The sequence below is a fragment of the Hypanus sabinus genome, chromosome 9, assembly GCF_030144855.1.
Source record: "Hypanus sabinus isolate sHypSab1 chromosome 9, sHypSab1.hap1, whole genome shotgun sequence".
Classification (NCBI taxonomy): domain Eukaryota; kingdom Metazoa; phylum Chordata; class Chondrichthyes; order Myliobatiformes; family Dasyatidae; genus Hypanus; species Hypanus sabinus.
In genome coordinates, this window is record NC_082714.1 from 85,352,388 (window position 1) to 85,496,566 (window position 144,179).

The 144,179-nt window shown below is 46.9% G+C and overlaps 1 protein-coding gene across 2 annotated transcripts; it reads right to left on the reverse strand.

Moving 5' to 3' along the window:
- Positions 1-17,114: 17,114 nt before the first annotated feature.
- Positions 17,115-105,511, reverse strand: LOC132399554 (ubiquitin-conjugating enzyme E2 Q1). Of its 2 annotated transcripts, none has more exons than XM_059980034.1 (13): positions 104,726-105,511; positions 63,791-63,895; positions 60,759-60,863; positions 59,969-60,019; positions 55,275-55,415; positions 51,798-51,882; positions 46,412-46,472; positions 36,007-36,097; positions 27,041-27,099; positions 23,243-23,291; positions 21,707-21,811; positions 18,568-18,634; positions 17,115-17,642 (listed from the first exon to the last, which is right to left on the reverse strand). In XM_059980034.1, exons 1-13 carry the CDS (start codon positions 104,879-104,881, stop codon positions 17,611-17,613), a joined length of 1,107 nt encoding a protein of 368 aa, XP_059836017.1. In that variant the 5' UTR covers positions 104,882-105,511; the 3' UTR covers positions 17,115-17,610. The 2 variants fall into 2 exon arrangements, with proteins under 2 accessions (XP_059836017.1, XP_059836018.1); XM_059980035.1 differs by having other exon boundaries at positions 21,716-21,811; positions 104,726-105,508.
- Between the last annotated feature and the right edge of the window lie 38,668 nt (positions 105,512-144,179).

Below are 144,179 nucleotides of genomic sequence, written 5' to 3' on the forward strand. Positions count from 1 at the left end.
GATTTCTCTAACCCTGAGAAACAGACTGGGTGCTCACCCTATCCACGATTTCTCTAACCCTGAGAAACAGACTGGGTGCTCACCCTGTCCACGATTTCTCTAACCCTGAGAAACAGACTGGGTGCTCACCCTATCCACGATTTCTCTAACCCTGAGAAACAGACTGGGTGCTCACCCTGTCCACGATTTCTCTAACCCTGAGAAACAGACTGGGTGCTCACCCTATCCACGATTTCTCTAACCCTGAGAAACAGACTGGGTGCTCACCCTATCCTCGATTTCTCTAACCGAGAAACAGACTGGGTGCTCACCCTATCCACGATTTCTCTAACCCTGAGAAACAGACTGGGTGCTCACCCTATCCACGATTTCTCTAACCCTGAGAAACAGACTGGGTGCTCACCCTATCCACGATTTCTCTAACCCTGAGAAACAGACTGGGTGCTCACCCTATCCACGATTTCTCTAACCCTGAGAAACAGACTGGGTGCTCACCCTATCCACGATTTCTCTAACCCTGAGAAACAGGCTGGGTGCTCACCCTATCCACGATTTCTCTAACCGAGAAACAGACTGGGTGCTCACCCTATCCACGATTTCTCTAACCGAGAAACAGACTGGGTGCTCACCCTGTCCATGATTTCTCTAACCCTCAGAAACAGACTGGGTGCTCACCCTATCCACGATTTCTCTAACCCTGAGAAACAGACTGGGTGCTCACCCTATCCACGATTTCTCTAACCCTGAGAAACAGACTGGGTGCTCACCCTATCCACGATTTCTCTAACCCTGAGAAACAGACTGGGTGCTCACCCTATCCACGATTTCGCTAACCCTGAGAAACAGACTGGGTGCTCACCCTATCCACGATTTCTCTAACTCTGAGAAACAGACTGGGTGCTCACCGTGTCCACGATTTCTCTAACCCTGAGAAACAGACTGGGTGCTCACCCTATCCACGATTTCTCTAACCCTGAGAAACAGACTGGGTGCTCACCCTATCCACGATTTCGCTAACCCTGAGAAACAGACTGGGTGCTCACCCTATCCACGATTTCTCTAACCCTGAGAAACAGACTGGGTGCTCACCCTATCCACGATTTCTCTAACCCTGAGAAACAGACTGGGTGCTCACCCTATCCACGATTTCTCTAACCCTGAGAAACAGACTGGGTGCTCACCCTGTCCACGATTTCTCTAACCCTGAGAAACAGACTGGGTGCTCACCCTATCCACGATTTCTCTAACCCTGAGAAACAGACTGGGTGCTCACCCTATCCACGATTTCTCTAACCCTGAGAAGCAGACTGGGTGCTCACCCTATCCACGATTTCTCTAACCCTGAGAAACAGACTGGGTGCTCACCCTATCCACGATTTCTCTAACCCTGAGAAACAGACTGGGTGCTCACCCTGTCCATGATTTCTCTAACCCTCAGAAACAGACTGGGTGCTCACCCTATCCACGATTTCTCTAACCCTGAGAAACAGACTGGGTGCTCACCCTGTCCATGATTTCTCTAACCCTCAGAAACAGACTGGGTGCTCACCCTATCCACGATTTCTCTAACCCTGAGAAACAGACTGGGTGCTCACCCTGTCCACGATTTCTCTAACCCTGAGAAACAGACTGGGTGCTCACCCTATCCACGATTTCTCTAACCCTGAGAAACAGACTGGGTGCTCACCCTATCCACGATTTCTCTAACCCTGAGAAACAGACTGGGTGCTCACCCTATCCACGATTTCTCTAACCCTGAGAAACAGACTGGGTGCTCACCCTATCCATGATTTCTCTAACCCAGAGAAACAGACTGGGTGCTCACCCTATCCACGATTTCTCTAACCCTGCGAAACAGACTGGGTGCTCACCCTATCCACGATTTCTCTAACCCTGAGAAACAGACTGGGTGCTCACCCTATCCACGATTTCTCTAACCCTGAGAAACAGACTGGGTGCTCACCCTATCCACGATTTCTCTAACCCTGAGAAACAGACTGGGTGCTCACCCTATCCACGATTTCTCTAACCCTGAGAAACAGACTGGGTGCTCACCCTATCCACGATTTCTCTAACCCTGAGAAACAGACTGGGTGCTCACCCTATCCACGATTTCTCTAACCCTGAGAAACAGACTGGGTGCTCACCCTATCCACGATTTCTCTCACCCTGAGAAACAGACTGGGTGCTCACCCTATCCACATCCACGATTTCTCTAACCCTGAGAAACAGACTGGGTGCTCACCCTATCCACGATTTCTCTAACCCTGAGAAACAGACTGGGTGCTCACCCTATCCATGATTTCTCTAACCCTGAGAAACAGACTGGGTGCTCACCCTGTCCACGATTTCTCTAACCCTGAGAAACAGACTGGGTGCTCACCCTATCCACGATTTCTCTAACCCTGAGAAACAGACTGGGTGCTCACCCTGTCCACGATTTCTCTAACCCTGAGAAACAGACTGGGTGCTCACCCTGTCCACGATTTCTCTAACCCTGAGAAACAGACTGGGTGCTCACCCTATCCACGATTTCTCTAACCCTGAGAAACAGACTGGGTGCTCACCCTGTCCACGATTTCTCTAACCCTGAGAAACAGACTGGGTGCTCACCCTGTCCATGATTTCTCTAACCCTCAGAAACAGACTGGGTGCTCACCCTATCCACGATTTCTCTAACCCTGAGAAACAGACTGGGTGCTCACCCTATCCACGATTTCTCTAACCCTGAGAAACAGAGTGGGTGCTCACCCTATCCACGATTTCTCTAACCCTGAGAAACAGACTGGGTGCTCACCCTGTCCATGATTTCTCTAACCCTGAGAAACAGACTGGGTGCTCACCCTGTCCATGATTTCTCTAACCCTCAGAAACAGACTGGGTGCTCACCCTATCCACGATTTCTCTAACCCTGAGAAACAGACTGGGTGCTCACCCTATCCACGATTTCTCTAACCCTGAGAAACAGACTGGGTGCTCACCCTATCCACGATTTCTCTAACCCTGAGAAACAGACTGGGTGCTCACCCTATCCACGATTTCTCTAACCCTGAGAAACAGACTGGGTGCTCACCCTATCCACGATTTCTCTAACCCTGAGAAACAGACTGGGTGCTCACCCTATCCATGATTTCTCTAACCCTGAGAAACAGACTGGGTGCTCACCCTATCCACGATTTCTCTAACCCTGAGAAACAGACTGGGTGCTCACCCTATCCATGATTTCTCTAACCCTCAGAAACAGACTGGGTGCTCACCCTGTCCACGATTTCTCTAACCCTCAGAAACAGACTGGGTGCTCACCCTGTCCACGATTTCTCTAACCCTGAGAAACAGACTGGGTGCTCACCCTGTCCACGATTTCTCTAACCCTCAGAAACAGACTGGGTGCTCACCCTATCCATGATTTCTCTAACCCTCAGAAACAGACTGGGTGCTCACCCTATCCACGATTTCTCTAACCCTGAGAAACAGACTGGGTGCTCACCCTCTCCACGATTTCTCTAACCCTGAGAAACAGACTGGGTGCTCACCCTATCCACGATTTCTCTAACCCTGAGAAACAGACTGGGTGCTCACCCTATCCATGATTTCTCTAACCCTGAGAAACAGACTGGGTGCTCACCCTATCCACGATTTCTCTAACCCTGAGAAACAGACTGGGTGCTCACCCTGTCCACGATTTCTCTAACCCTGAGAAACAGACTGGGTGCTCACCCTATCCACGATTTCTCTAACCCTGAGAAACAGAGTGGGTGCTCACCCTATCCACGATTTCTCTAACCCTGAGAAACAGACTGGGTGCTCACCCTGTCCATGATTTCTCTAACCCTGAGAAACAGACTGGGTGCTCACCCTGTCCACGATTTCTCTAACCCTCAGAAACAGACTGGGTGCTCACCCTATCCACGATTTCTCTAACCCTGAGAAACAGACTGGGTGCTCACCCTATCCACGATTTCTCTAACCCTGAGAAACAGACTGGGTGCTCACCCTATCCACGATTTCTCTAACCCTGAGAAACAGACTGGGTGCTCACCCTATCCACGATTTCTCTAACCCTGAGAAACAGACTGGGTGCTCACCCTATCCACGATTTCTCTAACCCTGAGAAACAGACTGGGTGCTCACCCTATCCATGATTTCTCTAACCCTGAGAAACAGACTGGGTGCTCACCCTATCCACGATTTCTCTAACCCTGAGAAACAGACTGGGTGCTCACCCTATCCATGATTTCTCTAACCCTCAGAAACAGACTGGGTGCTCACCCTATCCACGATTTCTCTAACCCTGAGAAACAGACTGGGTGCTCACCCTCTCCACGATTTCTCTAACCCTGAGAAACAGACTGGGTGCTCACCCTATCCACGATTTCTCTAACCCTGAGAAACAGACTGGGTGCTCACCCTATCCATGATTTCTCTAACCCTGAGAAACAGACTGGGTGCTCACCCTATCCACGATTTCTCTAACCCTGAGAAACAGACTGGGTGCTCACCCTATCCACGATTTCTCTAACCCTGAGAAACAGACTGGGTGCTCACCCTATCCACGATTTCTCTAACCCTGAGAAACAGACTGGGTGCTCACCCTGTCCACGATTTCTCTAACCCTGAGAAACAGACTGGGTGCTCACCCTATCCACGATTTCTCTAACCCTGAGAAACAGACTGGGTGCTCACCCTGTCCACGATTTCTCTAACCCTGAGAAACAGACTGGGTGCTCACCCTATCCACGATTTCTCTAACCCTGAGAAACAGACTGGGTGCTCACCCTATCCACGATTTCTCTAACCGAGAAACAGACTGGGTGCTCACCCTATCCACGATTTCTCTAACCCTGAGAAACAGACTGGGTGCTCACCCTATCCACGATTTCTCTAACCCTGAGAAACAGACTGGGTGCTCACCCTATCCACGATTTCTCTAACCCTGAGAAACAGACTGGGTGCTCACCCTATCCACGATTTCTCTAACCCTGAGAAACAGACTGGGTGCTCACCCTGTCCACGATTTCTCTAACCCTGAGAAACAGACTGGGTGCTCACCCTATCCACGATTTCTCTAACCCTGAGAAACAGACTGGGTGCTCACCCTATCCACGATTTCTCTAACCCTGAGAAACAGACTGGGTGCTCACCCTATCCATGATTTCTCTAACCCTGATGAACAGACTGGGTGCTCACCCTATCCACGATTTCTCTAACCCTGAGAAACAGACTGGGTGCTCACCCTATCCACGATTTCTCTAACCCTGAGAAACAGACTGGGTGCTCACCCTGTCCACGATTTCTCTAACCCTGAGAAACAGACTGGGTGCTCACCCTATCCACGATTTCTCTAACCCTGAGAAACAGACTGGGTGCTCACCCTATCCACGATTTCTCTAACCCTGAGAAACAGACTGGGTGCTCACCCTATCCACGATTTCTCTAACCCTGAGAAACAGACTGGGTGCTCACCCTGTCCACGATTTCTCTAACCCTGAGAAACAGACTGGATGCTCACCCTATCCACGATTTCTCTAACCCTGAGAAACAGACTGGGTGCTCACCCTATCCACGATTTCTCTAACCCTCAGAAACAGACTGGGTGCTCACCCTGTCCACGATTTCTCTAACCCTCAGAAACAGACTGGGTGCTCACCCTGTCCACGATTTCTCTAACCCTGAGAAACAGACTGGGTGCTCACCCTGTCCACGATTTCTCTAACCCTCAGAAACAGACTGGGTGCTCACCCTATCCATGATTTCTCTAACCCTCAGAAACAGACTGGGTGCTCACCCTATCCACGATTTCTCTAACCCTGAGAAACAGACTGGGTGCTCACCCTCTCCACGATTTCTCTAACCCTGAGAAACAGACTGGGTGCTCACCCTATCCACGATTTCTCTAACCCTGAGAAACAGACTGGGTGCTCACCCTATCCATGATTTCTCTAACCCTGAGAAACAGACTGGGTGCTCACCCTATCCACGATTTCTCTAACCCTGAGAAACAGACTGGGTGCTCACCCTGTCCACGATTTCTCTAACCCTGAGAAACAGACTGGGTGCTCACCCTATCCACGATTTCTCTAACCCTGAGAAACAGAGTGGGTGCTCACCCTATCCACGATTTCTCTAACCCTGAGAAACAGACTGGGTGCTCACCCTGTCCATGATTTCTCTAACCCTGAGAAACAGACTGGGTGCTCACCCTGTCCACGATTTCTCTAACCCTCAGAAACAGACTGGGTGCTCACCCTATCCACGATTTCTCTAACCCTGAGAAACAGACTGGGTGCTCACCCTATCCACGATTTCTCTAACCCTGAGAAACAGACTGGGTGCTCACCCTATCCACGATTTCTCTAACCCTGAGAAACAGACTGGGTGCTCACCCTATCCACGATTTCTCTAACCCTGAGAAACAGACTGGGTGCTCACCCTATCCACGATTTCTCTAACCCTGAGAAACAGACTGGGTGCTCACCCTATCCATGATTTCTCTAACCCTGAGAAACAGACTGGGTGCTCACCCTATCCACGATTTCTCTAACCCTGAGAAACAGACTGGGTGCTCACCCTATCCATGATTTCTCTAACCCTCAGAAACAGACTGGGTGCTCACCCTATCCACGATTTCTCTAACCCTGAGAAACAGACTGGGTGCTCACCCTCTCCACGATTTCTCTAACCCTGAGAAACAGACTGGGTGCTCACCCTATCCACGATTTCTCTAACCCTGAGAAACAGACTGGGTGCTCACCCTATCCATGATTTCTCTAACCCTGAGAAACAGACTGGGTGCTCACCCTATCCACGATTTCTCTAACCCTGAGAAACAGACTGGGTGCTCACCCTATCCACGATTTCTCTAACCCTGAGAAACAGACTGGGTGCTCACCCTATCCACGATTTCTCTAACCCTGAGAAACAGACTGGGTGCTCACCCTGTCCACGATTTCTCTAACCCTGAGAAACAGACTGGGTGCTCACCCTATCCACGATTTCTCTAACCCTGAGAAACAGACTGGGTGCTCACCCTGTCCACGATTTCTCTAACCCTGAGAAACAGACTGGGTGCTCACCCTATCCACGATTTCTCTAACCCTGAGAAACAGACTGGGTGCTCACCCTATCCACGATTTCTCTAACCGAGAAACAGACTGGGTGCTCACCCTATCCACGATTTCTCTAACCCTGAGAAACAGACTGGGTGCTCACCCTATCCACGATTTCTCTAACCCTGAGAAACAGACTGGGTGCTCACCCTATCCACGATTTCTCTAACCCTGAGAAACAGACTGGGTGCTCACCCTATCCACGATTTCTCTAACCCTGAGAAACAGACTGGGTGCTCACCCTGTCCACGATTTCTCTAACCCTGAGAAACAGACTGGGTGCTCACCCTATCCACGATTTCTCTAACCCTGAGAAACAGACTGGGTGCTCACCCTATCCACGATTTCTCTAACCCTGAGAAACAGACTGGGTGCTCACCCTATCCATGATTTCTCTAACCCTGATGAACAGACTGGGTGCTCACCCTATCCACGATTTCTCTAACCCTGAGAAACAGACTGGGTGCTCACCCTATCCACGATTTCTCTAACCCTGAGAAACAGACTGGGTGCTCACCCTGTCCACGATTTCTCTAACCCTGAGAAACAGACTGGGTGCTCACCCTATCCACGATTTCTCTAACCCTGAGAAACAGACTGGGTGCTCACCCTATCCACGATTTCTCTAACCCTGAGAAACAGACTGGGTGCTCACCCTATCCACGATTTCTCTAACCCTGAGAAACAGACTGGGTGCTCACCCTGTCCACGATTTCTCTAACCCTGAGAAACAGACTGGATGCTCACCCTATCCACGATTTCTCTAACCCTGAGAAACAGACTGGGTGCTCACCCTATCCACGATTTCTCTAACCCTCAGAAACAGACTGGGTGCTCACCCTATCCACGATTTCTCTAACCCTGAGAAACAGACTGGGTGCTCACCCTATCGACGATTTCTCTAACCCTGAGAAACAGACTGGGTGCTCACCCTGTCCACGATTTCTCTAACCCTGAGAAACAGACTGGGTGCTCACCCTATCCACGATTTCTCTAACCCTGAGAAACAGACTGGGTGCTCACCCTATCCACGATTTCTCTAACCCTGAGAAACAGACTGGGTGCTCACCCTATCCACGATTTCTCTAACCCTGAGAAACAGACTGGGTGCTCACCCTGTCCACGATTTCTCTAACCCTGAGAAACAGACTGGGTGCTCACCCTATCCACGATTTCTCTAACCCTGAGAAACAGACTGGGTGCTCACCCTATCCATGATTTCTCTAACCCTGAGAAACAGACTGGGTGCTCACCCTATCCACGATTTCTCTAACCCTGAGAAACAGACTGGGTGCTCACCCTATCCACGATTTCTCTAACCCTGAGAAACAGACTGGGTGCTCACCCTGTCCACGATTTCTCTAACCCTGAGAAACAGACTGGGTGCTCACCCTGTCCAAGATTTCTCTAACCCTGAGAAACAGACTGGGTGCTCACCCTATCCACGATTTCTCTAACCCTGAGAAACAGACTGGGTGCTCACCCTATCCACGATTTCTCTAACCCTGAGAAACAGACTGGGTGCTCACCCTGTCCACGATTTCTCTAACCCTGAGAAACAGACTGGGTGCTCACCCTGTCCACGATTTCTCTAACCCTGAGAAACAGACTGGGTGCTCACCCTATCCACGATTTCTCTAACCCTGAGAAACAGACTGGGTGCTCACCCTATCCACGATTTCTCTAACCCTGAGAAACAGACTGGGTGCTCACCCTATCCACGATTTCTCTAACCCTGAGAAACAGACTGGGTGCTCACCCTGTCCACGATTTCTCTAACCCTGAGAAACAGACTGGGTGCTCACCCTATCCACGATTTCTCTAACCCTGAGAAACAGACTGGGTGCTCACCCTATCAACGATTTCTCTAACCCTGAGAAACAGACTGGGTGCTCACCCTATCCACGATTTCTCTAACCCTGAGAAACAGACTGGGTGCTCACCCTGTCCACGATTTCTCTAACCCTGAGAAACAGACTGGGTGCTCACCCTATCCACGATTTCTCTAGCCCTGAGAAACAGACTGGGTGCTCACCCTATCCACGATTTCTCTAACCCTGAGAAACAGACTGGGTGCTCACCCTATCCACGATTTCTCTAACCCTGAGAAACAGACTGGGTGCTCACCCTATCCATGATTTCTCTAACCGAGAAACAGACTGGGTGCTCACCCTATCCACGATTTCTCTAACCCTGAGAAACAGACTGGGTGCTCACCCTATCCACGATTTCTCTAACCCTGAGAAACAGACTGGGTGCTCACCCTGTCCACGATTTCTCTAACCCTGAGAAACAGACTGGGTGCTCACCCTGTCCACGATTTCTCTAACCCTGAGAAACAGACTGGGTGCTCACCCTATCCACGATTTCTCTAACCCTGAGAAACAGACTGGGTGCTCACCCTATCCATGATTTCTCTAACCGAGAAACAGACTGGGTGCTCACCCTATCCACGATTTCTCTAACCCTGAGAAACAGACTGGGTGCTCACCCTATCCACGATTTCTCTAACCCTGAGAAACAGACTGGGTGCTCACCCTGTCCACGATTTCTCTAACCCTGAGAAACAGACTGGGTGCTCACCCTGTCCACGATTTCTCTAACCCTGAGAAACAGACTGGGTGCTCACCCTGTCCACGATTTCTCTAACCCTGAGAAACAGACTGGGTGCTCACCCTATCCACGATTTCTCTAACCCTGAGAAACAGACTGGGTACTCACCCTATCCACGATTTCTCTAACCCTGAGAAACAGACTGGGTGCTCACCCTATCCAGGATTTCTCTAACCCTGAGAAACAGACTGGGTGCTCACCCTATCCACGATTTCTCTAACCCTGAGAAACAGACTGGGTGCTCACCCTATCCACGATTTCTCTAACCCTGAGAAACAGACTGGGTGCTCACCCTATCCACGATTTCTCTAACCCTGAGAAACAGACTGGGTGCTCACCCTATCCACGATTTCTCTAACCCTGAGAAACAGACTGGGTGCTCACCCTATCCACCATTTCTCTAACCCTGAGAAACAGACTGGGTGCTCACCCTATCCACGATTTCTCTAACCCTGAGAAACAGACTGGGTGCTCACCCTATCCAGGATTTCTCTAACCCTGAGAAACAGACTGGGTGCTCACCCTATCCAGGATTTCTCTAACCCTGAGAAACAGACTGGGTGCTCACCCTATCCACGATTTCTCTAACCCTGAGAAACAGACTGGGTGCTCACCCTATCCACGATTTCTCTAACCCTGAGAAACAGACTGGGTGCTCACCCTATCCACGATTTCTCTAACCCTGAGAAACAGACTGGGTGCTCACCCTATCCACGATTTCTCTAACCCTGAGAAACAGACTGGGTGCTCACCCTATCCACCATTTCTCTAACCCTGAGAAACAGACTGGGTGCTCACCCTATCCACGATTTCTCTAACCCTGAGAAACAGACTGGGTGCTCACCCTATCCAGGATTTCTCTAACCCTGAGAAACAGACTGGGTGCTCACCCTATCCACGATTTCTCTAACCCTGAGAAACAGACTGGGTGCTCACCCTATCCACGATTTCTCTAACCCTGAGAAACAGACTGGGTGCTCACCCTGTCCACGATTTCTCTAACCCTGAGAAACAGACTGGGTGCTCACCCTATCCACGATTTCTCTAACCCTGAGAAACAGACTGGGTGCTCACCCTGTCCACGATTTCTCTAACCCTGAGAAACAGACTGGGTGCTCACCCTATCCACGATTTCTCTAACCCTGAGAAACAGACTGGGTGCTCACCCTATCCACGATTTCTCTAACCCTGAGAAACAGACTGGGTGCTCACCCTATCCACGATTTCTCTAACCCTGAGAAACAGACTGGGTGCTCACCCTATCCACGATTTCTCTAACCCTGAGAAACAGACTGGGTGCTCACCCTATCCACGATTTCTCTAACCCTGAGAAACAGACTGGGTGCTCACCCTATCCACGATTTCTCTAACCCTGAGAAACAGACTGGGTGCTCACCCTATCCACGATTTCTCTAACCCTGAGAAACAGACTGGGTGCTCACCCTATCCACGATTTCTCTAACCCTGAGAAACAGACTGGGTGCTCACCCTATCCACGATTTCTCTAACCCTGAGAAACAGACTGGGTGCTCACCCTATCCACGATTTCTCTAACCCTGAGAAACAGACTGGGTGCTCACCCTATCCACGATTTCTCTAACCCTGAGAAACAGACTGGGTGCTCACCCTATCCACGATTTCTCTAACCCTGAGAAACAGACTGGGTGCTCACCCTATCCACGATTTCTCTAACCCTGAGAAACAGACTGGGTGCTCACCGTATCCACGATTTCTCTAACCCTGAGAAACAGACTGGGTGCTCACCCTATCCACGATTTCTCTAACCCTGAGAAACAGACTGGGTGCTCACCCTATCCACGATTTCTCTAACCCTGAGAAACAGACTGGGTGCTCACCCTATCCACGATTTCTCTAACCCTGAGAAACAGACTGGGTGCTCACCCTATCCACGATTTCTCTAACCCTGAGAAACAGACTGGGTGCTCACCCTATCCACGATTTCTCTAACCCTGAGAAACAGACTGGGTGCTCACCCTATCCACGATTTCTCTAACCCTGAGAAACAGACTGGGTGCTCACCCTATCCACGATTTCTCTAACCCTGAGAAACAGACTGGGTGCTCACCCTATCCACGATTTCTCTAACCCTGAGAAACAGACTGGGTGCTCACCCTATCCATGATTTCTCTAACCCTGAGAAACAGACTGGGTGCTCACCCTATCCACGATTTCTCTAACCCTGAGAAACAGACTGGGTGCTCACCCTATCCACGATTTCTCTAACCCTGAGAAACAGACTGGGTGCTCACCCTATCCACGATTTCTCTAACCCTGAGAAACAGACTGGGTGCTCACCCTATCCACGATTTCTCTAACCCAGAGAAACAGACTGGGTGCTCACCCATGCTTTCGGCAGAGCAAGTGGGAGGAGGGGCTTTTGCAGTTCTGGCATTTTCCTCTCATTCATTCTTTGGGATTTTTTTTTCTTTCTACTTTGAGGATGCCTGTGAAGAGCAAGAATTTCAGGCTGCATGCTGTATACATTCTCCGATATTAAATTGAACTAGGAAGGACATGGAAGCTTTAGAGAGGGTGCAGAGGAGATTCTGCCTGGATAAGTGTACTTGTCTTTCAATGAGATGTTGAGTGAGCTTTTTTGGGCTTTTCTCTTTGGAGCAAAGGAGATTGAAATGTGACATGATAGAGGTGATAATGCATTGATGAGGTGGTCAGGCAGCACCTCTCCCCCAGGGTAGAAATGGCTAATACAAGATGAGTTAATTTTAAGGAGATTGCAGGAAATTATTGGCAGGGGGTGGTAGGTGCCGCCAGGGGTCACAGAAGAGGTAGATGCACTAGGGAGATTTAAGTAACTTTCAGGTAGGAACATGGATGAAAGGAAAATGGAGGACAATATGGGAGGGGGATTAGCTTGATCTTGGGAGTAGGTTAAAGGGTCAGCACTACACCGTGGGCTGAAGGGCCTGTACTGTTCTATGTTCTGAGAACAATACTAAGTCCCTCCTTCATCTGTTATGGTTTATTGAACGGTAGAGCACAGAAACAGGGCCACAATGTCTGCACTGAATACAAAGCTGAATTAAATGAATTCTCTTCTGCCGTACATGATCCATATCCTTCCATATTCATGCGTCTAACAGCCTCTTAAAGCACACCATCAGATCGGCTTAAAACAGTACACCACATGCCCCCACTCTGCGCCAACAAAAGAACTTGACCACCCCCCCCCCCCCAGCACCTCATATTCCATCTGAGCAGCCTCCAACCTGATGGCATGAACATCAATTCTCCTTCCAGTAAAAAAAATGCTCTGCCCCTCCCCTCTTACCTGCCTATCACCCCCACCCCAGCGCCCCTCCCCCCTTTCTCCCAGGGCCCACTCTCCTCTCCTATCAGCTTCCTTCATCACCAGCTCTTTAACTTTCCTACTTGACATCTATCGCCTTCTAGACAGTCCTCCCTCCTTTTTATTCTGGCATCCTCCCCACTTTTCCAGTCCCAAAGAAGGGTCTCAGCCTGAAACATCGACTGTTTATTCATTTCCATAGATGCTGCCTGACCTGCTGAGTTCCTCCAGCATTTTGCGAGCTGCTCTAGATTTCCAGCATTTGCAGAATCTCTCTTTGTGTTTATCCTTTAAATAAATCTCCCTTAAACTTCCCCCTTTCATCTCAAATGCATGCCCCACAATACTTTCTTCTCTTTGCAGTGTAATCTTCTCTTCCCAACACATACAAAATACAGGAGCAACTCAGCAAGCCAGGCAGCATCTATGGGAATAAATAAACAGCCATCATTGCAGGCTGAGACCCTTCATCAGGACTAAAAAGGAAAAAGGCAGAAGCCAGGAGCAGCGCAAGGAGCACCTGCTGGTGGGTGATAGGTGGGGGAGAAGGTGGGTGGGTGGGATGAAGTAAAAAAGCTGGGACACAATAGGTGGAAGTGATAAAGGGCTGAGGAAGGGGTAATCTAATAGGAGGAGAGTGGGCCATGGAAGAAAGGGAGGAGGGCAGTGATGGGCAGATGGGAGAGTAGCCAGAATGGGGAATGGAAAAGTAAGAGAATAGTGGGGAGGGGGCAGAAATTTGAGAAATTGATACTCAAACCATCTGACTAATTAACAAAATAGACTTCTGAGCAGCAGATTTAAAAAGCTGGACAAAAATCAGCAGGTCAGGCAGCATCTAAAGAGGGAAATAAACAGTCAATGCTTTGGCCCAAGATGCTTCACCAGGATAGAAAGGGAGGGGTGGGAGGGTAAGAATTTGGGATCTTCTCTTCCCACCTCTTGCCTCACTGTAAACCTCTTTGCTTCTCAAAATCCTGCCTTGTGATGGGATGCAGGTGATGGTTGGTGTGTACCTGTGACCACAAGGCTCGATGTGCTGACATTTGCACTAAATCCCTGGGTTCTTTGTTTCGTCAGTAATTGGCTCGCAAGCAAGAAACCGGCCGAGAACGGCAAAATCATCAGAGTGCTTGAAACGGAGGAAGAAAGTCTTAAACTGTGGGAAGGTCAGTCAAACAGATAACAGAGTAAGTGGCAGTGGGGAAGGCAAACAAGGGGAGGGGTCAGAACAGAGGGACAAAAGAGTACATGCCCCAAGTGGGGTGGGAGTTGGCATCACCTGCACTGTCAAGTCATTGAATGTGGACAGGGAGATCATAAACACAGGAGAGTCTGCAGAAGCTGGAAATCCAGAGTAACACACACAAAATGCTGGAGGAACTCTAACAGCTCAGGAAGCGACTATCAAAATGAGTGAACAGTCATTGTTTCAGGTCAAAACCCTCGTCCAAGGGAAGGAAAACTCTAAATCTTAAAGCACCGCTGCCTTGCGGCTATACCCACTCACGGGGAAGGGTGTGGGAGCACAGCCTGAGTGAAAATCCAGAGCTGGAGTCCCTAAGGCAGTCTTATGCCGAGTTCAACGCCTCTGACGTTGCTGCAAACTGTATCTGTCTCTGCCCTTTCTTTGGAACCTGCTGCGTGGGCAACGGCTTGCTCTCCATATCATACTAACCTGGCACACAACACCCGTGGTCGACCCCACAGTCATATATTGTCAGCACGTCGCAGCAGAACGCCACAGCACTGCAGGTTTTAGAGAAGGACGGTGCCAGAACTGAAGATGTTCAATGGTGAGAGCTCGGGAATCTTTCCCTAGAACTAGAGCCCAGGGTAGTTTTAACAGAAGTGAATTTTAAAAGACCTAATTTCCTTACTCGCTCGCTATCAGTGACTAGGAGCTGAATGGTACAAGGGGGAGGAGGACAGGAACATCCTGAGATTGAGAATGACTTCAAGCCCTCAGGAACTCAAACCTGCCAGACTTTGACCAGTCCCGATGAAGGGTCTCAGACTGACACGTCAGCTGTTGATTGACAGCTGTCCTGCATTTTGTGTGTGTTACTCTGGACTTCCACCATCACTTGCGTTAAGACCAAAGGTATGGGTTAGAAGATGGGCTGGAAGGAGAGGGAGGGGTTGCGGGGGAAGGGGGGGGAAGAGGAAGACGCCAGGGAAGGGTAAGGTTGAGGAAAGAAGGGTGTTAGTGTGAGTGTAGGGGAGGGGGGATTGAGGGTGTGGGAAGAGGGGTGGGGTTGGATAAGGAGAGGGGAGTGGGAGGAGTAAGGGGTGTACAGCAAGAAGGGTACAATTGGGGAAGAGCGTAGGTGTAGGGGAGAGAGGAATGGGTGGTGGAACAAGAGGAGGCTGGTTGGAGGTCAGAGGGGAGTAAGAGGGTAGAGTTGGGGGAAAAGGGGGTTAGGGTTTGGGGAGAAGGAAGTGGGGTAGGGCTATGGGGGATGGATGTGGTAAGTTTGCAGTTCGAAAGAGGGGACAGGGGTTGGAGGGAGTGAGCAGGCAGTGTGAGAAGAGTGGTATGGATTTGGGGGGAGTAATGGGATGGTGTGGGAAGGGGGTAGAGTTGGGGAGAGGATTTGGGAGGAATGAGGAGCTTTGTGTGGAAAGGGGAGGGCTGGATGTGGGAAGGAGCTGGGGAGTGAGGGGCAAGGTGGAGGTGTAGCAGTGTAGAGTTGGAGAGAGGAGGGGAAAGCGATAGGGTTAGAGGAGAGAGTAGGGGCACTGAGGGGGATGTGGGAGTGGCCAGGAAGAGGAGTGGGATGGGAAGGAGGTGGGGGAGGGGAGAGTGAGGAGATAGGGATTGGGTAGCATTGGGAGCGGAAACAGAAGTGGTGTTGTGGGAGAGAGATAAAGTTGGGGGAGTAGCAGCACTGAGGAGTACAGAGGGTGTGGGAGGGGGAAATGAAGCAGTAAGCACGGGGTCGGGTTGGGGGAGAGAGTAGATACTTGTTTTCCAAGTTCATCTTCATGGGCAGAATTTCAACTTTGACGTTACATCTGGGCACCATTGTTGTTAAATTGTTCAACTGCAACGAGGCAATCTTTCTCCCTTCCCCACACAGTTTACGGAATCCTCCTTCCTCAGTCCTGGTGGGGTCACCTACCTCCATTTTTCAGTCCCGTTCATCTGTCCGCGATGGCCGTAGTCACCCACCCCCACTGAAGAAGCTGCCAATCAAACGCAATCTCAAGTTGAATGTACTCATTTTCCTGTGAAACTCTCCTCTGATGCACCAGCTCCGAACTCCCTCAGAACCAACCGTTCCTGCACCAGTTCGGCATCGCTCCTGCCAAAGAGAGACCAGGACCTCAACTTCTGGAGTTTCCTGTCAAAGTTTTTAAATGGGTAAGTTCTTGCCTGTTCACGGGCAAATTAGTTAACAAATGTGCTCTCTAAAAGTTTGCAATACATCCACCTCCTACCAGCCTTTCGTCGTGTCTTGCAGCAGAGACCAGTCCAGCTGGTGTGAAGCAATCCTTCGAACAATCACCATCGCCCGCGATCACACCGCGCCGCGCAGGTCCGCTGCAACACTGACCGGCTGCTCCAGCACACCCATGGCGTTGTTGGCTGTTAGGAGTCCGGGGGCGCCACGTTAGTGTAGTGGTTAGTACGATGCCGTTACAGCTTGGGGCGTTGCAGTTCAGAGTTCAATTCCAGCGTCCTCTGCAAGGAGTCACTCCCTGTGGCACATGTGGGTTTTCCCCAAGCGCTCCAGTTTCCTCCCACAGTCCAAAGGCATACCAGGCAGGCCAACTGGTCGTTGTAAACTGTCCCGTGATCGTGTTTGGGTTAAATTGGGGTTGTCAGGGATTGCTGGGGCTCAGAAGGCCAGAAGAGCCTACTCCACTCTGTATCGCTACTTACATAAATAAACCAAACACAAATGATGCATTTCACTGTATGTTTCGCTGTACATGTGATAAATAAATCTAAATTATTAGCAAATCCCCATGGTGACCACCCCCAGCCCTTCCACCAATCACAGAACATATTACATACACACTAGGGAACAAGCCAGTCACAGGCCAGGAAACAAAAAGGCTGCAGTCATTAATAAACTGTAATTATTGTTTCAGAAAGTTACACATCTTCACAAAACCAGCATACATTTTAAACAAAAAGAGAAAAAAAAAGGTGCATGTGAAGAAGAAAAAAATAAATTAAACGTCCACATTGATGCCTAGTTAGAGTGAAGTGGGAAGGGAGAGGGGGACCAAAGTGAAACAAAAAAAAAACTAGATGCAAAATTGATCGGAATCTATTCAAAATCCAGTTTACATGAGGTGGATTTAAGAGTCTGCGAGAGCAGGAGCCCAGGAATTGGGCCTGGCAACAGAGAAGAAGTTTGCAGTATTTGTCCGTGAGTGTATAGATGTATACTTGTATATACAGGTTTTATTTTATAGTAAGTATATGATCCAATGTTCCGGCCAAAGCCCATTCGTCTCACAGGGGAAGAGGCAGCTACTGATAAAATGGAGTTTTTTTCCCGACTGATGCAGCGTGATTGGTCCTGAAGCACAGGACGTTTGTCACTGTTAGCCGTCTTCCTTGGGCGGGGTATACCAACCTGTGGGAATAAAGAACTCAGAATGGTAGATCAGACTTAACAACGCCTGCTCCCAGAGCCAACGTCAACTCATTTGCAAATGCAGTAGTGCCCCTGTGAATGTATTTAATCTAGCAATACAGTCCCTCCAACCCCTTGAGCTGTGCCACCAGCAACCCCACAAACCCAGACTGGACCCCAGCCTAGTCACAAGACGATTTACAATGACCGATTAACCTACTGACTAGAGACAGTGGGAGTGAACCCGCACATTCCACAGGGGGCAACGTACTAATTCCGTACACCGGAGCCCGGGATTGAACCTGCACCTCCAAAGCTGACAGTGACCCTACCCCGGCAGCCACTGCTACTGTGCAGAACCCCAAAAGCTTTGATTCAAGTTTATTTATCACGTGTACATCGAAACATACAGCGAAATGTGCCGCTTGGGTGGGCTGGGGACTGCCTGCACTCCCGGGCTGCTCAGCAGAACAGCACAGAATGCAACAACAGGAAAACAAGCCCCGTTTTCCCTTCACACGCACATACACCATCCTCTAATGCCAAGACAGTCGGTATTCTTTGCTCCCCCCCCCCCCAGTGGACTCTGCTCAACACCCCCCACCTTGGTCACTGCACTGTAAACCACTTTTCATACTGCTGTTTACATTGTAAATACACCCTGATATTCATGCACGTTTTATTCCATATCAGTACTTTTCACCTTACACACAGCAGCAGAGGCCGGATTAAAAGGCTTAATTAAGCCCGTGCCATCGAGCCCAATCATCTCAAAATGATCCGTGTTTCGCATCAATGCTTAGGGCCGTCAGATACCCCATCGACACCCACTCTGAGGCAGGAACACTGAGCCGTCATAACCCTGTACCCCTGCCAGAGGCACACTAAAGCCCGGCTCCCTAAGTTTGCGGTCTGCAGTTCATACCATTTTTCTCGTGAATCTGGACCAGCGATTTGTAGGACTGTTGTGCTCTGGTCAGGCTGTACTGTGACTGAAAGGAAGAACACAGGCTTTAGAAGTTCAAGGTGCAAGGTGCATATATCTCACTGTTCACTACCCCGAAGAGTCATTTTTGACCGTAACTCACAGTAGAACAAAGGAGAACTTATGAAAGACGACTGGCAAATAATCAATGCAAATGTGTACACACACACACACACACACACACACACACACACACACACACACACACAACACTGAGAACATGAGCAGTACAGTACTTTAAATGCGTGGAAATCAGTTCAGTGTTAATGTACGCTGGTTTAGGAGCGTGATGGATGAGGGGTAATAACCATTCCCGATCCCAGTGGTGTGGGACCCAAGGCTCCTGTGCCTCCTTCCTGCTGGCAGCAGTGTGGAGAGACCATGGCCCAGACGGTGGGTTCCTTCACAAGGGATACTGCTTTCTTGTGGTAATGATCCTTGTAGCTGTGCTCGGTTGGGGGGGTGGGGGGGTGGGGGATTGCTGGAAAGATCTTGCTTCTGTGAGACCTTTTACGACTACAGGACATTCCCAAGTGTTTACCAGTAAGTGAAGTCGGGCCACTGTCGTGGGAAATGGGACAGACTCCCACAAAATGATAAAATAAACCATGAAGGTGGTAGACAGGGTGTATGCTTGCAGAGTTTTCCTCCTCAGGTTGGATGAGACTAGAACAAGAGATTATTGGATGGCTGTGACTTGAACTAGAGGTCACAGGTTTAGGGTGTAAGATGAAATATTTAAGGGGAACTTTGAGGGGATCTTCTCACAGGAGCACCATCATGTGGTATGCAAGCACTGGACTGTAAGATCCAACAGAGAGTAGTAAACTTGCCAAGAGGATCATCGAGCTTTCCCGCTCCCCTGTCTGAGACATTTGCTGGGAACATTTCAGACAAAGTGCCCGAAGTATTATTGAGGATCCCTACCACCATCCCACAATCTCTTCGATCCCACTATTGTTAGGAAGAAAGCACAGCAGTATTAGGACTAGGACAGCCAGACTGGGAAACTACTTCTTCCGCAGGCTTTAAGATTAATGAATACCATGTCATCATTGAGATCTCGTCACTAGGACAATGAGCTGTTTAATATACTGTTTACCTGTGCTGCGCAATACATGCACTTTGAATTACATTTTATTAACTCCTTTGTGGCAATATTTTGTTTAACGTGCTGTGTGTGATACAAGACCATAAGACATAGGAGCAGAATTAGGCCATTCCATCATGGCTGATCCCAGATCCCACTCAACCACATACACCTGCCTTCTCACCGTATCCTTCGATGCCCTGACTGATCAGGAAACTATCAACTTCCGCCTTAAATATACCCACGGACTTGGCCTCCACAAAGTCTGTGGCAGAGCATTTCACAGATTCACTACTCTCCAGCTAAAAGAATTCTTCCTTACCTCTGTTTTGAAAGGTCACCCCTCCATTTTGATGCTGTGCCTTCTAGCGCTGGATACCCCCATCATAGAAGCATCCTCTCCACATCCACCATATCTAGTCCTTTCAACATTTCGTAGGTTGCAATGAGATCTCCCCCCCCCACCCCACTGCATTCCAGTGAGTCCAGGCCCAAAGCTGCCAAGCACCCCTCATATGTTAATCCCTTCACTCCTGGAATCATCCTCATGAACCTCCTCTGGGATCTCTCCAATGGCAACACATCCTTTCTGAGATATGGAGCCCAAAACTGTTGACAATACTCCGTGCGGCCCGATTAGTATCTTATAAAGGTTCAGCACTATCTCCTTGTCTTTATATTCTATTCCCTGTGAAATAATTGCTAGTATTGCATTTTACCACTGACTCAACCTGTAAACTGACCTTCTAGGAGTCTTGCACGAGGACTCCTAAGTTCCTCTACACTTCTAAAGTTTGAATTCTCTCCCCATTTAGACAATAGTCTTCACTTTTGTGCCTTTTATCAAAATGCATCATCACACATTTCCCAGCACTCTATTCCATCTGCCACTTTTTGCCCATTCTTCCAATTTGTCTAAACCCTGGCCATTGACTATATGTCTGTGGTCTGTAGCCCATCTATATTCAGAGATGCTCTTCTGCACACCACTGCTGTTATTTGAGTTACTGTCGCCTTCCTGTCAGCTTGAACAAGGCGTTTTCACCCTCAGAACTATTGCTCACGGGATGTTTGTATTTCTCACATCATTCTCTGTGAACTCTGGAGAACTGCTGAGCATGAAAATCCCAGGAGATCAGCAGTTTCTGAGATACTCAAACCACCCCATCTGGCACCAACAATCATTCCACAGTCAAAGTCACTTCGATCACATTTCTTCCCCAATCTGATGTTTCATCTGAACAACAACTGAACCTGTTGACCATGTCTGCATGTTTTTGTACATTGAGTCTCTGTTACATGATTGGCTGATCAGATATTTGCATTAATGAGGTGGGCATGTGTACCTAATGAAGTGGCCACTGAGTGTGTATACTACCTTCAGATTCATTTTCCTGCAGGCATTTACAGGAAAATAAAGAAATACAATAGAAGTTATGAAAATAACTTTAAAGACTGTCAAACAACCAATATACTAAAGAGAAACTGCACAAATAATAAATGAATAATACTGAGAACATGAGTTGTAGAATCCTTCAAAGAGATCCTGTGGGTGTTGGAGTCAGTTCAGAGTTGAGGTGAGCGATGTTATCCATGCCAGTTTAGGAGCCTGATTATTGAGGATTTATACACGGTCCTGAGGCCGGTGGTGCGGGGCTCTCGTACTGTTAGTAGGCAGGAAGAGAGCATGGCCTGGATGGTGGGGGTCATTGATAACGGATGCTGCTTTCTTGTGGCATTGGTAAGGCTCACTGTAGGGTTGGGTTTTCCTGTGAAGGACTGAACAATATCCACCATTTTCTGTTCTTGGGTGTCGGTGTGTCTGTCTCAGCCATGATGTAACCAGCTAGAATACTCCCCACTGTACATCAATAGAACCTTGTCAAGTTTAAGGTGACATCATGAATCTAGGCAAACTTTGATGGCCTCAGTGAAGCAAGAGGAACCGACGCATGCCGGAAGATGATTCGCTAACTCTTTGATCCATACCTCCCTTACCTTATTGGCCCCGAACTGAATCCTCGCTTTCCCTTTCACCAGCGTTGCACTGATCTGCATAATAACGGACTCGATGGAGTAGGCGCTGCTCCAGCCCTGGGTGAAAGGTCAAGAGGGAACACGTTAGTGACTGTGAACAGGGCCTGAGCAAGGTGACCGATGTGGTCGGGGCAGAATGTTGTAATGGGGGCACAGGCTACACAGGACACTCACAGACAACAGGGCATAGTTACAAGGATCTGGTCATTTATTTTCATTTTTAAATCTTTTATTAATTATTATTGAAGATTAACAAAAAAGATACATTAAGTCAATATGTCATTATGTACAATGAAGAATTAAATTAGCAAATAACTAATTAATAAAGCTAAGCAATATATCAATAAGAAGAAAAAGTGTTAAGAATATTTTGCTATACATCATACAAGCTTTCATAAAAAAAACCATCAATCCGCCAACGGAACTGGTCATTTAAAACTGGTGTGGGTAGAAGCATCTTCTCAGAGGGTAGAAAGGGTTCCCAAACCTTTTTATGCCGTAGACTGCTACCATTAACCGAGGGGTCTGTTCACCCCAGGTTGGGAACTCCCGGGGTACAGGATCTCTGAAATCCTCTATCACTGCTCTACATCCCTACCCCCCACCAAAGACCTGAGGATGGGAGAAGATCAGATTTATAAATACAAGGTGGAGATGGGCAAATATTTGAAGAAAGAAAGAAGAGAAAAATGCAGAAGAGGCTTGAGGCCAACAGACACACGAGACGCGAGAAGCCACGAGGGATATTAGAGATGTGGGAAGTGTCAAGTGTAGATTTTAAGAAAGTGTAAAGATGTCTTTCGAGGAAAGGTTGAGCGAGGTAGAGCTCTTCTCTATAGAGTGAAGGAGAATGGGAGGTACCTTATTAGAGACGCATCTTTAAAGTTTCTTCTTCAAGCAGGTAACCCAGGGGAGACATGACAAGTATGAGGGGGCATATTTTAGAACACAGAAATCTAAAGCACATTACAGGCCCTTCGGCCCACCATTAATTCTTCGGCCTACTCTAGAAACTGCCTAGAGTTACCCTACTGCATAGCTCTCTATTTTTCTAAACTCCATGTACCTATCTAAGAGTTTTTGAAGGTGAACACAGGATGTCAGAGGCAGGTTATTTTAAAAATATACACACAAAGAGAGGTAATGCACTGCCAAGATGGTTGCAGAGGCTGATACATTCAGGACTGTTAGATAGGCACCCGGATGAAAGAAAAATGGAAGGCTACGGGTTATGTCAGAGCAAAGGGTTAAACTGATCGTAGAACATGATCGTGAAGGCATTAGGTGTCGAGCTTCATTAGTTTGTTCCTGAGCTGTACTGTTTGATAAACGTCAGGAGTACTGGCAGAAAGAGAGATTCAAGCTGTGACAGGAATAAGGAGGACATACACAACACAGATTCTGCATGTTAAAATGTCTTTAAGGAGGAGTACACGCTCTACCACAACCTCGTGACGGGATCACTCATAACACAGGCTGCTTCCTCACCTGTTTCGTAAGCAGTTCCATGCAAATTGCTCCCCCTCCAAGGACATATCTGTAGACAAAGAGAGAAAAAAATATCAAATAGCAAGTTTGTGGTATTGGAAAGAAAAAAATCTTCTCTCAGAAGGCAGCAACTCAGAACACCTTGCAGGCGTTTAGATGTTGTCATAAGCCCGGGGCCTCTGCATTCAGCCAGTTATCTTAACGTACAATGACGTGTATACAAAAGTTACCCAGCCAGCAAGATGAATAACCAGTTTATCATCAAAAAATACTTTTAAAAACAAAACTATCTTTGGGCATATTTGCACTGAGCATTGTTGTTCAGGGAACTCGACTGGTCAATTCTTGTTAAGTTTACACTTCTACCTCCTTTTGTCTGGGAATACAAAAACAGCGACTGTCAAACACCCTCCACTCTGTCAGCCTTGAGCATGGGTTCAACACGGTAATGGTATAGGCACAGGGGCGGGGTGGGTGGGGGGAAATGAAAATAGGGAATAAAGGTCATTCCAAATCTGTAAGTACTAGAGGTTTCTGAGGAGTGGAACAGCCCGTAAAAAGAGTGCGCACACAGGACCAGGCACCTGTTCACCTGCTCGTTACTGCAAATATAAACTTACCTAATCTAATCTAATGTTTAATTAGCCAGACACGTGGCAGCAGCTCAGTGCATAAAAGCATGCAGACATGATCAAGAGGTTCAGTTGCTGCTCAGACCAAACATCGGAATGGGCAAGAAATGTGATCTAAGTGACTTCGACCGTGGAATGATTGTTGGCGCCAGATGGGGTGGTTTGAGTATCTCAGAAACTGCTGATGTCCTGGGCTTTTCACGCACAGCAGAGTTCACAGAGGATGGTGTGAAAAACACCCAGTGAGCAGCAGGTTTGTGGGGAAAAGGGCCTCGTTAATGAGAAAGGTAGGAGGAGAATGGCCAGACTGGTTCGAGATGACAGGAAGGTGACAGTAACTCACATAACCACGCGTCACGACTGTGGTGTGCAGAAGAGCACCTCTGAATCCACAACACAGCGAACCCTGAAAAGGATGGGCTACAGCAGCAGAAGATCAAACTGGGTATCAAGGTCTACCTAATAAAGTGTCCGAGTGTATAATTAGTAATGCTACTTACAGTTTTGATAAATAAGCTCTTCTCGGGGTTCAAAACAGGTATTGTTTTTAAACTGATGTTTCAATGACAAACTCTGCCATCTCCATCAGGGATGATGCCTAGGCATGTCTAGTCTGGTGATATTTATACCCCTGAAGTCCTTCCCTCCTGATTGGCTAGTCTTCATCCAATCAGGTTTCCATTCTCCCACCTTGTTTGTAATTGAATTCCATTTCTTATTTAGAGCGAGACCTTCATCTTTGTTGAAGTTCTTCTTCTCAAGTTTGACTTCAATGACTTCCATCACTATTCAGTCCCAAAAGCCATTGTCCCGGCACTGTCAAATCCATTGAGAATGCAGTGTTTTGCTACCACCAATTTCTCCTGATAACCCAAACAGATACACCTCCTGTGCTCCTTGATGCCGGTTTCCACCGTGCATCCATCTGACAGATATACGCCGCTCTACATTCACAGGGAATCCTAAACCCTCCAGTCGACCCAAGTCCCAAGTCGTCTTTGACCTGCACAAGCTGTGACTCAAGCTTCCTTACAGGTTTGTGGATGGAATTAATCCAGTATTTCTTCAGGATCCCGGCCATCCTTCCAGAAAACGTGGAAATATAAGGAAGACGGACAGTCGCGCTAGGTTCCTCCTTGTTGTTAGGTTTCCTGGTTTTTCTGTTGACCCTGTTAAAGGCCCAATTGATTTCCTTCACCTTGAGCCATTCTGTAGGAACATGGTGCGTAATCGTCTCATTTCTTTGTGGAGACTCTCGGGGTCTAAAGTAGATTTTACACAATCAAAGTAGAAAGAACCGCTCTACATTGGGAGGCGTGATGGTGGCTGTTACAAGTTTGTGTGAGTAGTCACCATGCCCGAGGCTACCATCCAGTTTCTGTCATATTATAAAGTTCAGAACAGGAGGAAAGATTCTTCTCCATCCACGTCGTAAATTGAATGTTTGGATGTGTGCTGTTCAGATGGTGAAGTCCATGAGGCCACACTGCAAAGGTGTCATCGATGTATCTGAAGAAGCATTTCAGGTGCAAGGACGATGAACTCAGAGCCCTTTCCTCAAAGTCCTCCATGTAGAGTTTAGCAATAGCCAGTGACAAGGGCAGTTCCATGGCCACTCCATCTGTTTATTTATGGTAGTTCTCCTTACAGAGGGAGTACGTTGATGTAAGGGTGTGTTCAAAGAGGTCCTTATCAAAACTCGACTCCAGGAGGGCCAAGCTGTCCTTAGTGGGAACTCTTGTGAACAGGGACACCATGTTGAAACTGACTATTATGTCCTCCGGTTTCAGCTGGATGTTGGTTATTGAAGTCAGTCAAGTTCGTGATGTGATGCTGACAAAGAGAGAGCATAGTCATTAAATTCTTGGCGAGGTACAAGTCAGTGGATCTATCCCACTGACGAGGGGCCTCGGGAGGGAAGAGCCCTTCTTGTGTATCTTAGAGAGCCTATATATTCTCGGTGGTACCAGCACCTGAGGCGGAAGTGTCTGGCACATGACTGCACATGATTTCTTCAGTAAAAGGAGAGATCATCCTCACAATTGAATCTGCAGGATCCACTGTAGACCTCTGCAGAGGGGATCTTCCAGAATGTGTTGGACTTTCCTGTGGCATTCCTTGGAGGACATCAGAACTGTCGCATTTCTTTTGTCCGCTGGTGAAATCGTGATAGCTGGGTTTCGCCGTAGTGCCTGTGGGCTAATCACTCTCCTTCTGTAATGTTGGTGTGTGTAAAACAGCCCTTTGTGAGGCTATGTAGACCTCTATCCTTACTTCCTCTGCAGTATCCAGTGGGAGTTTTTGCTCTATTCCGCCAATTTAGTCTGATAAGGTATAGCTCTGGGCACTGGAGCGAAGTTTAGTCCCTTGGCGGGGACCAGAGCAAAGCCTAACCCCTTGGTGGGGACTGAACTAGTCACCTCATTGATTCTTTGTCCAGTTTGATTGCTGACAATGCTTCCCTTCGCTAGCCTGTGAGTCACACTTGGGCAAGGTGTAGCACCTGCTTAGCCCCTCCGCTGGGACAAGGGAGCAGCTGGTGCATGCCACAAGTCCTGGTTATGCGACCACTGACGACAGGCAGACAATCTCTGAAGGGTATTGATAATGGCTGGTGTCACCAGTCTTGTAAAGACACTGCCCAGAATCATACCAAAAGTCTCTGTAAAGTGTTAGGATTGGGGCCATCATTGCTGGCACCCCAACAGATGAAATGGGCATTGTGCCTTTAGGCTCCAGTACCTCACTGGCTTCATAGCTGATAGGAGACGCCCTATGGCTTAACTCGCCCATGGTGGCCAAAATGCAATCAAACTACCCCAGCAAAAGCTGGAGGAACTCAGCAGCATCTACGGAGAAGAACAAAGAGTCAACGTTTTGGTCCAAGAACCACCATCAGGATCTTGGTCCAAAACTTTGACTCTTTATTCCTCTTCATTGACGTATTGAGCTCCTCCGCATTTTGTGGGGTACTCTGGATTTCCAGCAGCTGCAGAACCTCGTTTCTATTCTAACCTCATTTTCCAGGGAGTTCAGCACACATCTGACTAATCTTTCATTATTCTGTCCTAATGCTTTTTAAAAAAAAAGTTCAATTCTTGCTGGGATAATTTCTCTGGAAGAGTACAAGGCTTAAAGGAATAAAACAGAGTTAGCTGTTACTCACCCTCCCGAGAGCACTGGAGATACAACCCGTACAAAGGGTGGGTCGAATGGGAAATTATCCTGGGGAGGCAACAAGAGATCTGTTAATATTCACTCAGTACCCCATTTTCCAGTTGAAAAAGCACAAGTCCACAGCCCGTTCTTCCCACAGTCCACATACAGATTCCCCTCCATCCAACACCTGTAGCAATTCACTTTGATTTCTTCCAGATCATAGTAGCTGGCCACAAGGTGGGCTCTTCCATGCTGAGGAGGAGCACAGATTGGGTGACCACTTTACAGCTCATTGGTAACTGGTCTGCAAGCCATACGCTAAACTCCTTGTTAATTTGCTCTCACCAGTCTGGGACCAGAGTACATCACAGAGTCGTTTTTGTTTTAAAATCCTGCTTGAGCTCTCAGATCTTTATCTGCCAGTCTCTTCAATTTAAACAACCTCTTTCAAAATCTTTTTTGAACTTTGCTCCCAAACTGTGGAACTCAATACCTAAAACTATAAAGACTCAGTTGACTCTTTTTTTTAAAAACACCAGCTCAAAGCCTATTTATCTAACTTTGCTTTTAACTAACGTCTTTGTCTTATTTTCATGTTTGCGCTTTTCCCCCCATTGTAAAGCAATTTAAATTACGTTGTCTGGATGAAAAGTGCTCGATAAATAAATTATTACTACTTTAACACACAAACTCCCTCAGAGGCTTACAGTTCTAAACAAACTCAGCATATGCCATGAACATCAATTCCTCTAACTTATGGAGGTACTGAGTGCTGGGGTGGAGATACATCTCTACCAGAGGAGGTGCAAGGCATTTCGTCCCTCCATGAGCCTGCAGGTCACCCTTGGGCAAGGAAGGTGTAGCACCTGCTTAGCCCCTGATCAGGGTCACATGAAGCCATGATGGTGTGATGATGTTATGAGCAGCTGGTGCATATCACAAGTCCTGGTTATGCAACTACTGATGCCAGGCAGACAATCTCTGAAGAGTATTGATAATCGTTGGGGTCACCTGTCTTGTAAAGGAGATGCTCAGAAGGAGACAACGGCAAACCACTTCTGCAGAAATGTTTGCCTAGAGTCACGGGACCACAATTGTCCACGTCATATGACACAGCACATAAAGATGATGTCAAGTGACAAGGCGCAGAATGATGATGTTAAATGACACAGCGCAGAATGATGATGTCATATGACAACACAATGATGTCAAATAACAGCGCAGAATGATGATGATATGGAGGCATAAACATCGATTTCTATGATTTCCAGTAATTTCTTGCCTCTCCACTTCTTCCATTTCCCAGTCTGGCTCCCCTTTTACCCCTTCTCTTCTCACTTGCCAATTACCTCCCTCTGGTGCCCCTCCTCCTTTCCTTTCTCCCATGTCCATTCTCCGATTAAGATAGTTCCTTCTTCTGCCCTTTACCACCTATCACCTCCCAGCTTTTCCCTATTCCCCCACCCCACCCAACTTGCCCCTCACCCGGTCTCACCTATCACTTGCTAGCCTGTACTCTCTTACCCCCCCCCCCCCACCCCATTCTGGGTTCTTTCTCCTTCCTTTCCAGTCCCGATGAAGGGCCTCGGCCAGAAAAGTTAACCGTTTATTCCCCTCCACAGATGTTCAATCTATTGATTGAGATAAAGTGCAGAACAGGCCCATTGAGCCACACCGCCCAGTGATCCCCGATTTAACCCCAGCCTAATCACAGGACAATTCACAATGACCAATTAACCTACCAACCAGCACGTCTTTGGACTGTGGGAGGAAACCTGAGCGCTTGGAGGAAACCCACGCAGTCATAGGGAGATCATAAAAACCACTTACAGACATTGGCAGGAGTTGAATCTGGGTCACTGGTACCCGACCTGCTGAGTTCCTCCAGCACATGTGTGTGAGAAACTCAACTAGAAGTTTTCTTCAAAGGATCACACCTCATCTTCTGCCCAGATCTGTTTCACCAAGCTGCCAACTAGCTTCATGGGAATGATCTTGCCTCTCCCCTTTATACATCACAAAACCATCCGTTTCTTGGCTTGATAATATTCTTAAGAGTCAAGAGTCATTCAGTATGGAATCAGCCCCTTTGGCTCAAGTGGTATGTGCCCCTTCCAAGCCAAATCACCGGGTATATAGGTTGATAGGTTCTTGACTAGTAAAAGGGTCAAAGGTAACACAGAAAGGCAGGAGAATGAGTACGAGGGGGAAAATAAGTCAGCCATGATCAAATGGTGGACACTCGGTGGGCTGAATGGCCAGGTCTGACCCTCTCGGTGTTCAGGCCTCGTGTTAACGTGTGTTGCTCTCAACAACGTTGCTTCAGGGGATGACCGTCCTGCTCTCCACAGAGACCCACCCACCCCCATGTCCAATAATCCGGCTTTGCAAAGAGCCAGTCGCACTTCTGATACAAACCTTGTTATTTATTCATTTAGATCAGGAAGGTCCCAGCCCCTTTTGCAGGTGGAACAGAGTTACAGGAAGAGGGCATGGGCCGCAGTGGTCAGCATGATGCTTTACAGTACAGGCGACCCAGGACCAGTTCCCTTCACTGTCTGTAAGGAGTTTGTACATTCTCCCCCATGACCACGTGGGTTTCCTCTGTGTGCTCCGGTTTCCTCCCACAGTCCAACAACATACCAGATGGTAGGATAATTTGTCATTGTAAATTGCCCTGTGACTATGGTAGGATTAAATCAGGGGACCAAAGGGCCAGTTCAGCACTGTTATCTCAATAATAAAAATATAGGCCACTCAGCCCCTCAAGACTTCCTAGCATTCTGTGTGATTGTGGCTGTTCTACCGCAGATCCAATTTCTTTTGTGCCCCTTTCCCAGAGCCCTCAGTTCCAAGAGCTGCCAAAACATTTATCTACTTCCTCCTCGGTGAGCTAATACCCAGAGCTGTGTTGTGGACAGCCCAACACCTCACAGTACCAGTGACCCAGGTCCAATGCCACCAATGTCTGCAGGGAGACCGTGCGTTCCCCCGCACCGCGAGGGTCTCCTCCCACATACCGAGGATGAAAACGTTAGTGAACAGCGGACATGGCATGTTGACGGTTGCGGACGGCCCCCAGCACATGCTCGGACTGTGTGGTCGTTGACACACTTTCCACTGTAGGTTTTGATGGACACACGACAAGTAAAGCCAGGCTGTCGCCAGGACTCGAGGGCCTGAGTCGTGGGGCGAGGTTGGACAGTCGAGGTCTTTATTCCTCGGAATGGAGGAGAAAGGTTAATGAGAGGCAGACATAAGGTAGGTGATAATAGTTTTCTCCCCAGAGTAGTGGAGTCCAAAACCAGCTGCGAGGGAAGAGATTTAACAGGGATTTGAGGGGGCACTCTTCTCACCCAGAGAGTGGTGTGTACATGGAAGGAGCTGCCAGAGGACGTGTTCGAGGCACGTACAATAGTATTATTTAAGAAGCACTTGGGTAGGTAGGTGGAGTGGGCTTTGAGGAATGCAGGCTGAATGCTGGGTGGGCACTGTGGTCAGCATGGAACAGTTAGACCGAAGGGCCTGTACCCGTGCTGTACTGCTCTGAGACTGACTATCCATTTTTCTCTGGTATTGGGCTTAGAGGGAGTCCAAACGGTCTATCAGGTTTTAATAAAAGTATAATAATTAATAAAGCCACCAGCTACCCCAGCAACAGGCTTGCTTGTGTTCTGTGGTTTCAGAGAGCAAACCTGTGATGTCATCACTTCCTTTCCCCCCTGTTATGGAGCATATTTTACTGACAGAATTATGTTTTTAAGTTTTATTTAGAAATGCAGCACCTTCTGGCCCAACTAGCCACATCATCCAGCAACCCACCGACTTAACCCTCGCCTAATCACAGGACAACTCCCAATGACTACTTTACTTAACCCGTACGTCTTTGGAGTGTGGGAGGAAACCGTAGCACCCGGCCGAAACACGCACGTTCACAGGGACGATGTACAAACTTCCTCCAGCCAGCGTTGGAACTGAACCCTGATGCCTCGAGCTGTAAATAGTGTCGCACCAATTATTATGCTGCCACTTAGCACGATTGGACAAAAGTGTTTTAAGTGCATTCTTTCAAAACTTTATGTGACACGTTTATGTTTTTCTCATGAACGTTGTGCATCTGACCCTCTGAGCCTGTGATGCTGCTGCAAGAAAGCTTTAAATTGCACCCACGCACACACAGACTTGTGCAGATGAGAATAAACCTGACTTTGGATAACCAGGTGGCAATTCAGAGGGCAGCTTAGCAGTAATCACATCACAATACCAGTGATCGCTAACTGGGGTTCGAGTCCCACCATTCTCAGTAAGGGGTTTGTACGTTCTCCCCGTGACTGCGTGCGTTTCCTCCGGGTGCTCCCAGTCTCTCCCACATCCCAAAGACACACGGGTTCGAATCAGAGATTTGCAGACACGCTATGTTGGTTGGTGCCTGCAGTGGCAACACCCATGGTCTTCTCCTCGCTGTTTTGACGTTGCATGTTTCAACGTACAGGTGACAAATAAAACTATTTTATCTTTAACTTAGTTACTTTTCTGTGGGCCCCAAGTTTCAGGATCGAGGAGGAGGTGGTGGGCAGCAGACTGGTGCAACCAGCAACCCCGTTTCGAACCTTACCTCCAGCACCAATCAGAACCCGATTTATCGCCACTGAAAAATGACTGAAGTGTGTTGCTTCGAGACAGCAGTACTGTGCAAAGACAAAAATCTATGAACTGCATTCAGTGGCCGCTTTATCATGCATCTCCTGTGCCTAATAAAGTGGTCGTTGTGTGCACACTCGTAGCCCATCCACTTCGAGGTCTGACCTGCATGTGTTCTGCACACCCCTGTTGTAATGTGTGGTCATCTGAGTTACTGTCACTTTCCTGTCAGTCTGGCCATTCTCCTCTGAAATCTCCCACTAACAAGGCGTTTTCACCCACAGAACTGTCGCTCACTGGATGTTTTTTGTACCATTCTCTGTAAATTCTAAAGAGTTTTGTGCACAATAATCCCAGGAGATCAACAGTTTCTGAGATACTCATCTGGCACCAACAATCGTTCCACAGTCAAGGGTCACTTCGCTCATATTTCTTCTCCGTCCAGTTGGCCCATTGGGTCTGCTCCACCATTCAATCATGGCTGATCCTTTATTCTTCTCCTCAGCCCCACTCACTGGACTTCTCCCAATATCCTAACATGTCACCTCCAAACAAGAACCTATCAAGCTCCGACTTAAATACATCCAACCACCCATCCTCCACAGCTGCCTGTGATAACAAATTCACCACCCTCTGGCTAAAGAAATTTCTCTGCATCTCTGTTTTAAACCTCTATCTTGCTGTGCCCTCTTGTCCTAGACTCCACCACCATGGGGAACATCCTTTCCACTTCTACTCTGTCTAGGCCTTTCAACATTCGAAAGGTTTCAGTAAAATCTCTCTCCTCATCCTTCTAAATTCCAGTGAGTACAGACCCAGAGCCATCAAACATTCCTCGTATGATACCCTTGTGAACCTTTCTGAATCCTCTCCAAAGCCAGCACACCTTTTCTTAGATGAGGAGCCCAAAACTGTTCTCAATACTCAAGGTGAGGCCTCACCAGTGCTTTATAAAGCCTCAGCATCCCATCCTTGCTCTTGTATTCTAGACCTCTTGAAATGAATGCTAACATGGCATTTGCCTTCCTCACCACCAACTCCACCTGCAAGTTAACCTTTAATATGTTCTGTACAAGGACTCCCAAGTCCCTTTGCGTCTCAGATTTGTGGATTTTCTCCCGGTTTAGAAAATAGTTCGCACATTTATCTCTACCACCAAAGTGCACGACCATGTATTTTCCAACATTATATTTCATTTGCCACCTTCTTGCACATTCTCTTAATCTGACATTTGCTATTTTCCAGTCCTCTGGCACCATGCCAGAGTCCAATGATTTTTGAAAGATCATTACTAATGCCTCCACAATCTCTACTGCAATCTTTTTCAGAACCCAAGCATGCAGTTCATCTGGTCCGGGTGACTTATGTACCCTTGGGTCTTTCAGCTTTTTGAGCACCTTCTCAGTTTTCATAGTAAGTACCCTCACTTTGCTTCTCTCACACCTTTCAACATCTGGCACACTGCTAGCGTCTTCCACATTGAAGACTGACGCAAAATACTCGTTTAGTTCATCCGCCTTGTCCCTGTCGTTATTTCTCTTGGCTTATTTTCTAGCAATCCTACATCCACCCTCACTTCTCTTTTTTTTTTAAAAAATACATACTTGAAAAAGCTTTTACCATCCACTTTGATATTGTTTGCTAGTTTGCTTTCATATTTCATCTTTTCCCTCCCAATGACTCTTTTAGTTGCTCTCTGTGAAGTTTTCAAAGCTCCCCAATCCTCTATTTTCCTGCTAATTTTTGCTTTGTTGTGTGTATGCCCTCTCTTTTGCTTTAACATTAGCTTTGACTTCCCTTGTCAGCTATTTTGCCATTTCAATATTTCTTCATTTTTGGAATATAGCTATCCTGCTCCTTCCTTATTTTTCCCAGACACTCACGCCACTGCTGCTGTTGTCATCCCTGCCAGCAGCTCCTTCCAATTTACTCTGGCCAACTCCTCTATGTAATTTCCCTTACTCCACTGAAACACTGCTACATCAGATACTTTCTCCCTATCATATTTCTAAATGAACTTAATGATATTGTGATCATTGCCTCCAAATGGTTCTTTCCCCCTTTGCAGTTTCTTAACTCACCCCACAAGGATTATACCTTCCGTCCTATGTCACATCTTTCTACTGATTTGATGCCATTCTTTACCAGCAGAGCCACACCACCCCCTCTGCCGACTTCCCATCCCTCCGATACGCTGCATAACCTCGGACATTGAGCTCCCAACTACAACCATCCTTCTATCATGATCCAGTGATGGCCACAACATCGTACCTGACAACCTGAAATAGCGCAACAATACCTCCGCCCTATTTCTTCTACTCCGTGCATTGAGATAAAACGCGTTGAGTACTGTATTTGCTACCCCTTTTGACTCTGCAAATGCACCGATACTGCCCTTCCCAATGTTCTGACTGCACGTAATCTTTGCTTTTTACTATCTATCCTTCTCTTCCCCATTTTAAAATCTTTTTTATTCATTATTATTAGATCCACAAAAAAAGATACATTAAGTCAATGTCATTATGTACAATGAAGAATTAAATTAGCAAATAACTGATTAACAAAGCTAAGCAATATATCAATAATAAGGAAAAATAAAGTGTTAAGAATATTTTTGTTTTAAAGAAAAAAAGGAAAAAAAGAACCCCTACTAACTGAGAAAAAACCCCATTGGGAGCACAACCCCTGAGCTATACATCATATAAGCTTCCAAAAAAAGACATCAATCTGCCAACTCAAGTCTATTTATAGAAAAATCGGAAGGGAACCATATTAATTAACTCAAATCAGACCTATCGTCAACCTCTTGACCACGTCTGCATGCTTTTATGCATTGAGGGCCTACCTGGGTATTTGCATTGATGAGGTGTACCTAATGAAGTGGCCAGAGTGAATATGAAAAGCATGAAAGGAATAAGAGAGGAAGAAACCATTCCCAAATGTTGAGTATGGCAGCGTCCTCCCACATCCCAAAGATGAGCAGGGATAAATTATAAACATGAGAAGTTCTACAGATGCTGTCAATCCAAAGCAACACACAGAAAACGCTGGAGGAACTCAGCGGGTCGGGCAGAATCTATGGAAATGAATAAACTGTTGATGTTTCTGGCCGAGACCCTTCTTCAGAATAGATCAATTGTCCAATGTAGTATCTTTACATACAGCCCATCCTGGGAGTGCTGGTGAGACTACAGTAAGAATAAAAAGGGACTCGTGTTAGATATGCTTAAACGGCTGCAGACAGTATTGGGATAGACGGGGTCTGATAGTCATCATGGCTTACGTGTCTAACCAATCTTTATTTTGAGGAGGTGGAGGAAGGAAATGCAGTGGATGTTGTCTACACGGACTCCAGCAAGGTCCATGACGAAGTCCCACATGAGAGGTTGGTTCGAAGGTTCATTTACTATCAAAGCACGTATTCATATACAGCTCTAAAATACTTCTTCTCCAGATAACCAAAACGAATTTCATCAAAGCTCAATTGCTTGGCAATCGGGATGAGATAGTAAATTGAACTCAACATCAGTCATGGGCTGAGTGCAGGTCGGTGGGACTAGGAGAGAGGAAGCGTTCGGCACCGACTAGAAGGGCCAAGATGGCCTGTTTCCGTGCTGTAATTGTTATACGGTTATAAATTACAGAAAGATCTTCTAAGTATTTGAATAGACATGGCCAGAATAGGGATAGCCAACATGATTGACATCTAGCCAATTTTAGAGATTTCAATAGGTTACAAGGAAGGTTGGTGAGGGAAAGCCAGTAGAAGTTGTCTACATGGACTTCAGCAAAGCCTTGGACAAAGACCGAGATGGGAAGCTATTAAAATGGGTTCAACACGAGCTTGAACAGAGGACAAGGAGCGGTAGCAGATGCTTCTCTGACTAAAGGCCTGTGTCTAGTGGTGTGTGGCTCCAAGGTAAGAACGGTAAGTTTCCCTTTTACGAACATCAGTGAATCAGATCCGTATTTGTTATGAGCAGTAGATTCATTACCGAGGCAAGCTACTTTCTTTTAATTCGAGATTTTGAATAACTGAATACAAATTCTACATTGGGACTTGGACTAGGTCATCAGCTCAGCTGGCCAGAACTGTATGACTGGACTTGCAAATGTTCCTGCCAGGTGCTCAGAAGTTGGGGCCTCTTGCAACCAAGCTCAAATTCCTGAACTGCCAAAACGAGACCAGAAATTCTGGCCTCTGAGCGACACTGCTTCCAGTTACGTAATGGCGAGAAACGACCCACAGATGGCAGGCTGGTTAGGAAGCTTCCCCCCAACCCACAATGCCCACCCCCCTCCCCCCGGCACTTCGCCCTGGACAGTACTCACTTTAAAAGAGAAATTTAACAAAATAAAGTCAACGCCTTCTTTCTCTTTGAGGATTTGGAGGTCGTTATGCAAAGCACTGTCCTGATCGACTCTGCAAGTGAAACAGCAAGAATCAGTCACCGAGACCTGCACTTGTCTAGTGCCTTCACAACAAAGCAGCTGCGTGGAGGGAAGGAATGGGAAGCAGAGACACGGACAACGGACAAGCCCTTGCCCCTTCAAGCCTGCTTCAGAATTTAATACCCACATGGCTCAAGGCCATCTTTCTCATACTCTCCCCATACCTTTCGAACAATGCAGGCCCTTCTGCCCACAATATTGTACTGAAACTGTAACAGACACCAGGATCAATCTAACACTTCCGTTCCACATTGCACTCCATTGCAGCCCATCAAATATTGATAGGCCGAGATTTTTATTTTATTTTAATTCAGACACAGAACAGAATAGGCCTTTCTGGCCCCTTAAGCCCAGCAATTTTGACCTAGCCCAATCACGGGACAATTAACAATAACCAATTAACCTAGCAACCAGTCTTGGAGGAAACCGGAGCACCAGGAAGAAACCCACGCGGTCACAGGGAGAACATACAAACTCCTTACAGGGAACTGAGTCTGGGTTGCTATTCCTGTAAGTCGTTGTGCTAACCACTACACTGCCGTGCTGCCCTAAGATGTGGAGAGGACGGTTCCTGTAGTGAGTGTGGAACTCCAAGGCACAGCCTCAGAATGGAAGGACATCCCTCTAGAACAGAGATGAGGGGCGGGATTCCTTTAGACAGAGGGTGGTGAATCTCTGGAATTCATTGCCACAGGCAGATGTGGAGGCCGAGTCTTTGGGTTATATTTAAAGTGGAGGTTGATAAGTTCTTGATTAACAAGGTTATGGGGAGACGGCTGGAGAATGGGGTTGAGAGAGAAAGTAAATCAGACATGATCAAATGGAGCAGACTCAGTGGGCTTAATGGCCTCATTCTGCTCCTGTGTCTCAGAGAAGAGCTCTTCTCTTGTCCCTAATGTACCAGGCTCTTGCTGGACATTCCACGCACCTACCACCAAAAACCTATCTCTGACATCCCTCACCATACTTTCCTCCCAATACCTTGAAAGCTATGCCTCCTTGTATTGGCCATTTCCATCCTGGGAAAGTCTCTGGCTGTCCACTCGATCCAGTCACCTCTCATCCTGCTGCTCTCCAAAGAGAAAAGCCCGAACTCACTCAGTCTATCTTCATAAGGAGCATTCGCGTGGCAGCCAGCCTAACACAATTACAATGTCAGCAACCCAGATTCTGTGGCTCGGGGCCAAGTGGTTAAGGCGTTGGACTAGCAATCTGAAGGTCGTGAGTTTGAGCCCCAGCTGAGGCAGTGTGTTGCGTCCTTGAGCAAAGCACTTAACCCCACACTGCTCCAGTCCACCCAGCTGAAAATGGGTACTGGCAAAATGCTGGGGGTTAACCTCGCGATAGACTGGCGTCCTATCCAGGGGGGAAGGGGTGGGGGGAGTCTCGTGCTCTCAGTTGCTTCACACCACAGAAACCGTCATAAGCACCAGCCTGATGAGCCTATAATGCTCGGGACAGACTTTAACTTTAACCCAGGTTCAATATCGCCACTCTCTGTAAGGAGTTTGTAGATTTTCCCCATGAACAAGTGGGTTTCCTCCCACAGTCCAAAGATGTAGGGGTTATGGTTAGTAAGTTGAGGGCATGCTCCATTGGCAGCAGAACTATGGCAACACTCACCCCCAGTGCATCCTTGTTGGTCGCTGGCGCAATACTTATTTCAATGCTTCAATGTACGTGTGATAAATTAAGATAATCTCGTTCACTACTTAAATGACACCACTGCCTGCCCAACAGCCGTATTGGGCTCCTCATCTTAGAAAGGATGTGCTGACGCTGGAGAAGATTCAAAGGAGGTTCAGGAAAATGATTCCAGGATTGAGTGGCTAGTTATATGAAGAGCATTTGATGGTTCTGGGCCTGTATTCACTGGAATTCAGAAGCATGAAGGTCGACCCAATTGAAACCTAGAAAATGGTGAAAGTGCAAACTTGAGGAAATCTGCAGATGCTGGAAATTTGAGCAACACACACAAAATGCTGGTGGAACGCAGCAGGCCAGGCAGCATCTATAGGAAGAAGTACAGTCGATGTTTCAGGTTGAGACCCTTTGTTAGGACTATCTCCTTTTTAAGAGATAGCAAGAGATTTGAAAGTGAGAGGGGAGGGAGTGACCAGAGCGTCTCAAACCAAAACGTCGACTGTTCTTCCTACAGATGCTGCCTGGCCTTCTGTGTTCTACTAGCATTTTGTGAATGGTGAAGGCCCTCGTTAGAGTGGATGTGTAGAGGAGGTTGGGGATTCTATGACCAGAGGACGCAGCCTCAGAACAGAGTGGTGTCCTTTTAGAACAGAGATGAGGAGGAATTTCTTCAGCCAGAGGGTGGTGAATCTGTGGAACTCGTTGCTACAGGCGGCTGTGGAGGCCGAGTTTTTACGCTTATTTAAGACAGTGATTGATAAGATTCTTGATTGGTCAGGGAATGAAGGGATAGAGAGAAAGTAGGAGCCTGGGGCTGAAAGGGAAAATGGACGAGCCATGACTGAATGGTGGAGCAGACTCGATGGACCAAATGGCCTAATTCTGCTCCTTTATCTTATGGTCTATGATGGACCTCTCAGGATCATAAGCAAGTAGCGAAAGGCCTTGATAGAGTGGGTGTGCAGAGGTGGTTTCCTGTGGTCTAGGACCAGAGGACACAGCTTCAGAATAGAGCGGTGTCCTTTTAGAACAGAGATGAGGAGCAATTTCTTCAGCCCGAGGGCGACAAATCTATGGAATTTACTGCCACAAGACAGATGTGGAGGCAAGTTGTTGGGTATATTTAAAGTGGGGGGGTTGAAAGTTTCTTGGTTAGTGAAGGTACAGATTACGGGGAGAAGGCAGGGGAATGGGGTTGAGAAGGGAAATAAATTTAAGATTCAGGGTTCAATTGTTTGTTGTCATTATAATACACAAGCATAAAGTAGAATTAAGTGATTGTTACTCTGGATCTGATGCAGCATAAAGAAAACCATCCTGATTGAGTGGCAGAGAAGGGCCGAATGGTCTAATTCTGCTCAAGAGCCAGCGGGTGGGGGAGAAGGGTACCGCCCAGCCTTTGAACGCCAGTCAGTCAGCGCAGAGCCAGGTCACGACCTCTGCGCTTGAACGCCAGTCATCCGGAGCAGACAGCATAGTTCACTGCACTGCCTGTGCTCAAAGGATGAATATACGGTCCTTGGGAAAGGGTGCAAGGTCGCCACCCTTCCTCCCCGTGGCCTCTTTACATTTGCCTTTGTGTTGCTGGGGTGACTGCACACTTGCCAGCTTTTATTTAAAAAATATACACAAAAGTTTAATCAAACTGCAACATCACGAAACACTATACTGTATCCAGACCAGATAAAACTCACTACAGTTCAAATTAAATTCTAATTAGCACGATCTACAACGCACTTCAACTCCGAGAGGGCCACTGCACTGGGAAATCCCCCATAGTACCCATTGACACCTAGGCGCAGTCTGGAAAATGGGCAGGCAGTGGGCTTGGGCAGAACTCTTGACCGTCCACTGCCTGGACCCCTGCGGCTGGGCCCAGGAGAAGGCCGATCAGAAGATCCCACAAGAACCCTTTCCCCACCCCCCGCCATACTGAGCGACTGTAAATCAGCAGCCCTCAGTGATCTCTCCAAACTGCCCCACAACCTCTCTGACCCCTACCATCCAGCAGGAGGTACCATAGCATGAGAGCAAGAATTGTCAGGATGGGAACCAGCTTCCTCCCCCAGGCTGTGAGACTGCTGAACTCCCTGACACCACCCAGGTCTCACCATGTATAAAGCACCAATACATAGAAACCAACAGCACATTACAGGCCCTTCAGCCCACAATGTTGTGTCAACCATGTAACCTTCCCTAGAAACTGCCTAGAATTACTCAGTTCTCTATTTTTCTAAGCTCCATGTACCTATCTAAGAGGCTCTTAAAAGACCCTATTGTATCCACTTCCAACACAGTTGCTGGCAGTGCATTCACCCACCCACCACTCTGACGGGACAGTGGTGGACAGAAGAACATACCCTGACATCCCCCTGGTATCCATTTCCATGCCCCTTCACGTCAGCCATTTCAGCCCTGGGAAAAAGCCTCTGACTATCCACACGATCGATGCCTCTCATCATCTTTCACACCTCTATCAGGTCACCTCTCATCCTCCATTGCTCCAAGGAGAAAAGGCCAAGTTCACTCAACCTATTCTCATAAGGCATGCTCCGCAATCCAGGCAACATCCTTGTAAATCTCCTCTGCACCCTTTCTATAGTATCTACAATAGTGTTGTGCTGTTTACTTTTTCCAACTTGTGCCATAAATGCTCCTTATTTGCAGCAGTATTATTGTATGTGTTGTGTGTGAGTTATGTGCAGTGTGTTGTGCACCTTGGTCCGGAGGAATGGTGTTTCGTTTGGCAGTACACATGTGTAGAGTTGAATGACAATAAACTTTAAATTGAAGTTGAGTTCAGGGCTGGTGTTCAGCCAGTTCTCAAGGAGCAGCTCCTTCAGATACTCAAGAGGCTGTAGTATAGACAGTACACCGTCTCCTCCCAGCCACAGGAATAAGTAGGTGGCTCGGGAGTCAGTGGAAGCAAGTTAAGAACCTGCAACATACTGCTGCTCTACAGAACTGTGCCAAAGTCTCAGGCACATATATATGAGCTAGGGTGTCCAAAATATTTGCACAGTTCTGTAACAATTTTATCTACTGCTGGTGCAAAGAAACAAATTTCATGATATACGTGAGTGATGATAAACCCAATCCTGATATGGGTCTCTACTGTGAGCTGAGAGTGGGAAGTGGACAGGGTACGAGAAGCACCAGAGAAGCACTCTGTAATGATCAACAAACCAATTGTCTGTAATCAAGTGACCTTGCCTGGTGTCTCAGCACACATTCCACCTCCCACCCCCGGCTCTCCTCCTCTGCCACCTGACCCACACCTCTCCTAGGGCACCCAATCCTCCCCATTCCCAACCTCCTTTGCTCGTGCCAGATCTGCAAACTCTTTCTTGGCTCTATGTTGACAGATACAGTACTGTGCAAAAGTGTTTGGAACCCGAGATAGATATACCCAAGACTAATGCATGTAACTCTTTCCATCCAGGTCCCCAATGTAAAAGGTACGTTTTTTTAAAAAATGCATTTAGCCAGGGTTCAGTCAGATTCACCTTTGCCCGTGCCCAGTAAAGGGGCACGTTTAATTCAGAGAAAGCAGCATCACTGCTAGACAGGGTGGTGAAGGTGGCACGTGACAGGCTGGCCTGCTTCAGTCAGAGCACTGGGTACAGGAATCGTGAATGTGTGCCTCAGTTACACAAGAAGTTGGTGAGGCCACTGTTGAGAGCTTTGTGTATAGTTTTGGTCACCCTGTAATAAGGGAGGTCACACCGAAGAAGAAAGAATGCAGTAAAGGTTCACCAGTATATGGGCTGACGGCAGCTCGAGTTACAAGCAGGGGTTGTGTAGACCAGGGGTCTATTCTCTGCAACACAGGAGATTGGCAGGTGACCTGCTAGAGGTGTACAAAATCATGAGGGGGGCATAAACAGGTTGAACGACAGCATTTACCCCAGGGACAGGATGCTAAAAACAGGAGGCAAAGGTTTAAGGTCACAGGCAAGAGATTTAAAAGGGGCATCAGGGACAACAAGTTTGCCAAGTGGTGTGAGAATAAGCTGAGCCTCAAGGTGGACAAGACAAAAGAGATGACTGCGGACCTCAGAAAGGTGCAGGTTGATCAATCTCCATCGCTCATCAACGGCTCTGCCGTGGAGAGATGGAGAGCATAAATTTCCTCAGTGTGCACATAATGGATGACCTAAACTGAACCCACAACACCCCATCAGTCAAGGCATAGCAATACATAACACTTTGAGGAGATCGAGGTATGCAAGTCTCCCGACCCCATTCTGACAACTTCCTACAGGAGCACCATCGAGAATGTTCTGTCTGGCTGCATCACTGCGTGGCACGGAGGCTGCAGGGTTTGGGCCACGAGACCCTACAGAGGACGGTAAAAAGAAAACAGCTGAGAGGAGTGGGGCTCCCCCCTCCCCCACTGCACAGTATGTGAAGTGCCTAAAGCATTGTTTTTTCGAGTCCTGACGCCCAACTCCCGATTTAACCCTAGTCTAACCATGGGACAATTTTGTTGTTGTTCAGTTGTTTAGTCAAGTCCGATTCTTCGTGACCTCATGGCAAGATACGATAGTAGATTGTCAGGCCTTTCTGCTGCTGCCCAGGATGGGACCCGGCTGGGTTTGAACACTGCACCCTCGGCCTTGAAGTCCAATGCTGGTGCCACCACACCGCCAGCCGGCCCACGGGACGATTTACAATGACCAATTAACCTAACTGGTACACCTTTGGACTGTGGGAGGAAACCAGAGCAGCCGGAGAAAACTTGCACGTTCCATGGGGAGGGCATACCGACTCCTTACAGAGAACATTGTAATTGAAACAGTATCACACTAACCACAGGGTACTGTGGCACCCGCCGTTTTTGGAGGATTGTTGAGGATCCCTACCACCCATCCCACAATCTTTTTGACCCACTACCATCAGGAAGGAGGTACAGGAGCATCAGGACTGGGTAATCCCTCAGTCTGTGAGACTAATGAATACCCTGCCCCCACTGAGGTCTTGTCACGAGGACAGCGAGCTGTTTCCTGTTTACCTGTGCTGTGCACTACATGCATTTTGAATTATGTTTTATTAACTTATTGTTGTTGAAATATTTTGTTGTATGTGCTGTGTTTGATGTGTTTTGTGGATGCACCGTGGTCCAGAGGGATGCCGTTTCATTTGATTGTTATATATTTACACACAGATGACAATGAACTTTAAATTCTCGAATGTTGCATTTGGTGATGTGCATTTTGAACGAGCTGCCAGAAATAGCGATTGATGTTGGGCATATTACCAACATTTAAAAGCACATGGTTAGGAGAGATTTACAGGGTTACAGCCCTAACGTGAGATTTTTGTGCAACACAGTTGCCTGCAGGAAAACGAATATGGTGACCTATATGTACTTTGATAATAAGTTCACTTTGAGCTTTCAGATTGTTTGTTAAGATTGTTCAGGGTCATTTCCTATACACAAGTGTAAAGGAGAACAAAATAGTTTTTACTCCTGATCCAATGCAGGGCACAATAAGAAAAGACAATAATAAAAAAAAAGCTCACAATAAATAAAAATACACAAGACGGCTTCTATACATTAATTGATAGTGTCGGCACAGGAGTGTCTGTACACAAGGTTAGTTAAGGCTTATTATTAGTCCTTTTTGTATTTGCAGTTTGACACATTTGCAGTATTGGCACATGGGCTGTTTGTCAGTCTTTCTGTGTAGTTTTTCACTGATTCCTTTGTACTTTGTCCTATCGTGAATGCCAGTAAGATATTGAATCTCAGGGTAGTATATGGTGACATGATAATAAATTTACCATGAACTTTGTGGAACAGCAGCGGGAGTCGAGGTTAGCATAGAAAAGTTATGATCGTATTGTACCATTGGAAGTGGAGTAGGAGAGATGCATGCAGCCCTATTCCTACTCTTTTTTTTATTCTTGCACAAACCTTTTTACCCGAACCCCACTTCCTCCCCAGACTCTAAAACACCCCCCACTCAGCTGCACAGGCCTGGGATACGGTTCGAGGAGGGATGGGGTGGGACGCAATGATAAATTGGTCTGTTGTTCTCACAGATATAGAAATACAATGCAAGACCATTAGATATAGGAGCAGAATTGGACCATTCAGCCCATTAAGTCTGCTCTGTCATTCCTCCATGGCTGATTTATTTTCCCTCTCAACCCCATTCACCTGCCTTCTCGCCGTAACCTTTGACATTCTTACTAATCAAGACCCTATCAACCTCCATTTTAAGTCAACCATCCATGGCAATGAAATCCACAGATTCACCACCCTACAGATAAAGAAATTCCCCTCGTTTCTGTTCTACAGGGACAATCTTCTATTCTGACATTGTGTCCTCTGGTCCTAGACTTCACCACTATAGGAAACATCCTCTCCACGTCCACACCATCTAGGCCTTTCGGTATCAGATAGGTTTCAATGAGATCCCTTCCTCATTCTTACAAACTCCAGTGAGTACAGGCCCAGAGCCAAAGGCTCCTTGTACATTAACCTCCTCTGAATCCTTTCCAATGCCAGCAAACCTTATATTAGGAACGGGGCACAACATTGTTCACAATATTTCTTGTCTTCTAAAGCCTCAGCATCACATCCTTGCTTTTATATTCTAGTCCTCCATGACTCAAGGATTGGGAATCTGCTTTCCCCAGTCAGAAATGAAGGTTCAGTCATGCAGTGGAGTCATTCCCTACTCAGTTCCAGCAACCCAGCTCCCCAACCACAATTTACCATGGTCCCAGTGTGACCATGTCCACGTTCCTTTGTTACCTACCCTCAACTGTATTATAAAACACACAAACACAAATTCTACACCTCAGAGTGAGAGGCAAGGCCAGATGAGGTGTGTATTTAGGTGGAGGTAGATGAATATTTGAATGATCAAGGGTTATTTATTGACTCTATGTATTTTCAATTTCTCGTTGTTGGTCAGCTTTGTGTGTAGTTTTTCACTGTTGTATTCCTTTGCTCTATTGTGAATGCCTGCAGGAAATTGAATGTCAGGGTAGTGCATGGTGACTTGGATAATAGATTTACTGTGAGCTTTGGGAAATGGGGACAGAGGAGGGGAGACACACACACACACACACACACACACACACACAGTGCTGGAGGAACTCAGCAGGCCAGGCAGCACCTGCTGTAGGGTCTTGGCCTGAAACATTGATAATACTCTTTTCACAGATGCTGCCTGGCCAGCTGAGTCCCTCTACAATTTTGTGCGTGTGTGTGTTGCTTGGATTTCCAGCATCTGCATATTTTCTCTTGTTTGACAGAGGAGAGGAGGTAGCATAGATCAGTTATGATCATATTGTACGATGGGGCAGGCTTGAGGGATCAGTAATGATCACAGTGTACTTGGTGCCCCATTCCTGCTCATTCTCCTGTTCTTGGCCAAACCTTTTCACTCCAACCCCACTTTCTCCCTGACTCCATAAATCCAATCACTCACTCCCCACTGTGCTGTATGGACAGATGGGGTGGGACTCAATGATAAGCTGACCTGTCATTGTCACATGTAGAGGTACAGTGTATGACCATAAGACACAAGAGCAGTAATAGGCCATTCAGCCCATCGAGTCTGCTGCACCATTCCATCATGGATGATCTATTATCCTCTCAACCCCATTCTCCTGCCTTCTCCCCATAACCTTTGATGCCCTTACCATTCTGTATGGAGTCTCTGGTGTGGAATGTGTGGGTTTTCCCCAGGTCTTCCGGCTTCATCCCACAATCCAAAGGTGTACCGGGTAGGTTAACTGGTCATTGTAAACCGTCCCGCAATCAGGTTTTGTTAGGGGGCATGGCTCTAAGGGCCAAATGGGCCTATTCCATGCTGTACCATTAAATAAATAATCAATCGAGAACCTATCCAGTTCCTCTTTAAATGTACTCAATGACGATCTCCATAGCCATCTGTGGCAATGAATTTCATAGACTCAAGCACCCTATGGCTAAAGAAATTCCTTCTCACCTTTGTTCTAAAGGGAAGTTCTTCAATTCTGAGGCTGTGCCCTCAAGCCCTATACAATCTCACTATTGGAAACATCTGCTTTGCGTCCAATCTACATAGGCCTTTCAACATTTGCTAGGTTTTTCTTCTAAGTTATTCTTCTAAGTTCCAATATGTGCAGGCCCAGAGCCATCCAACGCTCCTGACATGTTAACCCTTTCATTCCTGGGATTATTCTCATGAATCTCCTCTGGACCCCCTTCAATTCCAGCATGTTCTTCCTTAGCTAAGGGGCTGAAAACTGCTCTCAGTACTCCAGGCAAACTGTTTTTACATGCCTTGCATACTGATAATATCATCACAATCGTATATCGAGGTAGTGCAAGGGAAAACACGAACAGAACGCAGAATAAATTGTCACAGTTACGGAGAAAGTGACGTGCAGGCAGACAACAAGGTGCAAGGGCCACGACCAGGCATATTGTGAGGACAAGAGACTATCTTAATGTTTCGGAGGACAGTCAATAATCTGATAACCGCGGGGTAGAAGCTGTCCTCGAGCCTGTTGGGACATGCTTTCAGGCTTTAGCCCGCAAGCACATAACACCATCTCAAGAACAGCTTTTGGAAAACAGGCAAGGGACATTTTTTAACATTTAAAGAAGAAATTAAGGTCAGGTAGAGTCACTTACTTGAGGATTTTTACGTTCCAGTCATATAAGCTGTCGTTGACAAGTTCAACTGCATAGTTTCCTAGACGGGCAAGAGGATAAACAGATCAGGACTCTGCACTAAAGCCTCTCACAAGTAATTCACACCACACCCCACCGCCAGCTCGGCCTGCGCAGGTATCTGAGTGGGAAGAAAATGAGAAGACGTCTGACAGACAAACAACTAGGATCCTGAGTGTTGTGCTTGGGAAGACCATGAGACACTGCAGCAGAATTAGGCCATTCAGCCCAGCCTGTCTGGTCAGGTTTTTAACTTATCACCTGCTTATTGAAACATACAGGGAAATATGCCATTTGTAATTACAACCAAACATAATGTAAGTGTGTGCTGGTGGGGGAGGTGGGGGCAGAGACGTTGCCCCTGCAAGGGTCAACAACAACGTTCAGCCTAACAACACGGTAAACAGCTAAACAAATATATGGCAATGAACTCCACAGATTTGTCACTATATATATTTATTATATATATAGTGCTGAATCTGAGGAATTCATTGTCACAGACGGCTGTGGAGGCCGAGTCATTGGGTATATTTAAAGTGGAGGTTGATGGGTTCTTGATTAGTAAGGATGTCCCAGGACTGCGGGTGTATAAATACATACACATACACACGCACGCACACAGACATGCTAATCATGGCTGATTTATTATCCTTCTCTACCCCATTCTCCCACCTTCTCCTTGTAACCCAAGACAACATCACTAATCAAGAACCTATCAACCTCCACTTTATATATATCCAGTGACTTGACCTCCACAGCCGTCTGTGGCAATGAATTCCACAGATTCATCACCTTCTGGTTAAAGAAATTCCTCCTCGTCTCTGTTCTAAATGGATATCCATATATTCCGAGGCTGCGCTCTCTGGTCCGAGACTCTCCCACTCCTCTCCTCTCCTTGTCCACTCTATCTAGTCCTTTCAATATTCAATAGATTCTTATTTTTGGAATTCATCGAAATGTACTACAAAACGGAAAGGGTTATTGAAAAGCACAAGTCAGGAGATGCATACAAGAAAATTTCCAAGTCACTGAATGTCCCTTGGAGTACAGTTAAGTTAATCATCAAGAAATGAAAAGAATATAGTACAGCTGTAAATCAGCCTAGAGCAGACAGTCCTCAAAAACTGAGTGACTACGCAAGAAGGGGACTAGTGAGGGAGGCCACCAAGAGACCTATGACAACTCTGGAGGAGCTACAAGCTTCAGTGGCTGAGATGGGAGACTGCGCATTCAACAACTGTTGCCCGGGTGCTTCACCAGTCGCAGCTTTATGGGAGAGTGGCAAAGAGAAATCCAAATGAGAAATCAAATGAAACCTTGGCTAGAGTTTACCAGAAGTCATGTGGAGACTCTGAAGTCAGCTGGAAGAAATTGAGCTGTTTGGCCATCAGACTAAATGCCATGTTTGACGTAAGCCAAACATTACACATCATCAAAAGACACACCATCCCTACCGTGAAGCACAGTGGTGGCTGCATCATGCTGTGGGGATGCTTCACTGCAGCAGGCCCTGGAGGCTTGTGAAGGTGGAGGATAAAATGAATGCAGCAAAATACAGGGAAATTCTGAAGGAAATCCTGATGCAGTCTGCAACAGAACTGCGACTTGAGAGAAGATTTGTTTTCCAGCAAGACATTGACCCCCAACCAAACAGCCAAAGCTACACAGGAATGGCTTAAAAACAACAAAGTTACATCCTGGAGTGGCCAAGTCAGAGTCCAGACCTCAATCCGATTGAGAGTTTGTGACTGGATTTGAAAAGGGCTGTTCACTCACAATCCCCATGCAATCTGACAGAGCTTGAGCAGTTTTGTAAAGGAGAATGGGGGAAAATTGCAGTTTTGAGATGTGCACACTGATCATTCCACAGAGACTCGAGGCTGTAGTTGCTGCCAAAGGTACATTTACTAAATACTGACTTGAAGAGGGTGAGTAATTATGCAATGATTTTGTGGTTTAATAATTATAATGAATTTAGAATTCGTAAAAATCTGTTTTCACTTTGATCAACAGAAAAAGACCCTTTCGAGTCAGTGTCAAGTCAAGTCACTTTTATTCTCATTCAGACCATAACTGCTGGTACAGCACATAGTAAAAATGAGACAACGTTTTTTCAGGTCCATGGTGCTACATGAACAAAAACTACACTGAACTACGTAAAAAGCAACACAGAAAAAAACCCACTAGACTACAGACCTACTCAGGTTTCCATAAAGTACACAAAACATTGCAGGCATTACAATAAATAATTATCAAGACAATAGGGCAGTAAGGTGTCAGTCCAGGCTCTGAGTATTGAGGAGTCTGATAGCTTGGGTGAAGAAACTGTTACATAGTCTGGTTGTGAGAGCCTGAATGCTTCGGTGCCTTTTCCCAGGCAGCAAGAGGGAGAAGAGTTTTTATGAGGGGTGCGTAGGGTCCTTCATAATGCTGTTTACTTTACAGATGCAGCGTGTAGTGTAAATGTCTGTGATGGTGGGAAGAGAGACCCCGATGATCTTCTCAGCTGACCTCACTATCCGCTGCAGGGTCTTGCGATCCGAGATGGTGCAATTTCCGAACCTGGCAGTGATGCAGCTGCTCAGGATGCTCTCAATACAACCCCTGTAGAATGTGATGAGGATGGGGGGTGGGAGATGGACTTTCCTCAGCCTTCGCAGTAAGTAGAGATGCTGCTGGGCTTTCTTTGCTATGGAGCTGGTATTGAAGGGCCAGGTGAGATTCTCCGCCAGGTGAACACCAAGAAATGTGATGCTCTTAACGATTTCTACCGTTAAGAGCTGTCGATGTTCAGCGGGGAGTGGTCGCTCTGTGCCCTCCTGAAGTCAAAAACTATCTCTTTTGTTTCATTCACATTCAGAGACAGGTTGTTGGTTCTGCACCAGTCCATTAGCTGCTGCACCTCCTCTCAGTAAGCTGACTCATCATTCTTGCTGATGAGACCCACCGCGGTTGTGTCATCAGTGAACTTGATGATATGGTTCGAGCTGTGTGTTGCTGCACAGTCATGGGTCAGCAGAGTGAACAGCAGTGGACTGAGCACACAGCCCTGGGGGGCCCCCCATGCTCAGTGTGACGGTGTTGGAGATGCTGCTCCCGATCCGGACTGACTGAGGCTAAAAAAAGCTAAATTAAATTCACTGTGATTCAATGTTGTAAAACAATAAAACACGAAAACTTCCAAGGACAGGCACTGTACGTAAACACATTTTTACTTTAATTCACACTTGTTCCCCAATTATGTATTGCAATGTACTTGTGCCACAATGACAACAAATTTCACATGTTCCAGAGATTCTGATTCTGAAGTGGTGGGGAGAAAAGAATATGGATGGGGAAGGGAAATCACAGAGGATATTTCCACAGAGCTATCACCGAATGGCACCCTCCTGCCACAGTCCTGTGGCCGTATGGAATCCGGATTGGACTTGGCCTTGTTCCTCACGATTACCCAGACCCTCAGCAATCACTGCTGACTGCAGGTTGAGGAAGGACATATGGGATGCCCCTAACAGCTGAGCCTTTGGGAAGCCAGGAGACAATCACTGGTGGGCGTGGAGTCACTTGCAGGGTAGATCAGGCGAGAATGGCAAATTGGAGATATGAGGGTCAGCAGATGCTGCTATCTAGAGCAACATACACAGAGCTGGAGGAACTCTGCAGGTCGGGCAGCATCCGTGGAGGGGAGATAATAAATTCATTTGGTCTAGATCATCTGGATCTGGCATCAAGTTGAAACGTCTCAGCCCAAAACGTTGGCTATAGCATTGGTCTATTATATCTCTTCATTTTACTGAAAATATCTGCAAGAAAAAGAATCTCACAGTAGTAGATGGCAGTAGGGGATAACTTCACTCGCCTCATCACTGAGCTGGACTTGCTTTCAAGGACTCCTCATCTCACACTTTCAATATTTGTTGCTTATTTATTATTATTATTTCTTCCCTCACCCCCTCAGTCTTCTGGTATTTGCCAAGTTTGGTTTCATTTGTAGAGTAGTTTTTGTCTACCCCTGTTGTATGTGGTCTTTGAGTCTATCGTGTTTCTTGTATTTACTGTGATTATCTTCAAGAAGATGAATCTCAGGGTTGTATATGGAGATGCATATCTATGGACTTTGGTAATAAATTTACTTTGAACTTTGACACTGCCTCACCTGCTGCGCTCCTCACGGGATGAGGTTTCCTTCTGTGGAAGGAGGAGTGAACCAGAAGGTTGCCATGACAACCAGGTAGGTTCAGGATTCCTTCAGATTTGCTTCATTAATACTAACATGTCCCCGGAATTTTAAACGCACAAGGAGCGCTGCCACACAGACAGAAAAAAGCAGCACCCATCATCGAGGCCCCTCACCACCTCAGCACGCTCTCTTCTCGCTGCTACCATTGGGCAGTAGGTCCCACACCACCATTTTCATCGTCTTCAAATGCCTGTTATGCTGCTGGCGTTTAGGGCAGCACTGAGGGTCCTCCACATTTGTCTGTCCCGAACTATCTTCCCTCTATTGTGCCTGAGGTGTAGTTCAGAGTCTTCATTTCTGCCTCTACAGTACAATGCCAAGTTGACTTTGGTCTCTCGTGTTTCCTCCGCCCTTCAGGGGTCTGATGATGAGCTGTCTTGATGATGGAGATGGCCTCTCTTCTCATCACATTGCCAGTCCATCTCCAATGTTTCATCATGACGATTGTGGCCGTGTCCTCTTGGTAATAACGAAGGAGCAGGGAGCAGTTGAGATCTTCCTTGGCCTGAAAATACGGATCTTCTGGAGGCTCACGGTGTGGAATGACGACGCTTGGGAAGTTTTTCTGTAACGCGCCAGCATTCTGACAGCTCTGATACAGCTTCACCTTGGCGTGGGCGCTGTACGTGACAAAAGTGACAGCTACACGATCACAATGCTGACCACCTGAGTGGAAAACTGCTTACCACGAGGTCTGGGAATAATCATTACCCTTCATCCAACAGGCCCCTGAACCAGTGCTGTTCCCTTCACTCTGAACCGATTCCACAACCAACAGAGTCACTGTCAAAGACTCCATGACTCAGTCTTTCTTTGCAACCCACCCTGTTCTCAGTAGTATTTATTTTTTCTATTTGCACTGTCATCTTTTGCACATTCATCTTTGTATTGTTTTTCATGAGTTATTTATTTTCCTGCAAGTGCCTGCAAGAAAATGACTCTCGAGGTATCTGGTGACACACACACAGTGCGTACTTTGATAGTAAATTCAATCTGGACTTTGGATGGTTTAGTACACTGGATACTATGCCCTGACAACTTGTTAGCAATATCAAGAACAGACAGCCGATTCCCCAAGTTCCAGCCTCTCAGAGAATGTCACCTTACCTGCTTTAAAACTCTCTGATCGGTAAATGTCCCTGAGCTCTTTCATAAGCCGGTCGGTGGCCTGTACGGACCCGGACACCGCCCCCTGTAAAACAACAGACACAACATCAGCTGCAGCGGTCAGACACAAGTAAACAGAAGCAGGAGGCCCACTCAACCGCTCAAGCCTGCCCTGGCATTCGATACGATCGCTGGCTTACCCATGCTGGCCTCGGCTCCTCTCCTGTTGCCAGTTCGCTATAACCCTCGATGCCCTGACCTTCCAAATATTTATCTACCCCCAACTGATTTTTATTCAGAGATATGCACAGTAACCTTCTGGCCCAATTACACCAAAGTGACCAATTAACCAATTAACCGGCACATCTTTGGATAGTGGGAGGAAACCGGAGCACCCAAAGGAAACCCACATGAGTCACAGGGGAGAACATATCAACTCCTTACAGACAGGGCTGGGAATTGAACCCAGGTCACTGGTGCTGCCAAAACTATACAGAACACTACAGCACAGTACAGGCCCTTCAGCTACACGATGCTGTGCCAAATTTTTAACCGACTCCAAGATTAATCTAAATCTTCCCTTCTATAAAGCCTTCCATTTTTCCTTCATTCATGTGCTTCTTAACCACTCATGAGCTTATCTGCTTCTACCGCCAGCCTCGACAGGGCACCCCATCTGTGAGATAAACCTACCTCTGATATCCTCCCTAAATGTCTCGCTATCACCTTACAATTTTGCTCCCTTATACTTGCCATTTCCACCTCTGGCTGCCCACCATCAATGCCTCCTATTACCTTTTACACTTTTACTAAGTTATTAACACGACTTTTAAAAGATGTTTGGACAGGTACATGGATAGAGAAAGATTAAAGCAGGGGTTCCCAACCTTTTTTATGTCATAGATCCTTACCATTAACCAAGCGATTTGTGGATCCCAGGCTGGGAACCCCTGGATAGAGGGATACAGGAAAATGGCTATCCACTTGATCGGCAGAGTGGCCACTTTATTAGTTACGCCCTGTACCTAATAAAGTGGCCACTGAGTGCATGTTTGCTATAGCTCGTTCATTTCAGAATTCAACGTGTTGTCCCTTCAAAGGTGCTCTTCTGCACACCACCGTTGTAACTCGAGGTTATTTGAGTTGCTGTTTCTTTCCTGTCAGCTTGAACCAGTCTGGCCATTCTCATCTGATCTCACGTATTCATTAGGAGATTTTGTTCACAGAACTGCCACTCACTGGGTAGTTTTGTTTCTCACACCATTCTCAGTAAACTCTAGAGACTGTTGTGCCTAAAAATCCCAGGAGATTAGCAGTGTCTGAGATACTCTAACCACCCCTTTTGACACCAATCATTCCATGGTCAAAGTCACTTAGATCACAGTTCTTCCCCATTCTGATGTTTGGTCTGAACAACAACTGAACCTTTTGACCAGGTCGGCATGCTTTTATGCTGATTAGATCTTTGCATTAATGAACAGGTGTACCTACTAAAGTGGCCACTGATTTATCAAGTTGCACTAACTGCTATACCACTGCCAGGCCACTAAATATTTAAGGAACCCAGCCTCTACATCCCTCTTGGTTAGAATAAGAATACAAGAGGGTCGCAGCGACCAGTGAGATTTTGTCTTTTTTTTGTGATCTGGCCGCTGCCAGAAAGGTCACGCACTGCATTCAGTCTGCGTCACACTGCTTTAGGAAGGATACCACCAAGGCAGAAAGGGTGCGGAGGAGATTTGAAAAGGCTGCCAGGACTTGAAGGTCTGAGTTAGAGAGAGAGAGGTACCGCAAGCTGGGATTTTATTCATAGGGGCGTAGGAGAACGCAGAGTGATCTTGCACTGAATTCAGGAACAGCACAGATAGGGTGAATGCACAGTCCATTTCCCCAGAGCTGGGGGATGAACTAGAGGACATTGGACTTCAGATGAAGGGGAAGGGCTAGATTGATCCTAGAGTAGGTTAGAGTCAACACAGTATTGTGGGCCATACTGTACTATGTTCCCATGTTTTGATTTACAATGCTCTGCTGTCCTTGTTAGATAGCCTAGTGTCTGTGCTAATTAAGGTTTTCCTTTCGAATAGTGTCTGGAGTTACAGAACAACAACACTTGTCAGTGCCCACTGCCTCGCACCTATCCTGCCCTCCCTCTGCTCCATGCCCCCATCGTGATTCATAATGGCGTCACAGATTACTGGGTGGGGGGGTGGGGGTTAAGAGCCAGGAGAACGGGGTTGAGAGGGATAACAAATCGGCCATGATGGAATAATAGAGGAGACTTGATGGGCAAATGGTCGAATTCTGTTCCTACGTCTCATGGAGTCACCTTTCTCCTGGGATTGAGATGGCTAATACTGGAAGACACGCATTTAAGGTGGGGAGGGGGTGGAACTTAAAGGAGAGGTGTGGGGGAAGATTATTTTAAAAAAAACACAGTGGTGGGTACCAGGAATATGCTGCCAGAGGTGGCGATGGAGATACAAGGCATTTATCAGTCATCTGCAGACAAAGTGAGTTAATTTTGAGACAGCCAGTATCTCTTTCCCAGGGTTGAAATCTCTAACGTTAGAGGGCATGCTTTTAAACTAAGAGGGCAAAGCTCTCTTAATAGGAGATGTGTGGGGAAAGATTTTTTTTTAAAAACAAAAGAGCAGTGGGTACTTGGAACTGCAAAACTGACATGGGAGCAGAATCAGCCATTCAGCCCATCAAGTCACTTCTGCCATTCATCACGACTGATTTATTATCCTTCACTCCTCCATTTTCCTGCCTTCTCACCATGACCTTGGATGCCCCGACTAACCATGAACCTATTTTCCTCTGCTTTAAATATACCGAATACCTTGGCCTCCACACCCATCATGTGGCAATGAATTCCACAGATTCACCACCCTCTGGCTAAAGAAATTCCTCATCTCTGTCCTACTTGGATGTCCCCTATTCTGAGGCTGTGCGCCCTCTGATCCAAGATTCACCAACTATTGGAAACATCCTCTGCATGTCCACTTTATCTAGGCCTCTCAATATCTGATAGGTTTCAGTAAGAGCCCTCCTCATCCTTCTTAAACTCCAGTGAGTGCAACCCCAGAGCCAAACATTCCTCATAGTTTTACCCTTTCATTGCTCGCTGACCCCACTGTGTCCCTCTCCCCCAAATTTCTAACAGCGTTGGGTATCTGGGAAAATGGGCCACAAGGAGACCAGCTGTCTGCCCACAGGTTGCAGACCGGCCGAGACCAGCACCACGAGAAAGCTTTGCACGGGAGAAACAACCACAAGCAACAGTGATCACCCCAGCTCAATCCCAACCAGCAAACCCCCACGCCTCCCAACTGAGCTGGAAGTGGGTCCTTAATACATCCTTAAGTAAAAAAGTGGCCTCTTTTTTTTAAAAAAAAAACCACTTTGCTGCCCATAATGAACAAAATGAGTGAGTGGTAACTCTAACAATTAACGTCCCCTATAGACACGTACATTTAGATAATCTTGCCTCTGGTTCTTTTTAATTTTCTCCAATATAGCCAGGTTTTCCTTTCCGATGCCCTCATCCTCTGATTTCTTGCCCTCAGCTGGCTCTTCTTCCTTCATCTCGTAATGGTCCAGGTCTTCGTTGTCCTGCAGTGCACAGAAAGAGACGGCGCTAGTGTGCTGACATTTGAATGGGGCTGGATTACCAACAGCGCACAACTCTGACCAAGGCCAGAGGAGCAAGTTTAAAGGAGATGTGCAGGGCAAGTACATTTTTAAAAAACACCGAGTGGTGGTGCCTGGTGGCAGAGACAGATATGACAGTGGCACGAGCACGTAGGACAAGGGCAGCAAACCTTTCAGAGCACACGAGGAAATCTGCAGATGCTGGAAATCCGAGCAACACACACAAAGTGCTGGAGGTGCTCAGCAGACCAGGCAGCATCCATGGAGAAGAGTACACCATATACCCAAGGTGCTATCGAAGGACCGAAACGTCGACTGTACTCTTTTCCTGGATGCTGCCTAGCCTGCTGAGTATCTCCTGCATTCTGTGCGTGTTGCTAAAACCTTTTTGAGAGCAGGCATCCAAACCGGCGATGACCTTGTGTGCCATGGTAACTTGGATCAGAGGTTCTGACTGATTAATGAATTGCAGCGGTCCTCCAGGTTTGGGGGTTCAGCTCAGGGCCGACAACCCTGACGGGTAAGAAAACTGTTATGGAAACAGCAGTGAAAGATCCAAGCGCGACAGTATCCGAGTCTGCACTCAGGACTCGGATAACCGGCAGGAGTGAAAACCGAGAGGAAGGTACCGACACGATGAACACCACCGGAGATGGAGGGCCTTCTGCCCCAAACACCAGCCACGTAACAGGCAGTAAAAAAGACAATAAATTAATTTAGTCTTTGGGGTTTGTTTTGTGGACGCCTCTCTGAAGAGTGAATTTCAGACTGTACACATTCTCTGATATTATATTGAACCATTTGATTTAAATTAATTGTAATTATTGCAAACCATATACCCAAAGGCCTCTTAAACACTGCTGATGTACCTGCCTCAACCACTTCCTCTGGCAGCTCTGGACCACCCTCTGGGTGGAAAAGTCTTCCCCTTTGGTGCGCCACGGGACTGCAGACGCTATTTCAGTGCAGGGTGCCAGAGGTCAGAGTTCAGTTCAGCGTCCTCTGTACGACCTCCCCATGGGGTTTTCCTCCGGGTGCTCCAGTTTCCTCCCACAGCCTAACGATTAATTGGTCTTTGAAAATTATCCCGTGATTAGGCTCGGGCTAAATCGGGGTTGCTTGGGTGGTGCAGAACGAGGGCCTACATGCTGTATCGCTGAATACATCAACAGGTTGCCCGTCAAGTTGCTATTAAATCTCGTCCCTCTCACTTTCACTTATGCCCCCTTGTTCTTGAATCCTGAACTCTGGGGATTTGACCAGCACTGTTCTGCTAGACCCACACCAGACTCTCTAACCAACTTCAAACCTCCCTTCTTCCCCTTCATTTTACAGCTTTCCTCCTCTGGCAAGTTTATCTAGCTCACCCTTCAAACTCTTTCCTCTGCAACCACTCCCCATTCCCGAACATTTAAAAGCCTGGGATTTATTTTTTTTATATAAATATTGGGTATTGGGCATAAACGGCAAACCCCAAGTTTCACGACAGTGCACCTTCCATCCTACTCGTGATTCTCTGGTAGCTTTCACTGCCAGGTTCAAGAATAACTATTACTCTACAACCACCAGGCTCCTGAACTGGTGTGGACAACATCACTCACCACCCTGAACTGATCCCACAACCTACAGACTCACTTTCGAGGACTCCACAACTCATTGTCTCATTATGAGTGCTTTGCACAATTTGTCTTTTACCTAAATAAAGACAAATCCTGAAGGCTGTTACAGCCAGGGTTGATAGTGGGAATAAGCTCCCACTATTTATTAAAGGCTCCAAATACTGTGTCTCAAATAGCCGCTGACAACCAAGTCAGGCTGTTGTCCTTCACATGCGGAACAGTTTCTACTGACTGAAGGGGCAAAGGCGGATTACTGGCGCCTTAAAACCAGTCGCTCTGGGCAGATACGGATCATCAGCCATGCTTGGCAGCTCATCTAGGAGAAGGAAAACTCTGATCTCAAACCTCTGCTGCCTTGTGGCTGTACCCACTCATGGGGAAGGCTTTGGAAATTAACCTCGAGGAAAAATCTGGAGCTGAAGTCCCTAAGGCAGTCCTACATTGAGTTCAAAACACCTGCAATGCCACCAGTGCCAAATTTTATCAGCCTCCGCCTTTGTTTAGATTCATCAGCCGCGTGGAGAGTGGAGCCTGCAGCGGGGGCAACAGCTTGCTCTCCGTATCATCCCGCCCTGGTTTGTGGACAGCTGGGGTGCAACATCCATGGTTGACTCCAACCAACGGAGGGCCTCAGAGATTTGCGCAGATCCTGTTGCACTCCTTTATTTTCCTGTGAAGTGTTGAAGTTGAATCGCAAGGTGATATATGGCGATGTACATGTACTTTGACAATAAATTTACTTTCGACATTGAACGAGAGAGAGTCTGGGAGAGGTTGGCCAGGCTAGATGGAGCCTGGGAGAATGCGGGGCAGAAGTGCATGGGTAAGTGGATGGTAACAGTCTTTTCCCCAGGGTAGGGAAGACCAAAAGCAGGGGGCTTTGGGTGAGAGTGGTACGATTTAAAGGGGACTCGAAGGGAAAATTTTTCTATGCAGAGGGTGGTGAATACACAGAGCAAGTGGTCAAGGCAGGTACGATATTATTTAAGAGGCACTTGATTAGGTGCATGGAAGGTTGGGGCCTGGAGGGATATAGGTAAAGTACAGGAATTGGGGACGTCCTGACAAGTTGCATCTCCATCTGGTATGGGAGCAGCAGAGCATCGGGCTAGAAGTCCCTACAAAGGACTGTGAGAACAGCTGAGAGGATCATAGGGGTCTCCCTACCATCGGTCCGGGACATTTATCAGGAGCGCTGCGTATGTTTCACTCCATAGTATTATCAAGAATCTGACCCATCCATCATCCTCTTTCGACCATCAGGCAGGAGACTCCGATGCATAAAAACAAGAACGGCTGGGATGGGAAAGTTTCTTCCCTCAGGCCGTTAGGTTTCTGAACTCCTGGCCACATCACATACAAAGTGTCACTGGTTAATTTGTTCTGTACCCTACAATATTTAAATTATGCACTTTTCTTTGATAATTTATGTGTATAAATATTTGATAATTCATTTGTAGATTTTATTCTTACTTTTCCAAGATATTTGTATAATACAGTGTTTTACACCCTACTTCAGAGAAACATCGCATTTGAAGGTATGAATGTATATAGTTAAGTGACAAACTTGACGAGCCGGTTGGCACCGTTGTCAGCATGGGCTCATTGGGCCTGTATCCGTGCGGTATTGCCCTATAATTATGACTAAGATTTAACTCTGTGATCTGCACGTCATGGGCAAGGCTGGTATTTTATGCCCATTTCCTAACCTCCCTGGAGAAGGCACAGGGGGATGAGCGGCCACCTTGAATGGCTGCCTCAGTGAGGGTGATTTAGCAATGTCTGAGAACCTGCAGTGAGGAAGGGCAGCTGCCGTTAATGTCCCATGCCTATGGTGCCTTACCTATCGTTGGTACAGGTCACGAGTCAGTACAGCACTTTTTCTTTAGCCAGAGGTGGTGAATCTGTGGAATTCATTGCCACAGATGCTGTGGAGGCCGAGTCATTGGGTACATTTAAAGCTGAGGTTGATGGGTTCCTGGTTAGTCAGGATATTAAGAATTACAGGAAGAAGGCAGATAAATGTGGTTGAGAGGGATAATAAGTCAGCCCTGATGGAATGGTGGAGCAGACGCAATGGGATGAGCGGCTTAATTCTATTCCTGTGTTTCATGGTCTTATTTTGTCAATGGTACGGACCACACCCACTGTGGTTGAGTGGTGATGTCACCGTATACCACACTGAGATTCATTTTCAGGTGCTTACAGAAAAATAAATACAGTAGAATTTACCAAAAAAACTACACATTAACAAAGGCAAACAATCAACGTGCAAAAGACGACGAACTGTGCACATAAAAAACCCCACTGAGAATATGAGTTCAGAGTCTGTAGGTCACAGAATCATTCAGAGTAGTGGTGAGTGAAGTTATCAGGTCGGTTCAGGGGTAGAAACTGTTCCTGAACCTGGTGGTGTGGGGCCCAAGGCTCCTGCCTGACGCTAGCAGTGAGAAGAGAGCATGGCCTGGGTGGTGGGGGTGGCGGACACTGCTTTCTCGTTACAGACTTGCTCAATGGTGCCTATCAAACAGCCTTCAAGTTCACAATGGACATCTTGCACTTTAAAAGAGATGTGTGGGGATGTTTATTCTTCTCCCCATTTTAAACAGAAAGTGGGGGCACATTTGAAAGGCTCCTGGTACAGCACGTGACTGTGAGAGAATGGAGGGACTGTGTGGGCAGAAGGGATTAGTTTAGTTATGCATTTCATTAGTTCGACACAACTCTGTGGGCTGAAGGGTCGGTTCCTTGCTGTACTGCAGTCCAAGAATACACCTATCCATTCCAAGTTTCCACTCCACAGCTTGATGGAACAACACACTTCGGGAGAAGGTCATGGTGGAGGCATCTCCCAGCATTCCCCCACCCCCACAATGGGAATAAAAGCCACCTCACCTCTGCCATCTCCTCGTCCTCCTCCTCAGATGTTACATCATCCCGTGTGCTCTACAAGGGAGAGAGAGAGAGAGAGAGAGAGAGCCCTCAGGCAACTCTGCAGGCAGGTGTGCGCGCCCCACCCTCTCAAGGGACGCAAGTCCATCTTCATTTCTGATGCCCCCCCCCCCCCACTACCTTAGCCTATTCCAGCACAACGTCCGCAGCAAAGATCCATCGGAGAAAGAGCAGGATGTGAGATTTACTGAAATCTATTAGGAGGGGGAGGAATTTCTCTTCCCTCTTCAGTTCCTCACAAGGTGCTTCCCGGGACAATGATTTGCCTACAGTCGAGCTTCTTGCCACTGCTGCCTGATCAGTAGCTCACCGGTGCCAGGCTGGGTAGGGGAGGGAGGAAGGGAAGGAGGGGACATGCATGTCATCGCTTCACAATTTGCACGGTCCAACCCCCCTAACTCACCACTCAGATGTTAAACTCCACAATCTCCCTCCTCCCATTCTACCCCATCAGGAGGGGGCAGGGTGCCCCAGTCAGTTATCACACTCCTTTTAGAAACCTGGCTGAGCAGGAAGGACCTTGACCGGGTCTGGGTTCAATGGAGCACTATGACGTTGCCTCGCTCATGTGGCACTGACCTCCAAGCCCTATCGACACTTGGGTTGGTTGTTGGTCATTGGGTTCTAAAGCACTGACCACACCCACCCAGACAAATCCCGTACAGGCCAATCGGCCCCTCTACCCACTTGCAGTGGCCAAACTCCACCACCCGCCCTCTCCCAACCCAGCTACCTGTTCCGTGGGCAGCGGCTGATCCAACATCTCCACGTCCGGGTGCTGTGGGAGGTTGTAAAGCTTGCACAGGTCGGATATTATCCGCTTTAAATGTTGAAGGAGCTGCCGGAGAGGACAGAGGATTAGTGGCTGACAGCCGTGCCCAGAGACCACCCAGACCACCACAGCTGCTCCAGAATCAGGTTCATCATCATGGACGTATATCGCGAAGTTTATTGATTCTGTGGCAGAGGTGCAGTTCAGAGTATAAAAATCACAAGTTACCATAAAAAACAAGTACAGAAGGAGAAGAATGAGTTAGTGTTCATGGACTGTTTGGAAATCTGACCGCAGAGGGAAAGAAATGTTGAGTGTGATCTTCAGGTTCATGTACCTCCTCCTTGCTGGTAGAAATGAGAGGGCACGTCCCAGGCGATGTTCGCCAGCTTTCTGAGGCACTGCCATTCGAAGGTGTCCTCTACGACGGGGAGGGTTGCTTCACTAATAGGTACGAAGGCTCCAATACACAGGACCAAAAGTGACTACAAAGGCTACAACCCTCTGCAGCCTCTTTGGATCTTGTGCAAGGGAGCCCCCACACCAGACGGTGATTCAACCAGTTAGAATGCTCTCCATCAGAAAAACACAGCTAGAAATTTGCTAGTCTGCTGACGTGCCAAGCCTCTTCCAACTCCTAATGAAGCAGAGTCACTGGCATGTCTTCTTCATAACTGTATCAACGTGTTGGGCCCAGGGTAGATCCTCGCACCAAGGAACTTGAAGCTGCTCATGCCTTCCATGAGGACTGGTGTGCGTCTTCCTGACTTTCCCTTCTGGAAGTTCACAGTCAACCCCTTGGGTCTTGCTGATGTCATTGCTGAGTGGATTTTAAGATCATTCCTGAATCTGAAATGTGCTGAGTAGCCTCTTCCCCGGCATACTTCAAATCATTATCAAGTTACCCTGACTTAGGGTTGGATTGATCTTGGAGAAGGTGAAAAGGTCTGTACTGTTCTATGTTAACTTGTACAAAACTTTGGCAAGGCCACACTTGGGCTGTTGAGTAGTTCTGATCACCCTGTTTATAAGGCATCATTGATGCTGGAAAGAATGCAGATGTAGTTTACAGGGATTTGTGGGCTTGAGTTATAGAGGAGGTGGTTGGATAAACTTGTATGGATTGGAGGAGACGGAGGAATGACCTTACAGGTTTACAAATCATGATTGATAAGCTGAAGGAACAGTCACTTCCCCAGAGAAAGGGAATCAAAAACTTGAAGCCATAGGAAGATGGAAAGGGACTCGAGGGTCTGTTCTTTGTGCAGGGTGGGGCCAAGTTATTAGGTACACCTGATGGCTAATGTAATCAGCCAATCGTGACAGCAACTTAATTCAGACATGGTCAAGGAGGTTCCGTTGTTGTCCAGACCAAATATCAGAATGAGGAAGAGATGTGATTCAAGTGACTTTGACCGTGGAATGATTGTTGGTGCCAGATGGGGTGGTTTGAGTATCTCAGAAACTGCCGATCCCCTGGGATTTACTTTTCCTCACACACAAGTCTCCAGAGTTCACAGAGAATGGTGTGAAAAACAGGAAAAAAAACATCCAGGAGCAGCAGTTCTGAAGGTGAAAATGCCTTGTTAATGAGAGGAGAATGGACAGATGGTTCAAACCGACAGGAAGGCAACAGTAACAGTCGCCAATCGCGCAATACGTTCTACTTTGAAGTGGATGGGCTACAGAAACAGAAGACTGTGAAGTTGTGGTACGTGGAAAGAGCTGGCAGAGTAAGTGGCACTGGTAGGTACATTTGGACAGGTAGATGATAGGAAAGGTTTAGAGGGATTCAGGCTAAACTGGACTCCTAACTAAAAGGAAGGGGACGCCAATAGCTGTTTGTACAAATCACCCAACCTGGAAATTTATGCTGGTTTTTAAATCATGGGGTCCACATGGGGTTTTTTCAGGTGATGCTATGTCTTAGTTTGGAGAAAATCAGAGGTCGAACTTTTGATCCTCGATTTGATTTTGAGAAAAGGTAGGGTTCATTCGCCCGCTACTATCATCTGATTTAATCAATATGGTTCCCTTCCGATTTTCTTTAACTGGATTTGAGTTGGTAGATTTATGTTTTTCTTCTATGGAAGCTCGTATGATGTATAGATCCGGGGTTGTGCTCCCAATGGGGTTTTTTTCCAGTTAGTAGGGGGTTCTTTTTTTCCTTTCTTTTTCTTTCAAAAAAACAATTCTTAACACCTTAATTTTTATCATTGCTTAGCTTATTTGCTAATTCTTTATTGTACATAATGACATATTGACTTAATGTATTTTTTTTGTTAATCTTCAATAATAATCAATAAAAAAGATTTTAAAATGAAATAATCATGGGGTCCACATCCTGAACTCCCCTCCCACCGGTTCAGCAGAAACCCCTTCACCATCTCCTCTTTGGGGGAAGAGAATGAAAATTAATGCAACACATTGTAAAAAAAAAATAATTTAAAGAATTACCCAAGCTTAGATCATTTAATGGTGGTGCAGAATTCCCCTATGGACTAAGAAAAGTTTCCAGAGCAGTTTCTGCAATTCCCCCCGGAATATTGTCAGTATCTCCAAGTGGACCGCAACATGGTGGTTTGGAGGCCTGCCACGACTCAGGGAGCTTTGCCGGCTGGCATTGGGGCTTTATGGTTTGGCTCTTGGCAGGGTCAGACATGCCATGCAGGTCAAAGGGTAGAGACCAGACTAAGAGTGGCCTGCCGGTGCTCCAGGTTCAGGAGCTCAGCTCAGAGCTGAACGGTCAAACAAAACTGTTATGGAAGCAGCAATGAAGCATCTGAGTGCGACCCTGAGTCTCCACCCGCGACCTGCATGGCTGACAGTCGTGAAAACTACTGACATGATGAAGGACCCCGCCAGTGAGGGACAGCCTTCGTTGCTCAGCAAGGTGTGAACGGCTGACAAATTGCGCTCAACCCAGGAGGGGACTGGCCAAGGAGTGGGTTGGTTCTCCCAGGTCACCTTTCCCCTTCCTCCCCCAGACTCACCAGTGTGTTTCCTTTCTTGAGGTCAACAAGTCGCTCTAGCACTGCTGCCAAGTTCGGGTCATCTGATTCCACGAACCATATGGGTGGCACCGAGGGATAGGACTCCTGGAAAACAGGACCATACAGAAGCACAATCAGCTATGGAGCCTGGCCGCTCACCTCAGCCCATCCTGCACCCCATTGTTTCCTGAGCCCCTACACCCCATCCTGCTGAAACAAATCAACAGGGTTGGAAAGGAAGGGGTGGGGGTTGTGGGGGTTGGGGAGGAGCTCAAGCTGGCAGGTGGAACCAGGCGAGAAGGAAGGTGGGTGGGAGGGAGAGGGAAAGATATTGGGATCTTCTCTTCCCACCTCTTGCCTCACTGTAAACCTCTTTGCTTCTCAAAATCCTGCCTCGTGTTGGGATGCAGGTGATGGTTGGTGTGTACCTGTGACCACAAGGCTCGATGTGCTGACATTTGCACTAAATCCCTGGGTTCTTTGTTTCGTCAGTAATTGGCTCGCAAGCAAGAAACCGGCCGAGAACGGCAAAATTGTCAGAGTGCTTGAAACTGAGGAAGAAAGTCTTAAACTGTGGGAAGGTCAGAACAGAGGGACAAAAGAGTACATGCCCCAAGTGGGGTGGGAGTTGGCATCACCTGCACTGTCAAGTCATTGAATGTGGACAGGGAGATCATAAACACAAGAGAGTCTGCAGAAGCTGGAAATCTAGAGTAACACACACAGAATACCGGAGGAACTTCAACAGGTCAGGTTGCATCTACAGAAATGAATGAACACTTAACATTTAGGGTTGGAATCCTTCATCAGGGCTGGAAAGGATGAGGGAAGAAGCCAGAATAAGGTGGGAGGTGAGACCAGATGAGAGGTTAAGGTGGGTGGTGAATGGAAGGGGAATAGCTGGAAGAGGGAAAGGGCTGAAATCTTTGGAGAAAGGGAAGGAGGGGCACCACAGGGAGATGAGATGATGGGCAGAGAGGGTGCAAGACAGGAGTTAGAATGGATAGTGAGAGAATGGGAAGGGGAGAAACTACCATCCCTGTACCATGAGGTGCGAGCTTCTCCACCCACCTGCCCCCCTCACCTGGTCTCAACCTTTACTTGCCAGCTTGTCCTTCCTCTGCTCCCACTTCTTATTCCAGCTCACTTCCTCCCCCTTTCTCTCCAGTCTTGATGAAGGGTCCTGGCCCAAAACACAGACTCTTTATTCACTCCACAGATGCTGCCCAACTTCCTGAGAACCTCCAGCATTTTGCATGTGTTGCTCAGGGAGGTTACAAGGCCTGCCAGTCCTACAAAAACCTCTCTCTCAATGTCAGCATTATTGAGCATAAAGAGCCGATTACTGTGTATAGGAGAGAGAAGCCAGAGGTTCTTCAGCCAGTGCTTACTTGCTCAGCAGAGGTGGAGAGGCTCAGCCACTCAGGGACCTTTGGTAGTTTTGTTTTGTGACAATAGGTGCTGTGTGTGTCAAAACTTACTGCGCTCTGCACCTTGGCCACAGAGGAAAGACGTTTCATTGAATTGTATCTGTGTACTGCTGAATGACAATAAACTTGAACTTCAAAGTTTTCTTTGGGGAAGGGGTGAAAACAAGCGAGTTAACTGTAGCTGCACAGGTCCAGAGTTGGGGAGAAGTTCCTAGGAACAATTTAGAGGGAGCTTCACTCTGCATCTGACCCCGGGAGTGTGTGATGGGACAGTGTGGAGGGAGCTTCACTCTGCATCTGACCCCGGGAGTGTGTGATGGGACGGTGTAGAGGGAGTTTCACTCTGTGTCTGACCCCGGGAGTGTGTGATGGGACAGTGTGGATGGATATTCACTCTGTGTCTGACCCCGGGAGTGTGTGATGGGACAGTGTGGAGGGAGATTCACTCTGTGTCTGACCCCAGGAGTATGACGGGACGGTGTGAAGGGAGTTTCACTCTGTGTCTGACCCCAGGAGTGTGTGATGGGACAGTGTGGAGGGAGTTTCACTCTGTGTCTGACCCCGGGAGTGTGTGATGGGACAGTGTGGAGGGAGTTTCACTCTGTGTCTGACCCCGGGAGTGTGTGATGGCACGGTGTGGAGGGAGTTTCACTCTGTGTCTGACCCCAGGAGTGTGTGATGGGACAGTGTGGAGGGAGTTTCACTCTGTGTCTGACCCCGGGAGTGTGTGATGGGACGGTGTGGAGGGAGTTTCACTCTGTGTCTGACCCCGGGAGTGTGTGACGGGACAGTGTAGAGGGAGCTTCACTCTGTGTCTGACCCCGGGAGTGTGTGATGGGACAGTGTAGAGGGATCTTCACTCTGTGTTGGACTGTGGGAGTGTGTGATGGGACAGTATAGAGGGAGCTTCACTCTGTATTTGACCCCGGAAGTACGTGATGGGTCAATGTAGAGAGTGTATCACTCTGTGTTTGACCCCGGGAGTGTGTGATGGAAGTTCCTCTACACCATTCCCTCTGCAAAACACCAGAAACCGTAATTTCACCCATCACTCTACCCCCATATGGAGGTAGAGACCACAGACCGGATGTAACTCCATTAACTACAGTGTCGAGCTGCTGCGGCACTTTCAGCCAATGGTCAGAAAACTTCACTTCATGACTCACAGGCAGATTCAGAGTTTCAGTTCCTGTTACTGGTTTTCAACACAAACTCCACCCACTCCCAGGGAGAGATCGACCCGAGCAGACAGCGGCACAAATAAACCCAGTCAGGGCCACATCGTAAGAACTACATCTGTGCACAGAACTTCAATAGTTCGCATCAAAACATGGATATACACAGTCCACCTATCTCCACCGGTACCGTACCCCGGTGTTACACAGTGACAGACCCGTCCTCACCGGTACTGTACCCCACTGTTATACAGTGACAGACCCGTCCCCACCGGTACTGTACCCCAGTGTTACACAGTGACAGACCCATCCCCACTGGTACTGTACCCCAGTGTTACACAGTGACAGACCCGTCCTCACCGGTACTGTACCCCACTGTTATACAGTGACAGACCCGTCCCCACCAGTACCGTACCCTGGTTTTACAGAGTGACAGACCCATCCCCACCAGTACCGTACCCTGGTTTTACAGAGTGACAGACCCATCCCCACCAGTACCGTACCCTGTTTTTATAGAATGACGGACCCATTCCCACCACTCCAAACTCCCGAGTCCAGAGGTAAGCTAGACTGACACACTGTGACATGACTAGCAAAGTACAGCACTGCCAGAGTCACCCTGTGCCAGGGTAGATAGACAACACTGCACTGCCCCCACCAGTGCCAGAGTCACCCCATGCCAGGGACAGATACACAACACTGCATTGACCACCCCCCAGCAGTGCCAGTGGATTTCTCCAGGGTGTCTTTGTCAACAACTATTTCTCAACATTTCAGGAACCACTTCCACCACCCCCCCCCCCACCCCGTCCACCATCAGGATTCCCAATTGTCCTCACGATTCATCTTTTTCACTCTTTATTGATAGTGTGATGCCTGCACTGACCTGCTACCACAAAACAACAATATTTCACAACGAATGTCAGTCAAAAGAGATCCAATTCTGATTCAGACCTCTGGTTTTAAACTCCTCAACCAGGACAAAGGTGCTCCAGGCAGCTAACTTGTTGTAGAGTTAGACACAGAAACAAACCCAGTTTGTGCTGAACCATTAATCAGTCCCATTTGCGTGCACAGACCGTAGCCCTCCATACACCTCCCATCCAAATTTGTCTTCAATGTTGAACTCGACCTTGCCTCCAGCATATCTCAGATCGAGTCCTCAGCATTCTAAAGTGGAAGGGTAAAGAGCTTGAGGTCGTGCTCCATTTAGGTACCAATGACATGGGAAAGACAAGTGACAAGCTTCTGCTTAGGAGTTAGGTGCTGAGTTAAAGGGCTGGACCTCCAGGGTTGTGATCTCAGGATTACTCCGCATGCCATATGCTAGTGAGGCCAGAACAAGGAAGATTATACAGTTTAATACGTGTATAAGGAGTTGATGTAGGAGGGAGGGCATAAGATTTTTGGATCATTGGGCTCTCTTCCAGGTAGTAAAAGACCTGTAGTAAAAAAAATGGCTTGCATTTGAAGTAGAGGGGGACTAGTACTCTGGTGAGAAAGTTTGTTAATGCCGCACAGTAGGGATTTAAACTAGGGTTACAGGGAGATGGGAACCAGAGTGTCGGAACAGCTGGTGGATGCAGATGTTGGTAAGACCTCAGACAGAGTTGAGCACGGTGCGATTAGTGTCCTGAGCTGCCGCTATTTCAATGCAAGAAATATCGTAGGAAAGGCAGATAATAGTGCTGAAGATGAGGTAACCGGTTTACAGACAGGCTTCGTGAGGAGTGGCTGTCGATGGGGCAAAATTATATTCAACGGGACGAGCTGTAATGTAAAAGGCGGACAAAATCAAGAAGGGTGAATACAGGACTGAAGGTGTTATATTTGAATGCGTGCAGTATATGGAATAAGGTAGATGAACGTAGCACAGTTCCCAAGTCCCTTTTCACCTCTGTTTTTTGAATTTCCTCTCCATTTTAGAAAATAGTCAATCCTTTCCTTTCTTCTGCCAAAGTGCATGACCATACATTTCCCGATATGGTATTCCATCTGCCATTTCTTTGCCCGTTCGCCTAATCTGTCTAAGTCCTTCTGTAGACCATCTACCTCCTCAGAACTGCCTGCCCCTGCACCTATCTTCATATAGTCTGTAAATTATTGACATAGAGTGTAAAAAGAATTGGTCCCAACACAGACCCCTGTGGAACACCACTAGTCACTGACCGCCAGCTGGAAAAGACTCCCTTTATTCCCACTCTTTGCCTCCTGCCAACAGTCACTACTTTACCTATACTAAAATATTTCCTGTAGCTTGTTAAGCAGCCTCATCTGTATCACCTTGTCAAAGGCCTTCTGAAAATTCAGGTACACAACATCCACTGATACTCCTTTGTCTATCCTGCTTGTTATTTCTTTAAAGAATTCCAACAGATTTGTCAGGCAAGATTTTCTCTTGAGGAAACCATGCTGGTTATGGCCTGTTTTATCATGTGCCTCCACGTATCCCGAGTCCTGAAAAAGGTCTCCTACATCTTTCCAGCCACTGAGGCCAGACTTACTGGCCTGTAGTTTCCTTCCTCTGCCTCTCTCACTTCTTGAAGGGTAGAATGACATTTGCAATTTTCCATTCTTCCGAATGCATTCCAGAATCTAGTGATTCTTGAAGAATCACCACTAATGCCTCACAAACCCTCAGATATCCCTTTCAGAAATCTAGGGTGTACACCATCTGGTCCAGGTGATTTATCTAATATCAGACATTTCAGTTTCCCAAGAACCTTTTCTCTAGTTATGACCCCTGAAACCTGGAACTTACACCAATATGCTGGTGTCTTCCACTGTGAAGACTGACACAAAATACTTCATTACTTCATTGTCCCCATAACTACCTGTCCAGTATTGTTTTCCAGCGGTCCAATATCCATTCTCGCCCCTCTTTTACACTTTATGTATCTGACCTAACTTTTTGTATCCTCTTTAATAATATTGGCGAGTTTACTTTACATCTGAAAGTAGACCATAGTCACTAGAATTCAGAGAATGAGGGGTTGAAACCTATTAAATGGTAAAAAGCCTTGATAGGGTGGATGTGGAGAGGATGTTTCCTATGGTACGAGAGTCAGGAGCGGAGGACACAGCCTCAGAATATCAGAACATCCTTTTAGAACAGAGATATGGAGGAATTTAGCCAGAGTGGTGAATCTGTGGAAATCTTTGCCACAGGGAGATGTGGTGGCCAAGTCTTTATGTATATTCAAGGCAGAGATAAGATTTTTGATTGGTCAGAGCATGAAGGAATACAGGGAGAAGACTGGAAAACTGGATCAGCCATGATGAAATGGCAAAGCAGAGATGGGCCAAATGGCCTAATTCTGTCCCTATATCTTATGATCTAAATTAGGCCTCAATGCTAGCTTACACAACTTCAACATAGCATCCCAACTCTTGTACTAAATACATTGATTTATGGAGGCCAATGTGTCAAAAGCTTTTTTTACAATCCTAACTACAGTACTGTGCAAAAGTCTTAACACGTTTATATTGCTAGGGTGCCGATGCTCAGTCCTCTATACGGAGCAGAGAGCGAGGCTGTAAATCTGGCAGGAGCAAAGCATATTGGGAATGGAGAAGGTGCAGTGCTGTGGGAGGGGTGTGAGACAGGTCACAGGGGGTGGTGTGGGTGCAGACACACCCATCCCCGAGACACCAGGCAAGAATTTTTGATTCCAAACAGTTGGTTTATTGATCATTATAGTATGTGTCTCTGGTGCTTCCCACTCCCTCCCCTCTTCCCAACCATGATTCCCCTCTCCTTGCCCCCTTCCCACTCTCAGGCCACAATAGGGACCCAAACCAAAATTAAGGTTTATCATCACTCACATAAGCAATGAAATTAGTTTTTTTTGGTAACAGCAGAACAGTGCAATACATAAAATTACTGCAGTGCTGTGCAAAAGTCTTAGGCACCCTAGCTATATACAGTCAGCACTCCTTATCTGCGAGTTCCGCGTGCGCGAATTCAACCGATTTGTGAATCACGAAAACCCAGAAGTGCTCTTCCAGCACTTGTTGTTGGAGCATGTACAGACATTTTTTCTTGTCATTATTCCCTAAACAATGCAGTATAACTAGTTTACATAGCATTTACATTGTATTAGGTATTATAAGTAATCTAGAGATGATTTAAAGTATACGGGAGGATGTGCGTAGGTTATCATGGATTGGGATCGAAAAAAAATCTGAAGTTCTCTTACTACGCAAGTCGAAACAGGTACATCCGGTATTATTTAATGTCAGTTAGTCAAACGTTTGTTTTAGCATATAGTATATATTTTACCTTTCTATGATTATAAAACACTTAAGAACGTATGCTTCAGCGCCGGGCTCGGGAATGTAAGTCCCCGAGTTTGATCCAGTGACAGACCACTTCTGAGTGTGCTCTCCACCATGCCGGGTTGATGTGGAGGATCAAAAACCCAAAACACAATAATTAAACCACTGCGTTGCTCAGTAAGAACTGTAGCTTTCATTGGGTCAGAGCCTTTCTCACTTTATCTTTTAAAATTGTTCCGATCGTCGACCAACTGTAGCCTAATGCTTTTTCAATGACCGATGGCGTTTCACCTCTTTCCGATCGCTTTATTATTCCCACTTTATTTCCAATTGCGATCGTGATTATTTTTGTGAACAGAAACACTGTGGATTCAGAGCTCCACTGGGTCCTAATGTCCACCACACTGAGACAGGTTAAATAAGGTCTGGAGTTCCGCTGGGTCCTAAGATCCACCTCACTGAGACAGGTTGAATAAGGGACTTGAGCATCTGCGTATTTTGGTATCAGCGAGGGGTCCCAGAACCAATCCTTCATGGATAAGGAGAGCTGAGTATATAGGTGCCCAAGACTTCTGCACAGTATTGTACCCATGACACCACTTTCAAGGAATTATTGATCTGTGCCCTGCTGTTCACTGTGTAAGACCTACCCTGATTTGTCCTCCCAAAGTGCAATACCTCACACTTGCCGGTGTTAAATTCCATCTGCCATTTGTCAACCCATTTTTCCAGCTGGAACAGATCTTACTGCAAGCATTGATAGTCTTTCCCCACTGTCCACTACACCCCCAATCTTAGTGTCATCAGCAAATTTCCTGATTCAGTTTACCACATTGTCAATCAGGTTATTGATGTAGATGACAAACAGCAATGGAGCCAGCGCCAATCCCTGCGGTACTCCACTAGTCACAGGCCTGCAGACAGAGATAGTGGTCGCCAACCCGTCGATCAAAAAAAAATCAAAGTAAATTCACAAATACTGTTGAGAGATTGTTTCCGGATTGCGGGGTTTTAGTTCCGTTCCGGGTTTCTGCCCAGTGCGCATGCGTGTAGCTCCCCTACACTACACAGTGTAATTCAACAAGCTGGATGAACTCAGCAGGTTGGGCAGCATCCGTTGAAACCTGCTGAGTTTCAACCTGCTGACTGCTAAGTTCATCCAGCTTGTTTGTACGTGTTGATTTGACCACAGCATCTGCAGTGTACTTTGTGTTTACACAGTGTAATTCAGTGGTCCCCAACCACTGGGCCGCGAGGAAACGATATGAGTCAGCTGCACCTTTCCTCATTCCCTGTCACGCTCACTGTTGAACTTGAACGCACGCGAGGTCATCAGTCACCTAAATGCGGTGATACTCTCGCGCCAGGGATCACTGGCTCGCCTGGGGCAGCCGGCGAGAACCGCCAATGCTACTGGCCCGGAGTGTGGACAGATGGGCGCCACCTCTAAACCTGTTTCACACACCGAATGTTCGTGGGGAACCCGGTGTTAAAGTATTCACAGGCAACCTAATTCGGGCTCAGGGTTCCGTAAGTATCAGAGCAGCTACCGCGCTGTGATCTACTGAAACAAACTTTTGTCGGCCGATAGATCTTACAAGGGGGCGGGCAGGCACCCTGTCGCACTCCTCGCTCGGTAGCTCTCTCCGGACTGGAACCTCCGTGACCCTGACACGGGGACCTCCGGCCCTGACCTAGTCCGCTCACCCCACCCACGACTAGCAGCACCTGGCCAGGGCATCTGGCAGGCGGAGGCTGTCTAATGAGGCAATTAAGCACTCAAAACTGCTTTGGTACCCTGAGTCCAAGCATCCCACACTTAAAGACAAACCTGCTGAGTTTTTTTGAGCGGAAAAAACGTAGGCAAGTGGGACAGAAGCTAAGTACCCAGAGCCGCTAAACTACATCGCGGAATAAACTGGGCATAAGGAACCTGCTTCGAGTATCGCTGTATCCCGATCCCGGTCGTGTTTAACACCCCCCCCACGTCGGCAAGAATATTGTCAATATTAAACCTGTCCGCGGTGCAAAAAAAGGTGGGTACCCCTGGTGCTTATACATTATTTCTACTTCCGGGTTGTGGGGTTTTACCTCCGGTCTCTTCTGCCCCGGTGCACGTGCATGTAACAAATCGATCTGCGGGTCGATCTCACCTTTGACTGTGGCCAAGGTAGGGGATCTTGGGCTTAAAAAGGTTGGTGACCACTAGTCTACAATCACTCTCTGGCTTCCCCCACAGAGCCAGTGTCTAATCCAATTTACTAGCTCATCTTGAATGCCGAGCGACTGAACCTTTTTGAGCAACCTCCTATACAGGACCTTGTCAAAGACTGTGCTAAAGTCCAGATAGACAACACCCACCGCCTTTCCTTAATTCCTGGAGAAACTCTCCAAGACTGGTTAGGCATGACTTACCATACATAAAGCCATTAATCAGTCCCAGTCTACCCAATCACTTATATATCCGGTCCCTTAAAACGCCTTCCAGTAGCTTTCCCACAGGCTCACCGACCTATAATTTCCTGGCTTATTCTTAGAGCCTTTCTTTAACAATGGAATATTAGCTGTGCTCCAAACCTTTGGCACCTCACCCATGCCCAAGTATGTTTTAAATATCTCTGCTAGAGCCCTTGCAATGTCTGCACTAGCCTTCAACAGGATACGAGGGAACACATTGTCAGGCCCTGGGAATTTATCCACCCGAATTTGCCTCAAGACAGGAAACACCTCCACCCTTGATCTGTATAGGATCCCTGACCTTGCTGCTGTGTTGCCTTACATCTATTGACTCTGTGTCAGTCACATGAGAAAAGATCCATTCAATATCTCCTCCATCTCTTTAGGCTCCACACATGGATCACCACTCTGATCTTCCAGAGGACCAATTTTGTTCCTTGTTATCCTTTTGCTCTTAACACATCTGTTGAAGCCCTTGGGCTTCTCCCTCACCTTGTCTGCTAGAGCAACCTCATTTCTTCATTTTGCCCTCCTGATTTTCTTCAAGTGCTCTCTTGCGTTTCTTATTCTCAAGCACCTCATTTGTTCATCTGCCTCTACCTGATATGCATTTCCTCCTGTTAACCAGGGCCTCAAAGGTTCCCTAAACCTGTTATCCTTGCCTTTTATACCAACAGGGACACCCTGAACCCTCAAAATTCCACTTTTCACTTACCAAGAACACCTTTCCCCAGAAAACAGCCTGTTCCAATCCACACTTACCAGATCTTTTCTGATACCATCAAAAGTTGACCTCTGTCCAATTCTGAATCTCAACCTGAGGACCAGCCCTATCCTTTTCCATAATTATCTTTAAACTAATGGCACTATGATCCTTACACAAACTTCTGTCACCTGCCCCGCCTCATTCCCTAATAGAAGATCTCGTATCGCACTCTCTCTAATCGGAACTTCTGTGGAACTTTCCTGAATAGGTTTGACAAATTCATTCTCATCCAGTCCTTTTATAGTATGGGAGTCCCAGTCAATACCTGGAAAGTTAAAATCACCTACTATCACAACCTTACATTTCTTGCAATAGTCTGCGATCTCTCTATAAATTTGCTCTTCTAAATACCACAGACTGTTGGGTGGTCTATAATATAATCGTATTAACATGGTCATACCTTTCCTATTCCCCAGTTCTACTCTTGAAGACTCACTGGACCAGCTCTCCCATCTGTCCTGGCTGAGCACTGCTGTAACGTTTCCTCTGACGAGTAATGTCCTCCCCCTTTAATCCCTCCCACTCTAAGCAATGGAACTCTGGAACACTGAGCTGCCAGTCCTGCCCCTCTTGCAAACAAATCTCACTAAAGGCTACAATATCATAATTGCACGTGTTGATCCGTGCCCAGAGCTCATCTGCTTTTCCTTTGCACTGAAATATACTCAGCTCTGAACACTAGTCCCATTACGCTCGACCTTTCGATTCCTGACTTTGTATGTAGGCTGAACAACATCTTTCTCCATAACCATTCCACTATCTGCTCTGACACTCTTGTTCCCAACCCCCTGCAACTCGAGTTTAAACCACCCCTCCTCTTTCTGTGCAGCAAGAGCAAACCTTCCCGCTAGGACATTAGTCCCCCCCCCCCCCCCCAGTTCAGGTACAAACTGTCCCTTCTGTACAGGCCCCAGCTTGCCTGAAGGGAGCCCAATGATCTAGAAGTCTGAAGCCCTCCCTCCTGCACCACCTCCTTAGTCACGTGTTAAACTGTATGATTTTCCTACTCCTGTCCTCACTGACATGTGGCATGGGTAGCATCATGAGAGCACAACCCTGTCCTGTCCTTTAATTTAGCATCTCCCTCAACTCACTTTTCAGGACCTCATCACCCACCCTACCTGTGTCATCAGTACCAATATGGACCACCACCTCTGGCTGCTCACCCTCCCACTTAAGAATGCTGAGGATTTGATCCAAGATGTCCTAGACCCTGGCACCTGGGAGGCAACAAACCATTCAGGAATCTCATTCTCAACCGCTGAAACTTCCTTTCTGCTCCCCTAGCCAATGAATCCCTCATCACTACCGCTCACCTCTTATTCTTCCTTCCCTCCTGAGCCACAGAGCCAGACCCAGTGACAAGAGGTCTGAGGCTTTCTGGAGCCAGATCATTCCCCACCGCACAGGGGTACTCTCCACTGCTGTCAGTCCACTTTTCCCCTCCCGATGGTCACCCAGTTACTCCTGTCCTGCAGTGAGTTTAACTACCTCCCTGTAAGCCCTGACTATCAACCCCTCATCCTCCCAAACGATCTGGAGTTCATCCAGTTTCAGCTCCAACTCCTTAACACGGTTTGTTAGAAGCTGCAGCTGGATGTACTCATCAAAGACAGTGGAGGCCTTCCTGCCTTCCCACATCCTGCCAAAGGAGCACACTCCCACTGGGATATGGATAATGAGAAAAAGCCCACCTATGGTCTAGCCTCTCCTCCCAAAAACCTCATCGCCCCACACCAGCACTGGCCCACTCAGATAACGGCTGCTCTGCTTAAACCTAACTTTGTAGTTAGGCATTTGACAAGGTCCATTATGTGGATTCCATAGTCTTGGTCATTGCTGAGACCTGCCAGCATGCTGTACCTCGGGATGAGGTCCCACCTCATCCTCCTGAACTCTGGACACCAGGGGCATAGTCTCTGCCTGAAACGATGACTATTCCGTTCCAGTGATTCTGACTGGGTTCTTGCAGCATTTTGTGTTGCTCTGCACTTTCACCATCTGCAGAATCTCACGTCTACCCAATTTTCTCCCGTACAGGAGGAAGCGAAACCCAGAAATCAATCTGGGCAGTCTTCACTCGACAGCAAGTGCATCATCCGTCCAGCAAGGAGACCAAAACTGGACACAACACTGCACTGCACTCACTATAGTGGTAGCAAGACAGAGATATTCAAAGATTTGTCACAGTGAAGTGTGACGTTCTGCATCAACAACCGATACAACCGGAGGTTTGTACTGGCGTAGACAAGTGTCGCCACCCTTCCAGCGTCAGCACAGCACGCCCACTACTTGTAACAGCAGATCGCCTGGACACACATCAGATCGATTGCAAGAATGTGGCGAGTGCACTTGTGGCTGATCGATCATACGGTGTACTGACCGGGCCTCCCACACGCGGGGAGCTCTCTCTTAAGTGTGGGCTTTCGAGTGTGTAGGTCCTTTGTCTTGGCAGCTCCCACACTGTGTACCATTACTAACATGACTCAACACAAACATTTCATTAGACAATTCCACTGTAGTTCTTGCTCTGTGCAATACCCAACACAACTCACTTAACTCTAAGTAGTCCTGGCAAGCAGGATTAAGGTGAATCCCAAGGCATTCTACATATACATTGAGAGTAGGAGGATAGCTGGGGAGGGGGTAGGACCACGGAAGGATAAAGAAGGGAACAGTTGTTTGGATGCAGAGAACGTGAATGAGGTATTCAATACAGTTCTGGTCACCAAACTATAGGAAGGATGTTGAGACTGCAGAAGGGGTTTATGAGGATGCTACCAGGCTTTGAGGGCATGTGCTATCGTAAGAGGCTGGCACAGGATACAAGCAAACACAAGGTGTTGCGATATTCTACATGGAGGTCAGTCACCAGTGGAGTGCCTCAGGGATCTGTTCTGGGACCCCTACTCTTCATCATTTTTATAACTGACCTGGATGAGGAAGTGGAGGGATGGGTTAGTAAATTTGCTGATGACACAAAGGTTGGAGGTGTTGTGGATAGTGTGGAGGGCTGTCAGAGGTTACAGCGGGACATTGATAGGATGCAAAACTGATCTGAGGAGTGGCAGATGGAGTTTAACCCAGATAAGTGTGAAGTGGTTCATTTTGGTAGGTCGAATATGATGGCAGGATATAGTATTAATGGTAAGACTCTTAGCAGTGTGGAGGATCAGAGGGATCTTGGGGTCCGAGTCCATAGGACACTCAAAGCAGCTGCGCAGGTTGACTCTGTGGTTAAGAAGGTATTCGGTGTACTGGCCTTTATCGATCGTGGAATTGAATTTAGGAGCTGAGAGGTAATGTTGCAGCTATATAGAACCTGGTCACACCACACTTGGAGTACTGCGCTCAGTTCTGGTCACCTCACTACAGGAAGGATGTGGAAACCATAGAAAGGGTGCTGAATAGATTTACAAGGATGTTGCCTGGATTGGGGAGCATGCCTAATGAGAATAGGTTGAATGAACCTGGCCTTTTCTCCTTGGAGTGACAGAGGATGAGAGGTGACCTGATAGAGGTGTACAAGATAATGAGAGGCATTGATCGTGTGGATAGTCAGAGGCTTTTCCCCAGGGCTGAAGTGGCTGCCACAAGAGGACACAGGTTTAAGGTGCTGGGGAGTAGGTACATAGGAGATGTCGGATAAGTTTTTTGCTCAGTGGTGAGTGCGTGGAATGGGCTGCCGGCAGTGATGGTGGAGGCGGATACGATAGGGTCTTTTAAGAGACTTTTGGACAGGTACATGGAGCTTGGAAAAATAGAGGGCTATTACCCTAGAAATTTCGAAGGTAGGGACATGTTCGGCACAACTTTGTGGGCCGAAGGGCCTGTACTGTGCTGTAGGTTTTCTACGTTTCTATGTAAAGCAGTTGCTCTAACTGTTACTGTAGTGTGCCACCTGATGAGCAGAACACCCGAGTGGTGGCAGAGCCTGTGAGATTGGAATGAGCAACCTCCCCTTCCACTTGCCTTGTTACTATGAAAACCAACATACCACTTGCCTTTGTAATTAGCAACTGGACTTCATTCCAGCGATTTGAGTACCAAGAAAGCCAAATTCCTCCTGCGTTCACCATCCCCACATCATAAAACAGAGGTGAAGGAGGCCATTCAGCCCATCAAATCAGTTCTGCAATTACATCTTGGATGATTTATTAGCCTTCTCAACCCCAGTCTCCTGTGTTCTCCATGTAACCTTTGAAGCCCTTACTAATCAAGAACCCATCAACCTCTGCTTTATATATACACACAATGGCCCAGCCTCCACAGCTGTCTGTAGCAATGAATTCCACAGATTTACTACCATCTGGCTAAAGAAATTCCTCCTCATCTTTGTTCTAAAGGGACGTCCTTCTGAGGCTGTGCCCTCTCAAGCACCTGAAATAAGGCGTAGGAAAATCATAGCAAGAGCCTCCAGAAACATTTGCGGGAAGGGTTCCAGGGTTAGACCTGGAGAGTCCAGGATTGTTCAGTGAAGATGAAAATTGGAATTGGTACTGGTCTAGTGAAAAGTTTATTGTGCAAACTGTACAAATCAAATCATTACACAGTGCAGTGAGCTGGAAGAAGGTAAAACTGTTACAACGCAGAATAACAGGCAAAAGCTGTGATTGTGAGATCAAGAGCCCTCTTATCCTACAAGGAGAATCATTCAATGGTCTTATAATAGCAAATTGGAATCGGTTTATTATTGTCACATGCACAGAAATACAGTGAAAAGCTTGTCTAGCACACTGTTCATACAGATCAGATCATTACACAGAGCATCGAGGCAGAACAGGGGAAAACAACAGAATGCAGAATAAAGTGTAACAGCTACAGCAAAAGTGCGGTGCAGGCAGACAACAAGGTGCAAGATCATAACGAGGTAGGTTGTGAGTTTATCTTATCGTACAAGAGGACTGTTCAAGAGTCAACAGTGGGGTAGAAGCTGTCCCTGAGCCTGGTGGGAGAGGGGAGAAGAGAGGACATCCAGAGAGATACAGCTCACTCTGTAGACTCAGCCCCAAAGGTCACAGACTCATCCCTCATAATGAGGGAGACTGGGAGGCTAAGACTCCATCTTATCGTACTGGAGGACAGTTCAATAGTCTGATAACAGCGGGAGAGAAGCTGTCCTTGATCCTGGTGGTACATGCTTTCAGGCTTTTGTGTCCGTCTGATGAAGGGATGGGGGCAGTAGAGAATGTCCAGGGTGGGTGGGGTCTTTGAGAGTGGGGGTTGCTTTACTGAGACAGTGAGAAGTGTAGACAGAGTCCACGGAGGGGAGGCTGGATTCTGTGATGTACCGAGCTGGGTCCACATCATCTCTCAGCAGATTCTTGTGGTCACAGGCAGAGCAGTTGCCATTCTGACTGACACACACACTCACACACACACACACACTCCCCACTGTGCTACCTGTGATCAGGAAGGTCATGAGAGTTGGGGGGTGGGGGGGAGGGAGGAGAACTGGAATTGGTATATCATTGTCACATGTACTGAGATACAGTGAAAAGCTTGTCTTGCACACACTATTCACGCAAATCATAACATTACACAGAGCATTGAAGTAGAACAAGCTAAGCCAATAACTAGGCAGAATAAAGTGTAACAGCTGCAGAGAAAGTGCAGTTCATAATGTGCAAGATCATAAAGAGGCAGATAGTGTGGTCTAAAGTCTACCTTATTACATTCAGGAACAGGTAGGGTTCAGAGGATTATGGCCCAAGCACTGGCAAATGGGATGAGCTCAGTTTGGGTGCCTTGGTCAGCATGGAAAGTTGGGCTGAAGGGTCTTTTACTGTGCTCTATTATTCCATGAAGAGAAGGCGAGTTTGGACAGGGTTGATGGATGGAAGTGGCTGCCAGTCACAGAACACTGGACAACACCAGGGGAGGACCTACACAGCAAACGGCAGGGCACCGAAGAGTGTGATTGAGCAAAGGGATCCAAGACCACAGGGACACAGGAATACAGATCCACAATTCCTTGAAAGTAGTCCCACAGGTAGAAAGGGTCATAAAGAGAGCTCTTGGTACGTGAACTGAAATTTAGAATGTGCGCACATCTATGGTTGCCCATCTACAGGAAGGATATCAATAAGATTGAGAGAAAATTTACAAAGATGTTGCCAGGATTTGAGCACCTGGGTTCTAGGGAAAGGTTAAATAGGTTAGGACTTTATTCTCTGGCACGTAGGAGAATGAGACGAGATTTGATAGAGGCATACAAATTGCTTTTAGAGTATAGACAGGCTCCCCTCCACTGCTGGGTTGGGTCAGAGGTTAGAGGTGATGGGTGAAAAGTGAAATATTTAAGGGGAACCCAAAGGGGAACTTTTTCCACTCAGAGGGTGGTGTGAATGCCAGCAAAAGTAGCAGATGTGGGTTCAATCATAAAATATGCACATGGTTGAAAGAGCTATGGAGATTAATGGCCTGTGTGCAGCTAGATGGAATGAGGCCAGCATTGAGTAGATGGGCCAAGTGGCCTGTTTTTGTGCTGTAGTGGGCTCCATGATGTTTTTACACACTAAAGGGTGGGGTACAAAGGTAGAAGTTCAAAAAAAAGGCTGTAGTTATAATCTGGCAGAGGTTGTATTAGAATCAGGGCCTGCATAAAATAATTAGATGAGGATGAGAATGCACTGGGGTGTGGGAGCAACGGGGTTGTCCTGCCTGGAGCCGGCCTAGCTCCCTAATATGCTGATTCTACAATTCAGTGGGAGATCCCTGCCCAAGGTTCCCACTCCCCGCCCCCCCCCACCACCTTCCAAAACAACAGGAGAGCGTGTTTTGGCAGGGGGGAGGGAGGCAACAGCAGCTTCGGAGACAGCAGCTATCACAGGAGCCTCTCTTACCTCAGCAGACAGGGAGGGGAAAATTGAGGGAAGTGTCAAACCTCACATCAAAAACAGGTCCACCCTGAACAAACATGACTGCTCTGTAGAGAACCCGCAGGAGATTAAAGCTGGGAACAAGACGCTGGCCCGCCCTAGGCACACCAGGGACCGATCCGCTCAGCTGCAGATCCTGAATCACAACCAGCCTTATTATCTCTGACATATGTCGTGAAATATGTTGCTTTGCAGCAGCAGTGCAGTACAAAACAAAAAAGTATAGAAGTTATAATTAAAAGAAATAAACAGCACTAAAGAGTAACGTGGACAAATCAAGATCAGGTTTTTAAATCACTGACACGTCAGGAAATGTTTTGTGGCAAAAGTCCAGTGTAATTACTGTAAATTCCAATAAAGAAATAAATAGGGCAGGTGAGGAGTAATGAGGCTGCGTTCACAGACCATTGTGAAATCGGAATCAGTTTTATTATTTCTGACATCAGATGCGTACAGTGCAACTTCGGGCAGATGGGGCTCGTCAGCCGCGGTTGGCGGTTAATCTAGTGGAAGGAAAACTGATCTCAAATCTCCGCTGCCTTGCACCTACACCCACTCATGGGGAAGGCTTCGGGAGTAAACCCCCGAGGAAAACTCCAGAGCTGGAGTTCCCTTAGCAGTCCTACACTGAGTTCAACACTGACTGGCGACTCCTGTGAACCCGCTGGAGCCAAACTGTATCGGTCTCTGCCGATCCTTTGGATTCATCAGCTGTGTGGAGAAGGAGAAGATGCTGCCCTCCATATCATACTGCCCCGGCTTGCAGACGACAGACAGGACGCCACACTCGAAGTCAAACTCTACGCTACGGTGCGATAGATAAAAAACTACAATTACAAATAATAGATAACTGCAAAAGAGGAAGAGCATCGTAATGTTCGTGGGCCAATCAGAATTAGGCTTATTACACTGGACAACAAAGATTTTGCTTTCTGAAGACTTTTCGGTGCATCTTGTGGATTTTGGGCTGCTGACTGTGAAAATCACCAGGACATTTCCCTATCACGCAACATTTTTATGAAATCACCTGTATTTGTTCTTTCGACTCATAACTCAAGTCAGAATAACTGATAGCAAAATTCAAGGCGTAACTTTCGTTGGTCCACAAATCAAACAGGTCAACCGCAGACAGAACTTCTGCGGACCGGAGAAAAATCACATGGAAGGCATTCAAGGATGTTGTTGAAAATTTTCTTGGCGACTACAGAGCACCAAACTACATGCAGCTGGTTGACAACATGCTTCAAACATACAAAATCATGAAGTGCATCATGTCACTAAAGATTCATCTTCTGCATTCCCATTTAGACTTCTTCCCTGACAACCTTGGCACTGTCAGTGACGAGCACGGTGAAAGGTTTCACCGGGACATTGCCGTCATGGAGAAACGATTTCAGGGCAACTGGAATCCATCAATGCTGGATGATTATTGTTGGACACTGAAGCAAGAAGCCTCAGACACCGAGTACAAATGAAAATAGTCAAAAAAATCACTTTTAACTTAGTTGAACTATTGCAAAGCGTAGCATTGTTATGCAATTAAACGCATTATATTCAATAAAAGTTACTTTGTTTCCCCAAATTCCTACGTGATACAAGTAGTCTGAAATTATATTTGTATTGAGCCTTATGCGACCTATCATAAACAAAGAAAAAAAATTCTGAGTAAGCAACACTTTTGAAAAAAAAACTGTCCAGCGTTATTACTAACATATGCTGTGAAATACATTTAAAATGCAATATGTAAATACGCATTTCATTAAAAAATTACAATATAAAAAAGTAGTGAAAAAAGAGTAAAATATTTTGGTAGAGTTCATTGACCCTTTAGCAATGCAACGGCACAGGAGGAGTGTTTCTAAAACATTGAGTGAGAGTATCTTCCTTGATGGTAGATTTGAGAAGAGGGCATATCCTGGATGATCATGGTCCCCACCATGGATGCTGCCTTGTTGAGGCACCAACTCTTGAAAATGCCCTCGAGGCTGCGAGGGTCGTGCCTGTGATGAAGGAGACGAGACACCCCTGCTGGAGGAACTCAGCAGGTCAAGCAGCATCCTTGGAGGGAAATGGATAGTTTAGACCCTTCACCTGGGCTCAGAGTGAAGCTGTAGGTTTAAAACTCAAAGATATTGAAGGGTGGGCATTGAGGAGATATTCCCTCATGTGAGGGAAGCTGGAACTAGGCCCTGCTGTTTAACAGTAAAGGACAGCTAATTTAATAGATTTCACTCTCCTCCCCGCCCTTCCCATTTTATTTTTGAGATACAGCACAGTTTCAGGCCCTCGAGGTCCAACAAGTCAGTGCCACCCAATTACACCATGTGACCATTATCACACACGTCTTTGGAATGTGGGAGAAACTGGAGCACCCAGAGGAAACCCATGCAGGAAATTAAATCCGGGTTACTGTCATGCTAACTGCTAAGCTACCATGCCGCTATAATTTAAGAGAAGTTCAGGTACTTCCCTTAGAAATAGAAACAGAAAACCTACAGCACAATACAGGTCCTTCGGCCCACAATGCCGTACCGAACATGTTCTTACTTTAGAAATTACCTAGGGTTACCCATAGCTCTCTATTTCTTGAAGCTCCATGTACCTACCCAGGAGCCTCCTTCTGCCCCTCTTCATTCAAAATTAAGTTTTTTTGGAACTACAGGTTCCCCCGCAATCTGAAGGTAGAGCGTTCCTATTAAACCGTTTGTAAACCGAAATGTCGTAAAGCGTAGAAGCATTTACCATTAATTTATATGGGAAAAATTTTTTGAGCATTCCCAGACCCAAAAAAATAACCTACCAAATCATACCAAATAACACATAAGACCTAAAATAACAGTAACATATAGTAAAAGCAGGAATGGTATGATAAATTTACACCCTATATAAAGTAGAAATATTGTAGGTACGGTGTAGTTTCACTTATCAAACTCGGGGAAAACAGCAAGCCAAAATCAATTTGGAGAAAAAAAAATCAGCACATACACACATGCGCAAACAACTGCCCGCACAAGGCTTCATAGTCATGGTAGTCTTTCTCAGGGTAAACACATGTATAAAGCCGCCGTCTTTTTTTCATAAAAGTGAAAATCCTCTTTGGTTAGCAAAAACAGATACAAATGTAAGTCTTTCGTAACAGCAAATTGTCGTAAATCGAACTTTCGAAAAGCAGGGGCTACCTGTATAAGTCAAAGGAGCAGAATTAGGCTATTCGGCCCATCAAGTCTGTTCCAACAGTCCAACATAGCTGATTTATTATCCTTCTAAATCCCATTCTCCTGCCTTCTCCCTATAACCTTTGAAGCCTCACCAATCAAGAACCTTTCAACCTCAGCTTTAAATATACCCAATGACTTGGCTTCCATAGCCATCCAGGGCAGTGAATTCCATAGAATCACCCCCCCCCCCCCCCGCTAAAGAAATTCTCCATCTCTTTTCTAAATGGAGATCGTTGTATTCAGACCCTAGACTCCCCCATCATTGGAAATATCCTCTCCATGTTCACTCTATCTAGGCTTTTCAATATTCGAACAGTTCGAATGAGAGTTCACCCCCCCCCCCAACCCCTGCAAGTCTTCCAAACTCCAGTGGGTACAGGCCCAGAGTGATCAAACACTCCTCACATATTAACCCTTTCATTCCCAGAATCATTCTTGTGAATCTCATCCAGAGACCCTCTCCAATGAGAGTTCACGCACCCCCCCCCCCACCCCTGCAAGTCTTCCAAACTCCAGTGGGTATAGGCTCAGAGTGATCAAACACTCCTCACATATTAACCCTTTCATTCCCAGAATCATTCTTGTGAATCTCATCCAGAGACCCTCTCCAATGCCAGCACATCTTTCCTTAGATATGGGGAACAAAACTTCTCACAGTACTCCAAGTGCTGTGTGACCGATGTCTTATAAATCCTCAGCTACTATGGGTGTTACTGCATCAAAAAAGTTACTAGAATGAATGGTTGTGATATGGTCTTGTTAATATCAGGCAATGAGATGCCTTCCCTCAAGGGTATTTGAATATTTAAGGAAGAGATCAAGAGACCTCTGTTCTCATTATTTCTTGTTTATTTATTATTAGTACTTCTTTAAAAATTGTTTTTGTACACTTTGTGTGTAGATTTTCATTGCGTTTCTTTGCATCTACTGTTAATGCCCACAAGAAAACAAACCTCAAGAGAGTATATGGTGACATATATGTACTTTGATAATCAATTTACTTTGAACTTTGAGAGATTTTTGATAAGCAAACATATGCGGAACGTTTGTTGGCTCTGGGCCTGTACTCACTAGAGTTTAGGGGATCTCATTGAAACCTACTAAATACTGAAAGGCCTAGATAGTGGACGTGGAGATGTCTTCAATAGTGGAGGAGTCTAGGACCAGAGGGCACGAACCTCAGAATGGAAAGGTGTCCCTTTCGAACAGAGATGGGGAGGAATTTCTTTAGCCGGAGGGTGGTGAATCTGTGGAATTCAATGTCACAGATTGTTGTGGTGGCCAAATCATTGGGTATATTTAAGGCGAAGATTGATAGGTTCTTGATTAGCAAGGGCATCAAAGGTTACCGAGAGAAGACAGGAGAATGGGGCTGAAAGGCATAATAAATTAGCCACGATAGAGTGGCGAGGTCGATTTAATGAGCCGAATGGTCTCATTCTGCTCCAATCTCTTATGGTCTTGTATCCAAACTGCCCTTTGGACATCACACAAGACCTCTCCGACTAAAGAAAAGCTCAGAGGACAGAGACTCGCAGACAGCCTACCATTACGGTTAAAAATTTTAAATGCTGCTCAAATTTTGTTGAGGAAATCAACCTGGCCACAGTAGATTAGTTAATGTCTGGGTTATCTTGTGACTTTTTTTTTTAACTTGATGCTTCTAAATATGAAATGCACAACCTGATATACAGCCTATATTTCTCAAAATATATCCACAGCCTTCTCAACTTAACGGCAGCACAGGGAAGTGTACGCCATGCACTTCGGTACTTTCTAAATGCAAGCCAATTCAGAAATCAAAGTGTAGGGACTTGGGAGCCCTAGTGTGGGATTCCCCAAAGGTTAACCTGCATGTCGAGTTGCTAGTAATGAAGGGAAATGCAATGTAAGCATTTAATTTGAGGACAATATAAAAGCAAGGATGTAAATGCTGATGTATTTCAAGGCATTGGTCAGACTACATTTCAAATATTGTGAGCTGTTGTAAAGCAAAAGACTAAGATATATCAGCAGAATTAGGCCACTCGGCCCATCGAGTCTGCTCCACCGTTCCATCATGGCTGATCCATCTCCCTCTCAACCCCATTCTCCTGCCTTCTTCCCATAGCCCTTCATGCCCTGACCTATCAAGAAGTTATCAACCTTTGCCTTAAATATACCTGAAAACTTGGGCTCCACAACTGCTTGTGGCAACGAATTCCACAGATTTACCACCCTCTGGCAAAAGAAATTCCTCATCTGTTCTAAAGTAATGCCTCCCTATTCTGAGGCTGTCCTCTGGTCATAGACTCCCCCAACACTCCTCATACAAACCTTTCAATCTCAGAAACCTCCTTTGAACCTTCTCCAATCAAGAAGCCATCCTTGGGCACATCCTTTCTTATTGTTCACAATACTCCACGTGAGGCCTCACCAGGTCCTTATAAAGCCTCGACTTTATTTCCTGCTTGTATATTTTAGTCCTCTCAAAATGAATGCTATTAGCCTTGCACCCTTGCTGCACCAACTGCGCCCCAGGGCCATCCTTATTGCACTGTGCCCGAGTCATTCCCACCACACTAACTGTGCCCGAGTCATTCCCACCACACTAACTGTGCCCGAGTTATTCCCACCGCACTAACTGCGCCCGAGTCATTCCCACCGCACTAACTGCGCCCGAGTCATTCCCACCGCACTAACTGTGCCCGAGTCATTCCCACTGTACTGTGCCCGAGTCATTCCCACCGCACTAACTGTGCCCGAGTCATTCCCTCCGCACTAACTGCGCCCGAGTCATTCCCTCCGCACTAACTGCGCCCGAGTCATTCCCTCCGCACTAACTGCGCCCGAGTCATTCCCTCCGCACTAACTGTGCCCGAGTCATTCCCACTGCACTAACTGTGCCCGAGTCATTCCCACCGCACTAACTGCGCCCGAGTCATTCCCACCGCACTAACTGTGCCCGAGTCATTCCCACCGCACTAACTGCGCCCGAGTCATTCCCACCGCACTAACTGTGCCCGAGTCATTCCCACTGTACTGTGCCCGAGTCATTCCCACAGCACTAACTGCGCCCGAGTCATTCCCACCGCACTAACTGTGCCCGAGTCATTCCCACTGCACTAACTGTGCCAGAGTCATTCCCACTGCACTGTGCCCGAGTCATTCCCACTGCACTGCGCCCGAGTCATTCCCACTGCACTGTGCCCGAGTCATTCCCACCGCACTCACTGCGCCCGAGTCATTCCCACCGCACTAACTGCGCCCCAGTCATTCCCACCGCACTAACTGTGCCCGAGTCATTCCCACTGCACTGTGCCCGAGTCATTCCCACCGCACTAACTGCGCCCGAGTCATTCCCACCGCACTAACTGCGCCCGAGTCATTCCCACCGCACTAACTGTGCCCGAGTCATTCCCACCGCACTAACTGCGCCCGAGTCATTCCCACTGCACTAACTGTGCCAGAGTCATTCCCACCGCACTGTGCCCGAGTCATTCCCACCGCACTAACTGCGCCCGAGTCATTCCCACCGCACTAACTGCGCCCGAGTCATTCCCACCGCACTAACTGCGCCCGAGTCATTCCCACTGCACTGAGCCAGAGTCATTCCCACTGCACTGAGCCCGAGTCATTCCCACTGCACTAACTGCGCCCGAGTCATTCCCACCGCACTGTGCCCGAGTCATTCCCACCGCACTGTGCCCGAGTCATTCCCACCGCACTGTGCCCGAGTCATTCCCACCGCACTGTGCCCGAGTCATTCCCACCGCACTGTGCCCGAGTCATTCCCACCGCACTAACTGCGCCAGAGTCATTCCCACCGCACTGTGCCCGAGTCATTCCCACCGCACTAACTGCGCCCCAGTCATTCCCACTGCACTAACTGCGCCCGAGTCATTCCCACTGCACTGTGCCCGAGTCATTCCCACCGCACTAACTGCGCCCCAGTCATTCCCACTGCACTAACTGCGCCCGAGTCATTCCCACTGCACTGTGCCCGAGTCATTCCCACCGCACTCACTGCGCCCGAGTCATTCCCACCGCACTAACTGCGCCCGAGTCATTCCCACCGCACTAACTGCGCCCCAGTCATTCCCACTGCACTAACTGTGCCAGAGTCATTCCCACTGCACTGTGCCCGAGTCATTCCCACTGCACTGTGCCAGAGTCATTCCCACTGCACTGTGCCAGAGTCATTCCCACTGTACTGTGCCCGAGACATTCCCACCGCACTAACTGCGCCCGAGTCATTCCCACCGCACTAACTGCGCCCGAGTCATTCCCACCGCACTAACTGCGCCCGAGTCATTCCCTCCGCACTAACTGCGCCCGAGTCATTCCCTCCGCACTAACTGCGCCCGAGTCATTCCCACTGCACTGAGCCCGAGTCATTCCCACTGCACTGTGCCCGAGTCATTCCCACCGCACTGTGCCCGAGTCATTCCCACCGCACTGTGCCCGAGTCATTCCCACCGCACTGTGCCCGAGTCATTCCCACCGCACTAACTGCGCCAGAGTCATTCCCACCGCACTGTGCCCGAGTCATTCCCACCGCACTAACTGCGCCCCAGTCATTCCCACTGCACTAACTGTGCCCGAGTCATTCCCACTGCACTGTGCCCGAGTCATTCCCACCGCACTAACTGCGCCCCAGTCATTCCCACTGCACTAACTGCGCCCGAGTCATTCCCTCCGCACTAACTGCGCCCGAGTCATTCCCTCCGCACTAACTGCGCCCGAGTCATTCCCTCCGCACTAACTGCGCCCGAGTCATTCCCACTGCACTAACTGTGCCAGAGTCATTCCCACCGCACTGTGCCCGAGTCATTCCCACCGCACTAACTGCGCCCGAGTCATTCCCACCGCACTAACTGCGCCCGAGTCATTCCCACTGCACTAACTGCGCCCGAGTCATTCCCACTGCACTGAGCCCGAGTCATTCCCACTGCACTGTGCCCGAGTCATTCCCACCGCACTGTGCCCGAGTCATTCCCACCGCACTGTGCCCGAGTCATTCCCACCGCACTGTGCCCGAGTCATTCCCACCGCACTGTGCCCGAGTCATTCCCACCGCACTAACTGCGCCAGAGTCATTCCCACCGCACTGTGCCCGAGTCATTCCCACCGCACTAACTGCGCCCCAGTCATTCCCACTGCACTAACTGCGCCCGAGTCATTCCCACTGCACTGTGCCCGAGTCATTCCCACCGCACTAACTGCGCCCCAGTCATTCCCACTGCACTAACTGCGCCCGAGTCATTCCCACTGCACTGTGCCCGAGTCATTCCCACCGCACTCACTGCGCCCGAGTCATTCCCACCGCACTAACTGCGCCCGAGTCATTCCCACCGCACTAACTGCGCCCCAGTCATTCCCACTGCACTAACTGCGCCCGAGTCATTCCCACTGCACTGTGCCCGAGTCATTCCCACCGCACTAACTGCGCCCGAGTCATTCCCACTGCACTAACTGTGCCAGAGTCATTCCCACCGCACTGTGCCCGAGTCATTCCCACCGCACTAACTGCGCCCGAGTCATTCCCACCGCACTAACTGCGCCCGAGTCATTCCCACTGCACTAACTGCGCCCGAGTCATTCCCACTGCACTGAGCCCGAGTCATTCCCACTGCACTAACTGCGCCCGAGTCATTCCCACCGCACTGTGCCCGAGTCATTCCCACCGCACTGTGCCCGAGTCATTCCCACCGCACTGTGCCCGAGTCATTCCCACCGCACTGTGCCCGAGTCATTCCCACCGCACTGTGCCCGAGTCATTCCCACCGCACTAACTGCGCCAGAGTCATTCCCACCGCACTGTGCCCGAGTCATTCCCACCGCACTAACTGCGCCCCAGTCATTCCCACTGCACTAACTGCGCCCGAGTCATTCCCACTGCACTGTGCCCGAGTCATTCCCACCGCACTAACTGCGCCCCAGTCATTCCCACTGCACTAACTGCGCCCGAGTCATTCCCACTGCACTGTGCCCGAGTCATTCCCACCGCACTCACTGCGCCCGAGTCATTCCCACCGCACTAACTGCGCCCGAGTCATTCCCACCGCACTAACTGCGCCCCAGTCATTCCCACTGCACTAACTGTGCCAGAGTCATTCCCACTGCACTGTGCCCGAGTCATTCCCACTGCACTGTGCCAGAGTCATTCCCACTGCACTGTGCCAGAGTCATTCCCACTGTACTGTGCCCGAGTCATTCCCACCGCACTAACTGCGCCCGAGTCATTCCCACCGCACTAACTGCGCCCGAGTCATTCCCACCGCACTAACTGCGCCCGAGTCATTCCCTCCGCACTAACTGCGCCCGAGTCATTCCCTCCGCACTAACTGCGCCCGAGTCATTCCCACTGCACTAACTGTGCCAGAGTCATTCCCACCGCACTGTGCCCGAGTCATTCCCACCGCACTAACTGCGCCCGAGTCATTCCCACCGCACTAACTGCGCCCGAGTCATTCCCACTGCACTAACTGTGCCCGAGTTATTCCCACCGCACTAACTGCGCCCGAGTCATTCCCACTGCACTGAGCCCGAGTCATTCCCACTGCACTGTGCCCGAGTCATTCCCACCGCACTGTGCCCGAGTCATTCCCACCGCACTGTGCCCGAGTCATTCCCACCGCACTGTGCCCGAGTCATTCCCACCGCACTAACTGCGCCAGAGTCATTCCCACCGCACTGTGCCCGAGTCATTCCCACCGCACTAACTGCGCCCCAGTCATTCCCACTGCACTAACTGCGCCCGAGTCATTCCCACCGCACTGTGCCCGAGTCATTCCCACCGCACTCACTGCGCCCGAGTCATTCCCACCGCACTAACTGCGCCCGAGTCATTCCCACCGCACTAACTGCGCCCCAGTCATTCCCACTGCACTAACTGCGCCCGAGTCATTCCCACTGCACTGTGCCCGAGTCATTCCCACCGCACTCACTGCGCCCGAGTCATTCCCACCGCACTAACTGCGCCCCAGTCATTCCCACTGCACTAACTGCGCCCGAGTCATTCCCACTGCACTGTGCCCGAGTCATTCCCACCGCACTCACTGCGCCCGAGTCATTCCCACCGCACTAACTGCGCCCGAGTCATTCCCACCGCACTAACTGCGCCCGAGTCATTCCCACCGCACTAACTGCGCCCCAGTCATTCCCACTGCACTAACTGCGCCCGAGTCATTCCCACTGCACTGTGCCCGAGTCATTCCCACCGCACTCACTGCGCCCGAGTCATTCCCACCGCACTAACTGCGCCCCAGTCATTCCCACCGCACTAACTGTGCCCGAGTCATTCCCACTGCACTTTGCCCGAGTCATTCCCACCGCACTAACTGCGCCCGAGTCATTCCCACCGCACTAACTGCGCCCGAGTCATTCCCACCGCACTAACTGCGCCCGAGTCATTCCCACTGCACTAACTGCGCCCGAGTCATTCCCACCGCACTGTGCCCAAGTCATTCCCACCGCACTAACTGCGCCCGAGTCATTCCCACTGCACTAACTGTGTTCTAAGAGATGAGAATAAAGACAGCCAGATACTGGCCTGATCTGATCCAAGCCCGATGAGCCAAAACTTGCCCACTCTGACACTGGCCCATTCACATGATAGCCACTCCACTTGCCCCGGCCTTATTTTTATTTGCCCTTGCTAACGAATCCTGTTCATTGATTGGGTGAAGTTCAGCATTGAAAATTGCTGCTAAGTGAATCTCCTACCGTGGACTGAAGTGAAATCACCCAATATCTAAAAAGGGTGCTCAGGCATTGAGAGGGTCCAGAGGAGATTTATGAGAATTATCCTGGGATCCCAGGAATGAAAGGATTAATGTCCATTCGTTAAGTGCCGTGTTGTATGACGTGAACAATCATGGTCTTTCCATGACCATGATTGTTCTTGGCAAATTTTCTACAGAAATGGTTTGCCATTGCCTTCTTTACAAGCCTTTATCAATAGTCTTCAGAGATCGTCTACCTGGTGTGCTTGTGTGTAAGTGTCACACCTTGCTCAAGGGTGACCTATAGGCTGGTGGAGGGAAGGAGTGCCTTACACCTCCTTCAGAAGAGATGCGTCCCCACCCTGCCACCCAGGGAGTTAGTGTAAGAGGAGCATTCGATGGCTCTGGGCCCACACTCTCAGGTCGGAGACTGCCCAGACAGAATATGAGGGGTTGCTACTCTAACTTGAGAGGCAATACAGAAGGCCACAATGGACCTGACAAAAAGGAAATGGGTGACCACTGGGAGCTCCTGCTGTGGACAGGGCAAAGGTAGCCAGCAGATCCACTTAATCCAGGGGTTCCCAGTCTTTTGATGCCACTAAGCAAGGGGTCTATGGTCCCTAGCCTGGGAACACCTGATCTAATCCTAATTAGATCCTACCCACTTTCGTACGAGGGTTGTTTGTCAGTCTGTGTGCACAGTTTTTCATTGATTCCTGAGATCCACTTTCTTGCAGGCATTCACATAGAACACCATAGGGTGTTCCATGGGCATTTCCCAACACAGCGGATGTGAACACCAGCTCTTAAAAACAACATAATCCAACAAGAGATTGCTTCTTAAAACCTGATGGTGTGAACGTCAATTTCAGACTTCCAGTAATTTCTACAACCCCCACCCTTCTCTTAATCCATTCCCCGTTCTTCCTCCTCTCTTCACCTGCCAATCGCCACCCTGGTCCACACTCATCTATCCATCTTCTTCAGCTCTTCACCTCTTTCTTACCTATAACTGTCCAGCTTCTCGCTTCATCTCTCCCTCCACCCACCTACCTTCTCCCTCACCTGGTCTTACCCATCACCTCCCTGCTTGTATTCCTCCCTCACTCCCCGACCTTCGTATTCTGTCTCCTTTCAGCCCAAAACGCTGACCATTTATTCCTCTCCACAGATGAGTTCCTCTCGTGTTCTGCACGCGTTCCTCAAGGTTTACAGTATCTACAGTCTCTCGAGTTTAAAATCGGAACCTGTGCTAAGACACATCCTGGTCCAATCAGGCCTGGGAGGCCATTTAGGAGGAAGCTGAGATTGGCAGCTGCTGAGGCCAACAAATTCTTTTTAAAAAGGAAATCAGCATGTCAGCAACAGTGGAGATTAACAAATAATAAGTGTCACCTCGTGATGCGGCTACTGGCATGGCTGGGCAGCGAGCTGAGCTCTTACTGATTTCTGCCCTCGAACCAAACAAGACTTCTCAAAAAGACACACACGGTTTGATAGATCAGCCTCATATGAAATTATAGAGAGTGTATAAATCACAGGAATTCCATGTCTGGTAACAAAAGAGAGACTGTGATACCTGACGTACAATCATAAGATATAGAAACAGAACTAGGCTGTTTGGCCCATCAAGTCTGCTCCACCATTTCCCTCTCAATTCCATTCTCCTGCCTTACACACCCTGACTAATCAAGAACATATTAACTTCTGCCTTAAATCTCCCAATGACTTGGCCTCTACTGGCACCTGCGGAAACGAATTCCACAGCCTCACCACCCTCTGGTTAAAGAAATTCCTTTGCATCTCCATTCTAGATGGAAGTCCCTCTATTCTGAGGCTATGTCCTCTGGTCCTAGACTTACCCACTCTAGGAAACATCCTCTCCACATCCACTCTGTCTGTGTCCTCTGGTCCTAGACTCCCCCACTATAGGAAACATCCTCTCCACATCCACTCTGTCTGCGTCCTCTGGTCCTAGACTCCCCCACCATAGGAAACATCCTCTCCACATCCACTCTGTCTGCGTCCTCTGGTCCTAGACTTACCCGCCATAGGAAACATCCTCTCCACATCCACTCTATCCGTGTCCTCTGGTCCTAGACTCCCCCACCATAGGAAACATCCTCTCCACATCCACTCTGTCTGTGTCCTCTGGTCCGAGACTTACCCACCATAGGAAACATCCTCTCCACATCCACTCCGTCTGTGTCCTCTGGTCCGAGACTTACCCACCATAGGAAACATCCACTCTATCTGGGCCTTTCAATATTCAATAGGTTTCAATGAGATTCCCCCCCCCCCCCCCAAACCCATTCTTCTAAATTCCAGCAAGTAAAGACCCAGAGACATCAAACACACCTTATATATTAACCCTTTCTTTCACCAAAATCATTCTTGTGAACTTCCTCGGAACCTTCTCCAATGTCAACATATCCCTTCTTAGGAAAGAGATCCACAGCTGCTCACAGTACTCCGGGAGGCCTCAGCAGTGCCTTGTAAACCCTCAGCATTACAACCACCATGAGATTGGGTGACAGACACAATCAGCTCTTTACTGTACACAGCACACTACACTCACTGTACACTTCTCGCTGCCTGGGTGGAACAGTCAGGATAATCACCCATCCCGGACATTCTCGCATCCCACCTCTGCAGCTGGACCGTAGACCTCCCTTCCATCCCTTTATCTATCAAAACTTCTCTTAAATGTCGCAATCTAACCCACATCCACTACTTCCTCCGACAGCTCATTCCGCATTGAGTGAAGACATTACACTCATATGTTCCCCTCAGATATTTCACCTTTCACTCTTAAGCTACAACCTCTGGTTCTGGTCTCTCCTAACCTCACTGGAGAAAGCCTGCTTGCATTAATCTAATCTATACCCCTCAACGTTGTATACCTCTATCAAATCTCCCCTCATTCTCCTATGCTTCGGGGAGTAAAATCTTTCCCTGCAACTCAGATCCTCAAGTGCTGGCAACATCCTTTGTAAATTTTCCTCTGCACTCTTTTAATTGTATTGATAATTTTCCTGTATGTAGGTGACCAGAACAGCACACAACACTCCAAATCAGTTCTTGCTGCACCCTCAGTGCATGGTTCTGCTGATGTGATCTGTGTGACGACATATAAAACAAACTTTTTTCACTGCACCTCTTCTTTCTGGTGGTGTGCTGGGGCAATGGCATCAACACGGGTGATGCCAACAGGCTCAATAAACTCATTAGAAAGGCTGGCTCTATAGGAGCTATATAGGAGTTATAGGAGTCAAACTGGACACACTGGAGGCTGTGGTAGAACAAAGGACCCTACAGAAAATCCTTGCAATTCTGGACAATGTTTCTCACCCTCTGCATGCCACCTTGGCTGAACAGAGGAGCACTTCTAGACAACTGCGCTGCTCCAAAGAGCACCATATGTGGTCATTCTTATCCTCGGCCATCAGGCTCCATAATGAGGCCGCCTATAGCCGGGGAAAAGGCGACCCCTCCTGTTAGACTGTTTGTGGCAAATCAGGTTTTCTTCTTTCTACTTCTCTTCTAAAATTTATATCTGTGCAGTCGTAATGCTACTGTTTTACTGTAATTTCCTCAGGGATCAATAAAATATCTACATGTGACAATAATAAACCAATTTATATGTTGCTCAATGTGCCGTGCACTTCTGTGTATAAAACAGATGAGTGTTGAAGCCTGTATCAGACGCCATCGCAGTGTGCAAGACAATGGCAAGGCCACACTTGAATTAACAAACGATCTGCTGGAGGAACTCAGCAGGTCGAGCAGCGTCTGAGAGGGAAGGCATTGCTGACGTGTTGGGCGACACTACCATAGTGGTCAGCACAACGCCTCACTGTGCAGGTGATCCAGGTTCGATTTCCACCACTGCCTGTAAGGAGTCTGTACGTTCTCCCCGTGACCACGTGCTGTCCCAGTTCCTTCCCACAGACACACGAATTGGGATTTAGTTACGGGGAGAGGGCGAACAGGCTAGGAATGTATTTTCCATGAGGGGTAGGAGACCTTACAAAGGTGTTCAAATCACGATAGGCATAGTTAAGGTGAATGCAGAGTCTTTCCCAGGGCTCAGGAATTGAGAGCTAGAGAGCATAGGCTTAAGGCAAGAGGAGAAAGGTTCATCAGGAATTGCCCTTCCCCCCCACTCAGAGACTGGTCAGTATATGGAACGAGCCGCCAGAGGAAGTGGTCAAGGCAGGTACATTAACAGCATTTAAAACACACTTGGACAGGGACGTGGATAGGAAAGGTTTAGAAGGATATGGACAGGGACACGGATAGGAAAAATTCAGAGGCAAATGGGACGAGCTTGGATTGGGATCTTGGTTAGCATGGACGAGTTGGGCCAAAGGGCCTGTTTCTGTGCTGTATGATTAATATCTGCACAGTGCAGTTCATAAAAGGGGCACAGGTCTGTTACAGCACATTAGTGTGATATCTCCAAAACCATACCATGCTTGATATAATGCACACTCAATTGTCAAATTAGGAAGGAGGCTGTTTGGCCCATTGTCTATACTAGCCCTATGCATGGACAATCTGTTAGACCTACTCACTGCCTCTCACCTAGATTCCCATCCCCCCCAGCTCCCTTTTGAATTTTCCTCCAGTACACTCCCCGGTAACACACGGTAAGCAGTAAGAGTCGGGAATTTTGTACCTGTCACATTTGCCAATCACTTCCCTTCCTCACCCACTGGTTTCCCCATCCCTCCACCAGTATGAACATCCCCTCTCTCCTGTGTCAACCTTTACTGATTTTAAAAATCACTTTACTGGCGACCGTCTGCCCCAGGAAGAAATAGCCCAGCGCCTCTCTATTCGTGCCAAGTCCCCCATCCCAGGGATCGTGATACGAATCTGCTGCACACCCCCTCCGAAGACCTTTGCATCCTGCCGCAGCGGCCAACACCAGAACGTGGCTCGGTGCTCCAGCTGTGGCCCACTAGCGTTTTATGAAGGTTTGATGTACGACTCCCTTACTTTGTGCTACATGTAGCCATTGGTGAGGACAAATCTGGAGAATCATGTGCACCTTACTACAGCAAAGACACCAATAAGACCAAAAGAGCACTGAGAAGATTTACAAGGATGTTGCCAAGACTTGAGGATCATTACCAGGGAAAGGTTGAAAAGGTTAGGAGTATAGGAGAATGAGACGAGATCTCATGGAAATGTATAAAATTATGAGTGGTATGGATAGGGTGACGCAGTTACCCCCTGCCCCAGGTTGGGTGAGACTACAACTATGTTTAGGGTGGAGCTAAAGATGGTGTCAACAGGCGGCTTCTCCCAGCTTACCAGTGAAGCAGTTAAATTCTCCTATTCTAATGACTCTGTCTTCCTTTTCAGGGCGGTCGGAGTCCTATCTGGGTCTTTGATCTACGGTGACAGTGGATCAGCACAACAGTGCGTTCCCGCTCTTGGAGCTCACCCAACGGCCGCATTTCCGTAGGTCCAGGTTCAGCCTGAAGTTGGCCGACTTCGGGGCCTGCGGACGCGAGTTCTCACTGATGGTGCGTACTGAAGCGTAGCGGGAGCTGGAACATCAAAGAGAGCAAGAGCGGCTGTCGAAGGAGCCGATTTGCCGATTCTCGAGTTGAAGAAATAAAAAAAACGCTTCAGACTGACTGTAAACTTGAAATAGGGACTGTTATCTCCCCTGTCACTGTGGAAGGAGTGATATCTGTGTCTCTGTGAGAGAAAGAGAGAGAGAGATAGAGACAGCCTGAGGGATGTCAAATTGTTGGACTGCTGTAGACCATGGTCTCTCTTTGGAGGCTTTGCCTTTGCTGAATGGTGGGTGGTGGGAATGTTGATGCTTCCTACTGGAATAAGTGGGGGGAGGGGGAGGATTGATGCTGCCAGTGTGTGGCAGGGGGAGGGGGCAGGGGTTCTTGCATCTCGTCATTCTTTGGGTTTATTTTCTTCCGTGTTTATGAATCTGTGGATTTCAGGCTGTATATTTTATACATTCTCTGATGTTAAACAGAACCATTGAATGGTGAAATATTTAAGGGAACTTCTTCACTCCGAGGGTGGTACGGGTGTGGAACGAGCAGCTTTCGGAAGTGGAGGACGTGGGTTCAATTTCAACATCTCAATGAGTTTGTGGAGGGGAGGGGTATGGAGAGCAAAGGTCCAGGTGTAGGCCAATAGGAGCTGATAGAATAAAACTTCCACATGGACTAGATGGGCTGAAGGGCCTGTTATGCTGCAGTACTCTCTGACTATGACTCTCTCCACTGAGTCCTGGTTCAGGGTTTCAGCCCAAATCCAAGTTTGATCTCACCAACATTTTATACAACCTGAACATAACATCCCAGCTCCTGTATTCAATACTCTTGATTTACGAAGGTTAATGTGCAGAAGCTCTTTATGACTCATCAGCCTGTGACACCACTTTTGTCTGAACAAAAGATGCAAAAGTTTATAACTTTCCAGTCGTCAGACACCACTCAAGGACCTGCAGGTGTGCGGCTGACTGTGGCCAGAATCTTTGCCATTTCCCTCTGCCCGTGATCACAAGGAGCTGCACAGGGCTGGGGACACAGCGCAGCAAATCACAGATGGACTTCATCTACCCTTCCTGCTCCCTCAGTGAAGCAGCCAGCATACCCAAAGACCCCTCCCGCCCTGGACAAACTCCTCTCCTTCCCATTGTCAGAAGATACAAAAAACACAAGGGCAGTTTATATCTCACTGTTATCAGAAACTGGAATGGACCTTGAACAATACAATGGCCTCTCAGCCTCACAATCTACTTTATTATCATCCTGCACTTTCCTTGTAGCTGTGACACTTTATCCTGCATCGTTACAGTTTTACTCATTCTAGAACATGGAACAGTATGGGCCCTTTAGCCCATGATATTCTGCTGACCTTTAAACCTTCTCTAGGAGTAATATAATCGTCCACTCCCCTCCCATACAGCTCTCAATTTCTAGCTCAATGCACTACCACTCCCCCTTCCCTCTTCTTCCAGTCTCCATTCCAGTTCCCCCCTCCCATCTCTTCTCATCTGCTTATCAACTGACCCCGGTACCCCTTCTCCCATGGTCCACTCTTCTCTATCAAATTCCTCCTTCTTTGCCCTTTCCAGTTATCACTGATCACTTCACCAACCCCTCCTCACACACAGCTGGCTTCACCCATCACCTCTTCACTCCCCCACTCTTTCTTATTCTGGCTTCTTCCCCCTTCCTTTCCAGTCAGCCCAAAACATTGACTGTTTCTCCCCCTCAATGGATGCTGCCTGACCTGCCGAGTTCCTCCAGCATTTTGTGTGTGATGTACGTGTAACAATCTGATCTGTATGAGCAGATTGCAAGACAAGCTTTTCACTGTATCTCTGTAGATGTGACAATAATAAACCAATTCCAACAGCCTAGTAATCTCAGATGCATCTCAACTGGACCGGGTGACTGACATACTACTAGTCTTTCCTAAACACAAGAGATTCTGCAGATGCTGGAAATACAGAGCCACACACACACAGAATGCTGGAGGAACTCAGCAGGTCAGGCAGCATCTATAGAGGGGAATAAACAGTTGACGTTTCAGGCTGAGACCCTTCTTTGGAACTGGAAAGGAAGGGGGAAAGACACCAGAATAAAAAGTTGGGAGGAGGAAGGGGAGGGGGGCCAGCTGGAAGGTGATAGGGGAAGCCAGGATGTCTTTCCCGTAACAGCTCTTGCCCCAACCAGAATTACAGCTGCATCTTCCTTCAGTGAGACCACAAGACACGGGAGCAGGATGACACCATTTGGCCCATCAAGTCCAATCATGGCTGATTTATTATCCCTCTCAACCCCATTCTCCTGTGTTCTCCCAATACCCTCTGATGCCCTAACTAATCAAGAACCTATCAACCTCCACTTTGACCTGTGACTTGTCCCCACAGTCGTCTGTGGCAACAAATTCCACACAATCAGATTCTAACCAACAGCATCCTTCCTAACTGGGCTGATTTCCCTGGAATGTTGGTTGCTGAGGGGGTAACCCTACAGGTTACAAATGGTCAGACATCCCCCACCCCCAAAACAAAACGAGGCAGCACAGTTTACGGTGAAAGGGGAGAGATTTACCAGGAACCTGAGGGGTAGCTCTCACACAGAGAGTAATGGGTTTATGAAATCAGCTGGCAGAAGACGTGATAGAGACTGCTACATTTATAATGTTTAAGATGACAGTCAGACAGGTAAATAGAAAGATTTAGAAGCCAAACCCACACAAACGGGACTAGCTCAGGTCACAAGAGTCATTGTCAGGCAGGCAACTTGGACAGCATTAGGTTGAGCGGCCTGTGGTCCACACTGAATCACTCTGCGACGTAAAAGCTTTTGACCCGGGACTAAACAAATGCGTGTTATCCACTAGCCTCTCCACCATCAATGACATCTTCAAAAGGCGATGCCTCAAAAAGGCATCATTAAGGACCCTTACCACCAAGGACATGCTCTCTGCTCACACTACCATCAGAGAGGGGTCCTGGAGCCTGACGACCCATGCTCAATGTTTTCTTAGACACAAGACAAAGGAGCAGAATTAGGCCATTCAGCCCATCAGGTCTGTTAAGCCATTCAATCATGGCTGCATTATCAGCTTCATCTCCAGCCTTCGCCTTGTAACCTCTGGCACCCTGACTAATCAAGAACCTATCAACCTCCAATTTAAATATACCCAATGACTTAGCAATGAATTCCACAGATTCACCACGCTCTGGCTACAGAAATCCTTCTCACCTCTGTTCTAAGCTTCCCCTCCACTGTCTGATTTCTGAATGGACAATGAGCCTCAGTACTTTTTTGCACTCTTTTGAACTACATAATTTTTATATATTTCCTTTTATAATTTATGATATATTTTACGAATTAGACTGTACTGCCACCACAAAACAATAAATGTCAGCAATAATAAGCCTGATTCTGATAAAGCAAAGGTATATGCAATAATTCTCCAACTGTGGCGTTGGGTTTGGGGGCTCAATGACCCAGACAGCTATATCAGCGCTTTGTGATTTGACTCTTGCTAGGGTCACCATGCCAAACAGGTCAAAGGGTAGAGGACAGACCAAGTCGGGGGGTTCATCTCAGGACTAACAACCCTGACTGGTCAAACGAAATTGTTACGGAAACAGCAATGAAGAATCCTTCTACATCCGAGTGTGACGGTATTCCCGAGTCCCACCTGGGACTCGTATGACCGACAGTAGTGAAAACCGAGAGGAAGCTGCTGACACGATGAAGGAAGCCCCAAACACCACCAGAGATGGAGGACCTGCATTGTCGTTCTAAATGTCAACAGCACAACAGTCAGTAAGTAAATCCAGCAATACACTTGTATGAGAGAGCAGGGATACGTGAAATATTGTCACATACATTGTATTATCGAAGTGTAAAACTCAGAATACTTCCCTAGTGACTATATATATTACACACAATATATAGCAATTTCATGTTACACAGTCACAAAATACATACAGTGCTGTTATATCCAGTAATTCAGAAACTTCTCACATGGTGTATGATATTATATAATATATAATATACGCACAAGACCAGTGCACACACAACACATACAATTCCTAGTAACACTTTTCAAAACACAGATACAGGAGGAAAGGTATATCCAATGATACATGCTGTGTTTTCATAATACATAGGCTACATGGCGGATATTAAGAGCGACTGAAGAAAGGCTGGATTTAGGAAGAGGGCTCTGGGGTTTGGGGTTTAGAAGGGGCAAGTTTCTGAGGAGAGTAGACAGAGGTGGACAAGGGCCAGGAGGCCAAGAATTGTTTTAAAAAAACATAAGCTGGTGTTGTTAAAGAGCAAAGCGACATTGGATGTGTGACCAGGTGCTGGAGGGGCACAGGGTGCTGCTGGGGACAAGGTGGGGCACGAGTGTACCCGGCGTCTAATGCCATCGGCACTCAAAGCACACCGCTGACAACCAGCTCCACCTGTCTGCCCCACTGCACGGCCAGATTCAGACCAGCACACCAAAGCACTCCAGCAAGGAGGCTACTCAGCCCATTGCACCTGTTCTGCCGTTCCATCAGTCGACAGCACCTTTCACCCAGGACCACTTCCCTACGGAAAAACCCCACCTCCACACCCAAAGACTCAGCCTTGAACATAGTCAGTGACTGACCCCCCCCCCCCCCCCACCAGGGTTCTGTCGGGTAGAAGACTCAGGCACCCGTGGCTAGACAACTCCCTCATCGCCACCTCCAACTCCATTCCCAAATGGCTGACCTTTATTTGGGAGCTGCAATGCAGGGCTGGAGCTTCAAGGACAAGAGGGCACAGGTTGAAGGGTGGGGGGGGGGGGGGTTAATAGAAACTCGAGGGGTAACTTCTTTTAACCACCCAGTCTGTGGAACCAGCTGCCAGAGGAAGTGTTTGAGGCAGGTACATTTCGACATTTAAAGGACACTCAGAGAGTTACGTGGATAGGAAAGGTTTAGGCTGTGGGCCAAATGGGATTGGCTTGGACGGGCATTTATTGATCGAGATAGATTGCGGAGCAGACCCTTCCAGTCCTTTGAGCTCAACAACCCCCAGTTTAACGCTAGCCTAATCACGGGACAATTTACAACAATCAACTTACCAACCAGTACTCCTTTGGACCGTGGGAGGAAACGCACGCGGTCACGGGGAAAAACAGACAGCGGCAGGAATTGAACCCGGGTCGCCTGTACCGCAAAGCGTTGTGCTCACCGCTACACTCCCGCGCTGCCTTTGGTTGGTAAGGTCCAGTTGGGCTGAAAGGCCTGGTCTGGCCCTAGGGCCATGATACCAAAGTAGAACACGGAACAGGCCGTTCGGCCCACAATGTCGTGCCAACCCTTTAACCTAATTTAACCCTTCCTTCCAACACACTTTTCTATCATCCATTTGCCTCTTAAATCTCCCAAACATATCTGCCTCTACCATCAGTCCTAGCAGGGCTTTACACACACTCTCCATTCTGTGTTAAAAAAAACCCTCCCTCTGACATTCCCCTATACTATCCTCATTAGGACTCCTCATACTAGCCATTTCCACTCTTTCTGGCCCTCCACTAACACAAACCAATCCTTAAAGAGAGTGAGGAATACCAAATTCCTGGCTGTCAATATCTAACCTGGTCCCAACACATTGATTCAGCTATAAAGAAGGCAAGACGGTGGCTATATTTTACTAGGGATTTGAGGAGATTTGGTTTGTCACCTAAAACACTTGAACACTTCACAGGTGTACCATGGAGAGCATTCTGACTGGCTGCGTCAAGCATCTGGCATGGGGCAGGGGCAGGGGGCTACTGCACACGATCAAAGTTGTAAGTCAGCTCCATCATGGGCACCAGCCTCCATAGTACCCAAGACATCTTTAGGGAGCAGGGTCTCAAAAAGGCAGCATCCATTAATAAAGACCTCCAGCACCCAGCGCATGCCCTTTTCTCACTGTTACCATCAGGGAGGAGGTACAGGAACCTGAAGGCACACACTCAGCGATTCAGGAACAGCTTCTTCCCCTCTGCCATCGAATTCCTAAATGGACATTGAACGCATGAACACTACCTCACTATTTTTTAAAATTTGTTTTCCAACCACTTATCTTAATTTAACTATTTAATATACATATTTACAATTAATTCAGGTTTTTCTATATTTATCATCTATTGCATTGTGCTGCTGTCACTGTTAACAACATACCCCAGTGATATTAAACCTGCCTCTGTGATCAGCTTGCACACCTCTGTCAAGCTGACCTCTCCTTCACTCCAAAGAGAAAAGCCCCAAGCTTGCTCAGTGTTTCCTCACAAGATATGCTCTGTAATCCAGGCAGCATCCTGGTAAATCTCCTCTGCACCCTTCGCTAAACCTCTCTTTCGAGTGGCAGAGGGTGAAGGGAGAGTGATGGAAGTTTACAAAATTATGAGAGACAGCTAGACAACCAGTATCTTTCACTGGTGGGCAAGATGTCTGATACCACAGGCATGTATTTAAGGTGTGGGGGGAGGGGTGGAATCTGGAGATGTGTGAGGCAAGTGTTATAGAGTGGTGTGTGCTCTTGAGGGGGTAATGGCCAAATTGGGGCTAACTTAAATAGACAAGCGGCTGGCGTGGACTGGTCGGGCCGAAGGGCCTGTTTGTGATGTATTGACTTTTGGCTGCGGGTTCTTTGGGGGGTGGGGGGCAACACCAACTCTACAACAGGCCTGTACGAGTTTCACCTCATCTGCTCTAACACCTAGCTACGGACTTGACTCCAAGCCACGGCGCATGAAATCTCAGACTTAGGCCTCTGTTAATACACACAAGCGTCAGGCTAGTTCGGGTCTAGTTACCTCAGATGGGAACTGGACCCGAACTAACCCTAGGCCTCGCGTCGATGTATTGTGCTACAGGAGAGTTAAAGCGAAAAAAAAAACTCTCCGGAGGCAGATCAGCAGCCATTGCGGCCTGATTAACAACAAGCCCTCCCCCTTCCGCCTCTCTAGGAACCAATCTCCCTTCGCCCAACGATTTTTTTTTATTTGGCTTCTTTCAGCTGCAACTTTTAGGCCTTGCCCCGGTTAATGTCACTTCTGGCTTCGACACACAACAGCTCTCTTTGCAGATACTTGTGGAAGGGTTTGCACATCCGTACTCAGAGGAGGTCAAGTTGGCCTGCCCGTTAAAAACACACACTCACACACGACCCCGACGGTAGCAAACCTTCTTGCTTTGACTGTCGAGTTACAAGGGAGAGGAAGAGAAGGAACCTGAAGGAAATGAAGCAGAGGAGGTGCCCCGAGTTGTTACTCGGAGGCGCAGGGAGGGTGTCAGTGAACGCTTATTGCCCCCGTGGTGTGTGGCTCGGGCTGACCACTGGCTACTGCAACGCCGCTGCCCTGCGTGGGGCTGCCCTGCGCGCTGGGGTGGTAATTAGCCAGAGCTCTGGTTAGTTTCACGCCGCCGCCGCCGCGCGTCGGGGGGACTCGCTAGTTAGTTTCGCGTCAGTTTCCTTACCGTGATATTGCAGTGGATAACCAGAACCTGCTCCTGGGTAACGAACTGACAGCTGATTTCGTCCAGGGACCCAGAAACAATGCGGAATCTCTCGTGTTTCTGATGGAAGATCGACTCGAGTAATTTGAGCTCTTGTTTCAGCGCAGAGCCCGACATTTTCTCACCATTTCCGACGGCCGAAAGGTTAAAAAAAATCCTAAACCCTCCCAAAAAAAAAAATCCAATGATATATTTATTTTAAAAACTGCTTTCCCAACCGCCCCTCTCTCTCATTCAGACACAAAGCACGGAATGAAGACCAGGGAGGGTAAACTGGAACTGCGGGGAGGTGGTGGGGGATAAAGGAAGGGAGGGGGGGACGAGAGGCGTTGAGACAGTGAAATTGGAGAGAGAGAAAGGGAGGGGGGGGAGATTAGAGGGAGAAAGGTCCAAGTTGCCCTCCGCCTGGACTGAACGGAACTCGATGCACCAGGATCTCCGGGGCCCTCGCACGCACACACACACACACAGAGAAAGAGAAAAAACAAAATAAGATTTCCCTTCCCCCTTCTCGCTCCCCCCCCCAAAATAAAACACACACACACACACACACACACAAAAACTTCTTCAGAACCCCCAAAATGGCGACAGCAGCGAGCCCAGGGGCCCGGCGTCCATCCTGATCGCGACCAAAAACCCGTGAGATCGGAGAAAAAGGGAAGGAGAGAGAGAGAGGGGGAGAGAGGGAGGCAGGGAGAGAGAGAGAGAGGGAGAGAGCGGAACCGCGGATCCTTAAAGCGACACCCGCTCTCCGAGCGCAACCCGGAAGTGATCCGGTCCGCGGACCCGAGCGGCGAGGGACCGGCCGGGCCTGGGGGGCACCGAGAGCTCAGATCAGCGCATTAGGGTTCAAATCGATAGGGAGGGGAACTCACCGGGGGGGGGGTCTGCGTGAATTTGACAAGGAGTTGAAAGTGTCTTGATGAACTTGACAGGGAGGCGAAGTCAAAGGGGGGGGTGAAAACAGGTGAAATCGACAGGGATGGTGAAATTAAAAGATTTGAATCGACGGGGGGGCAAAATCAACAGGGAAGTGAAATTGATAGAGGGGGTGAAATGATCGGGGGGTGTGTGAATTTGACAAGGAGTTGAAAGTGTCTTGGGGAACTTGACGGGGAGGCGAAGTCAAAGGGGGGGGGGGTGAAAACAGGTGAAATCGACAGGGATGGTGAAATTAAAAGATTTGAATCGACGGGGGGGCAAAATCAACAGGGAAGTGAAATTGATAGAGGGGGTGAAATGATCGGGGGGGTGTGTGAATTTGACAAGGAGTTGAAAGTGTCTTGATGAACTTGACAGGGAGGCGAAGTCAAAGGGGGGGGGTGAAAACATGTGAAATCGACAGGGATGGTGAAATTAAAAGATTTGAATCGACGGGGGGGGTGCAAAATCAACAGGGAAGTGAAATTGATAGAGGGGCTGAAATGATCGGGGGGTGTGTGAATTTGACAAGGAGTTGAAAGTGTCTTGGGGAACTTGACGGGGAGGCGAAGTCAAGGGGGGGGTGAAAACAGGTGAAATCGACAGGGATGGTGAAATTAAAAGATTTGAATCGACGGGGGGGCAAAATCAACAGGGAAGTGAAATTGATAGAGGGGGTGAAATGATCGGGGGTTGTGTGAATTTGACAAGAATTGAAAGTGTCTTGGGAAACTTGACGGGGAGGCGAAGTCAAAGGGGGGGGGTGAAAACAGGTGAAATCGACAGGGATGGTGAAATTAAAAGATTTGAATCTACGGGGGGGTGCAAAATCAACAGGGAAGTGAAATTGATAGAGGGGGTGAAATGATCGGGGGGTGTGTGAATTTGACAAGGAGTTGAAAGTGTCTTGGGGAACTTGATGGGGAGGCGAAGTCGACAGGGGGAGGTGAAAACGGGTGAAATCGACAGGGATGGTGAAATTAAAAGATTTGAATCGACGGGGGGCAAAATCAACAGGGAAGTGAAATTGATAGAGGGGGTGAAATGATCGGGGGTTGTGTGAATTTGACAAGGAGTTGAAAGTGACTTGGGGAACTTGACGGGGAGGCGAAGTCAAAGGGGGGGTGAAAACAGGTGAAATCGACAGGGATGGTGAAATTAAAAGATTTGAATCGACGGGGGTGTGAAATCAACAGGGAAGTGAACTTGATAGAGGGGGTGAAATGATCTGCGGTTAAATTGACATGGGGTTGAAATTGTCGGAGGGGTTGATACCGACGTGGGTTGAAACTGACGGGATGAAAACGGGTAAAATCGCCAGGGGTTGAATGGACAAGGGGGTGAAATCAAAAAGGGGATGGAATCAATTGGGGGTGAAATTGACAGAGGGAGGTGTGAAATCATTGCTGGGTTAAACCAAAAATGGGGTGAAATCGAAATCGATAGCAGGGTTCAAATCAACATAGTGGATTAAATCAGCACGGATGAAATTGACAAAGGGAAGGATGAAATCAATGGGGTGAAATCGTCAGTGGGGTAAAATCAACAGAGGAATGAAATTGACAGGGGAGTGACATCCACAGAGATGGCTGGAATTGACAGAGGATGAAGTCGACACAGGCTGAAATCAACATGGGGAATTAAATCAATAGTGAGTGAAATTGACAGGGGGAGGAGTGAAATTGACAGGGGGAGGGGTGAAAATGACAGGGTGAAGTTGAAAGAGGAAGGTGAAATCGACAGGGATGAAGCTGACAGGTTGTCAAATGGATGGGGTGAAATCGATGGGGGTTGGTGCAATCAACGGTGAAATAGACAGGTGAAATCGATGAGTGAAGATAATGGATAAAAACAACAGGGAAGTGAAATCAACAGCGGATGAAATCAACAAAAAAACTGACGGAGTGAAATCAATGGTGGGGGTAAAATTGATGGGGTGAAAATTGATAGAGGGAAGATTGAAATCGGGGAGTTAAATCGATGGAGTTAAGATCATCAAAGGGGGTTAAATCAACAGAGGGATAGAAAATAGAGGGAGGAGTGAAATCACTGGGGGTTGCAATTGACAGGGTAAATTGGCTTTGGGGTTGAAATCATCAGAACAGTGTCATCAACGGTGAAATCAATTGGGAAGTGGAATCGACAGAGGTTGTGAAATTGATGGGGTGAAATCGATGGGTGAAGATAATGAATAAAGTCAACAGCGGATGAATTCGAAGGGGGTCTGAAATTGACAGTGAAATCAATGGTGGGGTGAAATAGATGGGCCTTGAAATTGACGGGGTGAAAATTGATGGAGGAGTGAAGTCATCGGGGAGTTAAACTGACACAGGGTTGAAATAATTTGAGAAGTGAAATCGACGGGTGAAATTGACAGCAAGGCTGTAATCAACAGAAGGGTGAAATTAATGAAACTGAAATTGATAGGGGAAGTCGATAGTGGGAGTAATGAAATTATTGGGGGGGACCAACATGGGGTTGAAATCATTAGATGAAGTCGTCAGGAGGGTTGAAATTGATGGGGTGAAAATGACTGGGGTAAAATAAATGGGGTGAAATCAACAGGGAGGTGAATTTGACAGTGGGTAAAATCAACGGCTTAAATCGACATGATTAAAATTTTTACAGGGTGGGTGAGATCAAGGGGGGTGAAATCGACAGGAAGGTGAAGTCAATGGGGTTGAATTGACAAGGGAGTGAAATCAAAAGGGGCTAAAATCAAGGTGAAATCGATGGGTGAAATCAGCGGTGAGTGGTATCGATGGGGAGGCGTTTGAAATCAATGGAGGGTTGAAATTGGTGAAATCAATAGAGGGAGGCATGAAATTATCATGGGGTTAATCCAACATGGGGGTGAAATCATCAGGAGGGTGAAATCAACAAGGAAAAAATTGACAAAGGGGGTGAAATCAAAATGGGTCTACAATCAATTGACAAAAGGGGGGTTGAAATCAACATATAGGATTAAATTGGTGGAAGGGTTTAAATCGAAAGGGGGAGTTAAATCAACAGAGAAGTAAAACCAGAGGGGTTGAAATCAACAGAGGTGAAATCAATGGGGAGGTGATGAAATCAACAGGGATGGGAAATTGGTGGGGAGGGGGGAATCGACACCAAAAGTGAACTCAACTGAATGGTAAAATTGACATCAGGGATTAAATCAATGGCAGGGTGGAATTGACAGAGTTGTGAAGTCGATGGGGAGGTGAAATAGTGCGAGGATGTGAAATCAACAGGGGGTGAAATTGACAAGGTTGAGGAATGAAATCAACAGTGGAGTGAAATCAATAGGGAGGTGAAATTGATAACAGAGTGAAATCAACAAGGGTGAAATCTACATAGGGCACTAAATTAATGGGAGGCATTAAATCGACAGAGGGAATTAAATTGATTGAGAAGTTATAGCTGAGGCGTGGAAATCAACTGAGAAGTGAAATCAACAGTGGTTTAAATCGCTACGGGAAGGAATTGACAAGAGGTGAAATTGTCGGAGGGGTGGTGAAATCGACAGGGAGGTGATATAATTGGGTTGAGATCAGGTTCAAATCGGGATTTATAATGACACATGGTGAATTTGACAGAGGGAGGAGTGAGTTCACTTGGGAGGTTGGGATTACCCAGCATGTGATTGAAATTGTGAGGGAGGTGAAATCGACAGGGGCTGGTGAAATAGACGGGTGAAGATAATGGGTAAAATCAACAGGGAAGTGAAATCAACAAGGGGATGAAATCAGCAGTGGATAAATGCAATGGGGGGGGGTGAAATTGACAGAGTGAAATCAATGGTGAGGTGAAATGGATGGAGTGGGGTGAAATTAACAGAGGGGGTGACAATTGATAGAGGAAGGATTGAAATTTTGGGGTGTTAAACCAACGGAGTTAAAATCGTCAAAGGGGTGAAATCAACAGAGCAGTAAAAAATCAATAGAGGGAGGAGTGGAATCACTGGGAGGTGAAATTGACTGGGGGGTAAAATCAACTTTAGGGTTGAAATCATCAGAACAGTGAAATCGACAGGGTGAAATTGATGGATGAAATCGATGGGGGGGGTAAAATCGACGGATGAAATCGACAGTGGAGATGAAATCATCAAAAGAGTGAAATTAGTGGAGCTGAAATCAATGGGCATGAAATTGATAAGGAGGTGAAATCAGCAGGGGTGTGAAATCGATGGTGGGTAAAATTGACAGGCAGGAGAAATTGTATATGGGTGAAATCAAAGGTGGAAGAAATCGATGGGGGTGAAGACAACGGGTAAAATCAGCAGGGAGGTGAAATCGATGGAGTTGAATTGAGAAGGGGTGAATTCAATGGTGTAAAATCAATAGAGGTGATATTGATAGAAGGAGGAGTGAAATCATGGGGGGTTAAATTGATACGGAGTGGAAATCAGAGAGGTGAAATTAATGGAAGTGTTGATATCGAGAGGGGGTTTGAAATTGACTGGCATGAAATCAACAGAGCTGAAATGAATGCGGTGTGAAAACATATCAGATTAAGTCGATGTGAGGGGTGAAATTGACAGAGGGATGAAATCAACGGGGGGAATGGATACGTTGAGGAATCAACAGGAGGTGAAATTGATGGAGCTGAAATCGATGGGGAGAAATCAACAAAGGGTGCAACAGACAGAGGACATGAAAACAGCAGGTGAAATTGATATGGGGCTGAAATCAGTGGGGTTGAAATCTGCGGGATGAGACGGTGAAATCAACAAAGGGGAGATATTGATGGGATGCATGATATTGGGGGTTAAAACAGCATGGAGGTGAAATCATTGGGGGTGTAATCGAGAGCAGGAGGCATGAACTCATTGGATGGAGGTTAAATTGACATATGGGTGAAATTGTCGGGGTGAAATTGTTCTGGGAATTAAATTGATGGGGTGGGGTGAAATTGACAGAGGGAGTTAAATCGACTGAAGTGAAACTAGAGGGGTTGAAGTCCACTGAGATGAGGAGGTGAAATTAATGGAGTAAGAGTTAAATCATCGGGGGAGGGGGAATCAACAAGGGACTGTCAGCGACATGTGGTGAATTTGACAGAGGTGAAAGCGATAGAGGGGTTCAAATCGACATGGTGGATTAAATCAACACAGTAGATTGAATTGACACAGATGAAATTGACAGAGGGAGGGATGAAGCCAATGGGGGGTGGGGGGGTGAGCAAATTGATGGGGGAGTGAAATCGACATGGTAAAATTAACATGGGGAATTAAATCAATGGGGAGTGAAATTGTCAGGGAAGGGGTGAAATTGATAGAGGAGGATGAAATCAGTGGGGGGAAGGGTAAAACCAATGGAGTGAAATCAATGGGGGAGGAGGGGAATGAAATCGATGGGGGCTGGTGAAATTGACAAGTGGAGGGTGAAATCAACAGGGCTGATGAAATTGATAGGGTGAAATCAACAGGTTGTGAAATCGATGGGTGAATGTAAATGGGTAAAATTAACAGAGGTGAAATCAACAGCTTTAAATCAACAAGGAGTTGAATCAAAAACAGATGAAATTGACCAAGGGAGGAATGAAATCATTGGGGGGGGGGGGTTAAGCCAACATGGGATTGAAATCGGCAGAGGAGTTGAAATTGACAGGGGAAGGGGTGAACTTGATTGTGAGGGTAAAATCTATGGGGTGAAATTGATAGCGGGGCTGAAATAATCAGAACAGTGAAATTGACAGAACTGAAATCAATGGGGGGTAAAGATAACTGGTAAAATCGACAGGGAGGTGAAATCAACGGGGTTGAATTGATTAGGGCATGAAATCAACAGGGTGTAATCAATGGAGGGGTGAAATGGATACAACTGAAATTTATAGGGTGGGTGAAGTCATTGGGATTGAGGGTTGAAATAGATTGGGTTTGTTCAAATTTGCAGGGGGTGAAATCGATTGAGAGAGGCATGAAATCATCATGGGGTTAGCCCAACATGGGGGTGAAATCAACAAGAAATCGACAAAGGGGGTGAAATTAAAAAGGGGGTAGAATCGACAGTGGGTTAAAATCAACATATTGGATTAAATAAATGGGAGGGGTGAAATCTACAGACCTAATTCAAAAGAGAAGTGAAACTAGAGGGGTTGAAATTGACTGAGAGATGAAATCAACAGGGGGCAAAATTGATACAGTGAGGAATCGACAGGGAAGTAAGTTGACAGGGGTGATATCATCAGGAGCTTAAACCGACGTGGGGGTGAAATTGATGGGGTGAAACTGATAGAGACATGAAATCATTGACTAGGAGGATTAAACTGACATGGGGTGAAATCGTCAAGGGGGTGAAATTGACAAAGAGGATGAAATTGTCAGGGAATAAAATTGATGGGTGGAGGGTGAAATTGACAGAGGGAGTTAAATCGACTGAAATGCTAAGCCAACCCAGAGGTTGAAATTGACTGGGAGTTGAAATCGATGGGGTGACGTTGATATGGGGAGGAATCAACTGTGTGAAACTGTCGGGTGAAATCAACAGTGTGGTGAAATTGACGGGGTGAAATCAGGGAGGTGAAATTGACAGTACAAGTGAAATCAACAGAGCAGTAAAATTGACATTGGGGTTTAAATCAGTAGCGGAGTGGTGAAATCAATTGAGAAGGGGCTGAAATCAACAGGTCTGAGGGATAAAGTCAACAGGGAGGTGAAATTGACAGAGGGTAGAATTGATAGAGGGATTGAAATCAACAGAGGAGTGAAGTTGAGGGGGTGTGGGAATGGGGTGAAATCGACAGTAGAAGAGGAATCGACGGAGATGAAATTGTCGGTGAAATCGACGGAAGTGAAATCAGAGGTGGTGAAATTGATAGAGGGGTTGAAATTGACATAGGGATTAAGTCGACATGGAATGTAATGAACAGAGGGGGTGCTAAATCAAAAAAGGGAGTGGAATTGTCAGGAAGTTGAAATCAACGGGGGTGAAATCTTCAGAGGGTTGAAGTTGGCGGCAAAATCAATGGGGGGGTGAAATCGATAGGGGATTGAAACCAAAGGGGGTGAAATCAGTGGGAGGGAGATGAGAGTGGGGGAGGATGTGGGTATTATCCACAGAACATAGAATATCACTGCTCAGTACACAATATTGTGCCGACGTTTTAACCTACTTCAGTATTCCTTCCCTCCATTGTTCTATCACCTATTTGCCCTGTCCCTAATGTATGTGCCTCTTCCCCACCCCTGGCCGGGCATTCCACACATGTACACTTACCTCTGAATACTCCCTCTACTCTCATGTGCCCTGGTATTAGCAATTGCTTCCCTGGGAAAAATGTGCGGGCTGTCCACTCTGTGCTCACACACCTCTTTTGTCACCTCTCACCCTCCTCTTCTCAAAGGAGAAAAACCCTAGCTTGCCCAATCTTTCCCCATAAGGATTGTTCTATAATCCAGGGAGCGTCCTGGTAAATTTCCTCTGCACCCTCTCTAAATCATCCACTCCCTACCTATGATGAGGTGACCAGAACTGAACTCATTACCCCAAGTGTGGTCTGACCAGAGTTTTATTGAGCTGCAGCTTTACTTTGTGGCTCTTGATCTCAATTCCCCTGACTAATGAAGACCAACACATCATACACCTCAAGAAGCCCATCAATTTTGAGGAATCTGTGGTCGAGGATCCCGAGATTCCTGTGTTCCTCCACAATGCCATTAACCCTGTATTCTGCCATCAATTTCGACCTTCCAAGCGAGCGTCACTTCACATTTTTTCCGGGTTGAACTCTGTCTGCCACTTCTCAGCCCAGCTCAGCATCTTGTCCATGTACAGGAGGATGACGGGGTTGGGGGTGAAGTCAACAGGGAGAGAGAGGGTGGGGGTGAAATTAATAGGAATGTGGATGAAAAAATGACAGGGAGAATGAAATCGATGGGGGTGGTGGTGTAATTGACAAGGGGGGTGATGGAGTGAAATCAATGGTGGGGCAAATTGAAACTAAGAGGGGGGTGGTGTGAAATCAATAGGAGATGGGTGAAATTCACAGGGAGGGGGTAGAGCGAAATTGTGAGGGAGGGGGTGTAGGGGTGAAATCAATTGAATTTAATTGACTTTATTTCTTACATTCTTCACACGAGGAGTAAAAATCTTTGCATTTGGTCTCCATCTAAATGTGCCATGTGCAATCATAGTGATTTATAATTATAATTTATAATAAATAGAACAGTCAGTGTAATATAGAGTACACTCAAATCAATGTGAATTAATCAGTCTGATGGCCTGGTGGAAGAAGCTGTCCCATAGCCTGTTGGTCCTGGCTTTTATGCTGCAGTACCACTTCCCGGATGGTAGCAGCTGGAATAGTTTGTGGTTGGGGTGACTCGGGTCCCCAATGATCCTTTTTTCACACCTGTCCTTGTAAATGTCCTGAATGATGGGAAGTTCACAACTACAGGTGCGCTGGGCTGTCTGCATCACTCTCTGCAGAGTCCTGCGATTGAGGGAAGTACAGTTCCCATACCAGGCAGTGATGCAGCCAGTCAGGATGCTCTCAATTGTGCCCCTGTAGAAAGTTCTTAGGATTTGGGGACCCATACCAAACTTCCTCAACTGTCTGAGGTGCCTTTTTCACCACTCAGCTGGTGTACAGACCATGTGAGGTCCTCGGTGATATGGATGCAGAGGAACTTGATGGGGTGAAATTCACAGGGAGAGGGGGTAGAGTGAAATTTTTAGGGGGGTGTAGGGGTGAAATCAACAGGCAGAGGGTGGTAGGGTGAAACTGATAGGATGGGGGTGGAGGGTTGAAAATAATTTCATTTAGTGACCCAGCATGGAGGTGGCCCTTCGAGCCACGCCACCCCAGTAACCCCGACAAACCTGATTAACTCAAATCGCAGGACAATTTACAATAACAAATTAACCTAGCTGGTACATCTTTGGACTGTGGGAGGAAATCAGAGCACTTGGGGAAAACCCATTCGTTCCACAGGGAGGACGTACAGTGACTCCTTAAAGAACATGCTAGAACTGTCCAGTAACAGTGTTGCACTAGGCACACCGGTGCCCAATGAGCAATGGAAGAGGAGGAGAGGGTTGGGGTGAAATCGACAGGGCATTGGACGATATTAATGGGGGGGGGAATGAATTGTACATGGAAAGGAGTTGGAGGAATCGACAGGTCAATGGACAATATTAATGGGGGAATGAATTGTACATGGAAAGGAGTTGGAGGAATCGACAGGTCAATGGACAATATTAATGGGGGAATGAATTGTACATGGAAAGGAGTTGGGGGAATCGACAGGGCATTGGACGATATTAATGGGGGGATGAATTGTACATGGAAAGGGGTTGGGGGAATCGACAGGGCATTGGACGATATTAATGGGGGGATGAATTGTACATGGAAAGGGGTTGGGGGAATCGACGGCATTGGACGATATTAATGGAGGGATAAGTTGTACATGGAAAGGGGTTGGGGGAGCACAAAGTGAGACATTTTCTGGAACATTCTCTGTCAGCTATTGCATGCTACAGTTGCTTACGCAACTTTAATGCACCAAGACTCCTTGAAGAGTAAGGTGGGGGTGGATGAGGGTGAGGGGGTTAGGGGAAGTTCTCAAAATCATAATTAAAAGAGAGGCAGATTGCATCAAAATGGGGAGAGTTCCAGGCTGTATGTTAAACCTAGATCCAAGATGGCGGCGCGACGCAGCTTGCAGCGGCCACTCTGGAGCTGATTATCTGTTATTTGTGAAGCGGGGTGCCGTGCGCAATCATAATCGGTTGAAAACGGACGTGGAAGCATGGAGAAACATCGGGAAATTCCAGGAAGACCTGCTTCATTGCTACTGCTGCTGTGAGGTCCGGGACTCTGCTGGGAAGAGCAGGCCCCCAGTCCTCGGGGTCGCGTTGGCGGGGCCATCTTGATACGCTCGGCAGAGGATGGTGCTCAGAGAAGCTGTGCCAGAGGGGATGGTCGTCGGCTTGGCGGTTTGATGGACTCGGGTCGCTTTCGGTGTGTGCTGCGTCTGAGGCTGGTTTCGACGGAGCTTTCACTGTCTGCGAGGCTGATTCGGGCGGCACCGTGGAAGTCCATAGTGGGGGTATTCCCTTCTGCCGCCGGCGTGGGATGGCGAGCCTGTCGGGACCCTGGGGACTTGTGGAAACTGTGGTGATTTCTTTTCAACTTACAGTCCTTTAACATCTTGGACTATTTTAACTGTGCCCATAGTCTGTTTTTTTTAATCAATTATGCTATTGTTTGCACTGTTGTAACTATGTGGTTTTGTGCAGGTCTTGTAGCTTTAGCTTTTGGTCTTGTCTTTGATGGATTTGGAGTTCCTTTCTGGGGAACGCGCTAAGACGGTAGCGCGATATTAATACGCAGCAGCCTCTCTGGACTCTGGATTGGGGATTGCCAAACGTTACGTGGATTTTCTAGTGTAGTCTGTTTTGTCATATGCTTTTGTGATGTCGTTCTGGGGGAATGTTGTCTCATTTTTTTTAACTGCATTGCATTTGTGGTTTCTAAGTGACAATAATCTGAATCTGAAACGAGTGCAGTTACACCTTTAGTTGTTGGATAGCAGATATGGCAGGAACAGCAAGATCTCACAAGGCAATAGCCTTTTGATTCTGGTTTAATTGTGTTTTTGCCATTTGGGGTAATTTAGAGTGAGTGGCTAGGTAACCTGTCAGTGCCGTTTTATGGGATGTGGGAACATTGGGGGTAAATCTGCCAAGCCATGGGGAAAATGTGTGAGCATAGAATGCAGTACAGGCCCTTTGGCCCACAATGCTGTGCTGACCTTTTAACTTACTCTAAGATCAAACTAACCCTTTCCTGCTATGTAGCCCTCCATTTGCTATCTTCCATGCGACCATCTAAGAATGTGAAAATACCTCTAATGTAGCTGCCTCGACTACTATCCCTTACAGGCTGTTCCATGCACTCACCTCTCTTTGTGTAAAACTTACCTCTGATGTCTCCCCCGTATGCTCCAATCACCTTTAAATGATTACCCCTCCCCCCAGTATTAGGCATTTCTGCCCTGGGGAAAACTCTTTGGACATGCATTCAATCTATCCCTCTTTACATCCTGTATTCCTTTCTCAAGTCACCTCTCACCCTCCTTCACTCCAGCTTGCTCAATCCATCCACATAGGGCATGCTCTCTTATCCAGGCAGCATCCTGGTTAATGTGCTCTACACCCTCTCTAAAGCTTCCACATTGTGAGGCGACCAGAACCGAACACATTATTCTAAGTGTGATCTAACCATGGTTTTTGTAAAGAAAAACCAAAGGTCTGGATCCAACCTGCCACACCCTCTGCAATTTCAGAGTCATACTGCATCGAAACAGGTCCAACTGTGGCCTAACTGCTCCAGGCTGACCACCATTCCTACCAAAACTTAGTCCCATTTGCCGCATTTAGCCCACAACCCTCCAAACTTTTCCTAGCCACGTGCAGTACTTAAGGTTCATTGGTTCAAAGGTCCGATTTACTGTCAGAGAAGTGTATACAATTTACACCCCGAAGTGATTTTTCTTCTCAAACATCCACGAAAACAGAGAAGTTCCACAAAGAATGAAGAACAGTAAAATGTGAGAACCCCAAAGTCACCCCAGCTCCCCCTCCCGCATGTAAGATCCCTCCTCCCCCACCAGCAAAAAAAAAGCATTGGCACCCACCACCAAACACTCGAGTGTGAGCAAAGACACAGGCTTGCAGTTACCCCAAAGACTTCGCGTTTCACCCGGTATTCGACATACCCCAGGCTCTCCCTCTCCCTAACAAGGGAGAAAAAGGTGTCCATTTTCCCAGCGAGCAGGGAGACATAACAAACAACTCGATGTTGTTAAAAGTCCATTACGTTGCTTTTTCAAAGCTCTGTTCCCAAAGGTCTCAAAGATCCCGGGTCTTTAGTCACACAGCAGTAGATTTTCCAATTCCATGACAACACATGGGTCTCCTGCTGTGACACTGACCCTCAATCTGCCTGTCTCCAGAGCCCCGAGATCCTAGGCTTCTGAATTCGAGCCGGACTCTCAGGCCGAACCCTTGGTGCTGAACAACGGTCAGTCCTGAAACCTTGAAAATGGGTCCCATTCCCGCAAAGAACCAAAGTAGCTCCAGATCAGAGTCTTCAAAAAAACCCTGAAAGGGAAAAATAGAGATATTAAAGATAGAAATAAAGCTGGTTCAGAAGACGCAAGCAAAGGAGTCGCTGATGAGCAATATCTTAACTTTGTTCCGCCTCTGTCGAGTTAAGAAGACCTTAAGACATAGGAGCAGAATTAGGCCATTCAGCCCATTAAGTCTACTCTTCCAAGGATATTTTACCCTCTCTATTCCTGCAGCATCGGACACTCACCTGTACACTTACCGACGGAACCACTGTACCACAAATGCCATAGCATGTGTCATGTACTTGGCCCTGACACACCTAGAAAACAAGGACATTTATGTCAGAATGCCGTTTCAGGATTTCTGTTCAGCAGTCAACTCTATTGTCCCACAGGCCTTGTTGAAAAAATTCATACTCCACAACAGGACAACTGAGTGTTGGACTTCCCAACCAACAGACCTCAGACGGTCAGGTTGCACGACCACTCCTCCCTCTCCATCATCCTCGACATGGATGCCCCCGGGGCTGTGTGCTGAGCCCATTTCTGTACGCTCTGCTCACACAGGATTGTACGGCCAAACACCCAAGTAATCACATTGTCAAGTTCACCAATGACATGACAGTGGTGGGACTCATCACCAGCAACGATGAGCCTGTGGAGGTGGAAGAGCTCGAAGCCTGGTACCAGACCAATAACCTCTTCCTCAATGCCAACAAGGCAAATGAGATGGTTATCAATTTCAGAAAAACAGAAACCGCGGGCACCCTCTCTTCACATCGGCAGCACAGCAGTGGAAACCGTGAGCAGTTTCAAACCCCCAGGAGAGCACATCTCACTCAACCTCTCATGAGCCCAGGGTACATCCTACACAATCAGGAAAGCTCACCAGCGTCTCTGCTTTCCAAGGAGGCTGAGAAGAGCTGGACCATGCATATCCATACTCACGACCTACCAGCATCCTGACAAGCTGCATCACTGCAGAAACCGCACTGCGGTGGACGTGCAGGCTACAACTGATAGCCAAAACTGCCCATCAGCACCATCAAGGACATACAGTAAATACAGAAAGCTGAAGAAAAGGACCAATAACACCATGGAGGATCCCACCTACCCTGCTCGTGGACCGTTTGTCCCACTTCCATCAGGGAGGAGGCTATATAGCATCCACCCAAGACCACCAGACTCAAAAACAGTTACTTCCCCTGAGCACCTCAACCCACCCCCAACACCCCCCCACCCCCGGCCAACCACTACCTTATCATTTGTGTCAGAGTGCCTAATGTACAGACAATCCAGTGTCTAGCGTCATTTTATGGACATGTAGTCAATCTATGTATAGAAGGTATCATGTATTCATATTTACTGTGTTTTTTTCTTATTTTTATCTTATTGTTCATTTTCTTTGTCCTGTATTGCATCAGGAGTTATAATTACTTCATCCTCCTTTACACCTGTGTACAGGAAGTGACATTAAACAATCTTGAGTCTTGAATCCTGACTCTTGAAATGCCATTCACCTACCTTCTCCCTGTAACCTTTGATGCCTTTACCAGTCAAGAACCTCTGCTTCAAATATATCCAGTGACTTGGCCTCCACGGTTGCCCGTGACAATGAATTCCACAGATCCACCACCCTCTGGCTAAAGAAATTCCTCCTCATCATGGAACTCCTGATGCACATTGGAACTAAATGCAAAGGTAGGATGCAATGTTAACGGCAGAGTGGAGAAGCAGAGGGCTCTTGGGGGTCCATGTCCACAGATCCCTCAAAGTTTCTGCACAAGTTTACGTGATGGTTAAGAAGGTGCAAGGTGTGTTTGTTAGTCTGGGGACTGAAATCGAGAGCAACCAGGTAACGTTGCAGCTCTATAAAACTCAGTTTAGGCCATCTTAGAGTATGTGTTCTGTGCTGGTCGCCTAATTATAGGATGGATGTGGAAGCTTTAGAGAGGGTGCAGAGGGAACTTGCTAAGATGCTGCCTGGATTAGAGAGCATGTCTTATGAGGATAGCTTGAGAGAGCTAGGGGCATTCTCTTTGGAGTGAAGGAAGATGAAAGGTGACTTGATAGAGGTGTATAAGATGATAAGAGGTGTAGATTGAGTGGACAGCCAGATACTTTCCCAGGGTGGAAATGGCTAATAAAAGAGGGAATAATTTTACAGTGATTGGAGGGAAGTGTAGGGGGATGTCAGAGGGAGGTTTTTTTACACAGAATAATGGTGTGTGGGCCACACAGTCAGAGACAGATACATTATGGACATTTAAGAGACTCCTAGGCATGCGGATGGAAGGAAAATGGAGGGCCATGTGGGAGGGAAGGGCTAGACCGATCTTGGGGTGGGTTAAAGGGTCAGTCAGCACAAGCAAAGGGCCTGGACGTTGTTGTGCCATATTCCACCATTCCTAATTAAGTGGCCACTGAGTGTATGTTCGTAGTCTTCTGCTGCTGTAGCCCATCCTCTTCAATGTGTTGAGTGTTCAGAGATGCTTTTCTGCACCCCACCGTTGTAACGTGTGGTTATCTGAGTAACTGTCACCTTCCCATCAGCTTGAAGCAGTCTGGCCATTCCCCTCTGACCTCTCATTAACCAGGCGTTTTCACCCACAGAACTGCTGCTCACTGGATGTTTTTTTGTTTCTCACACCACTCTCTGTAAACTCTGGAGACTGTTGTGTGTGAAAATCCCAGGGGATTGGCAGTGTCTGAGATACTCAAACCACCCTGTCTGGTGCCACCATGGCCAAAGTTACTTAGATCACATTTCTTTCCCATTCTGATGTTTCACCTGAACAACAACTGAACCTCTTGACCACGTCTGCATGCTTTTATGCTTTGAGTTGCTGCCACATGATTGGCTGATTAGAAATTCGCATTAATGAGCAGGTGTACAGCTGTACCTAATAAAGTGGCCACTGAGTGTATATTAAAATGGATAAGACTCACTCCGGGTAAATTACTCTTGTAATTTAACCAGTTAAACACCAAAATCATTATGGACGTGTTCCTCCCATGACAATACAGTAAAACTCAAAGATGACTGTTGTCATATTCACACAGGTTACATTAGATTTGATTCATTAGTCACTAGAACATCAGAATGTAAAATGAAATGGGTCATTTGCGTCAATGACCTTCACAGCCCGAGGATGTGCTGGAGGCAGCCCGCAAGTGCGGCCATGCTTCCAACACCAACACAGCATGCCCACGATGTTCACCAGAATAACATTCAGCCAGCACAGCAACATGCCAAACAAACTCCTTCCTGACCCCCGATTCTCCCCCCCCCCCCCCCCCATCATCATGGAGCTCATATCTGAGCCCGGGTACCGTGAAAAACCTACTTGCAGCTGCATCACAGAGCAGCAGACTTCACAGGAAAAATATAAATTGAAAATAATTTACTGGAGTATGGTTGAAAGAAAAATGGAGAGTTATGGTAAAGGGAGGGGAAAGGTTAGATTGATTTTGGAGTTGGTTAAAGGTTTGGCACAGCATCAGGGTCTGTACTATGTTCTATAAATTATGCACAACTTTTACGAGGAACATTAAAACCTGAAGCCTATTTCAGTGCCAAGGGTTCATGGTGCCATTAAGCTGGAGTGATCAGGGTCGGTTCAAGAATCGAACGGTTGAAGGGAAGTCGCTGTTCCTGAACCTGGTGGTGTGGGGCTTTAGGCTTCTGTACCTTCTGCCCGATGGGAGCTGTGAGAAGATGGCCTGGATGGTGGGGATCTTTGATGATGGATGTTGCTTTCTTGTGCTAGCATTTCATGTAGATGTGCTCAATGGTGGGGAGGACTTTGTCTGTGATGGACTGGGCTGTGTCCACCATGTTCTATAGCCTTTTCCATTCCTGGCCATTGATGTTTCCATACCAGACTGTGATGTAATCAATGAGGATACACTCCCCTGAGCATCTATAGAACTTTGTCAAAGTTTTTGATGACATGTCCAACCTACACATTCTTCCCTATCCACAACATGAAAGCTGGATTTTCCTGATGGCCACCAATTTTTATTTAACTTCCCATTCCCATATTCCTCCTCCACTACCATGATGAGGCTGCTCTCAGGTTTGAGGAGCAACATCTCGTATTCCATCTGGAGAGCCTCTGATCTGATGGCATGAGCATTGAGGTAAGAGGTGACTTGATAGAAGTGCAGAAGGTGAAAAGAGGCACATGTAGAGTTGTCAGCCAGCACCTTATTCCCAGGGTTTATGATTAATATGAAAGGAAAAAAGTTGAGTATGACATTGGAGCTGAAATTAGCCATGTTATCATAAATATAAAGTGAGTTAGAGCGGGGTAGGGGGGCTATGCACACATCCCTGTGCTGGAAGTAAGAAGTGTGGAGGAGATTCAGTTGTCAATCCATACTAGCTGGGGTCTGCCAGTGAGAAAATCGAGGTTCCAGCTGCACCGGGCCCCACAAGAGGATGACAACTTTGCCATGGGGTTTGGACGCTTGCATGATGGTGCCAGAGGTTTTTGCAGACCCAGGCGATTTCTTCCAAAAACAGCTTATTCTCCTCCTATGTGTTTTCAAGGTGGTTGGGGTTCAGTCGGAGCCCGTGATCTACAGTTCAAACCAACGTTCTTCACAAGTGGTGAGCTTTTGGGCCAGCTGTGTGGCCTTGCGTTTCGCTGTCTCCAGGAACAGTCTGGAAGATGTGCGTCCTCATGGGAATGGCCCGGTTCCTCGCTGACTGAAGCGTCATGGGAGACTGAAACATCGAGACAGCAGGCAATGTGTTTGCTATCAAGAAGGCACAGTTTTGTAAGGTTCTTGGAAGTAGATACAGAGGAGATGTCAGGGGTAAGTTTTTTACGCAGAGAGTGGTGAGTGCATGGAACGGGCTGCCAGTGATGGTGGTAAAGGCGGAGACGATAGGGTCTTTTAAGAGACTCCTGGACAGGTACATGGAGCTTAGAAAAATAGAGGGCTATGGGTAACCCTAGGTAGTTCAAAGGTAGGGACATGTTCGGCACAGCTTTGTGGGCCTACTGTGCTGTAGGTTTTCTATGTTTCTTGCTGTCGGAAGAAGGTTCCTGTACTTGAGCGATCCCTCTCGCTCTGTTTGGATGAAGAGTGAGAGCCTGTTGGCCCTCAAGACAAGGAGGGGGGTGGGGATGAAGAAATGATGTAGAAGGTTATAACACCAGAATAATAAGTTGCTGATCTCCACTGTCATTGTTGCAGGAGTGACCTCTCTCTCCCTCGCTGGACGGAGAGCCGATCTGATGTATGGAAGTGCTGGATTATGGACTGTCATTTTGATGGATTCTAGGTCGAGGTATTTTTGGGGGCTTTCTCTTGCATGTCGTGGGGTGGGGTTGATGCTTTTGCTGCTGCTTGAGTAGAGGGTTGGGGGAGAGGGACTTCGATGTTCATTATTCATTCTATGGAGTCTCTTGTATCGTGGAGGTCTGTGAAGAATACGAATTTGGCTCTTGGTAGGGTCACCCGTGCCAAACAGACCCAAGGGTAGAGGCCAAAGTAGGAGTCTTCCAGGTTTGTAGATTCAGCTCAGAGCTAACAACCCTGACTGGTCAAACAAAACTGTTATGGAAACAGCAATGAAGAACTCTTCTACATCCGAGTGTGATGGTATTCCTGAGCCTCTACCTGTCCTTGCATGGCTGACAGTGGTGAAAACTGAGAGGAAGCTACTGGCATAATGAAGGAAGCCTGAACACTGCCTAGACCAAGAAACCACACCTGGGACACAATGGAAAAGATGGCCAAGGACAGGCAGAGACAGAGGGCCTTCATTGCTGCCCTAAAGGCCAGTGGCACAATGTGCAGTAGTTAAGTAAGTTGCACAGGGAGGTACCATAGTCCGGATCTTGAAGCTTAGGGATAAGATTTGACGGGATGATAGTGTTGAATGCTGAGCTGTCGTCAGTGAAGAGCATCCTGAAGTCCCGTAAAGTTGGCCAATGTGGCCGAAACTGATGTACAAATTTAATCTTCTTACTGAAAGGTGGAGACTCTTCCAGTGGGAATTGTTCACTGGGATGATTCCTGGGAGAGTGGTTCTCCCATTCTCAGGGGGGAAACAGTGGTAATGTAACGGTTGGCATAACACTTTTCAGCATCAATGATCGGAGTTCAATTCCCACTTCTGTCTATAAAGAGTTTGTACGTTCTTCCTGTGACCTTTGATATCCGATCAAGAACCTATCAAGCTCTGCCTTAAATACACCCAATGACCTGCCCTCCTCAGCTGCCTGTGGTAACAAATTCCACAGATTCACCACACTCAGGCAAAATAAATTTCTCCACATCTCTGTCTTGAGGCAGTGTCCTCTTGTCCTAGACTCCATCACCATGAGAAACATCTTTTCCACATCTATTCTGTCTAGGCCTTTCAACATTTGAAAGGTTTCAATGAGATTCCCCCTCATCCTTCTGAATTCCAGTGAGTACAGACCCAGAGCCATCAAACTTTCCTCGTATGATAACCCTTTCATTCCCAGACTCATCTTGTGAAGCTCCTCTGGACCCACTCCAATGCCAGCACATCTCTTCTAAGATAAGGAGCCCAAAACTGTTCACAATACTCAAGGTGAGGCCTCACCATTGCCTTATACAGCCTCAGCATCACATCCTTGCTCTTGTATTCTAGACCTCTTGAAATGAATGCTAACATTGCATTTCCCTTCCTCACCGACGACTCCAGTTAACCTTTAGGGTGTTCTGAGATCCTCAAATCCCGTTGCATCTCAGATTTTCAGATTTTCTTCACATTTAGAAAATAGTCTGCACATTTCCCTCTTCTACCAAAATGCATGACCATGCAGTTTCCAACATTGTATTTCATTTGCCACTTCCTTGCCCATTCTCCTAATCTGTCTAAGTCCTTCTGCATCCTAGATGTTTCCTCAACACTGCCTGCCCCTCCACCAATCTTCGTATCATCTGCAAACTTAGCAACAAAGCCATCTATCTATTCCATCATCTAAGTCATTTATATACAGCATAAAAAGAAGCGGTCACAACACCGACCCCTGCGGAACACCACAAGTCACTGGCAGCCAACCAGAAAAGGATCCTTTCATTCCCACTCACTGCCTTCTACCAGTCAGCCAATGCTCTAACTATGTCAGTAACTTTCTAGTAGTGCCATGGCTTCTTAAATTGGTAAGCAACCTCACATGTGGCACCTTGCCAAAGACCTTCTGAAAGTCCAAATGTACTGCATCCCCTTTATCTATCCTATGTGTTTCTCCTCAAAGAATTCCTGCAAGTTCGTCAGGCAAGATTTTCTTAAGAAAACCATGCTGACCTTGTCCTATCTTGTCCTGTGTCACCAAGTGCTGCATCACCTCATCCTTGATAATTAACTCCAACATCTTCCTAACCACTGAGGTCAGGCTAACTGGTCTATAATTTCCTTTCTGCTGCCTTTCTCCTTTCTTAAAGAGTGGAGTGACATTTGCAATTTTTCAGTCCTCTGGCATCATGCCAGAGTCCAATAATTCTTTGAAAGATCATTGCTAATGCCTCCACAATCTCTACCGCTACCTCTTTCAAACCCTAGGGTGCAGTTCATCTGGTCTGGGAGACTTATGTACCCTTAGATCTTTCAGCTTTTTGAGCACCTTCTCCCTTGTAATAGTCACTGCACTCACTTCTCTTCCCTCACATCCTCCAACATCTGACAGACCACCAGTGTCTTCCACAGTGAAGAGTCTACAGTGAAATATCTAAGAGTCTTTTAAATGTCCCTAATGTATCTGCCTCTACTACCACTCCTGGTGGGGTGTTCCATGCACCCAGCACTCTGTGTAAAAAAAAATCTACCATAGACAACCCCTCTATATTTTCCTCATTTATTAGATCTGTCCGGTAAGATCTTCCCCTAAGGAAACCATGCTCACATTCTAATTTATCACGTTCCTCCAGGTACCCCGAAACCTCATCCTTAATAATCACATCAGGATAGGCCTGATGGTATGAAATGGTAGGGTGAACAAGAGAGGGGCCAAGCAGTACAAATGCATAGATCCCTGGAAGCAAATTCACAGGTAGACAGGTGGTGAAGAAGCCATTTGGCATGCTGGGCACTGAGTCTAGGATTTGGGAAATTATGTTGCAGTTATACAACAAGTTGGTGGGACATCACCTGGGAATACTGTGCACAGTTCTGGTCACCCTGTTATTAGGAAGAAATGTTTTAAACTAAAAAGACTGCAGAAAAGATTGACCAGGATGTTGCCGGGACCTGGGTGCCTGAGTTACAAGGGTAGAATCTGACAGAGGTAGATAAGATCATGAGGGGTTTAGACCGGGTGAAAGCACAGTCTGTTTCCTGGCTGGGGTGAGGGGAGGGGTGCTAAAAAAAGAGAAGGCATAGGTTTAAGATCAAAGAAAAGAGATCTAAAAGGATCATCAGGGGGAGCTTCTTCATGCAATATGTAGTGTGTATTTGGAAAGGTAATGGCTGAGGTGGACGACAGTTAAAAGCCATCTAGGCAGGAGAGGTTTAGAGGGCTGTGGGCCAAACGTGGGCTGAAGGGACTAACTCACTGGCAAGCACGATCAGTATGGACAGATTGGGCCGAAGGGCCTGTTCACATGTAGTATTTTTTGTGTGCCATACTCCACCACAGCCTCGGCGACCACTTATTTTTTCAAGTGGTTGTCTTGGAGGAAAGATTCTGAGAGTGGTCCCCCAAGTCCTTCTCACAGCACAATGTGTTTTTCTTTTTACGAGGCTGATTTGCAAGCTCAACGCTCAACCTGGCACAGATGGAAAGCGAGTCCGAGAGCAGCCCGACTGGATTCGAACTCGGGAACCTTCGATCCGGAGTCCAGCGCTGGTAGTATGACTCTATAACTCTAAGAACAGCTTCTTCCCCACCGCGTCAGACTCCTGAACCCATAAGTCATGGGAGTAGATTTAGATCATTCTGCTCAACAAATCTGCTCTGCCATTCCATCATGGTGACTTATTTTCCCTCTCAGCCCCATTCTCCTTACCAATCAAGAACCTTTACCAATCAAGAACCTATCAAACTTTTCTTTAAATATACCCAATGACTTGGCCTCCACAGCTGTCGGTGGCAATGAATTCCTCAGATTCACCACCCTCTGGGCGATGAGGCCACCTCACTCGTCACCTCTCTCCCTGTGGAGTGCTGCCACGTTCTTAGATTTTGCCACTCTCCCATTACTTTCACTTCAGAGTTTCCCTTTGCCCTACCTGAGACTGCATTATTGTCTCTGCACCACTGCTTTCCTCGCAATCTTTATTATTGCCATGCACACTGTATTGGAATACAGACAAGAGGCTAGTGATTTGTGCTGGCTGTCAGATGTGGGAAGCTTGTTAGGTGCGTTCAAGAGGGTTTCTTGACACAATATGTAGATAAGCCTACAAGAAGAGAGGCTGTACTTGATCTGGTATTGGGAAATGAACCTTTTAGTGGGAGAGCATTTTGGAGATAGTGATCACAATTCTACCTCCTTTACCATAGCATTGGAGAGGGATAAAAACAGACAAGTTAGGAAAGCATTTAATTGGAGTAAGGGGAAATATGAGGCTATCAGGTAGGAACTTGGAAGCATAAACTGGGAACAGATGTTCTCAGGGAAATGTACGGCAGAAATGTGGCAAATGTTCAGGGGATATTTGCGTGGTATACGTTCCAATGAGACAGGGAATGGATGGTAGGGTACAGGAACCGTGATGTACAAAGGCTGTTGTAAATCTAGTCAAGAAGAAAAGAAAAGCTTATGAAGGTTTCAAAAAAGTTTCAAAGATCTAGAAGATTATAAGGCTAGCAAGAAGGAGCTTAAGAATGAAATTCAGAGAGCCAGAAGGGGCCATGAGAAGGCCTTGGTGGGCAGGATTAGGGAAAACCCCAAGGCATTCTACAAGCATGTGAAGAGCAAGAGGATAAGACGTGAGAGAATAGGACCTATCAAGTGTGACAGTGGGAAAGTGTGTATGGAACCGGAAGAGATAGCAGAGGTACTTAATGAATACTTTGCTTCAGGATTCACTATGGAAAAGGATCTTAGTGATTGTAGGGATGACTTACAGTGGACTGAAGAGCTTGAGCACATAGACATTAAGAAAGAGGATGCGCTGGAACTTTTGGAAAGCATCAAGTTGGATAAGACTCTGGGACTAGATGTGCCCCAGGCTACTGTAGGAGGTGAGGAAGGAGATTTCTGAGTTTCTGGCGATGATCTTTGCATCATCAATGGGGACAGGAGAGGTTCCGGAGGATTGGAGTGTTGCATATGTTGTTCCATTATTCAAGAAAGTGAGTAGAGATAGCCCAGGAAATTATAGACCAGTGAGGCTTGCCTCAGTGGTTGGTAAGTTGATGGAGAAGATCCTGAGAGACAGGATTTATGAACATTTGGAGAGGCATAATTTGATTAGGAATAGTCAGCATGGCTTTGTCAAAGGCAGGTTATGCCTTACAAGCCTGATTGAATTTTTGAGGATGTGGCTAAGCACATTGATGAAGGTCGAACAGTAGATGTGGTGTATATGGATTTCAGCAAGGCATTTGTTAAGATACCCCATGCAAGGCTTATTGAGAAAGTAAGGAGGCATGGGATCCAAGGGGACATTGCTTTGTGGATCCAGAACTGGCTTGCCCACAGAAGGCAAAGAGGTTGTAGACAGGTCATATTCTGCATGGAGGTTGGTGATCAGTGGAGTGCCTCAGGGATCTGTTCTGGGACCCCTACTCTTTGTGATTTTTATAAGAGACCTGGATGAGGAAGTGGAGGGATGGGTTAATAAGTTTGCCGATGACACAAGAGTTGGGGGTGTTGTGGATAGTGTGGAGGGCTGTCAGATGTTACGTCGATAGGATGCAGAACCGGCAGATGGAGTTCAACCCAGATGAGTGTGAAGTGGTTCATTTTGGTAGGTCAAATATAATGGCAGAATATAGAATTAATGGTAAGACTCTTGGCAGTGTGAAGGATCAGAGGGATCTTGGGGTCCGAGTCCAAAAGACATTCAAAGCTGCTGCACAGGTTGACTTTGTGGTTAAGAAGGCGTATGGTGCATTGGTCTTCATCAATCATGGGATTGAATTTAGGAGCCGAGAGGTAATGTTGCAGCTATATAGGACCCTGGTCAGTCTCCACTTGGAGTACTGTGCTCAGTTCTGGTCGCCTCACTACAGGAAGGAGGTGGAAACCATAGAAAGGGTGCAGAGCCGATTTACAAGGATGTTGCCTGGATTGGGGAGCATGCCTTATGAGAATAGGTTGCATGAACTTGGACTTTTCTCCTTGGAGTGACGGAGGATGAGAGGTGACCTGATAGAGGTGTACAAGATGATGAGAGGCATTGATCGTGTGGATAGTCAGAGGCTTTTTCCCAGGGCTGAAATGGTTACCACAAGAGGACTCAGGTTTAAGGTGCTGGGGAGTAGGTACAGAGATGTCAGGGGTAAGTTTTTTAGTCAGAGAGTGGTGAGTGTGTGGAATGGGCTACCGGCAATGGTGGTGGAGGCGGATACGATAGGGTCTTCTAAGAGGCTCCTAGACAGGTACATGGAGCTTAGAAAAATAGAGCGATTTCTCAGGTAAGGACATGTTCCGAACAGCTGGGCCAAAGGGCCTGCATTGCGTTATAGGTTTTCTATGTTTCTATGACTGCAGGCCCTCATTTAGAGCTGTTGTTAGCCCCAGCAGGACCCATGGGAGACAATCATGCCAACCAACACTCATCCATCAGGGAAGCCCTCAGAGCAGCCTTTAAAGAGCGATGAAGCCACTTGCATCAGCCATTGGACTGTGGGTGATACACCGTGGTGTGATGTAGCCTAATGCCAAAGTTCTGGGCCATTGCAGTCCAAAATGGGGACCATGGTCAGAGGTATTAGGTGGGTGCCAAACCGAGCAACTCAGGCACTGATGAACGCCTGAACCACGTCTGTGGCCATCGTTGATGGTAGAGGGACTGAGGTGCATGAAACTGCGGAAGCAGGAAAGAGGACCAGCAAGGTTCACATTGACATGGTGAAACTGTCACTCAGGGACCCCAAAAGGTGCCAATGGTGCCTGGACCTGACTGTTAAATTTTGCCCACCGGCACTCCACACAGGCTGCGCCCCAATCCTTTCTCAGGCTGTCTCACACAAACCTTGGTGCAATCAGTTTCTGTGAGACCTTCTGGCCTGGCTGTTAGAGGCCACGCTTGCAGTCAAAGACAGTCTGTCTCTGGTTTGCCGATGGGGTGAGGGTGACAGGTTGAGTCATTGCACAGGAGAGGAACTCCAGCTTCACCGGACTTAATGTCGGCGAAACACAAGCCCATGATTTCAGTTCAGTAAGCCTAGACCTCTGGGTCAGTAGCTTGGTCACCTGCTATGCCAGCATAAGGCGTGTGGCTTCAATGGCTGGCCGTGAGAGGCAATCACCCACGGTTGTACTTTTCCCTATGTTGTATATCAGTCGCGAGATTAGTAGGCCAGTTAGCGTAGCTTCCATGCAGACTAAGGGTCTGATATTTTGGCCATAGCATGCACGGGGGTGGGGGGGGGGAGGATAGGGTTGTGGTCAATGAACGCTGTGAAATGGCGACCCTATAGAAGAAAACAACAACGGCGGACAGCCAGATAGAGACACAGAAGCTCATGGTCAAACCGTACTTCCTTTCGGAGGGACGGGAGCTGCCGGCTGAGGAAGGCGTGTGGCTGCCACATGCCCTGACATGGCTATAGGTGTGTTGGTGAGTGGGTGTATCAGTAGGGTTAATTTGGAAAGAGCTCGTTTGGTGTCATTAAATGTCCTGGTCACATCCACTGGCCAGTCAACCACGTGATTGGGGTACTGCCTTATCTAAATCATTGACGAACAATGTGAAAAGTAACGGTCCCGTTACTGACCCCTGAGGAACGCCATTAGATACATGCTGGTATCTTTCCTGTAATGCCATGGGATTTTATTATGTTAAGCAGCTGCATGTGTGACACCTTATCAAATGCCTTCTGAAAATCCAAGTAAATGACATCCACTGCCTCTCTGTCCACCATGCTTGTTACTTCCTCGAAGAACACTAACTGATGTGTCAGGCAAGAGTTCCCTTTACAGAACCATGCCGACTTTGATTAGTCTCCAAGTACCCCAAAACCTCATCCTTATTAATAGAGTCCAACACTTTCCCAGCCACTGAGATTAGACTAACTGATCGAGAATCTCCTTTCTTTTGCCTTCTTCCCTTCTTAAAGAGTGCAATTGCAATTTTCCAGTCCTCTGGGACCATGTCAGAATCAAGTGATTCTTGAAGGATCATGACCAATGCATTGGTTATCTCTTCAGCAGTCTCCCTCAGGACTAGTCCATCTGGCCTAGGTGACTTATCCACCTTAAGATCTTTGAGTTTGCTACACACTTTTTCATTGTCATTGCAATGGCACACACTCCTGCTTCCAGACATTCTCAGACCTCTGGCACACTGCTGGTGTCTTCCACTGTGAAGACTGATGCACAGTACCCATTAAGTTTATTCGCATTTCTTTGTCCCCCATTACTTCATCACCAGCATCATTTTCCATTTGTCCAATATCAACTCTCGCTCCCTTTTATTCTTTGTATAACTGAAAAACTTTTAGTATTGTGCTTAATGGTATTGGTCAGTGTCCCTGATATTTCATCTTTGCCCTTCTCGTAGCTTTTTGAGTTGCCTTTTGGTGGATCTTAAAGGCTTCCCAATCATTCAACTTCCCACTCACTTTTGTAAACTTTTAAACCCTTTTCTTGGCTTTTCTGCAGTCCTCAACTTCCCTTGTCAGCCATGGTTGCCTACCCCTGCCATTTGAGAATTTCTTCTTCTGTGGAACGTATCTATCCTGCACCTTGTGAACTGTTCCCAGAAGCCACCCCTGCACTGCCATCATCCTCGACATTCATAGCAGATCTGGCTGTTGGACTCAGTCCCACTTACCAGACTTTACCCCAGAAACCTTAACTGCTATGTAAAATCTTTCTAACTGTGTTTTAATTATATTTAATGAGGTAGCCTCTACTCCTTCCCTGGGTGGAGAATTCCACAAATTCACACCTCTCTAGGAAAAGAGTTGACTTGCTGGAATTTAGATAAATGAGGGAGATCTCATCGAAACCTACTGGATATTGGAAGGTCCAGATAGAGTAGACATGGAGAGAGTGTTTCCATTAGTGGGAGAGTCTAGGACCAGAGGGCACAGCCTCAGAATAGGTTTTCCCTTTAGAACCGGGGTCAGGAGGAATTTCTTTATCTAGAGGATAGTGAATCGGCAGAATTCATTGCAACAGATGGCAGAGGAGAAAAAGTCATTGAGTATATTTAAAGCAGAAATTGATAGGTTCTTGATTAGTAAGGGCATCAAAGGTTACGGGGAGAAAACAGGATAATGGGGTTGAGAGGGATAATAAGTCAGCCATGATGGAATACTGGAGCAGACTTGATGGACCGAATGGCCTAATTCTGCTTCTGTGTCTTATGGCCTTAAAGCAGTTTCTTTTCATCCCTATCCTAAATTGATTCCCCTGAATCTTGAGGTTATGTCCCCTAATTCTAGTCTCACCTATCATGATCTGTACTGGGTCCAATGTTGTTTGTCATATACATTAATGATCTGGATGATGGGGTGGTAAATTGGATTGGTAAGTATGCAGATGATACTAAGGTGGGTGGCGTTGTGGATAATGAAGTAGGTTTTCAAAGTTTGCAGAGAGATTTAGATTTAGAAGAGTGGGCTGAAAGATGGCAGATGGAGTTCAATGTTGGTAAGTGTGAGGTGCTACATTTTGGTAGGAATAATCCAAATAGGACATACATGGTAAATGGTAGGGCATTGAGGAATGCAGTAGAACAGAGTGATCTAGGAATAATGGTGCATAGTTCCCTGAAGGTGGAACCTCATGTGGATAGGGTGGTGAAGAAAGCTTTTTGTATGCTGGCCTTTATAAATCAGAGCATTGAGTATAGGGGTTGGAATGTAATGTTAAAATTGTACAAGGCATTGGTGAGGCCAAATTTGGAGTATTGTGTACAGCTCTGGTCACCGAATTATAGGAAAGATGTCAACAAAATAGAGAGAGTACAGAGGAGATTTACTAGAATGTTACTTGGGTTTCAACACCTAAGTTACAGAGAAAGGTTGAACAAGTTAGGTCTTTATTCTTTGGAGCGTAGAAGGTTGAGGGGGGACTTGATATAGGTTTTTAAAATTATGAGGGGGATAGATAGAGTTGACGTGGATAGGCTTTTTCCATTGAGAGTAGGGGAGATTCAGACAAGAGGACATGAGTTGAGAGTTAAGGGGCAAAAGTTTAGGGGTAACACAAGGGGGAACTTCTTTACTCAGAGAGTGGTAGCTGTGTGGAATGAGCTTCCAGTAGAAGTGGTAGAGGCAGGTTTGATATTGTCATTTAAAGTAAAATTAGATAGGTATATGGACAGGAAAGGAATGGAGGATTATGGGCTGAGTGCAGATCGGTGGGACTAGGCGAGAGTAAGCATTCAGCACGGACTAGAAGGGCCGAGATGGCCTGTTTCTGTGCTGTAATTGTTGTATGGTTATTAGAGATAGCTTTCCTGCCTCTAACTTATCTATTCCTTTCATAATTTTAAATGTTTTTATAAGATCCCCTCATATTCTGCTGAATTCCAGTAAGTATGGACCCAGGTGACTCGATCTCTCCTCATAGGTTAACCCCCTCATCTCTGGAATCAACCCACTGAGCCTCCACTGCACTACCTCCAAAGCCAGTCTGTCTTTTCTACAGTAAAGAGGCCAGAACTGCAGGAGACAAGAAGAGTATTTCACAGGTACAGGGCTTTCTGCGCCAAACACAATGCTGGATTAAACTAAATCTTTTCTGCCAGTATATAATCCATATCCCTCCATACCTGCAAATTCGTGAGTCTACCTGACAACCTCGTAAATATGGTGGTGGTATCTGCTTCCGACACTACCCGTGGTATCCTGTTCCTAGATGTCACTGTTCAGTTTTATGACTTCAAAACATTAAACTAATTCAAATGAGGGCGCAAGAGTCCAAAATACGGGTTTAACTTCGTCTTTAAACGAGGCGCACGTGTATCACGTAGTAGCACGATGACGTACACGTCACATATTTATAAATGTAACCTTTAATGAATTAATTAAACAAACAATAAAGCTTAATTAATCTATTTATACAAGCTTACTCAAATATAACTGTGGTGATATGATGTGTAGGAACGTGACGGGGAGAGTTCTGGGCATGCAAGGAATGATAGAAAGATCGAGAAAAACATGGCATTGTAAGCATGTGGTGGCTGTTGTTAAATAAAAGTTCTTTTTCTTCCAGAAGGTGTTTCTTTATTAGTAACCCACAGTACATATAAGTATAAAGTACACAACATGGTGTACATGGGAGAATCGAAGATAATTTTCTGAAAAAAGAGTTCGAACTGTTTTGGTGTTGCTAACAGTTTTACAAATGGAAGGTTTGTAGCCATGCCATCACTTCAATTGTCTGGGAACGTAGCTGAGAACTGGAGAAAATTTAAGCAATGTTTTGAATTACTGTATATTTATCGGCGATCGAAGCAGATTAAAAAAACGGAAAAAATGAAAGCTGCACTTCTACTCCACATAATAGATGACGACGCCATTGAGGTATATAATCATTTTATTTTTGAAAATGGAGATAATTTAAAGTTAAAATTGATAATGGACAAATTTGAAGCATTTTGTATACTGAAGCGTAATGTGACATTTGAGCGGCACAGATTTCTTACGTATATACAGAAAGCTATTGATCAATTTGTTATGAGTTGAGACACCGGAGTAAAACATGCGAGTTTGCAGAACTGACAGACTCTCTCATTAAAGACAGAGTTGTTTGTGGCATTCTGGATAATGGTCTGAGAGAAAGACTGTTAAGAGAACAAGACTTAGACTTGGAAAAAGCTTTAACGCTCTGCAAAGCTTTGGAAACTGTGACATCACAGGCTAAAGAACTTTTCATTGAGAACTGCAACGTAGGCGCTGTGAAAAAGCACAAACATATTAGAAAAAAAATAATAAAACACAACATAAATGACAGAGAGCAAGATGTCATCAGAGAGAAAAATGCTATGTGATCGCCGTGGGTGGCAGCATCAGGCAAAACAGCTTCCAGCGTATGGGAAAATGTGCAATGACTGCAGTAAGAGTGATCATTTTTCATGCTGTTGCAGAAGTAGAAAGAAGATAATATAAGTAAATTCACTGCTTGAAAATGAACTTGAGTTTTATATCAATGTGCTTTGTGAAAACAAACAAAGTAAGAATGACTGGACTATGCCATTGCAAGTGAACCAAAACAATATTCTGTTTAAACTGGATACTGGAGCACAAGTAAATGTTCTTGCAGGTATTGAAAAATGCAAGTGAAGGGCACAGGAAGTGATGTTTTGGCCCAGGATGAGTCAAGAAATTGCAGAATTGGTATCTTCTTGTCAAATATCCCTTAAACATCAACCTAGCAACCCTAAAGAGTCACTGCATCCACATCCTAGTCCTCAGAGATCTTATCAGAAGGTCGGCATTGATCTTTTTATAACTGTCAAGAAAGATGATCTATTAATAACAGATTGCTACTCCTTGTATCCTGAAGTGTGTGGTCTGAGCAGAACAGTGGTGAAGAATGTAATCACATGAATGAAATCAGTTTTTTCCAGACATGGTGTACCTGATGAAGTTTTCACAGACAATGGTCCACAATTCAATGGTGAATGCATGAGACATTTTGCTCATGAATGGGGCTTTGTTCATACAACATCTAGTCCATTTTCCCCTCAGTGCAATGGATTAGTTGAGAAGTCAGTAGGAATTATCAAGAAACTGATGCACAAAGCAAAAGATAGCGGAGGTGATTTTTATAAAACTTCTTTAGCCTATTGCAGTGCTCCATTTGAATGTGGATTTTCACCTGCTCAGCTCTTGATTGGACGCCATTTGAGATCCAATCTGCCAATAGGTGAGAGCCTTCTGAGAACAGAGGGAGGTGAACAAGTGAAAAGATGGAAAGATGAACACAAAGCAAAGCAGAAAACAAACTTTGACATACGTTCTTGTCCAATACCTGAACTGCACCAAAGAGATGAAGTGAGGATACAAGACAAAATGAACACAGAAAGCTACAGTACTTGAAGAAGTACGGCCCAGATCATACACGGTCCAAACAGAAGAAGGAGCAGTGTTAGGAAGAAATCGCAAAGACCTCAAGAAAGAGCTAACTTCAGAGTTTCTGTTAACTGGTGCAGACCAGACGAAACACAGAAATAACAACGAAACACACGAACTGTGTGAACCACTTAGAAGGTCTACTCGTGTTCGTAAACCCCCAGAGAGACTGATAGAGACATGTTCAATTATGCATTTGCTCTGGTCAATGTTGCTAATTGTTTTTCTTTTCAAGGAAAGGAAGATGTGGTGATATGACGAGTAAGAACGTGATTGGAGAGAGTTCTGGGCATGTGCAGGAATGATAGAAAGATCGAGAAAAACATGGCATTGTAAGCATGTGGTGGTTGTTGTTAAATAAAAGTTCTATTTCTTCCTGAAGATGTTTCTTTACAGTACGTATAAATATAAAGAACAGAGCAATAACTGAAAAATTAAAAATACAACACCCAGCATTCTTGGTGTAAGAAAAAAAACACTTACCCTACACATCTGCTTTAAACTTCCCCCCCCCCATCTTAAAGATCTGCCCTCTCGTATTTGACAGTTCCGCCCCGGGAAAAAGGCTCTATCTATGACTATCTTCTCAGTGCCTGTCACAATTTCATAATTCCAATGCTCTGGAGAAAAGTTCAAAGTCAATTTATGATCAAAGTGGATATATATCACTCTATACTACCCTGAGATTCATTTTCTTGCAGGCATTCACTGTAGAGTCATAGAGTAGTGCCCTTCAGCCCATCTAGTCTATGCTGAAGCCATTTAAACTGCCCACTCCCAATGATCTGCACCAGGACCATAGCCCTTCATATCCCTACTATTTATGTACCCATCCAAGCTTCTCTTAATCGAGCTCACATGGGCCATTTGAGCATTCCACACTCTCAAGACCCTCTGAGTGAAGGTTTCCCATCATGTTCCTCTTAAATTTCTCACCTTGCACCCTTGTTTAAAAAGGGTTCTAGAAGTAAGCCTAGCAATTATAGACCTGTCAGTTTGACATCAGTGGTGGGTAAATTAGTGGAAAGTATTCTTAGAGATAGTATTTATAATTATCTGGATAGACAGGATCTGATTAGGATTAGCCAGCATGGATTTGTGCGTGGAAGGTCATGTTTGACAAACCTTATTGAATTTTTTGAAGAAGTTACGAGGGATGTTGACGAGGGTAAGGCAGTGGATGTAGTCTATATGGACTTCAGCAAAGCCTTTGACAAAGTTCCACATGGAAGGTTAGTTAAGAAGGTTCAGTCGTTAGGTATTAATGCTGGAGTAATAAAATGGATTCAACAGTGGCTAGATGGGAGATGCCAGAGAGTAGTGGTGGATAATTGTTTATCGGGATGGAGGCCGGTGACTAGCGGGGTGCCTCGGGGATCTGTTTTGGGCCCAATGTTGTTTGTAATATGTAAATGATCTGGATGATGGGGTGGTAAATTGGATTAGTAAGTATGCCGATGATACTAAGGTAGGAGGTGCTGTGGATAATGAGGTGGGTTTTAAAAGCTTGCAGGGAGATTTATGCCGGTTAGAAGAATGGGCTGAACGTTGGCAGATGGAGTTTAATGCTGAGAAGTGTGAGGTTCTACATTTTGGCAGGAATAATCCAAATAGAACATACAGGGTAAATGGTAGGGCATTGAGGAATGCAGCAGAACAGAGTGATCTAGGAATAACAGTGCACAGTTCCCTGAAGGTGGAGTCTCATGTAGATAGGGTGGTGAAGAAGTCTTTTGGAATGCAGGCCTTTATAAATCAAAGCATTGAGTACAGAAGTTGGGATGTAATGTTAAAATTGTACAAGGCATTGGTAAGGCCAAATTTGGAATATTGTGTACAGTTCTGGTCACCGAATTATAGGAAAGATATCAATAAATTAGAGTGCAGAGACGATTTATTAGGATGTTACCTGGGTTTCAGCACTTAAGTTACAGAGAAAGGTTGAACAAGTTAGGTCTCTATTCATTGGAGCGTAGAAGGTTGAGGGGGGATTTGATCGAGGTATTTAAAATTTTGAGAGGGATAGATAGAGTTGATGTGAATAGGCTGTTTCCATTGAGAGTAGGGGAGATTCAAACTAGAGGACATGATTTGAGAGTTAGGGGGCAGAAGTTTAAGGGAAACACGAGGGGGTATTTCTTTACTCAGAGAGTGATAGCTGTGTGGAATGAGCTTCCTGTAGAAGTAGTAGAGGCCAGTTCAGTTGTGTCATTTAAGGTAAAATTGGATAGGTATATGCACAGGAAAGGAGTGGAGGGTTATGGGCTGAGTGCGGGTAGGTGGGACGAGGTGAGATTAAGAGTTCAGCATGGACTAGGAGGACCGAGATGGCCTGTTTCCGTGCTGTGATTGTTATATGGTTATATATGGTTAAACCTGACCTCTGCTTGTAGTCCCACACAACCTCAGAGGGAAAAGCCTGCTTGCATTTACCCTATCTATACTTCTCATAATTTTGTATACTTCTATCAAACCTCCTCTCAACCTTCTATGTTCTAAAGAACACAATCCTAACCTATTCAATCTTCCCTTGTAACTCTGGTCCTCCAGACCCAGCAACATCCTTGTAAACTTTCTCTGTATGCTTGTTTACATCTTTCCTGTAGGCAGGTGACCAAAACTGCTCACAATATTCCAAGTTAGGCCTCACCGATGTCTTATACAGCTTCAACAGAACATCTCACCTCCTGTACTCCGTGTAATACATTGATTTATGAAGGTCAAAGTGCTAAAAGCTTTCTTTACAACCCTATCTATCTGTGACGCCACTTTAGGAATTATTCACCTGTATTCCCAGATCCCTTTGTTCTACTCCACTCGTCAGTGCCCAGCTGTTCACTGTGTAAGACCTGCCCTGATTGGTCCTACTGAAGTGCAAAACCTTGCACTTGATTGCATTAAATTCCATCTGCCATTTTTCAGCCCTCTGCAAGCCTTCCTCACTGTCCACTGCACCCCAATCTTGGTGTCATCCACAAATTTGCTCATCCATTTAACCACATTATCAACCAGAGCATTGATATAGATGACAAACAACAACGAACACACCCCACTAGTCACAGGCCTCCAGTCAGAGAGGCAACCCTTTCTAACCACTCTCTAGTTTACCCTACAAAGCCAATGTCTGATCCCATTTAGTACCTCATCCGTAGAGACCATCCACTGCCTTGCCTTCACCCACTTTGCTGGTAACTCCCTCAAAAAACTCTGTAAGATTGGTTAGACAGTTGAACAAAGAAATACAATACAATCAATGAGAAAAACTACATGGAAGCAAAGACCGACGAACAACCCATGTGCAAAAGAAGACGAATGGGGAAAATACCAAAAATATAAACAAACACATAAATAAGTAATAAGAACTTGAATTGAAGAGAGTTTGAAAGACCCAGCTGTACCTATCCTCTCCTTATAGATCATACTCTCTAGTCCAGCCAACAGCCTGGTGAACATCTCCTGCATCCACTCCAATCCTTCTGTAACTGTGGCAACCATAACTGCACACAGTACTCTAAATGTGGCTTAATCAGAGTTTTATAGAACTGCAGCATAAGTTTTATGGTCAGTGCCCTGATTGATGAAGGAAAACTTGCCATATGCCTTTCTTATCACCCTATCTATTTGTGCCACGACTTTCTGGGAACTATGGACTTGCATCCCAAGATCCCTCTGTATAGTACATCAATGCTCCCCAGGGTTTAGCTATTTGCTGTATATTTCCCCTCTACATTTAACTTCACCTACAAGGCTGCATATTGTTAAAACTTCAATCTTTAAGTGATGCCACCATAATGGGGCGAATCTCAAATAACGAAGTGTCAGAGTACAGGAAGGAGATAGAAAGCCTGGAGACATTGGAACAAACTTCCTCAGTGTTGGCAAGACAAAAAAGCTGGTAATTGACCCGGAAGTTGCGGGGGGGGGGGGGTTGCAGGCAGTGAAGGCACTCTTGTCTACATCACGGTGCTGAGGTCAAGAGGGTTGAGAGCCTCATGAGAGTTTTATGCTCCAACCATTTTGACACCACAGTACGGAAAGCTCACCTCCTCCTGCAGGAGGCTGAAAAAATTTGGCACTTCCCCTTTGACCCTCGCCAATCTTAATCAATGATCATAGAAAACATCCAATCTGGATGAATCAGATTTAATGTTACCGGCATATGTTGTGAAATTTGTTGTTTTGTAGCAGCAGTACATGGGAATACAAAATAATAAAAAACTATAAATTACAGTAAAAATATATTTATATAAAATAAGTAGTGCAAATAGAGACCAAGGTAAAATAGTAAGATAAATGTCTCATTATCCATTTGGAAATCTGATGGTGCCAAGTAATATTAAGTTTAGTATGGCAACTGCTCTACACTGGAGCACAAGAAACTGCAGATAGCTGTGGAATCAGCTCAGCACATCACAGAAACCGGCCTTCTTTCCACTGACTGCCTTAGTAGGGCAAGCAGCATAACCAAAGACCCCAGCTGCCTTGGAGATTTTCTCTTCTCCCCTCTCCCATCAGGCAGAAGATGTAAACGCCTAAAAACACGTACCACAAGGCTCAAGGACAGCTGCTGTAGATTGTAGAACGCTCCTTTAGAATGATTAAGTAGACTCTCGACCACAATCTCTCTCGTTGCACTTTATATCTATGGAGGTTCCCAGTCATCCAGGTCATTGTAAATCAAGCAGCAGTAAATCAAGGCAACTGTGTTGTCTGGATGTTTCCTGACTCAGAGGCTTCTTCAGTCCTGATTCTTGGTGGCTAATTTTATGGCTTATAAACTCTGTGCATTGATTAAAGACATAACAATCATCTGGAATATTACATACAGCTCCGGTCGCCCTTCTTGAGGAAGGATATACTGGCTTTGGAGTTGGTGCAGAGGAGATTCACCAGGTTGATTCTGGGGTTAACCTATGAGTTGAGATTGAGTCTCCTGGGACTGTACTCTCTGGAATCCAGAAGGATGAGAGATCTTATAGAAACATAAAATTATGAAAGGCTTAGATAAGATAAAGGCAGGAAAGTTGTTTCCAATGCTAGGTGAGACTAGAACTAGGGGATATATTCTCAAGGTTCGGGGGAGCAGGTTTAGGATGGAGATGGGAGGAACTGTTTTTCCCTACGAATGGTGAATCTGTGGAATTCTCTGCCCAATGAAGCAGTGGAGAAGACGTTTGGATAGATTTTTGCATAGCAGGGGAATTGAGGGTTATGGAAAAAAGGCAGGTAAGTGTTCATGGTCAGATCAGGCATGATCTTATTGAATAGCAGAGCTGGCTCAATGGGCCAGATGGCCTACTCCTGCAATTGTTTCTTATTTCTTATGTTAATCACATGATGGTCATTAAGAGTCATAGAGCTAATCAGAGGGACTTATTTTTGCATGAATGTGGTGTGAACTATTTTGGAGATGCCAGGGTAGAGATGTTAGGGCTGTACTGTAAGTAGCTGATATAGGACATAGGAGGGCTAACACCTCAGGCCAAGACTCGGCTGTATATCTACACCTAAAGGACAAGGGACACTCCTTTGATAACCATGTGCACATTTTGGACAGGGAGGACGGGTGGTTTGAAAGAGGGGTTAAAGAAGCCATCTTTGCCAAACTGGAAAACCCATCCCTGAACAGAAGGGGTCGGGTACCTCTACGTCTCTATCGGTCTCTCTTGGAGTTTACGAACACGAGTAGACCTTCTAAGTGGTTCACACAGTTCTTGTGTTTCGTTGTTATTTCGATGTTTTGTCTGGTCTGCATCAGTTAACGGAAAGTTAAGTTGGCTCAAGAAAGAGTCAACTAGAGCCAACCTATCAGCTACTTACAATGCAGTGCTAACATCTGTACCCCGACATCTCCATAACAGTTCACACCTCCATTCATGCAAAGAGACTAGTGTCCCTCTCATTACCTCTACACCGCTTAACAAACCTCATGTGATTGCTATACAGTACCTTTAAACAATTAAACTACCAGAAAACTACCCTTCATGGATCAGAATTGAAGAAGCGATGAAACATCTTCTAGACAACACAGAAGTCCAGTTGTCTTGATTTACTACTGCTTTATATTCTAACCACACTGTATATTCCCTAAAGCTGTTACACTCTTGTTGCACTCTGTTATTCTTTAACTTGGCTCTACCACAAAGCACAGCATAATCATTTGATCTGAGAGTGAGAGAGAAAGAGTCCTATTCCCTCAGTAAGGGGGTCGGTTGGGGTGTATATCTGACACATTTCCCAGTGAGTGTGTGTGTGTGTGTGTGTGTGTGAGAGACAGAGAGAGACATGATTCCGAATGACATTGTGTGTGTGAGAGAGAGAGAGAGAGAGTGAGAGAGAGAGAGACATGATTCCGAATGACATTTTGTGTATGTGTGTGTGTATGAGAGAGAAAGAGAGAGACATGATTCCAAATGACTGTGTGTGTGTGTGTATGTGTGTGTGTGTGTGAGAGAGAGAGAGAGAGAGAGAAAGAGAGAGAGACATGATTCTGAATGACAGTGTGTGTGTGTGTGTGTGTGTGTGTGTGTGTGCGCGCGCACTTGACCTCCCTATTGAGGATCAATGTGTGTGGGACATGTCTCCCTGTGGTGGTTAGTGTTAGGTACATGCTTTGGGTACAGTAACTGTGTTGTGTAATTTCAGTGACTATAATTTCAATGCAGTTCTATGGACCCAGTCTTTTTTTTCAAGGAGGGGAGATGTTGCGGTAGTTAATGGGTTAATCCTATGCCACTCAGTTAGCCTCCCCCACAAGGGAGGAGTTCACCTACTGCACAGCAGAGTTATCAATAAAGTTCAGTCGTATAGCCTGCAGGGTCCTGCGCTGGTGTGTGCTCTGCACTGACCCTCAGTAACAAACATAACGTGCTGTTAGAAGTTGTTGATCATCAATGAACTCAGGCCAGCTGAGACCCCAACCAGCAAGAAATTATGCTAATTTGTTTGTATATATCTATGAAAACATTTGCTAAATGAATGCACCATGAGGCAGAGCTGAGACCTGGCCAGGGTTGCTAGGCAACGACTTTGCGCTGCAACCAAAAGTGGATCCATTGTAATAATCAATGGCCCACTAGCCTGGGGAAGTGCACAGAGACACAAACGCAGCAGAGAAGTCAGTCAAACTCTCAGGGAGAGAAAAGAAAACTCCTGTAGTCCAAATAAATAAAAACAGGAAAATTGAGCAATTACCTCCAGTACCTACCTCTACTTACGTAAAAACACCTGAGACATTTGATTTCTCTAAACCAGGGGGACTTTGAGAGATTGCCCAGATGTTTGAGAGATTTAAGGTTGCAGGCAATCTCACTCAGACTTTGGAAGAGCTTCAAGTAAGAACACTGATACTGCTTGGGGGACAAAGCAGATGACATCATGGATTAGGACTGACAGATGCTCAGGAAAGGGAGCACAAAACAGTGCAGGACAAATTCAGAGAATATCTCACAGGAAAACAAAAAGAGGCGATTGAGAGGTCAGAAAGATGACAGAGAGAGGTGACAATAGAGTTCAGCTCAAACAAAACGAACAAGCAAATTGAAGGGCAGATAAAATGCCCAACTGCAGGAGATGCAGCAACTCTCCATTGCATGTCAAAAAGCCCCGAGGAGCAAAAAGAGTGAGATGCCACCAATGCTATTATAAAAGCCGGTGTCACTCGAAAACAGTTCTTCAGGAGGCCAAAGAAGACCATGATTCAGACAAAGAGAGAGCTTTCCTTGGGGCTCTAGATTCAAATAGACAAGGCTGGTGTTGCATTATGAGGCAGTGACATTCAAAATGGACACTGGGGCAGATGTCACAGTCATCCCAGAATGTCTGTTTATGAAACTGGTGAAGAAAGCAGGCATTATGCTAAACCCAACAAAAAAAAACTGCTTAGGAAAGGAATGTTTATTACTTTCATCTGTAATAATGAGGAACAGTTAAAAGAGGATGTTTATGTTGTGCAGAATCACTTCTCATGACTACCAGGAAAATGCGCAGAACCGAACTGCAAGGTCGGATATGCCATATAACTTCAGTGGCAGGAAACTTACCAGAGTCGTTCACGGGCCTGGGGGTATTGAAAGAAGAGTACCATTTCCAACTGAGGCCAAGAGTGACACCCTACCCTCTGACCACAACGAGGTGTCTACCAGTCCCATTGATGAACAAAGTCAAAGCTAAACTTGAGAGAATGGAGGCACATGATATCATACCTGGAGTGGATGGACCTACTGACTGGTGTGTGGGCATT

Bases quoted from the DNA above. Each gene is read 5' to 3' on its own strand.
- LOC132399554 (XM_059980034.1), bottom strand. From the start codon at position 104,881: ATGTCGGGCTCTGCGCTGAAACAAGAGCTCAAATTACTCGAGTCGATC. The intron at 60,020-60,758 runs GTAGCTGGGTTG...TCTCCCTTGTAG, and splicing joins AGCCGCTGCCCACGGAACAG to AGCACACGGGATGATGTAAC. The intron at 23,292-27,040 runs GTGAGTAACAGC...CTTTGTCTACAG, and splicing joins TCTCCAGTGCTCTCGGGAGG to ATATGTCCTTGGAGGGGGAG.